The sequence below is a fragment of the Lutjanus erythropterus genome, chromosome 1 (genome assembly GCF_056507025.1).
Source record: "Lutjanus erythropterus isolate fLutEry1 chromosome 1, fLutEry1.hap2, whole genome shotgun sequence".
Classification (NCBI taxonomy): domain Eukaryota; kingdom Metazoa; phylum Chordata; class Actinopteri; order Lutjaniformes; family Lutjanidae; genus Lutjanus; species Lutjanus erythropterus.
The window spans coordinates 23,053,615-23,178,108 of record NC_139317.1 but is presented as its reverse complement, the minus strand read 5'-3'; the positions used below and the strand labels follow the sequence as shown (position 1 = coordinate 23,178,108).

General features: G+C 38.1%; 4 protein-coding genes and 2 non-coding genes across 8 annotated transcripts; all 6 read right to left on the bottom strand.

The window, feature by feature from the left end:
- Positions 1–26,713: 26,713 nt before the first annotated feature.
- Positions 26,714–81,797, bottom strand: cpne7 (copine VII). Of its 2 annotated transcripts, none has more exons than XM_084717338.1 (17): positions 81,667–81,797; positions 79,590–79,657; positions 79,136–79,467; positions 69,923–70,105; positions 68,381–68,455; positions 62,782–62,856; positions 55,532–55,615; positions 55,350–55,439; positions 54,212–54,310; positions 53,925–54,011; positions 53,441–53,500; positions 51,418–51,551; positions 41,937–41,991; positions 36,645–36,696; positions 35,990–36,123; positions 33,206–33,442; positions 26,714–31,256 (listed from the first exon to the last, which is right to left on the bottom strand). In XM_084717338.1, the coding sequence occupies exons 3-17, from the start codon at positions 79,307–79,309 to the stop codon at positions 31,104–31,106; spliced, it is 1,692 nt and encodes a 563-aa protein (XP_084573464.1). In that variant the 5' UTR covers positions 79,310–79,467; positions 79,590–79,657; positions 81,667–81,797; the 3' UTR covers positions 26,714–31,103. The 2 variants fall into 2 exon arrangements, with proteins under 2 accessions (XP_084573464.1, XP_084573456.1); XM_084717330.1 differs by having other exon boundaries at positions 81,608–81,793.
- Positions 81,798–91,276: 9,479 nt separating this feature from the next.
- On the bottom strand, positions 91,277–97,119 carry rpl13 (ribosomal protein L13). Its single transcript, XM_084717317.1, has 6 exons — positions 97,026–97,119; positions 96,436–96,553; positions 95,283–95,424; positions 92,938–93,111; positions 91,875–91,931; positions 91,277–91,478 (listed from the first exon to the last, which is right to left on the bottom strand). Exons 2-6 carry the CDS (start codon positions 96,537–96,539, stop codon positions 91,320–91,322), a joined length of 636 nt encoding a protein of 211 aa, XP_084573443.1. The 5' UTR covers positions 96,540–96,553; positions 97,026–97,119; the 3' UTR covers positions 91,277–91,319.
- Positions 91,640–91,721, bottom strand: LOC146332916 (small nucleolar RNA MBII-202). Its single transcript, XR_014771352.1, has one exon. It is a non-coding gene; the product is annotated as a small nucleolar RNA MBII-202 (small nucleolar RNA).
- Positions 93,213–93,292, bottom strand: LOC146332915 (small nucleolar RNA MBII-202). The gene has a single exon (XR_014771353.1). It is a non-coding gene; the product is annotated as a small nucleolar RNA MBII-202 (small nucleolar RNA).
- A 4,601-nt stretch (positions 97,120–101,720) lies between the features above and the next one.
- gcshb (glycine cleavage system protein H (aminomethyl carrier), b) lies at positions 101,721–108,803 on the bottom strand. Its single transcript, XM_084717305.1, has 5 exons — positions 108,626–108,803; positions 105,959–106,038; positions 102,534–102,597; positions 102,306–102,437; positions 101,721–102,174 (listed from the first exon to the last, which is right to left on the bottom strand). The coding sequence occupies exons 1-5, from the start codon at positions 108,801–108,803 to the stop codon at positions 102,077–102,079; spliced, it is 552 nt and encodes a 183-aa protein (XP_084573431.1). The 3' UTR covers positions 101,721–102,076.
- Positions 108,804–109,770: 967 nt separating this feature from the next.
- kars1 (lysyl-tRNA synthetase 1) lies at positions 109,771–118,885 on the bottom strand. 2 transcript variants are annotated; one of them, XM_084717283.1, is made up of 15 exons: positions 118,728–118,855; positions 117,855–118,022; positions 117,256–117,400; positions 116,980–117,145; positions 116,787–116,880; positions 116,411–116,597; positions 114,736–114,861; positions 114,431–114,550; positions 114,130–114,292; positions 112,260–112,433; positions 111,993–112,078; positions 111,804–111,889; positions 111,590–111,716; positions 111,332–111,475; positions 109,771–110,429 (listed from the first exon to the last, which is right to left on the bottom strand). In XM_084717283.1, exons 2-15 carry the CDS (start codon positions 117,992–117,994, stop codon positions 110,355–110,357), a joined length of 1,833 nt encoding a protein of 610 aa, XP_084573409.1. In that variant the 5' UTR covers positions 117,995–118,022; positions 118,728–118,855; the 3' UTR covers positions 109,771–110,354. The 2 variants fall into 2 exon arrangements, with proteins under 2 accessions (XP_084573409.1, XP_084573420.1); XM_084717294.1 differs by lacking the exon at positions 117,855–118,022 and having other exon boundaries at positions 118,728–118,885.
- Between the last annotated feature and the right edge of the window lie 5,609 nt (positions 118,886–124,494).

Sequence of the window (124,494 nt, the reverse complement as noted above, 5' to 3'; positions counted from 1 at the left end):
TACTACATCAGATGCAAAGAAAGACATACCACTCATTACTGTACAGTATGAATAATCTGACAACAATGGAGGTGTCTCTTTCCAATGACATATCCATAAGTTCAAACATTTTGTTACTTGCAAGGCTCTTTGATGGCAGGATTGTAAGTCACTGAAGATCAAAGGTAGTCATTTCAAGGTACCGCTTCTTCACTTACAGAAATGACATTTCGGAGGATTTAGCCATCTCTATTTTGAAAACCTTGACTTTGTAGATCTTTGAGAGGAAGGATAGAGTGTAACATACGACTGGAAGGAGTCGAAATGTGATGATTTTATGATTTTAACATATTCCCCTGTAAAGCACTAAATTTTATGTTTGTGCAACACTGTTGTGAATAAAGGATTTGTCAAATTAAAAAAAATTATTCTTTCTGGTGTGCAGCTATTGTAATTTCAACCAAACACAGAGCTCATCCTGGTGCTCACAAGAGTCTCAGAGAAAGCAATGCACATCAGACATATCAACTACAGAACACGTATTGGTCTCAAGAAAACTTTCCACATTGAGGTTTTATTATTCAGAGCAGGTTGCTGAGTGTTTATGCTGGTGATCTTTCTGACCGAGGGTCAACCTTGTCCCAGCTGGCTTCTGCTTTGTCACTGGGACTCCTTCCTGACCTCAAACAACCTGCCTGTCAAATAATGAAAAAAACAAATACAACAAAGCATAGTTGAATAACATACTGTGCTGCATGGCCAGTCAGGGAGGATGGTTTTATTTTTAAGAAGCAGCAGGTCTGTCTGGTTTCTGTTATCTCACTATAAAATTTCAAAAATCAGAGGAATATACTTACAATTTCATTTTTTTTTTTTACTGATAAATCCACCCTTCTTCAGACCATGGAGCATCAAACATGGACTAGATCTGGACACTGATCATTGGTATAGAAAGGGTGCACACCAATCACAGACTGAGGCTTTAACTAAAAATAATGTATACTTCATGTTACTGCTGACCATTTTCTTTGCAAGCAACCTGTCCACCACCATCTGCCCAGGTTTAGACTAACATTGATTTCCTACTATCCACAGAGCCATTATCCATTTCAACACACTACGTCACTAAACCAATTTGCAGAGACATGAAACTTGCTTTAGATGTGTATGGTGATCCATCACTGTGAACAATACGTCAATTTTAGTCTTTTGTTATATTACCAGTGAGTAGTATAATGCAGTTGTGAGCTTTGAAAGCTGTGCCTTCAAGTATTCACATGTTGTGCAGAGCAGCATTGTTCAAGGTGTTATTTTAAAGTGGCCATATTATGCTCATTTGCCAGCTCATACTTCTATATTGGGTTTCTAAACACATTATTTTTCACATACTGGCCGTAGCTGCAGCACCTTTATTCACCCTCTGTCTGAAACACTGTGTTCAAAATCACCAATTACTCACTACATAGTCCACTCTTTTATTGTGCTGCCTGAATGTATAGTGAGAATTATTATACCCGATACAGTGGACGCAAGTATCCCACAATGCATTGTGAAAAGTAGTGCACAACCATTGGTCACTAACCAAGCACTATGTACCATGTTCCATGCATTGTGCTGAAAGAAAAATGACAGCAATAACATAAATAACTATGCAGAAAAATGACCAGAGTAATGTCCGAACGTATTCTTTCATCAATATATATTGAGCTCACCCCCTTTTCCATACACAGGCGATGGCTTGGTTTCATTCGGTTTGACTTGGTTTGACTGTGCACACCAGCCCAGCACAGCAGGGATTTGCATCACTGCAGGGCAGCATGACTTGAAAGTGTGTCTTTTAACTTAAAATGAAATTAGCTTGAGTCACACATAATTTATCCTATAAATTCTTCTCAATAAAAGTCCCCTGTTGTTTTGATAATGAACCACTTTTATTATGAAGCTGTAAAATCAGGAAATGTATCTTAAGGAAGCTCGTATCCACCTGAAAGTAATCATGAAATGTTAGAATCTACCTGACAGTGTAAACACAGATACTTTTAAAACACACTCTCTATCTGGTCTCCAGCATAGACAGGAATTGAGCCTCACAACATACACTGGCCACAGTGAAACTTCACCACAGCCCAATTTGGCCTCACTCTGGAGATGGTCCATTTCTGGTGTGACTTGGCACAGCTCGGTGCATTACAAGATGCAATGGAAATGCAAATCATTGTGGCATGGTTTGACTCGGCATGAACAAAAGTGACAATGGAAAAGCCACAATAGTCCTCTACGTAGAGATCATTAGATAGTAGGTACTGAGAACAGTGAGGGAGATATTTTGGACACAGCATGTGTTTCATGCTGTCACCATGTAACGGGAAAAATGCTGGATTACAAATGAAGTGTTTCAAGTAGTTCAGGAGTGTACTCAGTGGAGTGCAGATCTTTGGCAGGCAACCTGAAAAAAAAATATATTAAAATGTAACCTCTCAACATTTTATTTAGAAACTAACACTGCTAGTAGGACTGCTAAAACATTGTGTTTTAGCTTAGTAGTTGTTGACTTGTGGCCCCGGCCAGGGGGTTAGGGGTTTTCCTTTTCTTTCGCAGTGTTGTATCCCAAATATGCCTGTGATATAGTGAAGGTTTAGGAAGAAATATTTTAAATGATACACAAACCATCTTCGGTTTTCCTTTTGATGTGCTAGCATAACTGTGGAAACATGTTTAGTATGAATATTTAACTTAGTGTGATCATAGCCTAAATAAATTATAGACCAACAGACACATAACACATAAATTTACAGGTTAATAGACATACTGTATATACATAACACATATGTGATACTGTGATACATTGTGGAATATTATTTTTAATTTAGTAGAAGTAGAAGAGTTCAAAGTGTTAAGAATCAGCACACGCCACTGTGTCGTTTAACAAAATACAAATGTTTGAGACAAATTTTAATTAGATATTTTAATAATGTAATATTATTCTTCTGACAGGCAGTGTTGGTCTCATAAGATTATCACTGTCAAAGGTGCACGTTGATTAGATATTTTTACACGAGATTTTTAAACATGACTCAGCCAATCAAATTATGAGACCTGGACCAACAGTATGTGTTATAAAACCAATTTAATAAACTATATTGTTTTCAAGTGAATTGGCTACATGATACCATTGAACTGTGAAATTTCCTGGCTGCAGCTCAGAAAATGAAGCCATAAAAAGGGCGATCATTCAAAGCAAACAGCAATGTCTCACATAAGGGAGCTGTTTCATTCCAAGTGCATGCTACATACACTACCTGACAGCATCTTGTTTTTCTCAGGGAGTGAACTGTGGAGGTCACTGACTACTCAGACCCCTGAGGACGCCTGCTCTCCACGAGTTCAGGTGGCTGACAAAGCCCAGAGCAACCACAGCGTCTAGTTCTCACCTGTTTACACACTTTTGACCATCGTCAAGCTGTCTGACCAGGAGGCTTAAGATGTCTGATGCACTTTACAGATTGAGGCTTGAGTGTTGAATATCCTCTCAGTGTGGCTGCTGCACAGACACGGTTCAAACACATTGCTGTTTTTGTCAGTCACAGTCCATTTTCATCCCAGTTGCTGCTGGACTTGAGCTGTTTACTCAGATTTAGTGTGCTTGTGTCCTGGCAAACAGCTCAATACAAACAACACGAACAAATATGCATAGTTGTATCAGATAGTCTGTTTGGACAGCACCAAATAAATGTGGCTTTACACCCTCACTGTTGCAAAGAATCGCCCATCTGTCCACTAAAAGTGACACCTAATCTGCCAAGCGGTCAATGAGGCTGGGTAACAGTGATAGCAGAGATGGACAGGAAAAGGCATATTGAACTGGTACCACATCTGATCTTCACCACACAGTGGACCTGTGGAGAATCAATCACATTGATCACAGTTTGTACAGACCAAGTAGTATAGGAAGAATCAGGAACAGGAACAATACACTCTTAGAAATTACAGTGTTAATTAGCACCATAGAGTTCTTCAGCTTCTCCCCTTATAAGAACCCCATTGGGTTCCTGGTAGAGCCATTTGGATTTCTTGCTGAGAGTTATTTCCAGAACCCAACATAAAGGGTTTTACCATCTGTAAAAGGTTTCACCAAGGACCCCCTCTGGAGGTTCTTGAACTGGTTCCCCTCAAGATTCTTAGAACCATGGTGCTATCTAGTGAATCAGCCTCTTTAAGGAACTCTTTCTTCCAAAACAGGTTCTTTGGATTAAAGGGTTCTTAATGGAACTCTTCATCTTCCAAAGAACCCTTAATGAAACTTCTCTTGAAAAATGGTTCTTCATGAGCAAATGGTTCTGGTTACTATCTTAGCCCTTCAGGAAGAACCCTTTTGAAAACCTTATATCTAATAGTGTGCACGGCTCGACTGCCAAAAAACACTGCTTATTTATTTCTTTTAAAGTTGCTTCTCCAAATGTAGATGGACAGATTGAGTGTGGAGGAGGCAGCCCCACTTTCCAGTTCATCAAATGCTCTATAAACTAAGTGGAGTGGTTGCTTGTAATTCTGATGGTCCGTTTTACCATTGGAATAAAATAATCATGGCTCCTTAAAATTCTGAAAAAATTGCTGAGCATTAAGTTCATCACATGCTTTTTTTTTTTACATTTTCACTCTTATTCCTACCTTTAAGCATTTTATGTCTGATGTACAGTTACCTTAAAAATCACATCTCTTTGATGATGTGCACATTTTATCATCACACTCTTTCTTTGGCATAATGTTTCACTACATCCGCACAAAGTACCTGATTCCATGAAAGGGAAATGAGCCCTCTGAAAATTCAAATTAAATAACAGCAAGGAAATGGGGAAAGTCAGAGGTTTGTAAAGGTAGTTGTCATTCATCTGTGCAGTCGGTCAGGGAGTAAGTACCAAAGCACAGAGGCTTAATCCAGGAAATGTAGAGCAGCAGAAATCTCACACCTACTCTATCAGCAATTCAGCGCTCTGACTGGTTTACTGTTTTGTTTTTTCATCCACAAGCTTGCAGAGATAAAAAGGAATCCCTCATAACTGCTACAGATTGATTGTCCAGAGTAAGCAGAAATTTGATCTATTATTGTCCACAATGAAACACAACCCAGTGACGGTGACTGAAGGTGTGAGAGTGCCAGTTAAAGTTTTTCTGGCGGCTGATAAAGAGGTGCACCAGGCACAGCACACAAGGGAAACCCTTGAGTGACGGATTCAGCTCATATCTGGATCCAACCTGGTGGAGCTGCACGACTGGGGAACTGGACATCTGGGCCCTTCCTTGTCTCTCTTGTTGCCATCTTGCCGCACCAGTTGGCCAAAATCAACAAACAATATACAGACTAAAAAGTGAGACCATCTTTCCAAGAAAAACAACAGCATTTCAGCAAGTGCCCTAAGATGATGTTTTTGTTAAAGTGACAAAGCTCTCTACTGACCATAGTAATCATGACTCTTGCTGGTCAATAGTGTTTGGAATTTGCGACCGCTCAGATTCACACCTCTGGCTTCTTCTGGCTTCTTCTCTTAGTGGTCTTCATGGGGTTTGAATACCTGTTTTCAATCCAGTCATGCTCCTTTATAAAATTCTTAAATTAGATATTGTAACTTTAGCAGCCATGGCAATAAATAAGCAGTCGCTGTTACAGTTCAAAAGAGCAAACTGTGGAAGTTATCTTTTTTTATGCTAGATGCAAAAAAAATGGAAAGCTGATTCCAAATGTCATCGGCAGATTGTTCACCCATCCTTCACCGTGACAAGAAGTGGAGTTTTAAGATGAAATAAAGAGTGGATTAGCACTGCTGTTTTGATCAGCAAGAGAAAACAGACAGAAAACCTTGATGTATCTTACCAAGTTTCTTGGCAAAGAGGATGGATTATTTGCACTATGGCCAAGCACACAGGAAGAGGCTCCTAGTTTTACATGAGATAAAACACAAAAAAAAGTGTTGTTTTAACAACCTGTAAAAACTTATGTTAACTTTTTAGCTCAGTAAACTGTGGAGATCAGGTCTGTGTGACCTGGCCAGGATTTGCGTTCAACATTTCTGGATTCTGCATGGGTCTGGGTCCCAGCTTTCAAATAACATATGTATCTGGTTCTGTTTTTCTCCTCGATATTCTCCTTGGTAAAGGTGATTCACCTGTAACAAAACTGAAATAGTGAAACTGGTGGTCATAACATAAACCTATATGCTTGTTACATTATCCAGGGGAGTCCTGTCTTTCTATGTTAGGATAATTTTAGGTTAGAATATATGTTTAAATAAAAAGTTCAAATGTGAATACAGAACGGGGAAAAACACTTCTGGAAACAACAGCCCCTTTCACTTTGCAACACATCTTTATTTAGCACGTTAGTATGCCAACATTTACTAAGTAGCAGAGATGGGACCAAGAAATTGTTCTTCAAGTCACAAGTAACAGCTTGTTCACACTACATGCTTAAGCAGCATGTGACAGCACCATTGCTGAACTGCTGCAGCTCACACACACTCGAGTACGCACAGGCTGCACTTTTGCTGCGAGGCAGCTGCTGAAAGCCCCGTCTTTCTACACTGAGTTTGCAGAAGAGTTTGGAAGAGAAGAAAAGAGCTGTTTGCTGAAGGAATCAGTGATTTTGCCACTTGTTCAGAGACAGAGGCAGGGAGGCATAGACAGAGGGGCAAGAGAAAAAAGAGAAATTTAAAAAACACTGCCCTGCACCTGTTTTTTTTCATCTCTGTGACATATTGCACAGATGTAGACAGTGAGAGGTGTCCAGCTGCTGATATGACTGTCAACAGATCATGATGAAGATGTAGATCAGATGAAGCGTGGCAGCAGCCGTGCCTGACACACATGTGACCAGTACTGTACAAGCCAGCTGCGTGGATGCTCTAACCTGTTGATGGGTGCTGCAATGAAAACCAGCAGGTAATATCACTCACACACACTGCTCAAGCATCTAGTGTCACCCAACCGTAAGTCCCAAGTGCTAAACTTTGAGTTTCAAGTCCTAAATAAGTCATGATGTAACAGTGAATTTCCAGCTTTCTTAATTTAAAATGTCTCTTATCTCTTATGCTAAGGGTAGCTAAGCATTAGCCGGCTAATTATATTAATATTAGCCTCGACTTACTGTTCTTCGTGCAACTTCAAATGTCATACAAAGTTGGAAGTTGTTGTCTCTGTAAGAAATTTTCAACCTGCACATTTTGCATACTACAAACCATTTATTCTTGAAAGCCACATATTTTTTGCACATAAATGAAATTATTTTTGGTATTACTTTTTCAAACTGGTGCTCATAAATATTAGTTGTTCATGGTTGCCTCCTGCAATTTGACTGGATGCTGTCAGATTGGTTAAACACAAAGTGGATCTAAAGTATCAGGCAAAGTACAATAAAAGTCAAGGAATCACTAACGTCGTTAGGTTTCATCCTTTGTGCATTTTGAATGTCTGTACCAAAGTTCATGGCAATCCAAGTTGGTGAGACATTTCAACCAAACAACCAAAATCCCCCCCCCAGAGCCAAGCCACTAGCATGACTGCAAAGCTTAGATTAAAAAGTTTAGTTTATGTTGGCATGGTTGGAGCGGCCCAGGTGGAAAGTCAGCTGAGTATACAATGTGCTCATGATTGGTGGGTGGTAATCTGGAGGGGATACTGATGAAAACACAGTCTGAAGAGCAGGACCAATATCAATCTCTGCCAGGTGTTTAAAAGCAGATTTGTAGGATTTAACTCACCTGCCAAAACACTGGTCTACCAAGTCTGTTGGACTGTTGAATGTTTTTCTCTTTGTCTCAACTCTTCTTAAAACTAACTTTTTATTTGTGGGTGCATAGAATAGAGTAGAGCCTGGCCATTAAAATATATGTGTATAATCATGCCTCAGTGTTCAGTCAAAGCAATAACAATAACTGCACATTAACATTTATAGCAGACACACCACCGTGGGTAAAGAGAAATTGAGTCTTGTTTGTTGGCGCAAAGCATATTCTGTTCTCCTTCTGGCCTCTAGATTAATCTATAATTAAAATGGGACTCGGACCTCTTCACTCCCATCAGGACATTTTGTGCTTGTAAAACAGTGAGAGCATGACTGTGGCAATGAGTGCTAAGAGATGGTACAGGGACACTGGCATTAAATCACAGCAGACAGTCAGTCCCATGTGAAGCTTGGACTTTTTCTGCATGTATACATGAGCAGACATTTAATGGACCGAGAGAACCATCATCAAGCTCCTAATGATCTATAAACTGTTTCTGTGCAGCACCCACTCCTCCCCTGTTAGTTTATATTATAAATCTGAATTAGTGTTCATGCTGAAAAAAAAGAGGGTTGACTTTCAGTTAAAGAAGTGGCCCTGTCTAATTAAAGTCATGCTCTAGGGAGTAATTAAACAAACATCTTCATAACAGCATGTCTACAGAGCATCTAGATTTATAGTCCACTTTACATTATCATGGTGAGAGATACAAGAATAGGAGTAAAACACAGTTCACACCCCATTCAACCTCCTTTTCTCTTGTGAAACACAGCACATCTTTTACAGGTTTCTGAATAATAAAGTTGCACCAGTAAATGGTGATGATGAGGGAAAATCTATTTAGCTATTTCCTGCACTCAGCTGGTCTCCTTCAAAAAATCGAAAGGACACGAGCCACACACCACGCGTTGCATGCTGGAATACGCTTCCTCTACAGTTTCAGTCAATGACTCCACATGATACCATCTGCAGACGTCAGATCGCTCTACAACTGAAACACTACCCATTTCACACATATGGACAGGATGTGGTTGTAGGTCTGAGCAAGGGAAGCTTTTTCCTTCTGTTGAGTCTACCGCCAATTCTTGAATTCCCTCAGAACTCACTGTATGTATGATAAAGAGCATGAACACAATGTTAACAGTACACAGTAAAATGTGCCAAAATTTGTGTGAGCACCCTGTAGAGGACCAATACCTATGTTAAAGGATGTTTTGACTGATCATTAGTCCATGCAGTGAGAATCAGAATGCTGTCTACTAGGCCCTATGACAGGTGACACCATTTTCTATACCTGGCCTAACTTCCCTTCAACATATTTTTTATCTCCTACTACTGCAAAGATACTGCCAGCACTCCTCCCTCTCATATAAGAAACTTTTCTTGAATTATGTCCTTTAACCACTGTCCCACTGATTGGAAAATCTAAAAATACTGTAGTAAAAGCAATCACTCAGTGAAGAATTTCTATTGGTTTCATGCCTTGGCTTGAATTCTCCAGGAAACACATGACAGTCTTTTTATGTATTATCATTTAAACACATACACAGAGACTGTGATTATACTGAAATATAAAACATAAGTAGATAGAGAGGGGATACAGCTAGTAATATGTTACAGAAGTTTCAAATCAATTCATCAAATTTTTGAGAGCAATATAACAAATTATATGTCCAGTGTGTCAGATTTAGGGGTATTTATTTACAGATGTGGGATATAATAATAATAAGTATGTTTTAATTATACTTGAAAATAAGAATTATCGTGGTCTCATTCTCTTAAAATGAGCCATTTATATCTACAGTGGTAGCAGGTCCTCCTCCATGAAGGCCACCATGTTTCTACTGCAGCCCAGAACAATCAAACCAAACACCGGTTCTGAACGAGTTTCCCAGCCAAAGTAGTTTCTCCTACATGCTCGGAAGGGGAGAGTAAGACAAGATATTTGCAATCTGCAACATTACCACTAGATGTCACTAAATCCTGCACTCTGGTCATGACTGAACTTAACTGAACTAACTTTTTTTTTTATTTTCCTCTTGGCAACGGTGGTAACAAATTGTAAACACAACAATTTGGCAAACCTCTTAGCAAGCTCTTTTGTATTTACACATCCAGCAGATATGGAGGAACATCAGCATTGTTTTGGAGTTGAGTTTCTGTCCAGCTGCTGAATATAAATTCAATTTTCACTCTCTTTTTATCTTTTGTTTGTCTCTACTGACATGTTGAAATATCTGATTCTTCAGCCGTTAAATTCTTCACTATATTCACCAGCAAGTCGCTAACCCTGTCTGTCTGTAATTTGGTGCTGGACAGGTAGCTTCCTGGTGGTTTTTAGAGCCTTTTCTCTTAAAACAGTTGCCTGTTGCTGCAAAAACAACACTATGAGAGCAGTGAAACAAAGCAGTAAAGCTGCAGATCATAAACCCAAAACAATGAGCTGGAGGACATTAAGAAGCTGTGCAGAGCAGAGGGGAACAGCACTGTCAGGTGATAATCCTCTGTAGGTCTGTTAATCAATATGAACTATTTCCTATAAAAGTAACCATGTGGTCCACTGTCAATATAAATATATTACAATATTATAAGAAATATTGTTGCTGCCGTTTCTAAGATCAACAATTAGCGGTGAATCTTAACTTTTAAGCCAATAAAAACAAAAACTCATCTGAAAAAGATCTAAATCTGAACATTGACAATTTTACAACAACTGGGAAAACGCCATCTGCTAAGGATTTTTATAGGATACGATCAGCAGCTCCAGAACAGCTCATCTTATAGTGAAATTGTTTTGTCAAATCCTGCATTAACTTTCAATCCAAATCTGGCTAAATATCTTCAGTTTAAAGGCCCTGAAAACTAATTTTTCAATCAGCTTTTTACTATGAGTGATGGGAGCGCTTCCATGTTCTGTAGCACCAATAACTGTTAGTATTTTGTGTGATAGAGTGAGAAACTGTGATTAATAGAGACACAATCGTGTGGTCTGCTCCACAGAAAAATAGTGACAGATGTATTTATCCAGTCTGTCAGCTCTGATAGATGGCACCTCTGTCATGGGTTTGCAGTTAGGGGCAGATACCGTCAGTGGCCATTAAAACAAAATGTCTTGTTTTGAAGTTCTCCTCACACATTGCTCAGGGACATTAAGGGAAAAAATGTTAGCAATGCATTACAGCCTCAATGGATGTGCTGGGTGAGGACAGACTGCTCTGTCTTGTGGACAGCAAAGAATAAATATTACTAACCGCCTGGTTGGGAACATTTGTCTCACAAACGTTTCACTGATGTCCTTTGTTAGTTTTGGAAAGTGCAGCACTGATAACACCTGTCAGACCACTGACAAAGACAAACAAATACATCCATGTAAATCCATATAAATGTAAATCCATTAGACACTCAGTCTTTCTGTCTTCTCTAACTGCAGCTCCCAGTCTCCTTCCTACGAGCTCAAAAAGGCTGATGCCATGACATGATTACCTACTTTGTTGTGGGCCACCAATAACACACTCTGTGCCAAATCTTCTACAAAGTCTGACAACAGAGAACAGAGCATATGGCATTTTGTCTAATATAGTAGCAGCAGTTATAAATAATTATCTCTGTACAGACCTACTCAGTATTAGCACAGACAGTAGAAGAAGTGGACGGAGATTCCAGGTCTGAAAAGTGAAAGTGCCTTCAATCTTTCTAATAGCCAGCATGACTGTACTTCTCACTTGATTTATGACTTCAGTAAACATTTTCCTAATGAGTTTGTTGTCTCAATTGCCAGTTTCGAGTCTTCCTCTGTGCAGCATGTTTCTTGTAAATGATGGTCCCATTTAGGGTAAAATAAATGAAAAAGTAGGGTATGATTTTGTGAGTCCGTCCTCACTGGACGGACTCACAAAATCATACCCTACTTTTTCGAAACTAGACAGTACTGATCAAATGTGGATCAAGATTCATGTTTTCAGAAACATATTTCAGAGACCATTTAGCTGTAACATGAGAAATATCTTGACATGGCAGACAACAATTATTTCCTGTTGAACGGACAAGCCAAAACCAAGCAAATATTAGTAAGGTATACATTTTATGTGATTTTTAAAGATGTAATCTCTCTAATTTCTTTGATTCAATAATAAATAGTTCTTTATGTTTTCTTACATTTTCTTGCCTTTTTTTATCCTGTCACTGTGCTGCTGTAGCATTAGAATTTCCTTAAAAGTCTTATCTTTTTTAACTGGTATTATGGCACTGCTCTACTTTAAATGAAACAGAATATCCTGTGCATCTGTTGTAGAAGTTTAAAAAGTCCAGTAATGAAATCTCCTTAGTACAATGTGTGACAATAGGACAAAGGTTGATTATACCAACACAAAACCTGCCAGTAAAAGAGAATACTGTCATTATTTTAATCAAAAAAGGTCAGCTGAATAATGAAGAACCTCTGCCTGTACCCATAGTTATGTTTGATTACATTTACACTGTTATGGCTAAGATCAAGCCCCGTCTATAATAAGCTTTTCCTCTTTACGTGCTTGGATGGAGACTGGCCAAAGATCATTTTTTACTCTTTATTACATTACAATTATCTGTGTCTTTAGCTCCTCAGTTTGAGCAAGATCATAATCCACATTTTCAGTGAAGCCAAATCAGTGATTTAATTAGGAAATTGCTGTTTGCTTTATTTTTTTGTGATCTACAATTTAGGTCGCACACTGTAAGAGACTCCTGTCTTTCCTGTCACATCGCACTGTATTAACATGATAAAACAGGACCAAAGTCCAGATTAAAAAAAACTATCTGGTGATGTATTTGTATGAAAGTTTTACATTTAACATCATATTTTGCTTCATAATAATATTAAAAAAGCCTATGACCTCCACTGATAAGGAGCCAAATCAAAGCATCACCTCAAAGGCGCAGGCCACAGGGACCGAAGTCAGTTAAGTTCAGATTCAAGTTATTTAAGAATCGTATCTAAACATGTCAGAATGGTTTGACAGAGTTAAATGTCTCCTCCAGTGGGAAACCTGGAGCCATGTCCCCCACAGGCCTGAATGAGGAAAATGACTTTTCCCTTTTTCTGTGATTTTATCTTCTGTTTATGTCTGTGTGAAGTTTTTGAGTTTCAGACTTTGGAGGTCCTTTTATGTCTAGTTGGGCTTTCTTGTCATGTACTTAGAGTTTAAAAAAAGACACATGCAGTAATGACAAGATTTGTTTTTAAGTCGGAAAGCATTGATTTCTACCAAGGTTAATAATAATGGCTATTTAACTATTTATGGCGTTGGATTATGCTCCCTATCATTACTCATGTAGCAGCCCTGAAGGGCATCTCATCTCTGCATTTTGACTTTTCTTCACCACTTCAAGCCAATATAGCACTCCTTCTTAAACCTTTCTTAACCACTAAATAACTTGAAAAATTATATATAGATAGATTGGTGAATGTGGATATTTCTACTGTGTAATTCAAAGAAAATTCAAATTCAAGGTAACTTAATTGACATGGGAAACATTGGCAAAAGTGTAAAATAATAAAAGAGAAAAGAAAAAGAAAAGAAAAAAAATGTACATAAACAGAAGGATTGCACTTTTGTTAGCAATATATAAACCCACACATACAAATAAATAGCTTAAAATAAATAGGATACAAATATATTGCTTTACATTACTGTGGAGAAAGCAAAAGCTCTGAAAAGGACTGTTTGCTTCAGAGTTATAAATGGGAACCTCTTTACCTTTACCTTTCACATATTTGTAGAAATAGAGATATCAGTATCTGTTTCCTTAGTTTGAGCCTTGCTTTTGTTGGTTTGGCAGTGGAGCCATGTAGGCTGAGCACTGGACAAAATTAAGTCCATTTATCTCCTACAGAGACAGTGAGCCACTGGAGGCTGTAAATTGGTGCCTCTCTTTGCTGATTATTCAAAAACAGAGAAAATGGGTTGTAACACATTAGGGTTTTTTTTATCTGTTAATTTCTCTCACTGGCAAAGATGAAAAAACACCCACCCTCTCTTCTCTCTGTGCCATTGTTAGTAATCACTAAAGACACAGAGGGAATTACAGGATCAGTCCTTCTTAAAAGCATCAATTCACTGAACATTGAGCTGTCTTTTAAAAAGGGGCTTAAGGTATTGATTAGGCTGATTGGCTAATTGATAAAGACAGAGATCAATGTCCTGGTTGTAATCACAACATCTTGAGTCATCTCTAATCCTTTAGCTGATTATTTTCTGTCTATATGGCAGCTGTCTACCTACAACACCTGTGAAAATCATGGCCTCCATGCATGTTTTCTGCCTCAGGAAACCTCCTTGTGATGATGCTGCTGTATTCCTAGATGTCCGTGATTACTTTTGTGAGTATGTAGTATGTATGCACATTTAACACTGCAATAATGAAACATCAAGGAATACAAAAAATGAAAATACACAGATGACCTCCTGCTTTACAGTTAGGAAGGACAGGAGGTCATTAATGACTCTCTCCAACAATAGAATCTATCAGTGAAGTGGAAGGTGCTTCAATAAAATAAAATCTCCTCAGTTCGATGGGCTATCACACATGTGAATGCAGACTAGAGATTACAAGCAAGAGATTACAATTAAGATTACAAAAAAACAGCCCATCAGGCAAAGGGAGGGGTGACACTTTAAAGAAATCACTGATCAATAGGTAACAAAGTCACTGACTAAACTGAGTTCAGCCACCTACGTATGCTGATGCGGGAACATCAGGCATTACAAATCAATATAAAACTGTCTTCAGAGAGATCGGCAATATTTCAACACAACATCAGGAAACATACATACCCAGAATCTGACAAAAGAGACAGTTGACATCAGCAATTAATAAAACATCCCTCTCATGAATGGGACTAGTTTTAACAACTATGCAACTATACAGTACAACTTTGGTTCTATAAACATGGAAGAAATGGTGGTTAAAGCCACATTTCATTTCCTTTAAATTCTTCACAATAAGCCCCCCATTATGTTGTTATTTAAGAGCTTTTATTATGAAGCAGCACAAAAAGCAGAAACTTTACACAGCTCCTAAACCAGTCAATACAATAGAAGAAGTGGCTAAAATAACAAACCACAGCATGAAACTTTATTTGTTCAGACTGATACATAAATTGACCTCTAAATAAAAAAGCTTTTAAATTTTCAATTCTATCTTATGTGCAATGTACATAAATTTCTGCATTAAATACCAGATGATTCACACAGTTAACCTTAAAAGACATCAAATTTCCTGATTGTCTGTGGCAGATTGATGCTGAATCACAGACACACACTGCCCTTTATCTTTAACTAAAAGTCTCATAATAGCATTTAGTCCATAACAGATGTCATTTTCTGATAAGACAGCACACAGTGATGCCCTCTGTATTTTCAAGTTGACGCACAACATTACTGTCATACTTGACGCAGACATACTGTATAAATTCACCATCTGGCTCTAAAGACAGACTTTGACTGGACTGGAGGGGAAATAGCTGCAGCGCACACACATATTACATTATTTATTCAGTTTGCGACTTGTGACTTTGTGAGTTCTACTCCTCACTTCTTCTGCTTGAAAGAAACATTATCTCTGCATCCTGCATCAATTGTCCCTTTCATTTACCAGTCCAACTTTCTTACTTACTCCTCTACAACACATTTGTCCCTGTGTGACTTTAAAATAGTGAGTGGAAAAAGCTATTTCCCCCGTATTCAAAGGCCTTGACACGGGTGACATTTAATGTGGCTGAGAGATTTACTAATCTCGCTGCAGCTGCGAATGTCTGAGCATGAGGTCACACTGGCTGCCACTTATCTGTACGAATGAGACAAATTAATAACCTGGCCAAGACGATAGAAGATACAAACAATGGAATTAAATTGTTTTCTTTGGAAAATGTTCAGACATTATTTTGCCACAGAATGAGTGGCAAATTTTTCCCAAATTTTAACCAAACGTAGTTCAGTAGGAGGTCATGTACAGATTTACAGCCATGAAAATTGCCTGTGACAGTTCATTCAGTGAACTGTAATCATGAAAACCAAATGTTGAACTGCACCACCAACTCACTGTTCCATTTAATGAATCATAATCATCGTGAAAATGTGCACACGTGTCCAATCCTAATGTCGACTCCCACGATTAGCGTGTGTACACAAGCCTGTTTAACCTGGTTAACACATAATTGCCAATCATCATCAATGAGCAGAAAATCAGTTATGTCTCTAAAGTATAATCTTGTAGCAACCCCAAAGCAGCCAGTGTATTACACACAGATATTACACAACAGTATTTCAACACATCTATCTTCCCATTCAGTGTAGGAAATATTCTGCTAACATAATACTGTCTGATTTTTTGATATCTGCTGGCACTGGGGGATCTCTAAGGGGAAAATTGGCCCTCTCTGCTCTTCATGGTTTGTATTGAACCTCTACTCAGGTTGTTCTGCTTCACTGATTTATACAGCAGGTGCTGCATCTTCATGGTGCCTGTTACCACCTACATATTGTGGATAATAACATCATTACCCACAGCATTTACTCTCAATATGTTTGACTCAAGACAATGTTACATCCATGATGCCATTGTCTAATCACGACCTCGCCACAGGCGTCGGTGCATGTGCAGAGCACTAACTGCTTCAGCAAAACAATATTCAGCCTTTTTTTATGTTGTTGTTGTGGTAATTACATTATCTTCAGTAGGGGTTGCAATTGATATTTTCATAATAACAAAGTATCAATATGAAACAAATGTGAAATGCCAAAGGGGTCACATGTAGGTATGAACCTAAAGAGATTAATAACCCAAATGCACAGCTCCCCTCGGCTTTGATGAGCTTTATAGTGAGTTTCAGCTCATTGGTTCACTCTCTGTAGTGTCATTTTGTCTCTAAGGCAGGGGTCTGCAGCCACGTGCAGTTCTTTCCCCCTTTTCAGTGGCTCTGAGGATGTTAACTCCAAGACAAAGAAAGAGGAAAATAGGGAATTTAATAGCTGTGGCCAAAAATGTCTCTTTTGAGAGTAAAGGGTGCAGACTCATGCTGTAAGGTTACATTCACACTGCAAGCTTTAGTACTCAATTCGATTTATTGTTTGGATGAGATTTTTTTTGTTTATCTGTTCACATTATTTTTTAAATGTGCGTAATATCAGATTCCAGTGTTTCTGCTGGTCACAGCTCTGAAATGACCTGCATGTGCAAAAGAACAATTAAAAAAAAACTTCACATGCACAACACAGCACGCTGTTTTACGACAGTGGGTGGGTGAATCAGTGCCACAATACGAAACCAAGTGCTTAAATGCTGGAGCTCACCAAAAACATTAGATTTCAGTATGTCAACAGATTATTTTAGCACACTGTGTCTACCAGAGGGGAAATGTTTAGCTGACAATATTTCCAGTAAATCTCAGTGTCTCCTCTCCTTACCTTGCTTTTCTGTGAGTAACTATTCGATCACATCATCAGGTAAGATCATTATTCAACTTAACAAAGATCAACACCAGGCCTTTTATAGCCAAGTTATCCTAAATTTCTACAGTTTTTCTGGTCAAATTAACAACTGTAATCTTGGCATAGTGTCATGGTCCAAAGATCTGAGCGGTCTGGGGTTGGACAGAGGACAGAGGAGCTCAGACAAGTACTGGGGTGCCAGGCCGTGCATAGATCTAAAAACAAATAGGAGAACATTAAATGCTATTCTGTATTTTACTGGAAGCCAGTGGTGGGATGCTAGAACCGGTGTAATGCTGTCACATTTCTTGGTACCAGTCAATAATCTGGCGGTGGTGTTCTGCACCAGCTGTAGAAGACTGGTTGATTCCTAAATAGAGGGCGTTTCAGTAATCCACTCAAGAAGAAATTAAGGCATTTCATGAGGTTACTGAGGGAGAGAAATGGCTTCATTTTGGCAATATTTCAGAGCTGGAATAAACAGCCCTTCACAACAGAGTTCTTTGAATTGAAAATGAAACCAAGATTCCTGGCATGGAGGTTGAGAACCAGGGGCCCCAAATGGTCACTTATCCCCCTGGGGGAGTTGGGGGGACCAAATAGGACTATTTCTGTCTTATTGTCATTTAACTGAAGGCTGTTTTTTTTTTTGTTCATTGCTTGATGTCCTGGAGACAATCAAGGACCTAACTGTGTTATTATTGTTATTATAATTTTCTAATGGGAGGTATAGCTGTGTATAAACACAATCTCTGTGTAATGTTCTGGTTTCAACAAACTCTCCTGGTATTGCCAGAAAGTTAGCAAGCTGCCACTCTGAGCAATGAGATTGAATAGCAAGCGACACATAAACAAGTCGAACCACAGTACATTTGCCAGTTTTACCATCTAATAAAACTCGTCCCAGCAGATGGTATGAAATTAAGATCATTTTTAACCCAAAAAGTTATGGATTTCTTCTCTAGCAGGCAGCTGTACTGACTTCTTTTAACCTCTCGCTGCCTTATGTCCACAAGAATTATGGTGATTAGGTCTCAAACACAGACTATCTGGCCTTTCTGTTCCATCAGAAATGAAAATGTTGCCGTAAGATCAGTGTTCAATCCAACTCTTGGGGTGCTTGCTTGCTTTCTGTGTCATAACAACCAGGTTCTGTGGCTCCACTGCATAAAAGTTTCCCACATGTGGATGAGTTGTTTAATTTCATATTGGTCAAGGGACCAAAGGGTGGGAAGCTCTCTCAGTCCCCAAAGTTAAAGTTATGCAGTTACAGAGGGAGGTTTATGAAGCAGGGACTGAGCTCTGCTCTGTCCTGCTGGGAAACAAGACACTCCAGAGCCTAATTAAATTACTATATCTGTGGATGTCAGAGACAGAAGAGACTGGGACTGAGGCACAAAGTCACTGAGCCACATCTGAATGTCCTGCAGTCTGAAAAGGCTATTAATTGTTCTGCTGACAGGTACAACTTCCAGAGGACAGTGTGGTCATTTCCTTTCCACAAAGACCCTTCTTCTGATACTATGAGCACTGATACATATGTCAATGTAACAAATGTGTCCCTTTTGAAACTTTTACATTTAGACACACGATGAAAAATTTCATGGTGATATCTACATATTCATAGCTTCACTGTCATGGCCACGGCAGCGCCTGCTGTTATCTCCCAGTGTTCTCCTTTCTTTTCCTTCTCCCCCTCTGCGTCTGTCTGTCTTTGTCTGAGTTTGTGTTGTGGGTGTGGTGTTCCCGCTCTGGTTTCCTGGCTCCTCCTGGCTCTGCTCCTTCCACACCTGGTAGCACTCTTCTCATCACCACTCCTGGTCAGCTCACCTGGACCTCATCAGTCCTCAACCCCTGGTCTCCACACATCCAGTGCCGGTTCATTTGGGGCCATCTGCTAAAAACCATAACATTCACATACAGTTCAACTCTCTGCTGGGTGTAAATGGTCACTGTGTGGAGTTACACACAGATTATAGACCTTGCTACATGTGATTTTTCTGGACTGAAACATCTGTAACAAACCGGCTCAAGGAATGCAACAAGAAGGGGAGTCCACACAGGGGGTTAATGTAAAAACAAGAATAATTTATTAACCTAAAGCTAACACAGATCATAACACAAGTCAAAAAAGACCACAGGGTGAATGTCAGCTAGAGGAATGGAGAGACAGAGTGAGCAAAGGGCCCAGCTTTTAAGCTCAGAGGCCCAGGTGAGCTCAATCAGCTGATGACCCTCCCATCTCAGCCAGTATCCATGTAGCCAACATTTGGATGGATTGCTATGAAATTTTGTTATATACATTTTTTTTTTAAATAACCAAATATCTATGAAACTAATGATATTCCCATAGACAGTAGAAGTGGATGATGCCACGGTGATGTCACCCACCGTGTGTGAATTGCAGTCTTTCTCGTACTACAGCTAAATAGTGCAGTAAAATATGTTTTTGAAAACATATTTGATCAATACTGTTCAGTTTAACAGTTTGATCTGTGTTTTTGAGCCCTGTGTGTTGCACTGGATTGACTCAATGAAACTGACTTTTCAATCACATGGTAGCCTTGCCCTAAAATATACCCTGCTTTATCATCTATTTAACTCTTTACTCTAATTGGTATAATAGTTTACAAAATGATCATCATGCTGTGTTAAAGTCTTGAAACTAGCAAGTGAGACCAGAAACTTATTAGGAAACTGTTTAATGAGGTTTAAGATTTCATACAATCTGACTTTTCTTTGCTTTTTCTTCTTTTTTTTTTTTTTTTTTTTTTGCAACTAGTGGAATTGCCCACTGTTGGCAATTACAAAGAATGCTAGTTTAAGGCACTTCCACGGTTGCTTTGCTTTTTAGACTCCACTAATTTTACTGTCTACAGATATGGCACAGGCTGTGAGGTTGTGCTTGGGCATAGTTTTGCTTTGATGTAAATACTAAAGTCAGCATGCTAACACACTAAATTAACATGGTAACATTACTTGCTAGTCGATCAATATGTTAGTTTTGTCATTGTGAGCATATTAGCATGCTGACTTTATTTATCTCAAAGCAAATTTATGCCAAAGTACAGCCTCACAGAGCTAGTGTGGCTGTATTTTGGCGCCCTTACTTTAGACTTTTTCAATTTCCTCCCGTATTATGTCGAGGAAGTGTACTTGAATTCCTGTATTATGGGAAAACACATATTGAATGTTGATAGTGAGGGCTTTTTTTGTTTTCTCATAAGCAGTGACAATGACTAAGTTGAATCACAAAATGAATGGGAAAATTGAAATGTGTGTGTGAGAGAGAAGACAGACAATGTGAATGGAGCGCACGAGGGAGCAGGAGAGTGAGATAGTGACTGGGACACAATGCAACACTATGATATGACATGGCCTGACTGATGCTACTAACTTTTCCCAGAGGGTCAATTTAACTCAACTGGAAATCACAACTACAGTCCCTTCTGTGCAGCTGTGTCTTCTCTTCTTCCTCAGCAGCGTGTGTGAATCTAGATGACTCATCTATTGACATGTTTCAACAGACTCGCTCCACCAAGGATTCTGACAAAGCTGCTGGTGACTCGGAAGAGTGCGTCATTCGAAAATAATGGAATACTATATTGGTAGCACATGTATACTGTAGTTGAAATACATTTCCTTACACTGGGCAAATTAAATTATGACTGAGGGGTTGGAAAAAGCAGAAAATGGTGTATTGAATGTCTTTGTGTGAATCTACAAATCAGGGAGTGGATGAAAAATAGTATCTAGATTATACAAAGGCTTTCAGGACTCTTCAAAGGCAAACATCCAACATATTAAAATAATTGGGAATGAGAGGAAGGAATGGTTATATCTGAAGATGAATGGGGAATATTTGAAAATCACAGCGGATAACTATATCCTTGCAGAGTTAGAGGGAAATAAGGAAGTAAAATGTCACCAGATTCTTCAACATCCCTGCTCAGACGAGAAATTGAGGTGTTGGAATGAATTGCTGGAGGTTATTTAGATCAAATGTAACCAACCATTATCATTTCATCAGTCCCAAGACTGTCCAAAACTTACATCTTACTAATGCTTGGAAACTGTATTTCAAGCTTCTATTACATTTGATGCACTGATAATATATATTCTTAGAAATAATAGTTCCAAAATGGCTCCTCATGACATGAAGGGCTGAGGTTTACTCAGAACCAAACACTTTTTACAAGAATTTTTCAAGTTTTCTCTGTAAGACTGAGAGTTCACAATAAGAACCTTTTCTGGAAGAAAACTTTCCTCAAGGATTGTTCTTTTGGACCATAATATGACAGGGTTCTTGGCAGAACCCCTTGGGTGGGTTCTAGATAAAACCCTTGGAATATAAGGGTTTATGGTAGAACCAGGAACCAAGTAGGTTCAGGATAGAATAGATGGGTTTTGACATTGTATTTTGGGGTTATTACAGTGGAAACACTACCACTTTTATCCACTAGGGTCTCCATAATCCAAAAAAATATTAAAGGTCCTTGTATTAGCTTTAAGAAATAAGACAATGGCTGAATTTATGGTGACTGTAGAGAAGACGCTTCTTTTGTTTTAGGTAGTCCATGCTGATGTTTGTTCAAGTGTTCATTTTTCTTGTCAGTTTGATTTTAATTAGTGATGTGGTGATACATGATACATAAACATGTTTTTTTTTGTTTGCCATGATTGACAGCTGAGCTCTGTTTGCGATTGAGTCAGCTAGTGTGGGCAGAAACTCAATACTGCAACTCCAAAAATGGTCACTGCTGCGCAGACTCTGACTCTCAGTGACATCACCAGCGCAAGATGGCAGCACTCGTATCTGGGATATTTTGACTTCAGTTTTCTACAGTGGCAGGAACTGGGAAAGCGAAGCCATTTACAATGTGTTCAAATTACCAGTGACACAATGGCAAAATGGACAAAAGTGGCTGGTTACATTGTCATAGAGTCACGTGTTGCTTAGCACTCATTGATATCAATGAGAACTAGTGTGAAGAGTCAGTGCACATGGATCATCAAGCTATAATTTTTGTTGATGGTGCAGTAAGAAAAAATGCTAGGGATGAATAAAACTGTCTGGAAACTGGCTAATGGCAAGAATAGATTATTCTTCCATTGTTTACACAGTGTAGGAATCATGGGGAGAAGAGAGATGGAAGCGGTGATTGCTTGACATGTCACTGCATCACTGGGGCACTGACAAAAAAAGTTGAGGCCGGTGTCAGTGTCACCGTTTCATGTCACCATCTTCAACTGAAAATTACTTGTATCCTGATGCTGTGTCAGTGGTCTTATGATTGTACTTTTAGGTAAGGAGGCAGCCTCAGAGGCTTTCCAAAAAATACTCCTAAGTAAAGCACAGATTGTTGTAGGTAAATGAGTAGGCTGTGTGTGACAGTGATTGCTCAAATGTTCATAGTAACTCTAAATAAAATAAAAAGGAACAGAGAAAGCAGTAGAAGGAAGGTATATTCAGACATGGCTTGATTACTTATGTAAATGTGATTTATGCACTCAGTTATCTTTTGAACCTGGACTCCTAAAATCCAAAAAAAAAAAAAAAAAGAGGAATGTTCATTTCCGCTCCATGTGAAACAAACTGCCAAGGTGCTTTTCACAGAAGCATAAATACTTATTTGGGCTGTGCTCTCATCTGAACTTCGTTCGAGGTGTGTTTGTGTGTAGGTATATACATCATTATATGCGCTGAAGAGTAAATGCACAAGTGACTGGGGGGAGAGAAAACATGTGAGAGACAACATCAGAGGACCGAGCTGGAAGCATTTCAAAGGTGTGTTCTCCTCCCATGGGGGAAGGAGGAGACAGCTAATTACTACTGAGATGTCCCATTCTCCATCTCTTATTAGTCATTTCCTCATTACAGGCTGGTGTTAGGCAATCAGCCACTGAGAATAAAACCAATGTGTCTTCTCTCTCCTTCCTGTCTTTTTTTATAATGCCTCCAGCTAGACCTCTCAGCCACAACAGTGCTAGGGAAGCCCAGATGAGTATAAAGGCATTAGAGGTATTCTGATAACATGGAGGCAATGAGGTGATTCCTCTAAACACTGAACCTTGTCCCAGGGTGCCGGCCCGCTGTTGATTTTATTGCAACTGAATGTTAAGTGGTGGTGAGTGTTCTTTAATTGTGGCCATAAATCAGATGTCCAACCACAAAAGGGTTATAGGAGGGAGAGTGAGAGGAGAGGAACTGTCTTTATTGAGCACAGAGCTCACCTGAGGCTCACAGCCCAGCTGGACTTTCAGTGGCCTCTTCGTGAAGGACGGCAGCCATCAACAATCAAAGCCTCCTCTTTTTCATAATAATGCGAGGATGGCCTCCTCCCAGAGCCCTCCTCACCGCATCCTGCATCTTTGTCCCTGAATCTGACAAAAATGAAGGTCTACGTCTCCCCACAAGTAGGTGTCACCATGGAAACAACCGTTATTCAGTGCTCTCAACAATAGCCGTTAAATGAAAGGAGCTGTCTGATGGAATTAAAGAGTAGGCTCAGTCCCTCTTTCCATGCAGTAAGTGCTCGCAGCATCAGCAGCCAAACCACACAGGGCAAAATGTGTACACGATAACATAACCTACATTTCATCAAGCACATCAATACCCTGCTTTCATTTTTCAATTCATCCCTCCTGTAGAGTGAGCGGGTGAGAAAATGTTTTGTGAGATGATCACTGAGATGAGTGAGTGGGATCAGAGGAAACTGGATGACAGAAGCTGACAGATGTAATATATCATCTTTTGACTAAATCATTAAAACGTTATTAACCCTGTAAAGACTGCTACATCAAATAATTGCCAAAACTTTATTAAGTTATTTATTTAGTGAGAAGTGCTATTGGACCTTTTGACAAAATACCAAGAAGAAAAGAAGAGAAAATACATTTTATATAATTAGCATATAAGATAGAATGATTTTTATATTAAAAAAACAAAAACAAATATTGTTAATTACTTTTCAGTCGGTCTGACTCTTGGTACCATTTATTTTGCCTTGTGGTCAGTGAAAACAGCTTGGTCATTATAATCTGTACCGGTCAGTATAACATAAAGATGATGACAGCCAATCAACTGTTTCAGTTTTTGTGAAAACAACAACGCTTGCCAATAATTGTTTACAGTCCCCCTTCATTTTACAGTGATGTAACAAGCCATTGTTTGTATCAAATTAGAAAAAAAATGTTCTTTATTGGACAATAAACAAACTCAAGTATGACCTAATTAGACCGCAAACATCCAAGGGTACACTAGTAAGATGTAACAGCTTGTACTTCGTATCAGATTAGAGAAAAACTAGAAATATTATGTTCTTTATTAGGCAGCATTAGACTCATTATGAGACATTTATTTGACTTTCTCAGAGGAAAGTCTAATAAATGAAAGTCTAAGAAAGTCTGATAAGTGTCTAACAGTGGGAAATGATGCTGTTTAGTTTACAGTGCAGTTTTAGTTTGTCTCCCTAATTCCGTTCTAATAAAACCAAATAAGAATCTGTTAAATGGTTTAATTCTGTCTATTGAAGAACATAGTTCTTGGGTTTTTTTCTAATTTTATACAAAGTACAGCTTGTTATGTCTTGTTAGTTATTGTGAGATGACATATCAATCTTTAATATCTTTAATAATCAATCTTTAAGTTTATTTAACAGTGTATATTTGTTATTGTGGAGGATGTTTTGCGGAATGCATCATGAAATTCAACAGAATAATGACTGAGGGAGTCATATAAATTATAGTACAAAATATTACATAATTGTAAGTTATTTCAATACAGTAAATGTTCATATTTAAATAATAGTAATGATACTTGAAAAGTGCACTCAGTAGAGTGCAGATCCCCATCAGGCAACGGATGTTAAGGCATCTATTGACCAAAACTGAATCAGTTTATCTTTGAGTGGAAGTGAACATATATGTCAAGCTTGAAGAAATTCTCACATGGCGTATATGAGATATTGTGTTCAAAAGAATGGGATAACTTAAAAATATAATGCCTGTGGCCATAAAAACATAAAGGCATGAAAATCATAAAAAAGGTTTGTCAAGCTTTTTCAACAATTCTGAATAATGGAGGCAATTTCAGCATACAGTCAGGACGGTGCACAGAAAAAATTAGAATGATGAGTCTACCAGTATTCAAAATTAGCTGCAGACAAGCTGCAGGTCTAGTCATCATGACTGCACACACACACACACACACACACACACACACACACTCATTCACTCATGCACGCATTCACGCACACACGGAGGTAATTACATGATCCCCTCCCGGCATCCACCTGGTGGACATAATAACTGTTACTCTTAACAAATCACAGAGACAGTTGGCATTAAATGATGAGATTTATTTACCTAACTGCAAGACAGAGAGCATCAACTACAAGAACAGAGGTTTGTGCAAATGCAGGCTTGCATATTAGCATATCATAAGACCCAAAGGAAAAACTGCACAGCACAGCTTAACAATAAAAGTAAGCATGCAATAAATCCCTTTCTTCCTTTTGAAGAAATCATATTTACTAATGGTGCCTGGGTTGCTTCTAACCCAAACGGCCGGCAGTTACACCAGTTGCATATCAGGATTATGGGGTGTAAACCTTGTTCTGATTAGCATTGGATGGGTGTGTGCATGTGTGCGTGCATGTGTGTGTGTGTGTGTGTGAATTCAAATACATCAGTGTGGTGTAAAACCTATGACTTGTTAATTTTGTCTGACAATGGTGCAAGTATAGATAAGGGGAAATAAGCAGCTCAGTGAATTTGTTTTAATCCGCAGTGCACGATGGCCTCATGAACTGTGCTCTTATTGTCTCCAGTGTTTCAGCTCCATGTTGTTTGCACCACTGGGGCACAAATGATGGTTTCCAATTAAGACATGAATGAAGATTTTAAATGTGATGACACCAAACAGCTGTGCACTAGGGCTCAGCGAGCTTCGCACACAAGCACACACTGATATGCTTTGAATACTTTTGCATTTCACACATGATTGACTGCAATGAAACAAGTAATTTATTGAAAAAGATAAAGAATTAATAATAAATTTCAATAAGGTCTGAAGAATTATCCGTTTTGGGGCAAATCCGATGAGGCATTAAAGACCCATGCATCTCTGTTTAACATGTATTGTCATAAGACATCTAATACATTTTGTAATTTTTAACCCCAGAGGAGCATGAAACATTTTCTTGGCTCATTGTATTGATGCTGGAACCAAGGAAACACTTATATTTGGCATTCCTGTATTACTGTAAACACCAGTGTGAAAGATTTTGTGACAACTAGTGATGAAATTGCAGATTGCAATTGCTGTGAACACTTGCATTAAACATGAAAGGCCGTATCTAGAGTTAGTGTTTGGTTTGTCCATTCTGGGCCACTGTAGATGGTGGTGCATCATGGCAGCCTCTGCGAAAGGGGACTCCTTAAAAATTTTGCCCTTTGTTGTCATCACACGGGTTGTCCAGTTACAGCAAATCTGTAGGCTAAAAAGTTGTTAATTTACCTACATTTATCTTTCCCTTAATCCCAAGATGAAACCTACAGGAGACCTCACACCTAACTGTAACTTCAGAAATTATGTTTTAAACTTTATTGGTGATCGTTAATGAAAATACACTTAGATTTTGCCTCCTTGTACTGCTGGCACAGCTGTAACTGTGACTAACATTAGACTTCCCTGCAGATGTTCAAATGACTTGACTGTAGATGAATTCTCAAATTGTCCATCATTACATTATACTAGAAAATATAACTGAATAGTGCTAAAAATATATATATTGACAAAATGGACTAAATTATGTCAAACAACAACAAAAAAAATAAGATGTGGGATCTGTAGCAATGTAGTATCTTACCCAGAATGAGCTTAAAAAAAAAAAAACAAATAAAGAAAACTAGCCAAAATTTTGCCACTCGGTCCAACTTTTTTCATTTTCTCTAGCACAGCTGAGATGGTCTTGCCCATGAGCTTGCCAAAGTGTGCACTGCTACATTCTGCAAAACCACATCCATCTGGGTGAAAGTTTTTAGGAAGCCCCTCAGTAGGTGTAAAAGGCTCATCCTAAGGTAATAAAAACAAAATGATCCTTATTTTTAGCTGATTACACTAATGAAAACATACCTATGAATATTTCATTCCATTCCTGCACTATTATGCCAACAGGGCACCCCAAATCTTACATACTAGACCTTTAATTGATAATTAACAAATACAAAATTACTAATTAGATGAAGGAATGCGATTGTGTATGCTCTGAGGTCAGCCATCTATCAACATGTTAAAAGTGCGGAGAACCATTTGAGGCAGAGCAGTTCATAACCTGAGGCAAAGCAGCAATAAGATGATACAGGTAATAAGGGTCAAAGAGTGATTTGCCATGTAAGGTGTGAATCACTGAAGAAGTGCTGATGCCCTCTAGCTATTAATGTGTGAGCTGGTTGGCCCTTCAGCAGCAGAAATATTGGTTGATATCTGCTCAGTTTATTCTTCTTTAATCAGAATATGTAGACATTTAAGATTTAAGGGAAAGCACAAAGCTGGTTACATAGTTAAAAGTTTTTTTTATGATAGTAATTAATATCTGAGAGTGGCAACTTTTAGAGATATACATCTTTTGTCATGACTTAGAATGGAATAATCTGTTTTTTATGGAACTGATAGACTATATTAAGATGCAGAAATACAAAACAAATTATTCATCATACAGAAAGGACAAGGTTTCTTGTATTTTTGTAAGTAATTTCCTAATGTTTGCATCCATTCTCTCGCTGTTGTAAACCAGTCACGTGGAGCTGAGAGAAACTCCAGGGTCATTTTACATTCAAGGAACTGAGTATGACTCCCAGTCTAGGCCTACTGAATCAATAGACTTCATCCTGTGATCCATAGTGAGGTGAGTGAAGGATCCTCAATAGTTGTGGTCTTCAAAGGAGTTCAGAGAGCATCGAACAACAGCACAGCTAACTGTGTTTAGGTGCATTCATGAGGAGTCAATAGTCAGTATCTGGGGAGGGCTGCTGAAGCTCTAGAGGACAAATCAAAGTCAGATTAATATTTGTAGCTCGGGGGTGGATGTGTATGTTAGAATAGCTGCAAAGACTAGATATCCTTCCAATGCATTTAATGGCAAGGACAGCTTGGTCTGAAGCCAAGTGAATTAGTCACCGTTAAGAGTCGCTCAGAGCACAAACACACCATTTAGGATAAATGCAGACACACTAAGCAAATTTACAAAGTATAGAGTCATTACTAGTACAGGCCACAAATAATGAACAATCAGGCCAAACCAAACAAAACTAGGATTTATAATACTGTGCTGTTGACAGTAAGGTTTTGAAACAGTGGAGTATTTATGCTGCTGATGCTTTTAAGTAAGACTGCTGCTTTTAGCAGCAATGTTGGAGCTTTATTCATAAAATGTTATACTTTTAGGGAATATTAAGTTTTCTTTGTATCAGAAAGGATGACCTCTTTAACACAGTGGAATATTAGTCTGAGTATACAATCAAAAGCCGAGGGAAGTGCAAGAAAATCTATTATAGTAAAGAATTTGTTTAGCTCTGAGAGAGACATTGTCGGATTTAAGCTCTTAATGATGTTTTACAAATTCAAAAAATGTTCAATTTCCTACTTTTGATGTGAAATCATCTGTATAAATAAAGTGATAAAAATGAATGCCAGCAGGATGCCTTTTGAAAACTGTGAAAAACATTCTGTCAATTCATCCCTTCGGCGTCCTTTTTCTACACTCCTTGAAAATTTAATTACTTGTGACTTGAACACATCATCTCTTGTTTCTTGTTTGGCTAGATGGTAATATTCACATAGGTATTTACAATAAAAAAAAAACAGCAACCAACAACTTGCTTTTTCTGCTTTAAAGAGTTTCAGTTTCAGTGAGCAGTCATGACGCAACCTCTACAGCATCAACACGTTCCTCTGGAAAATGGTGCGGCCAAAATATGACACTGCTATTTCTGACTCATTACAGGCTGCATTCTGAACACTATGATGTCAGTCTGACACGGCCTCACCAAAGTAAGTGAAAGAAAGTGAAGGTTTTTAGAACATGACGAACGTTGTAAAAATCAGGAAATGCAGCCTTAACAATAATCCTTGAAATGAAAGGATTCACAGAACAGTTTGTTCTTCTTATGTGCAATGATGAGCCCACTAATACTCATCTTATGGTAAGAAACTTTTTGAATAGCCAGTGAGGAAATCTGGTGATAATGACTTTTAGATTTTTAATATGAAAATTTAACGCATATAACTCATTACAGTGATGGTTTTATGAACATCACTGTGTGTTTCACAGCACTAACTGTGGTCGGCTTTGTGCTTTCATCTGATCTCAGCTGTGTGCTCAACAGTTAAATTCCTTATGAAACAGAGTGGAATTATATTGCATATAAAAAGCAGCAGAATGGCAAAAAATAATGAAACATCCTGCAGAAACGTGAAGAATGCTACCTGCATGACTGCTGGCTCAGGGATGACAACAATAACAAACAATTCAGAGGGAAAGGATTCACCTGACATGAAGCATAATTTTCACAGCTTATATCACAGCCACCTTACAAAAGACCAAAAAATAGGGTGTGATCGTTCATCTTCTCTTGGAGAAAAATGTTATTCGGCAGTGAAAGGCAGCTCTTTGTGACATTTTGTCACAGCACAGCATCCAAACACATCTCTAACTTCAACCTGCCAGCTGATGACCTGACTGTATTTCCTGTCTTGCCGTGACTTGTGTGTGGTAACTCAAAAAGCACATGAAGAGCTCAAGCTGCAGCAAATATCACACATTGTCGAAGTTATGTCACTTTCACAGATGCACGAGGTGTTCAACAGGTCTGAAGTAGTGACACATCAGAACTAAACAGATTTTTCAATTGCATCTGTTTTCTCATCTGGTTTTTAATAAGAAGGCCTAATTACTGAATGTTTAGCTAATTATTGTTATTTTCGTTAATTATTTTGCACAGAATACATCAACCTGGCAACCTGCCCCTGCTAATGGCCAAAACACACTCAGCATCGCTTGCTTTCATATTCATTAGATAGGGCTGGTGTCATTCAAAGTTCATGCTGATGCACTTTTGAAAAGAGCTTTTAATGTTAGCAATAGATTATAATATTCAATTTATATTTTACTAGAAAACAGATAAATAATTTCCACTAATCTGTTCCAGTATCAACTCATGCTATAGGTTGATTTGTAATTGTGAACTCTGTTTGTCTGGAAATATTGTCCATAATCCAAAATAAGGTAAATCCTGCAGCCAAACAGAATTCAGTATATGAGGGAAGGTCAGTGTAATAACTAATTATAGATCTGTAATATCTGGATTAAATAATGTTCAAGTTGAGCAATCTCATTTTGATTGCAACATATAGCACTGTACAGTACATCTTCAGAATTATCTGAGGATATGACATGAAGAAAACAGTAACATATTAGTGCTAAATTTCATGGACGGTGAAGAATAATAAGCCTGCATCCGATCGATGGATCAGCACTGACGGATTGGCCTGCATGCATAAAAAATCAGGGGGAAAAACAATCCTCCAAGACTCAGGATGCTGAAACAGCTGGATGGTCAATTTGCACAGCCAGGGAGAAATGCTGGATCCACACTGAGCAGAGAAAAAAAAACAAAAAACAAAACAACAGTCTCTGTCGTACTGTCCTTGTGTAAACACTTTGATAGCAGTGGGAAATGAAAGAAATGAGTAACAACACATTTATAAAGAATCTCTCTTCAGTCCTTGTCCAAAATCACGAGGCATGCGTCCCTTCTCCCTCTCAGTCTGCCGGACTGGTGCTGCGGTCAAAGCTCGGTTCAAGGAGCAGGTGGATGGTTATTCTGTTGGGGTGGTGGCGACTGGGCTGAGGATGGGGGTTGCTAAGTCCCTCACAGGACACATAGGGGAGATGGCCTTGTGGCTGTAGTACTCCACCACTTGCTTGGGCACCTCCGCCAGAACACATTTGGCCAAAGCAGCAGGTGAAGCCTGCAAGAGAGACAGAGAACAGCTGGAGGTGTCAACACAGCTGTTATATATTGTTTTAATCTGAGATAAATTTCCCAGTGGAGCATTTAAGGTTATTTCATAATCAGGGGAATATGGACTTTCTATGTTTCAGAAAAATTAAAAGAGGTATGTCAGTGTCAGACATTGTATTAGAGAACATGACTGAAAAAAGGTCTCTTCTACCTCGATCCTAAGTGTTTCATAGTTGAGTTTTTCATTGTTAAAGGTAAAAAATATTTGTTAAAGCATATTTTGAAAATAATTTTTAGTAGCATAAAATTCATTACATAAGAGCCAAGTCAGGACACATCACTATGTGGAAAATGGGAGTCCCGTTATTTTCCACTCATTATTTTTTATCTTACATAATGTAATTCTTTTAATCCTATTTCCTCAAGTTATGGGCGATATATATCACCCATAGTTATATTACATAGTCAGGTTAACTGTACAGATTGGTGATAAAGGAAAAACCAACATTAAGTGTCTTAAGCCGGGCTCCGACTAAAAGAGTTTTAAAATGCTAACCAATTTTTGAAATCAGGTTGCATTATGCACATAAAGAGAAATTTCAGACATGTTCTTCCTTCTATAAACTGCTAGGCTACCGCTGCCTCAATTGGTTAGTTTCTTAGTGTTATTGTGTGACTTGAATGTATTAACTTGTTTTCTGGGATCCAAACTAACATTACTTGCTGCAGATGGAGGCTGTGGTAGTCCAGCAATTCCTGTGTCCTATGAGGTAAATGACTTTGATTACTACTTTTTTCTGGTGGCTTTGAAGACAGCATATATGGCAGCTCCAGTTCCCCATAGAGAAGAGCTGTATGACAGCAAAGTAAACTGGTGAAAATATTCTCAATAAAGCATACACTTAAACTGAAAGTGATTTCTGCAAGGTAAAATGTTTTGAGCGATATGACAGCTCAGTGAAGTTGGCTCAGACTCAGGGGAAGATTAAGCTTTTGTTGCACTCACATGGTGGGGCAACTGACAGGGATTCTTTTATGATTGGTTTGTGGAATTAACTTAAGGATAAGCATACCCAATTCAAACCCAGTATCAGCAAAATTAACAAAATGACAATATTGATATAATATTAAAACTATTTTCTAATGTAGATGTTTACTAATATGTAAAAATAAGACCTTAAATTACATAGTTGAAAGGCTGTTGTGGATTTGAGTTTACAATGCCTTTAATACAGGATCTGTGAACAAGTCACATTACCAGCTAATTTGATCTGAACATCAGTACCAACCACAGTCCCAGACCACAGTCCCAGACCACATGACTCCCTCAGTTATCAGGAGGGGTAAATCAGGAATAAATTGGCCTCAAACTCCTGCAGTCTGAGCCTGGTTTTAGTAAGATGTTGGTCTACAATGAACCTCCAGAACAGCTTCTATGCTCTTTGCATATATTGGATAGGGAGGTCTTTACTCCAAATAACTCAACTGGAGGGATGGACACAGTAGATGTTCATCATCTGCATTTGTTTAGTTTCTCCACTCATTTATTATTATTATTTTTTTTAATTTGTCACGTCTGTTTGTAGTAAAAATATACTGTGACACAAATTTTGTTTAATATTTCTGTTTAGAACACGAGACATCTAGTCCATAACAGACAGACAGTATAATTAAAGAGATGAAATGTTGCTGATTGCATGTAGCTACATTTAGAATACATTTTAGTCTGAAGAAATTTCTGGATGTCCTCCAGTCCATGATGCCCATCTGTGGCACTCACAAAGCCAGGAAAAGCCTCCTGTTTGCTCTTTTAAATAACAAGGCAGGGGGACATTATATAAAAAAAGATTTAACGGCCATGAGCATCACAAGCACAGCAGTCGGAAGAAGGGGTAGGTTTGAAGAGAACGCTAAAAGTCAACAAGTGAAGACTGACAGACAGAGAAAAGAACTGACCGTTTTGAAGTCTCTGAAGGGCACAAACTGCACAATGTCCCTGAGGACCGGTTCGCCCTTCGGTGAGCGTAGGACTCCGTCATCTCCATCCAAAATCTGCATGTCTGTGAAGTCTGCATTGCCCACACCGACAATGATTATGGAGAGAGGCTGGTAGGAGGCTCGTACAATGGCTTCACGCGTGTCTGCCATGTCTGTCACTACGCCATCGGTGAGGATGAGCAGGATGTGGTATCGCTGGAAAAAGATAAGAGCTTTCAGTGTGAATTAATCCATGTTAATGTTAACCCATTAGAACAGCAACATGCAGTTAGAAGCAAGGACACCTCTCAGTGGGTATTTTGGTCTGAAGTAGACCTTTCATCCTGTCTTGGATAATTTTACAGCCTCCACTAAGAAGATGAGTTTATGTGTGTATGGCACTTTGTTAAAGTGTTACACAGAAAACAAGGGGATCAACAACAGATAAAAAACATAATAAAAACAAAAGACAGAGCAACTGAGTCCTAAACTGCTGCAGTTTTATGTGTGTGCATGCATCTATCTGTGAAATTAATTTAATGTGTCTACTGAAAAGTATAATATGAGCAGTATGGTGCAAGAATATTTGCATGGCACAATATGCTATTATCTTTTTTGATTGTTCCCATGAGCAGTGGTTAGTTTGTCGTAGGGGTGTTACAGTATGTGCATTCAACCCTAAACATTTCAATACAGGACATTTAGATCTGTAAGCAGCTGCTTCACTTTAGCACACCCTGTGACCCAAGCTGTCAAAATAGTCCAATTGCTACCACTCACACTTATAGAACAAAAATTATAATGCAAGTTTTACCTGGAACATTTTGGTTTTGCACCTGCATTAGTTAGTCAAGCAAGCAACCTCACGTCAATGTATTGTCACTGCTCTTGCTTAGTTATGATGAAAATAGTCTTGCATAGTCAGACCTCTTTCTACAGTGCTCAGAGCTGGAAAAAAGTCTGGTTCCATGTATACACCTTCTGCTATATGAGTAAAAATGCCCTGCATTGTTTGCATTTCTTTAAAACAATCGCAGGCGTTTTGGGTGTTGTTGAGCCCAGGATGCAGCGACAGTGATGCTGCAAAGTAGTGTCGAGGAGGAGGAGGCGACCAATGGCAGGACTTACACCCACAGTATGCATTCAGTGAGTCAGACTAAAGTGAATAGGCCTTTAGAGGTGATTGTCACCTTCCAAATATTCCTGTGTTATGAAAATCCTGCCATTTACTATATGCGTACTTGAAAAGGCAACTCCACCTTCATCTTCATTTTTTTGGTAAAACAGTCAGTAGTTATCATAAAAAAAAAAATAATCTAACCTCATTCTACATAAACAATAAAAAATAATTACATTAAATGAATAATTTCCTATTTTCATTGGTATTTTGGTCATGTACAGGTACGCAATGATGATTGCTGAGTAATATGTATGTTGATGTTGTCCAGTGTCTAAATATGTCAAAACCTGTTTTGGAGTGACAAGCTGACTAACTGCAACATTATGTGTGTATGTGTGTATGTGTGTGTGTGTGTGTGTGTGTGTGTGTGTGTGTGTGTGTGTGTTAGACTACTAACTAGCATGCCTACCCTGGGACCCTTCCAAACCATCTTACCGACATTGTTCACCTGAAGTTTGGTTACTCTGTTGAAACACTTCCTTTATGACTGCATCACCTGAATGTGTCAAAACGACGTAAAAGGTGTGGGAGGCTTGTTATTCTCCCCACAGCGTTCAGGCAGCCTCTCACCGTAGATTCATACCAAAGCAATAAGCAATAACTAATGTTTGTCACTGTGGATATGTGACCATACTCAGTCTAAAGAATATGGGATTTAAGCATCATAGTGCTTGAGCTCTGCTACAGCGCATCTTCACATGCGCATGTTAATTAGCCCCGTTGTGTTACTCATGTAAATGAGCACAAGTTGTTAGTTATTATGCAAGTTAGTAGCAGGTTGGAGTCTTATGATGGAGTATTACTCACATTTGTTATTTATTTTTTCTTATTGACATGTCAGTATTCAAGTGTCTGATTTATGGCCAATTTTAAAATAAATGACAAAAATGTTATTTTCTACTTTAAATTTTACCTGCTGTACCAAAAATGTACCAAAGTGTGAACCTAAAACTGAGGCACATACTAAACTGTGAATTGTATGTACTGTTACACCCTGGGTTTCTTGGTAACCTGACTGTGTTTATATTAAACTGAATGTCCTGTTCCGATCGTGTGAATTTCTAAAGCATAGCCTGAAAGCCTCACTGTTTACTGCAGCTCATTTACTGATCAAAAAGCATTGACACTGAGGAGTGAATAATTACATGAAGGTCAGCTCAATTACCGGAGTGTAATAGTTTAGAACACAATGTCCATGTAGCCAGTGGGTGATTCAAGGTAGTAAATAGATAAAAGACTAGTGTTTTTACTCCCACAGAGGCACCGTGACTTTATTACCTACTTTTTAAAATCGCATTTTAACTGCAGTTCATGAGATAATTTCTAACAAACAAAAAAGGGCAATGATTTTGAAATGTCCAAAAATACACCATCAATACAGCACTTTATGACTTCAATCCATAATTTATCAAATACTAATTTATTTTATAACAGGCCCCTTCTTCTTTTGTGCTGCAGGGCACCACTATACACAGGGAGGTGAACCAGAGGCTGCTCACTCTGGAAACTCAGTGGGCTGCACAACAACAAACCCCTGTATTACATGCATGTATTTTTTAAATAAAGTATAAAGGGGCACTCACAGAAGCATCTTTAATGTTGCCGTCGCCTGCTGCCAGCTTTGCTATTCTGTTAATGATGGGAGAAACATTGGTCGGGCCGTACAACTGGATCTTAGGAAGGCAGTTCTGGTATGCCTCAACCACTCCTTGGATCTCTGATCAAAGACAGCACAGAGCAAAATGAAGGAAAGATCAATACAGTTATCTATACTTGTGAGTAAACAACAGCCAGATGAATCATGCTCTACAGGCTAGCAAAGAATTATCAGTGTCCTGAAAGTGTTTTCTGCCTCACACAAGTTAAAGAAGTTGAATCATCTGAAAAAAGCAAATATTTTACTTAGATTTCAACAAACAAAATCATACAGACAATTAAACATAAATATTATAACTGACTTTTGAGTAATAAACTAGAGAAAGGTGCACTCAAAAATGCTCACAAAAATTGGTACAGATTAGTTGTTTTTCTTCTTTAGTGTTTGCTATTATGAAGATGATCTATCATACATTCATTTACCTTTTCATGTATTCATTAACTTGAAATTTGTGATGAGAAGCCTGTCAGTCAATATTGATATATTTGCAGCTGTACTGTCAAATTACAGAGGTTAAGTCTCGTATCATCAGCATAGAGATGCACTTTTTATGAAAACTGGTGCACGATTCTCCTCATTACCTTCACATTCATCATCCTCTGGGTTGAAATTAATGGCAAAGTCATGAGACACCTGTGGACAGAGAAAGAGAAAATTGTGAAACACTGATAATTTAGAAGATTTGTGCTCTGCCATCCATTTTTAAAAATTGTTTCCATGATTTATCAGGATGTGTCTCACTGAAATGACTAAGAGAGGGAAACAGTTGCACATGTAAGACGACTACCTTCAGGGACTATATTTGCCTTCAGGGCCTTCAATTTGGCTTCAGGCAGAATAATTAGTAAGACAGTAATTTTTAATATTATAAAACCTGTAAAATGAATAAATATCAAGAGACTCAACCAGATAATTGCTTGTGCTCACAGTGATCATAATATACTACATGGCAACCTAAGAGGGGCTAGCAGTGACTAAATGGCCAATTACATTAGTCCAAGAGATGATTAGTTTTGCATATAAATGAATAGGGGCACACGAAGTATATTAAGACAAAACATACTTCATCAGGAACTGATAGCAGTGATAACTTTAAGCTCCACTGGGCACCACTTGAAAATGCACAATGCAAAACCTTACACCTCTCACTCTGTCACCTCTGTCACCTCTATCACTCTGCCCAGCCCCTCTCACCTAACTCACAAGCTGAAGGGCAGGCAGGTTTCCCTGTGAAAACCTCTCTCTGGCGTGACTCTTGCCGAGATCCCAGTCCCTATCACCGTGATTTGCCTTCTAAAAGACACCCCTCCAGCAATCTATAGCCACAAGGCAGAGCACTGCAGGCTTCAGAGGCAGCAGCGATTCTGACTAACAGCAGTAGTACACCACACACATACACGTACACATCATGGTCCACACTTAGAAATTATTTCCTACTGTTTATCATCGTGCCGCTCTGCCACCCGTTGATACAATGCACCATGGCATCGAGCATAATGTGCCCACAACTCCGTGTGGAGCTGGGACATGTTCACATTTGTGATTTTCACTATACAGCATTGTATATTACAGGAGTTGTTGGAAATTTATCACATGGTAGAGGACTTTCTGCAGGATTCTCATTAAATCAGCCTTTCCCCATTTGAATGGACATGCACGCTTTATGCATTTGTAGAACAGCCAATATGAACGGCGTCTCTCTGAAATGACCTGTGATTGGACAAAGCAGATTTTCTGAAAGCCTGAAAACAGAGCCTAAAGGAGGTGCAGAAGTCCAATTTGCCCCCAGACAAATTGAATTACATTATATTGAAAGGTTTTTATGAATTTTTGTCCATTTACGCCAAAATTGAAAAAAAAACAGCCTAATACAGCTTTAGTTGTATCAAGGTTTTGCATGTAAGTAGGGCCAATATAGTGAAAATTGAATTAAGGAATTAAGAAAATCAATTTCAACCACTGGATAAAAGTAACTCTTTTATTTTCAGGGGAGGACTTTGTTATGTGATGTACAGGTTTGTGCATACATTCTGAAAGGTCTACTTGTATTAATATCCTGAATCACAACTATACAGTAATGAACACATAACATACAGTATATGCTAAATGTCTGGTTTCTGAAAAGAGATTGCAACCCCTCTTCTTTTATCTGGTCTATTCTTGCCATCCAAACGTCAGATTGACTTTGTTTATCTCAAAGCTGTTTAACTGGCAAAAATGAAATCCTCTTCCTGATACCTCCTCTCACATGAAACCGTTTTTTTTTCCGCAAGCACCAACTGTCAGCCAGATCAGTGACAACTGACTCCTCTCCAGCTGGCTACTTTTTTAAAAAGTCATTTTTGTCTTTAATGTGATTAACAGCCTGAATTCAGTCAGCATATAGATAGATATGGAGCCCTAAAGAGAAATTAATCATACAGACCACCGTTTAGTTTTTGCATTGGGATCTTGTTTTGTATCTCATTTAACAGGTCTGTTCCACAGTGGACCTTTTGACATGACATAGCAGGGAATGGACAGGCATAACTAATAACATTAATAATGGCTGTCTTCCATTTAGGTGTTGCTGTTGTAACGCTCTGTTATTGTGCAGGCTGCTTCACTTAAATGAAATGGAGTATCGTTAAGCACTGGTAATGTTATTAGTTACACCTCTGCTTTTCCTGCTACTGTAGGTCAAACACAGAATTCTTTATTATAATCTTATCTTATAGCGTTGCCTGTTTGGCCAAGTACATAAAAATCTTTTGGGGTAAACACCAGCGCAAAAACAAAACTCTTTAAATGTAAGGATTTAAAGGCCCTGACAACCTATTATCTCAGTTGTTGGCTTGCAATGAACAAAGGGGTGAACACAAAATTTTCAGTTAAAGTTTGGAGTCACTTTCGTTCTTTAGAGGGCAGGAATCATTTGGGGAAAAAAGGTGATGTTACATGCTGTGGAGCACTAATCAGGGTTTAGCAAAAAAATTTAATCTAAATCTGATCACAGTTGTGGGATTGTTTGATTATGCTGGCAAGAGACTGTGATAATACTAAACTCAATTGTCCGGATGAAGCAGATGAATTAAATTTTTCAATGTTAAGATACTCATACAGGTTCATGCGAGCTGTAAAGTCAATTTGATCTTAACCAATGGGAAGAAATTACACATTTGTGCCTGGTGAGGTCTGGTGCGGTTTTACAAACAAGAGGATTCAGACTCTGATAATTGTCATCCTACACCATTAGGACCCACATAAGATATCAAACTCAGTTGACATGATGCAATTCAATACTTTTTATGTGCCTATTTTAAGGATGTTCCTAGCAACTAAATTCCCTGTTGGTTAAACCTAAATTATAATTTATAATAACTGACTACTCTTAAAGTATTAAAAAAAAGTGTGTACAATTTATTAATAAATAAGGTAAAAAAAAAATCCCCAAAAATAATGTGTGTAAGAGTCGTTTCAAAACTTTCTTCAATAGCCAAATCATATCTTAAATGGCACTGTTCCCCTGCATTATGGGAGTTGCTTATTGTACAACAAAATGTGACAAAAACTCATAAATGCTTAATATTTTCAGACCAAGTCAGGTCACAGGGCCTGCGGGGGTAAACGACGTATTGTTTTGCAGCGTGGGTAACATAAGCAGTGCCAGCGGAAGCAGCCTGCTCTCCTTACAGGTTAATGTCCACATGCGTCTAGTGAATGTATTAAACACATTGCTCTAATCCAGTGATTATTAGCCTTTTTTTTGTGTTTTTCTAAAATTTCATCTGTCCCTCTTTCTGATCTCTTTCTAAATTACAACATCTGGCATTAGCACAGGGAGAGGGTGGCTGCCGGTATGCAGCTGTGTAACATCTTAGTGGCAAGAGTTACCAGTGTTGTATATCAATAAAATATGAATAATTACTTGATGATTCTGGTCAACTAGCGAGGGTAGCAGCCCTTTATCATTAAGTTGACTAATTGTGCATATCTTTAGTTTATTTAGGATCTATGTTGTCACACAGAGCCCACCAAGAAATAACCGATTAAACACATTATAGGTATTTGCCTGCAAGTTGAACGTGTATTATGAATAATGAGAAACAGATAAAGACGGGACGACAAACATGCATCTTGTGTAGCACTATTTCAGGGGAGTTCTGTGAGATGGTTGTCACACACTTTTTAATGGACTCAATGAACCGCTTTTAACTGTCAGATTGATCAGGGAAAATCCCTGCACTCACACGCTGATGCACATACATGTTGCCAAAGGATTTGCATAAATATATTCCCTCCTGAACAGTTTGCAATCAGCAGACAGATTCAATGGTACTTTGGCTTTAAATTCACATTAAATTACACACATCATTATCATAAAATCCCGTGGTTTGTCTGTTTGCATTCAGACCCAGTGAACCACACTGCACAACGGATCACCTGAGTAGGACGGTTTTGGCGTGGTTGTTCAGTCCACAACAGAGTTTGCTCAACAGCTTTCACACCAGCAACTGTACTAAACAGGCACATGCACCAGAGTCTGGTTTAAACAAACAAAACAAATTAGAAGTAAGTACCTAGGGATGTTCTTTTCTAAACTTGAACTTTGACAAATTTTTTTGATGAGAATCATTAAATTTTAAAACCAATATTTCAGAGGCTGTAAATGAAAAGTGAAGATTTGACACCAATGCCTGTATCAGATATGATACACCATTAGTCAATAGAATAAGCCAGGATTGTTTATATTTCCTCTTCTTATTTTATGTTGTATTTATTTATATATTAATGTAAGTTTTCTTTTCTTTTTTCCTTTTTTTTCAATTTGAATTTGTCTACTACCTTCTCCTTTTGAGTAAGGTCCTCTTTTAGTGGGTATGTTGTATGTGCATGTGGGGGAGACATGGAGCGGATCTGGAGCCGTGGTTTTGTGAGTTTATGTGTGTGTGTTCTGTATGTCTTGTTAAATTGGAAAAACAAACAAACAAACAATAATGCACACACACAATAGACCATTGTCTCTAGAGTAAAATGTGAATTTATGCACACAACTTACTTTCTAATACATCCCTGGCTGGAAAATGAACATCTTGGATCATATATTTATTTTCTAATCACATTTAGTATGGATAACACATAATTAAGGATACTAGAGAGCACAGCAACACATACTGAGAAAAAGCACCAGTCCATCAAACCTAAACACCAGTGAAGCGTATGAGTTCATAGATGCAGTTGATGATTAGTCTAATGACTTAATTAGCATTCACCTGAACCACCGACCACACTGTGGCAACAGCATGCAGTAGAATAAATATGACTCCTGTGAGGCAATCACTGTCATGGTAAATTCTGAAATATTTAATAGTTTGTATTTACTGAGCTACAAATCTTTGCATGATTGAAATGATAATTATCATTGTTTCACATTGACACATAGCACAGTACAGTCTTACATTTAACACAAGCCGCCCCCCCCCAGTACTCCATACTGTCTGTGCTCTATTCAGAATCACTGAAGGATTTTGGTCCAATTCGCTTAAACAAATGCTCTCAAACTCATGAATTCTTATGTAAATTGAGCATCAACACTACGGGGCTTTTGTGTCATCAGAACATGTTATTTTCTCCAGACAAGTTGATATTTTGAGACAAGGGGCTTATGAATAAAAATACACTTGGTAATTAATTGTAAATGTGAAATTTTGACAGAATGACAAATTGTGTCGTGAAACAGGTAATGGAAATCAGCTTACTTACCGTAGAGTCTCAGGGTGGTGGAAAATATCAGGATATGATAAGAACACATGAATACACAGCATGCATAATGTGGTTCATATTGTTCATGCCTGAAAGACAGGCAGAGGAGAGATTCGAACAGAGATACTCACCTCATAATTTGGGGGGATTCTGGCACCAAACCCCAAAGCTGAAAATCTTTTGTCACTGAAAAGATAAGCAAATTAATCAGTCATATAATAGAGTTACTGCAGTTTAATCTAGGATAGCATTTGACAGTAATCTGAAAAATATTGATAGCTTATCCATCTGTTCACATTTCCAAGGGCAAACCCCCTTCTTGTTTGTATTTCATAAATGCTAAAAGCTCGAATTACAATTTGAAATCTATCCCACAGCCCCTGCAGCCAGTGTCTGCACCTGTTCAAAGAGCTTCTCACAGTCTTTATCCTCTCCATTTTTCATCGTACCATTTAGATGGGCAGATTTTACTGTAAGAGGCTCTGTTCTGGTGGATTGTGTGCTCCTTGTCAAAGGCCAGGGTGCACAGCTCTGTATGAATAACAAGACCAAGGCTGTGCGTTTTATGTGAGTGTCTGAATTTTGAGCAAGGTATATGTGAGTGAGCAGAGAGAGTGTTACCCGACCCTGTAGTCCACACCTTTCCGGCTGCCGACAACAACAAATGTGATATTTGAGGTATAAAAGGGAATATTTAGATACACTGAACAGCAGCGCTCAACACTCGCCTACTTGATGGTTCAGTGACACAGTAGCTGTGTGGAACATTTTCCTCTAGGATTCAATCAATCGCAAAATGCAATCAAAAATAAAAGCCACCATTTGCAGTGCTTAATGGCTTAATGGCAGCTTTTTGGCATGTTTTTACTGGGTATCTTTGTTCAGATAGTCCTCTTGACAATTTTTGTTGTATTTATTTTACTTATTTTATCTACTGTTTTAAAAGACATGGGCCTTTACCAGAGTCTAACAAAAGACACTCCTGAGTTACCCTAAGTTCATGGAAGTGTCATAACCACTGATATAAATAAAGATGCATCTCCGCTTCCTCCTATTGTACAAAAATTAAGTCAAAATAGGATACAACACTAGAGCTGCCACCATGTGCTGGTGACACCACTTGGAGCCAGTCTGTGTGCAGTAGTGATCAGGATCTGAGCTACGCTTTCCAGTTACTGCTCATACAGCTGGCTGACTCAACTGCAAACACAGCTCTGCTGTCAATCATGAAGCAAAACCTGTTTTTTATAGCATCAAATAACTAATTAAAACTTAAACAGAAAAACGTATCAGAAAAAGTAACACTTGAAGAAACAGCATTATGATAACTACCTATAATGACAGAGAATATGTTTGGGGAAAAAATTATTTGACATGTTTGTTTATGTTTTAGTTTGGCTGAACTGAAGTAAAATGGAGGGTACGGTTTCTGACCTATACTGCAGCCAACCACCAGGGGGTGATCAAGATGTTTTGGCTTCACTTTTGGGAAGCTTTTGGTTGTCCATCACTATATAAGTCAATGCTCAACAAATTCCTGGAGTACCCCTTTAATACAATGCCATATAGTATAAGGACATACATTAAACTAAATATGTATTTAAAAGGCAATCTAGAAGATTTTCACTTAAGTAAATGCCTGTTAAGTCACTATTGCCAAATGAGGTTACACAATGGTGAATTATTAGCCACACAGAAGTGATTGAGATTATTGCGAAGTGATTGAGATTAAAGTATTGCAATATTTATATATTAGCAGTAATACAAACTGGATTGTCTGTGGTGATTTTCCTGGAAACAAAATGCTGTAAAAGTATTTAACTGGTGCTCATCAAAATTGCGCCTACAAAACAAGACAGCAGTCATTTTCATCATCATTTTTCGACAGCAGATCAGTTTGATATATTGCAGGGAGTAATGGAACAGTCAAGAGTAGCCACAGCGAGCCACAGTTAGATGAAGAGCTGCAGGGGACAGGCCGCACATCTTCAACCTCTCAGCAAGGTAACCAGCTCCTGCCACTGCGTCCTGCTGTCTGCAGATTCATGCTGTATGCAGCATAGAATCAGATCACGTTTGCTCACTGAAAGATGGAGAAAAAATGCATCAAACCGCATTTGCTGTTACAGTAACTACAGGTGCAGCCCAATCAACCAGGACCGAAATCTTCAAGATTGCCACATGAAACAGATTTAGTCATTTATGATAAGCAGCAGAGCTGTCAAAGCTTGTTTTCAGTCACATCAGTGAATGTTTGCACAAAGACAACTTTCTCCAACGGCTGCCTCACTTATCAGAACATCTACTGTACATGCCTTCTTCATGGTTGACAAACAACCCCAAATCCTCCATCCCAGTGCAATCACAGATCACATCTCCAGCTCAACAGAATCTTAGTTTGGGGCACAAACATTTCAGATGATGTATTTGATTTGTTTACTCTAGAGCAAAGTTTACAGTGTTAATGTAGGTGCTGATTTATTTGGTGTGTTGACAAGTGTTGATTGGAGAGTTGTTTGTCCACTCATGGAGCTAATATGGCTTTGAGGCAGTTATCAGAAGTGTTTAATTAACTCTGATGGGTGTGGACTTGAATAAACACTGGCAGAGTGATGATTTTTACACCCTCTGAGTGATCAACAAACTCTAAACTGTGAGCTCTTGATGGAAGCAAGTTCACGTTGGCAAGTTTTAGTTGTTCTATAATAATTGGTTGTAGTGGTAATTGCTGATGTTGTAGCAGCACCAGAAACAGAATCAGAGAATAAACGGAAACAGATAATAACAAGTCTGGGTCAAGACCTAGTATATGGCTGGACCTTGTACAGTAGTGATGCACAGACAGATGCAGTTACAACTACAGGCGCTGCAGTTAGTCTGCAGATCAGGTGGACTGGGTCATGAAAATCAACACTTTGATAAATAATGGATGGATCAAATGGAAAATAGGGTGTATCTCCAGAGAGAGGGGGGGGGGGTGTTGTGTGTAAATTTATGCAAGAGGCACAGCAGCACAACTTTGATTATTTAATTTCATTTCTTCTGGAGAGTTTCCTCTCTCCTGTCAAGTTTAGTTTAGTTGCTTAAATATAATATTTTCTTAAATTAATATTTGCTGCAGTGACATTACTCCACACATGGGAATGAAACTGAAAGCAGCCTCTCTACTCATTAAAGTAATTTATCCCTGTAGGCTGTAGGCCCTTTAAATTATATTGAGCAGCCCATGCTTTCCGGGTGATTGATTTATTTTGTGTAGGAGGTTTCTTTTGGTTATTTTCAATAATGTCACTGTTGCAAATGTCATAAATATTAAAGCATAAAAAGTAAAACCTATAGTTTAAACTTAAAAGGACCACTCTCCAGTGGAAATGGAATTAGATCATCCGAGAAGTTGCACTGTTGTGCCTGGTGCGTAAATGCGCGCAAAAGTTCTCTATTACTGGGGATGCACACTGTATTTCCCAACCTCACTCCTACCAGTACCTGTAGGCTACATTACCAAAAAAGATGGGATGGGGCAGGGGCATGTTTACCACTGTGTCACATCACCTTTTCTTTTAACAACACTCAGTAAGTGTTAGGGAACTTGTATGTACCTTTGCGTTGATGGGGCCTTCACAGATGTTACAGTTAGCCATGCTATGGCCACTAACACAACCCACATACCATCAGACATGCTGGCTTTTGAACTGTGCTCGTAACAGTGTGGATGGTCCTTATCCTCTCCGCCAAGAGGACACAATGTCTGTGATTTTCAAAAACCATCTTAAATATTTACTTGTCAGACCAAAGCACACTTTTCCACTTCCCATCAGTCCATCTCAGATGAGGCTCAGGCGCAGAAAAGTCGGTGAAGTTTCTAGATGTTGCTGATGTATGGCTTTTGATTTGTGTGGCAGAGTCTTAACTAGCAGAAGCAGCGACAAACTGTGTTGACCGGCAAAGATTTCCCCAAGCCCATGTAGTAATATCTTTGCTAAAAAATCATATTGGTTTTTATTGCAGTGGTGCCTGGGGGATCGAAGGTCACAGGCATTCAATTTGACCTTGCATTCAGTATTGATGTCGACCTTGCCCCTTACATGCAGAGATTTCTCTGGATTGTCTGAATCTTTTAATGATATTATGGATTGCAGATGGTAAAATCCTTAAATACCTTGAAATTAAGAAATGTTCCTAAATTGTTGGACTGTTTGCCTGAGCAGTTTTTTAGCATTATACAACGTTCCCAGTCTGTTGTTGCTCCTGTCTCAACTTTTTTGGAACATGTTGTAGCTGTCAAATTCAGAGTGAGTGTATATTTACAAAAAACAATAAAGTCGGTTAGTTTGAACATTAACTATCTTATGTTTGTACTGTATTCATATGAATATAAGTCAAAAAGTATTTTCAAATCATTGTATTGTTTATATTTATATAACATACAATATCCCCACTTTTTTAAAATTGGGACTGTATTGTTATTTTACTCCTCAAGGAAGGAGAAAAAAAATGTGTCTTTTTCTTTAACCTTGCATTATTATATTTACAGTGGCTGCAAATGGTAACAGCAGCAGGCTGTAGGCTTTGGAGAATGTGAGCTCAGTTAAAAAGAAATCTCTGAATGTGCTACATGGGCAGTTTGAGTGCATATTTAGTTACCATCATTACACTCTGTTCCAAAAAAAAAAATAAAAATAAGCATGTGAATGAGTCCAACATTTATTCTCTGTAATGCATCCTCTCCACATGCCCCAGCTAATGTGCTGTACTGTATCCAGATATATAAACACACCAGCAGCAATATTACAAAGAAATTAATAGATATCACACCGATACAACAAAAGATGTCTTTGCTATAAACTCACCTTCAACATTTAAATGTTTTCAACTCATTTTTTTATTCATTTTCATTAAAATAGCTCTCATTCAGTGAAAACACACTGTACTCCCACTACTGTGACCTTTCAAACACATGTCATGTTGTGTGAATGCAAAATAATAAGAAGGAGCAAATTCTGTTTTTGGTATTATACAGGTTGTATCAGCTTTAACAATGTAAAGAAAGATTTCTAATGAAAATATTTTAATAGGGAAGCCGTTATTCATGTTGAGACAATTTTATTCTGAGATGTATTGCATTCTTGTTATTGTTAACAAGGCCAATACACAGCGCTCATTATCTCAATCCCTTTCCATACTTTTGTAAATTTGCCCTTGGAACCTTAATGAATTGATTTCACTATTTACAAGTCTTGGGAGGTCATCAAACTCTTTAGGAGTTGGGACATGACACAGCAAATTCACCCCAGACAAGAGGACAAAGAAAGCTACTAACAAGTCATTTTCATCCCTGTAAAGTGCATGGTTGTCCTTGTTTTCTAACTTTTTTGCCTGCACACGTGAGGTGCCACAGGGAAATGTGCCCGGTATAATAGGCCTCGCAGCAAGGTAAACGAGCCTCTGCCCACACAGACAAAAGCTAATCACTCCAGCTCCATAATGCACTCCTCTGCAAGGACTCTAAAATCCCACATCACCTACATTCACTAAAGGGTAAAAGGTTTGCATGCCCACGTTTTACACCTCAATAACAACTCCAACTTCAGAGGGGAGGGCTGCCTACACTTGCGGTGCCTGCACGCCCAGAGGCGCGTTTCCATGTGTGATGATGTTGTGTATATATAGACTATATGTAAACAAGAAAATGATAAAGCTACAAGGCTGAGCTGCTAATTTTCAAGCAGGTTTCAGTGTCTCCAGTGCTATCTTTTGGATGCTATAATTAACCAGACAGTGCTCCCCTGGTATTCAATAGGAGGATCTGCATAAATCAGGAGTCAGAGTGTTAATCCTCATCTGGCTTAATTTCGACAGATGAGAGGGTCTTTCTCTGAAACATTTCATATTATAAATAATTTCCGATTAATTAGCGAGGACCTGCAAGCATACCTGAAATAACTTATAGTTTTCTTTGCATATTTGTAAATGACTATAACTGTATCAGTCAGTATTTTCATTTATGGTGGCAGGAATTCTCAAATGAAAACCTAACTTTATTCCTCTTTATTCAAACAGCTTTAGTGCTGCTCCTCCCCTGTCTTTACATCAGCTTCTACGCCACGCTGTTATTTCTCCAGCCATAATGCCTCCCACTTCTTTTTGAAGTGGCTGCTATCCTGGTGTTAGCCTCTGTCTCTGCATGTGTTCGACTGTGGTTCAGGGTAATGAGCCTATGCAAGCTAAGAAGGACCAGTAGCTGCAGCAGACGCTGAGAGGAAAGTGTATCATTGAGTTATCCACAGGAGAAAGTGCATGCAGCCGCCACTGTGAGCAAAGAGACTGTGATGTACGTGCAGGACAGTCAACGCTGTCCTTACAAACAACACATGCACACGGGCTTATGCATAAGTGTGTGTGTGTGTGTGTGTGTGTGTGTGTGTGTGTGTGTGTGTGTGTTCATGTGTGTTTGTGTGTGTACTATACTCTGATTACATGTGATCTAACTAAGTCCTATGTGGTTATACAGTCAAAGAGGACGTGTTGAATTGTTTTGAATTAATTTATGACATTTCATCTATTTTATATTCTCTACAGATATGCTGCATATGTTTGTACTTTTCCTTTATTGTGACAGTGACAGTAGACATACCAACTGAAAACATGAGGATAGGGAGTGGGGTGTGCCATGCAACTAATGCAACAGTCATATTTTACGTATCTTAACCACCAGAACTAGAATCACCAGAATTTCCAACTTCATCAACTTGTAAATAATAATGTTGCTGGTCTTATCTCTAAGCAAAGTCTACACTCAACTTAAGTGATTTTCCTGCTGGTTATGAAGGTATATTGCAGTTTTGAAACACATATGCACACAAGCTCGTGATGAACTTTTCATTATTTTTATGAAAAATGTGACAAGAATTATCAGTTAAAGGTTTGAGGAATTAATTGTAACAAACTCCCAATCAATTTGTTTGTATATTTTTAAATTTTGTTAGCCCACTATTAAGGCCATATGTCCATATGTCCTCCACCATCACCATGAGCTCTATAAACAGATATCTGCATATGAATATGCAGAATCTGCAGGCAACAGATGAGACATGTCATTGGGAGCAAGTAGTATTGACCAGTCATGTTTTAGGGGCTATGGTTGCATGCAGAGCAAAAGTGACACAACACACTGGCTGAAATGCGATCATGGAATTTATCAACTATCGTCTGACAAAGATTTAGCTTTTATTTTTGATTATCTGAATTCTTCATACTTGTGAGTCATTAACTCATTAACTCATCTTGAAACATCAATATGTCATTTAAAACCTTTCTGTAACTGTACCAAAAACAATTTCTTGATTCTTGATTCATTGCCTGAATTCCATAATTTCCTCCAAAATTCTTTGAAATCACTTGAAAGAGAATAAATACGCCTCTTTTATTGCAAAAATTGCAATTACAGGCACTTTTTTATTTCTTTTCTTCATGTTTTCTAATCATCCTCTTGAGTACCTTGTGTGAGTGCATTTTCTTCCTTCAGGCTAAAATGACTAGGTCATGTTTGGGGTGAATTGCAAATTCTAAAAGCATATTTCAAGTATCTCTGCCTCCTTTCTGGGCTGGCAATTGCAGCGGTCCTGATGCTGTCTCTGTCTCCCAGAGGAGGATACTGTATGTTTGTGCTCTACCATACACCAAACAGACTGACACAGAGTTGGAGGAGAAGGTGCTGCATGTACCACAGCAAAAGTATAGTTATAACACCAAGGTAAAAGCTTCTACGAGGATTTTTTAACCAGTTATAAAACAATGTAAACTTAATACTGATGCTTCTATACGACCTACACAAGCAAACGAGAACATCAGAGAGAAGATTGGCTATTATTCTTAATGGCTGCCACTGGATTCTCCTTGAAATCAGATGAAACGAGCCTGTGTTTACATTTTCCCAGTTAAAGTAACACTAAGTAGTGGGTTAGCCAATTAAAAAACAGGAGGAGGTTTTTATTTAGATAATGTTATTTTTGACATTATATTCAGTAGTCATTTATTTAGTCCACAGAGTCCTCTGAAATCAACACAATGTGAAAGCTCCCTGTAGAAAGTTTAAATACTCCTCAACAGGAGGACACCTTCAGAATTGTATGGCACTTTCACAGCGATTCACTTTGTGTTGCTCCTCTTTTCTCCTCAATCCAGCTTTAATAAATGCTAATACATCTTCAAGGTCTCCCGAGATTTCTTCAATCATGAGTTAACCAGCTCACAAGATTTCCATCACACCTTGGATTTTCTATGCCACACCCCACCTGCTGATGATTTATTTTTCCTTTCAAGAGCAGAGGACACCACACACTCCTGTATATATTTATATTCTTTTTTCTTTGAAATCTGTTCAAGGCATGCAAACAGAAAACCAGACCAATTTTGAATGTGACTGAATGGAGTGCAGTTGTGAGGAGGGACTTAGTGCAGGTAAGTCAGGCAAGATTTAAAAGTTTCATTACTTAGTCATGATGTTGCAAGAAATTGAACACAAAACTAGGATATCTATGCTTTGATCATCATAACATGCCTTTTCTTAGTAGTGCCATAGAGGAAACATAAGGAAAACAAATGATATTAAATGTAATATAATTTGTATACTGACTTAAATATGTATTTATATACACGTGGAAGTTCTAAACTGTTTAATGTTCATTATGGTTAGTTTTACTGTGTTATTTACTAAAAAAAATCAATCTATGAGACTTGTGGTGTTGGTAGAATTATTTGCTTGTCCAAACTGTTTCACTAGACTGGGTTAGAAATAAATTAACAAATCGCTCAGAAATCTGCGCCAAAAATCCGTCAGTATCAAAGCTGATGATTTAAATGCCTGTGGCTGATATAAAGGTCAAAATGTTATCTTTCTGACAGATTGTCAAAAGATGGAAATTAATGGCTATTTTGAAAAATGGCCAGTCAATAAGCAACCATGAAGGTGTGTGTCCAGAGTCCAGTGTGTCAGTGTCCTTGACTGCTGCTACCAGGCAGCATCTCCAGCTCCAGATTAGCCTCATGCATAAATAATGCCAGTGGAGGCCAAATCTACTTGCTCTAATTTTGTTCGGTACAAACATTTTCTCATGCATTACTTAGCCGGGCTTAACACAGATTAAAATTGAGTTACCAACGGGAACATGGCGTTGACGATAAACAGAATTGTGTTTGTGCTGCAAGTAACCACCTGCTTATTTGATAATGCAAACCTTGTAACTCAACTATTAGATTTAATTCAAAATGCAAAATGCATTTCAGTGAAGAAATGAATCGGGGCTGGAGAATGGAGGATGGAGGATGGAGGATGGAGGATGGCGGTCAACAGTTCAGTTCCATCAGCTCTATAACAAACCAGTGAGCAGGAATGTAATAACCTGGAGGATTGTCTCCACCATTCAGTACACCATGATTTCCATTACAGTCCTTTTGCCGTGGTTCAGATGGAGTGGCTCGTTTCACTCAGTGTGCGAGATCCCACTGAAATGGGATACAAGGAAGCACTCTGCAGCTTTTTTCACAATAACACGAGGAACTGACAATCCCTGCAGGCACCTCATAGCCTAAGAAAACAAAAGATTGACAAACCTATCATAGTCTTGACAGATCTCCCCCACTGCTATCAGAGCCTTCAGGTACTCGTTGGGCTGGTACGGGTTGATGTAGTGCAATGAGCAGCTGTTCCTGGGGTCTCCATTGGAGGCTGTGAAGTCAATGGCAACCTGGTAGAAAGAATTACAACATGAACAATCTGACAGAATCAATTCAGTTTTCTTCTTCTGCTACTTAACTTTTTGCTAAGACTTTTATTTGGCTGTTCGTTCCGTATGAACAAGCCTGCAATATGCCTAATGGCGGTATAAATTATCTGATCAGAGGTAGGAATTTGCACTTTTTACACCCACATAGATTGAAGCAGCTACAGCTCCCATATACTGCAGATCCAAGCAAGCAAGTATTTCAACAAGGAGGAACTGCATCTACCATGGCAGTCCTCAGTATTAATATTCATTGCTTCAGTAATCCAGCCAGAGAATGAGAGGGAGAAATACAAAGGGCAGACCAAAGGGCAAGAGTTGAAGAGGGTTTGAATTTATTCCCTGAAGCTGCCTACAACAGGAACACAAGAAAACTAACTGTTCTCGGACAAAAACACCAAAAGGGGATGTTTCAGGGGTAAAAAAGATATTTAAATACTTTCAGGACTGGAATAAGAACTCACATCCTTTACACACTGTAAAAATACTCCATTACAAGTAAAAGCTTACCCTAAAACTGTTACTTAACTAAAAGTATATAAGTAAAAATCAGTGAAATGTTCTTAAAGTATTAAAAGTAAAAGTAATGTCATTAGATTTTTTTTTTACGCATGCATTAATGTAAAAGTGGCATCACACTGTTGGAGCTGCTGTCTCACTCCCAACTCATCAGATACCAACAAAATGTCACCACCCCTTGGTGACTCATACAGACATGAATGGTACCCATTCACGGCACAGACCAACAAACCAGGCGTTGCAAGTGACTTCAGTGTAGACCCATCCACAGCTGTATAAGATGCCCTGAGCTGCTGATGTAATATACAAAGGGAGAGTGTCTGCACATGGAGGAGGTGAGGTGCATGGATGGCTCAAACAGACACACGACTTTCACTCGGTTTCTGTCACATGTGAAACCAAAACATTAGTTGTAAGGAACATGATGTCAGATGCGTCACATGACTTTTCACTTTTGTGTCACAAGCATGGAGTGACATGTGACTTACATACATTATGTGACTTTCATGTTGAGTTGCCTCAGTGACATGTGACTTTCATCACATGACTTTTATAGTCATGGTAACCCCGAACATGGTCTTATCCTAAACCTAACCATGTAGTTTTGTGCCTAAACCAGCCAAACTGCAACCTTTTGACTGCATTTATCATGTGTGTTAAAAACGGCTTTATGACCATGTCAGATACTGCAGCCAAAGGGTGTCTTCTGTCTCAGAATCAGACGCTGAGGGGCGGTTACATTTCATCGGTATGTGATGATTTGGGATGAGAACACATTGGTTGTAGGTAGTTGAGATAGCGTGCTTGCTTTGCTGGCCAAAACACTTTAACTGAATGGAGACTCATCTGGACATCTAGTCGGTGTAAAAAAGGTAAGAAATTCCTTAAATTTGAGAAGCTGGAATCACGAAATGTTTTTGAATGAAAAATGATTGAAAAGAATTTTCTGAATTTTCTGTCAATTGATTAACTGACTAATGGTTTCAGCTCTTCTTATTCTTTTTTATAAGTTTTGTGTGAAAAAATCTTGATCTGTAAACCAACTAGTAACTGAGTAACTGAACTCAAATTTGTACTTAAATACTTGAGCAAATGTACTTTAGATTTCATCACTGAATACTGTATAATGCTTCACAGTGATAGAATGTAATATTTGCTGCATATTGCCTGCTGATGGACCACCAAAGAAAATCCATACCAAAGTCTGTTTATCTATATGAAATATGATATTAAACAAATACATACAGTCTTCTCTAATTCATAAAACTAGAACCAGTACAGTTACAAAGCTCAGTGACATTGCTGCATTTCTAAACACAGACAGCTCAAATTACCGTGAAGTGAATCTGGCATCCTCCCATGATGTAATCTAAGAAGGAGTACACTCTGTGGAGCTGCAAGAAGAAGAAGAAGAAGAAAATATTTCTTGAAGGCAAAACCTCAGAAGGGATGTTTGGGTGGAAGAACGAGTATTCAGCTATGTTCTCTGAAGCATCTGGTAATTAAAACAGAATCAACTAAACAAATCTGTTGACTGTGAAAAAAAAACATTGCTGTGATATATCTTGTCAAAGCAAAGAAAACTAAAAAAACTCTCGGTATAAAGAGGGAACTTCTCTAATTTAGATGCACAACCAAACAGGATTGTTTCTATGTACAGTAGATTCATGCAAACAGGCATATATCACTACTAATTCATTAAAAAAAGCTCCTGGATCCAGTTTTGATGTGAATATAAAAGGGCTTTTCTATTGCTATTTCATTAAATAAAACAAAAGATGATGATTCTGTTGATATATTTCTGCAGCAGCTTCCTACCTTAAGGTCACTGAGGATGACAACTCCTGAATTCTTATAGTTTCTCTTCTTCTGTTTGTATTTGGGATTCACACAATCCCACGTCACCTTAAATACAGCGAGACCAGACAAGACAGGAGCAACAATTAGGCATTTTGAACATTTGGCAATATATCGTAAGCACCATGACATTTGTTTCATCTGGGATGGATTTCATCTGAGTCAAATGTGAGAGGCATATTGGAAATGGATGAAACAGTTACACGGCTGTCTCTCCTCCGCTCTGCTCCACCTCTCCATTCACTGACCTTATTTCCACTGGAAATTTTCTGCATTTCCCTGAACGTGGCGTAGAACTCGCCGATGAAGTCGTGCTTCCCCCTGGAGTCATAATCCCACACTAGGCACTGTGACACACATAAACACCACTGTTTACTATTTTCTCTGTGCTGGTTTGGTCATACATACAATATTTATAGAAAATCTATTGATTTATCCCTCATATATTCAGTAAACAGAATTGAGGGACCACTTAGTAACTGCTCAGCATTATGTATCACATTACTTGCAGAAACACAAAAAGGATGAGTAATCACAAGTTAACAAGGGATTACTCAGTAACTATTCAGTAGTATGTATCACTTTATTATAACAGACACAAAAAGAACAACTAACTATGAGATAATGAAGGACTACTCAGTCACTACTCAGTATTTTGTATAACTTTACTTCAGGGGAGTAATCATAAGGTAATGATGAATTAGTAAGGGACTAAGGTTTAATAACTAGTAATTAAAATGAGTCTTTACTAGTTGTGCCATTCCCCAGTTAATCAGGAACCACTTATACAGAAAGTGGTCAGTATGATTGATCCACTAATAATTATTAATTACTAATTATTACCTTATGATTAATGCAGGATCTCCAGTCTGTCCTATAGTAACTCATCATTATCTACTGTATTGCCCTCCATTAGGAATCATTAGGGACGTACTTATTAATAATTAATCAATAATCAAGTAGTTCCTGATTCGTTCCTCACTTGTTTCTTCATTAACTAAGCATTACAAACTTGAACCTAAATATGATCAGGAGTTTCTCATTCAGTAATGGTTCACTTGCAGTTGGCTCCACAGTTGTTCCTCACTTGTTTCTTCATTAACTAATCATTAGCGGCTCTATAAAAATTGATTAGGAATTACTCATTAACTAATGGTTGACTAGCAGTTAGGTCCTCCTTCATTCCTCATTTGTTCCCTACTCAAAATTTTGTGAGGATTTCTGGGTAATATTTTACAAGTGTTACCCAGAAATCCTTTTTTACCCTGTTCACATCAAATATATATCTAAGTAATCCATTTTCATTCTGAGGCTCTGTTTTCTATCTATGTTTTTCTGTCGGCCTGTATTTTTTAATGGTGTGGACAGTTGATAAAAATCCATTACCTTGAGCTTCCGCTCCTCATCACAGCTGCACAGGGATATGAGAGACACTTTGAAGGGCTCCCACACAGGATTCAGGTTGTTTTTAATCACCTGTTAGAGCAGGAACACATTTACAAACTGTATGAGGCAAAGTGGCACAAACAAGTGTTGCTGCAAATGAAGGGGGAATATGACATATTTACCTCGGTTCTGTGCACAAGCTGTTCGGTTTCATCGTCATTGATTCGGTATATTTCCAAAAATGGGTCTGACTTGCTGAAGAGATCCTGCAGAGAAAACAGGGTCTCAAAACTACTGGCCCACTGACACTGAAAGGGGCAATACATGACATTCAACTATGTAAGGGGATAAAGAATAGGACTGTGACATGAGCTGCTGTGAGAAATGCAAGGCATTGTAGGATTTTCAGATGCACAAGCTAGAGACCAAGTAGTAGCAGTTGTTGTGGAGGTAGGTGTTGCAGTGGTGTTTAAGTCTTATCCAACTTAAAAACACGGTGGAATAGTGAATGCTTGCTGTATCATCAGCTGTTGTAACCATTCTAATGACCACTGCGGGAAACTGATTGCTAATAGTAACAAAGTACATTTACTTGAGTACTGTATTTAAGTACATTTTTTGGCTATCTGTACTCTACTTCTGACTTTCACTCCACTACATTTCAAAGACAAATATTGTACTTTTGACTCCACTACATTTCTAGGGCGGTTGTCGTTACTCGTTACTTTTAGGCTTACTATAGCTTTGAAGTCAGCCGTTGCTGGTTTTTCTTTTCTAAAATGCAATTGGCCGCACGCTGTGTTCCTCACAGAAGGAAACCAATCACAGTACCAGCTCTCAACTGGGACTGAAGTGAAAGCAGAAATATGTCATCAAGGCACGCTCTGTGACAAGAGCAAGTGAGCTCTCCCTCATGTCTGTGAATATTCTCAGTCATCCAGGTCATGGTATTCGTAGCAAGGTTTGTTTGCTACAAGCTCTCCCTCTTTCATTCAAAAAAAACTCGGTAATGGTGACGGCAGGAGAAAGACAAAATTAAATCTCAAGATGTTATTATAATTAGAAACAGAGAAATAATTCCAGGTAGGTTTTTAATGTTGGATTGGTTTTATCGGGGAGAAAAATACCACATAATTAATGTACATACTGCACCTGAAGCCAGAAAGAAATCTCAGTTATTTAACAGACTTGGAGAAATCCTTACAGTTGGCTTCAATCTAATGTTATGTGATGATTTTAATACAGTTATGTCAGAAAATTACAACGGCTGTTGTTGTTTCAGAGAGTTACAAGGGTCTGAATATGCATTTTGAAAATGATACAGCATGTATTGATATTAGAAAATGTACTTGGTACTTTGTACTTTTGAATACTTAAGTATTCTTAAAAGCAAGTACTCTAGTACTTTAACTTGAATAAAATTTTGACTGAGCAACTTGTAATATTTGACCAGGAGTATCTATACTTTGACTCAAGTACTGGGGTTGGGTACTTTGTCCACCAATGGTAGTTATATATAGTAGTATAATGCACATAGTTGACATATTTCTTCATTTTCTTATATATATTTTACATGTTAGAAGACTGTAACTGAAGTTAAGGTGGTTTGTCTTGGTTTCTCTTCTCCTGGGCTTTTTGCACTTATTGTAATTTTGACCCCTGTTTTCTCAAAATTTTGACAAAAAATTAAGTCACTGCCTTTTTCCTTTGTAGAGAAGTAATGTAGTGAGATTTAAGTTGCTGAGTTAACAGAGAGGGAGCAAATGACATGCATCATCTTCACCAACATTTCCTGAGACATGCATGTGTGTTAACGACATTTTCACACAGGTGAGTTATAATAAAAACACATTTAACCATTATGTGGTTACCACTAACTCCACATACATAGTGTAAAGAAGTCAAGCTGTGTTGTTCGTTGTTGGGTTGTTGCTGTACAGCTAACCTTGCACAACTACTTGACTGCATAAACACATCACTAATGAAAAAAAATCTGTGTGTTTTTCAGGCAAACCAGCCTCTAAAATGCTCGAGTATCATTCTGAAGAAGGAAGAGGCATGATTTGCCTTGACAAGATGGTGTCTGGGTGCTGTTATGAAACCATCTCATTAAACTGACATTGACACTTTTGGTATGTAGACTGCATTAACAGTGCCACTCATATGCTGCATACCACATGTTACATGATGGAAAATCACTTCAATTCTGAATTTCTTTATTTATGCCATATATGCTTTAGCACAGTGGTTCCCAACCCTTTTTCTTCTTTCTTACTTTCTTACCCCTTACTTGTATATAAGAAAAGCTGAAAAGCCCCCATCCCACACACACACACACACACGCACACACACAGCAAAAGAATAAGTGATTCATTCCAGCCAAGGCATTCATTACTAAGCTTTAGTCAAACATGGGTTATATGTAATTGTTTCCATTCTTAGTATCTTTGGTAAATGTCTCTTTTCTAGTTTAAGCTGAACATTTTGTCTTTTAACAGTCTAAGAGAGAAGCTCATCTTTACCAAAAGAATAATTATAATTCATTATCACAGAGCTTGAGAGGTTACAGAGGTGTAGCCTCAGTAGCCAACTACAGTAAGGAAAAAAGTTTGTATACAGATTTTTGTATAAACTGTGAATTTAACTAACATGCCCAAATGTATTTTTGATAACCTCAAGACAAAGACAAAGACAAAGACAAAGGCTTGAGAACCAGCTGTGATTTTTGTTGCTCTACTGAGAGAGGCCTGGGTCCTAGTTTGGGAACCGGCGCTTTAGTAAATCTGTGTGACATATTGGGTTAGGGTTAGCTTGCAATAACATGAGTTTGTTTAGATTACCCGTCACTGTGTTCAGATGGATCAAGCCTCTTAGTTTAATTTATTTTCGCACCCCTTTGCTTCCTCATTCAGCTTCCCTCTGTAAGGAACGTTACGCTTGATCTCCATCAGGTCCATTTTCTTGGTTGATTGGTGTTTGTTGTCGCTGTGTGCTTGTGGTTGTTGTAAGTAAAATCAGTGTGAACAAACACGTTTCCTCTTGTGCAGAGAAGTCACACTCCAATTTTATGTGTTGTAATCCAAGCTTCTCTAGTTATCTGGGTTAGCTGTGCGTGCATGTTGTTATATATGACTCCCTCTTTGTCTTCTCTGCGTCCATTTTCAATATGGTACCAGGCGTGAGTAGGTTTCTTATATTACAGCTAAACAGTAAACTAAAATATGATTCTGAAAACACTTTAGGTGAGAAATGGGCAATGCAGTAACAGAACCTTTGATCCGCACTGCCTAGTTTGACAGTTTGATCTGAGTTTTGTGCACAGTTTGTTCAGATGACATTTTCTTGTAGGTTTTTTTTCAAACTTTATTTAACAGACGAAGCATGAATTTGTTTTGGTCCGAGATGCTGGCGGTTTATCGCGACCTCTAGTGGAAGTAAATTTCATTTACAGCACCTTTAATGTTAGCACCAGCCTCTGTATCAATTGATCCTTACGAATAATTAGAAAGTCTAATCAGTTAAGTGTTTCTTCTGGTAGAAAGAAAAGTAGAAAGGGAAAATAGTCATTATCTACTTCTACTTTTTTAAAAGCATTATTTATTCAGTTAGTCTTAGTGAGATCAAGGTCTGTTTGACAAATGAAATATACAGCATCACTTTTAACACTGAGGGTTTGATTTACAGCTAATGAGTCAGAGAATGTTTGCCAATATTAAGCCTGGGGCTGTGATGAACTTCACACTGGCATAATTACAGAATAGCATCACCACTAAAGATTCAGTCATTTCCATATGTACCTTGGGTTGTTCGATTGGTTTGTATGCAAAGAAATTGAAATTTACACAAATGGCTGTTGACACTGATTTATCCTTGCTGATTGCAGAGGCAGAGGTAATTGTCTCTGTGATTAAAGGTCAGGGAGAAGCAGGTACAACATTTACAACACAGGTGGCTCTTTTGGAGGAGACATCATCCATGTGGTGATTCATGCCATTCCCTAGTTATTACCTTTTGTCCACTCAATAACTGACCTTTTTTCTCACACCAATAGCCTAATAGACCTGTTATTTCCTCCAATACATCCTTCCTGGCATTTCTGAAACACCTCTATTGGTTATTTCAACCAATATTTGAAGCTCAGTAGAAGAGAATTTAAACTTTCTTTTGCAGTCCATTACTTTCTCTATTAGTAAAATAGCCCAGCACTCATTAACTTAACTGTGGCTGTGTCCATTTACATCAGCACTGTCAGTAAATACCCTGCTAAATGGAAAACATGCGTAAGATTTTGCATCCTTCATGGTTATTTGCGATAGCCTTAAATCATCCCCTGAGTCTCAAGTACAGGCGTCTGAGAGCAGAGCAACACTGATTATTTAGGTCAATTGATTCTTCAGGGAAGAAAACAAATGATTACTCTGTGTGTGTGTGTGTGTGAGAGAGAGAGAGAGAGAGAGAGAGAGTGTGCGTATGTGTGTGTGTACGTGTGGCTGGGTTTGTGTACACTGAATGAGACAGTTAATTCTGCATTTCCCGCCACATTAGACAGATACATCTCCTGGGGGACAGGAGCAAAACGAGCTGTAGCATCCTCTCTTTGTTGTCACGGCAACTGCTAGCCAGTGATATCAGCAGCACAGATTGATCAGACGGACATGCAAAAAAAAAAAAAAAAAAAAAAAAATCCAATCCCAGGCTAACAATTACAGCAATGTTGATCATTACCAATTACTACAATCTATGATATCTCATCATTAATCCTCCTGTTCATCACCGTCTATACGGTGCTCCTTCAATATCTGAGAGGTGATACGGCTGACGAGCAGCTAATTAGAATCTGTTTGCTGCTTCAGTCATCATCTGTTGTCTATGTTAGATAAATTGCTACCCCATGTGGTCTGTTGCAGCCAATTTATATTGTTAAACTTGTATAATACACCCGACTGCTGATAAAATCACATTTTCATGAGAACCTTTAAATCATAATAAATAGACTTGTGGGTGACAGAAGCAAAATGTTACTTTGACTTTTTGACATCCACTATTTGCTCTATATACCGGTGTTTATATGAATCAACTAGTTAAATGCACATTTTGTAAGCTGCTGCTGGAGGTCTCTCACTTTTAAACAATAAGATGTCGATGTAGTTTGATGACATCATGAAGCAGCATAGGATTGTGGGAGTTGTCTTCTTCACTGTTAAACAACCACCACTGCAGATGAAAGTCTATATGACATAACTGACGTTTAATTGCATTTGTGGATTTCTTTTTCTCACTCTCTGACATGTCCAACATATTGTAGCAACTAGCAGGAAATGCACTGCAACAATGGATCAATGAATTGAGAATGGGTGTAGTGTGTAATGGCAGTGCCAAGAATCTTCCTTCAGTTTCTGTCCATTCATTTGAAAGGGAGAAAGAGTAGAAAGAGAGAACACAGCTGTGGTCATGTAAGGTACAGACTGAATGGGGAGAGAGAGTGGTGGTAGCAAGAAAGCTGACGAATTAGAGAAAAAATGTGAAGTACATTTTACTACTACCTTAGTTGTCCTTGAGTGGTCAAAAAAATGAATCGCTGCTGCTTTAAATGACCAGTGTGTAAGATTTAGTGGCATCCAGCTGTGATGTTGCAGATGATGTTGCAAACAGATTCCAAGAAAGTGGGAGAATCTACAGTGACCACAAAACTTGTGAAAATGCAAAACTCCATTTCTAGAGCACTGTTTGGTTTGTCCATTTTGGGCTACAGTAGAAACATGGCATTATTTGTGGAAGAGGACCCAAGTAGATAAACGGCTCACTCTCAGGTTACAAAAATACATCAGTTCTTATTTTCAGGTGATTATACACTAATGAAAACATTCCTATGAATACTTTATTCAATGTTTGCCATATTCCACTAATAAATCCCCATAAATCTTACACACTGGACTTTTAACAGTAAATTTCTGCATGTAACCAACCCCCCTCTAATCTGACATAGCACCAGCTTGTGTCCAATTTACAGTAATTCTCAAACTGGGAGGCGGGCCTCCCTGAGGGGCATACAGCTTCTGCAGGGGGTTGGGGTGTGAACATTTTTCAGTTTCTGAAGGAGGGCACACAAAAAGTTTTAAAACAGCTCCTCTTAAACAAGAAATAAACTGTAACCATGCATGTTCGATGGCAAATACTGGTCAAACCGATGTTTGTTGCTGACATCAAGATGTTTACACGGATGATCCAAAGAACAGTCCGACTTGATTGACAGACATGAAAGACCCTGAGCTTTCCTGGTTTATTCTCACTAAGTTATGTTTGCAATCATCTAACGAGGGACTTTTTCTAACCAGAATTAAATTTTCCGTGCACGTAAACAAAGTAAATTATAATTTTCTAAATCACTGTTTTTAGATATTTTGCAAAAAACAAAATTTGCAGGTTTTCATTCCAGAAAATTCAAAAACAAAGTCTGTACCAAATAAACTACTGCAATCTTTGTTGTTCAGAATGAAAAACTTGAACACGTTTGTGTCTCTGAGGCATGTAATTACACACCACTGCTCCACAGTGACGTACCCACAGCTGTAACATCCAAAATGTAACAGTGATTTATTTAGGAATCTCAGTGGCAATCACATCTGTTCAAACAAAGCCAGTGTGCAGATTCTCTTGAGGATTTCATCAGAAACTCTGTGCCTCCAATAGCAGACTGGATATATGAAGTATATGTCACGTACAGGGAGGATTTTTTTTTTTTTTTTTTTAACCATTGCCCTCCTGTAAGAGTCAGGTTCAATTTCACTGTTAGAGTAGGTGTATATTGCAAACCGCAATTTCAAAAATAAATGTACATGCTGTAGAAAATTTAAATTTTCTCCCATACCACTGGCAGTCAAGGCCACCCTACGAGTGTGGCATCCTAAGGCCCGAACATGGAGCGACTTCAGATCATCAGAGCTGTAATTGGATGTAAGCTCCCGCTGTCTTTGTGATTGAAATATGCCTTCAGCAAAGTTTGCCAGTGTGAGATGTGAGAGCAGGAGCAGCTAAGGTCAGTCATATCCAGCCTTAAAGCGGAACCATTCAACACGTAATAACACACATTTCACATGCGATGATATTATGTGCTGTCATGTCATTTATATGCATGTGAGACCTGCATGATCATTGTACCTTTACATGTTAGAACATTATGTCTCAGGGATGTCTACCGGGTCATGATAGCTGATTTCTCTCCCTGTACAATGAAGTTATATATATGAAAAATGGTCCCTTACATGTGCAGAACTTCAAGGCCACTGATGCATTGCTTGTATTTTCAGAGGTTGCACTACAGCACCATGATTATCATATTACTACTGCTACCCCTGTCTAAAGCTACTAAACCAAATCTAATAAGACATGAACCGTGCTGGTATTTTCAATCAAAACCGTGTGCTGCACTCACCTTATCATCAAGCTTCTTGGCACAGAAGGAGAGCTCCACATAGCCGTTGTTGCCAGAAATTTCCTCAGCGTGCACCTGAAAGGAAATAAGATTTGTCTGTAATATTTTGCACTCGTGGGTTTCATTATGCATGGCAGACATATCGACTGAAAAAACTCAAAAAACTGTACATCTCATAAAAGCTACTGTTGTGACTGAAACTGAAACCCAACTCTAGAAATGCAACTTTTTGACATCACTGGGAGGACTTTTCACAAAAACATGACTTTAAGCCTTTATCACCTTCATTAACATAAATATTTATGGGTCTTTTTTGTTTGTCTGTTTGTTTTTTTGTTTTCATGAATTTGCAAATTATAATTTTGACTATTTTTAAGCTGATTTATGAGAGTGATTGTATTGTGCATCTTTTTTTTTTTTTTTTACAAAGGGCATAAAACTAATCAGTTAAAGGAGCAGTATGTAGCCATACACAGTATATTAAATAGGTTGGATATACAGTCTGTGGTTGACACTAGTTTGTTTTGCTGCAGGAGCACTGCACAACACATCGTACATAACAAACAATGACAAGTCCTACACTGTAAGTCAATCAGCTGTTTAGGCCGTCAGTTTGACCATGTAAAGTTAAGCCTGTTATCCTGAAAACAAAAGTCCTCCGCTCTGAAAATACACACTCTGGAGTTTGAGTTCAGTGACTGCCTGTCTTACTTTCTACCAGCCTCCATTAACATATTGCTCAATTTAATCGTTATAAACATCTACACATTCTAAAAGATTATTAATGATTTCTCACAACTCATAAACAGACACTTATTCATTCAGCGAACATATAACAATAATTTGAACTCTTATTAATGTGAAATGGACAACAAAAACAGTTATTCTAGCCCAGAATAGAAATTTCAAAAGATGACATCTCTGATGACATATCATGGTCGTTTTACAATTTATTACACCAAATATATTACAGATTTCACACTTAATGCAAATATTTATGGGAGATTTTATAGAACTGGTTCAAAGTCAGAGTGGTAAACATCTTAAAATAAAACTGTTAACATCCGAGGTGCACGTCTAGTAATTGTACAGTTAATTCTCATACTGCCTTTCAGATAGTTTTGGAATATTTTCCCCCTCCCAAAATTTGTCACTACTGAAACACAGTAATATATGACATAATGACAAGGTTTATGTTGACGTATTAAGATGTTTATATCTACCCTGTAAAAAAAATAAAAGAAAAGATTTTATAATTCTGACTATTTTTTTAAGGGTAATTAATGAAATTCATCTCATTTAATTTGTGACTGTTTCCGTTATAAAGTGTTATACTTCAGCAAGGTCACGCTACAGAATTTTAACAGTGTTCACACTAATTAAACAAACTGGACTTTGGGGTCAAATGTGGTCAGATGCAGGCCCAGGTCCCTGATGTGAAAGCCCCCACACAGGTATTCTTGTTTTTCAGTGATTATTTATTCACAATCTTTCCTTTCCATTGCAAAAAACTTTTACTTTTGAGGGGGTTTCACTATTGTAAGCAGTTAATAATGTGAAGTGGCTTTTACTTCCAGTAACACAGGATTGCCGGCCATTAAAACTAGAGAGTCGAGAGCCCCATTAGCTGCAAACTAATGGGCCCTCACTGTTATCGTCTCAAACTTTGAGCTCTGTACGGATGTAACAGTAACCACATATAGTGCAGTGCAACTGTGAAGTTTTGTAACAGCTGGCTCTTTTGTTTTTCTATACCTGTTAGTTAGTTGAAAAGTTCAGGAATGCCATTTTTTAAGAATCACCGAGCCCCCTCTGCTGCTCCCACTGGGCTGTCTGGCCCACTCACACTACACAGACGTTTGCTCACTCTCTCTCCCTCCCTTCCTCTGTTTGGAGCTGACAGAAACTTCACTTTAAAATGCCAGAACTGTAGCTGCAGAGCGCTCAGAGCCACGGCTTGACAAGGCTTGACAGTGATGATTGGCAAAGTAGAAAACTTGTACTTTTTTATCAGACAGCTTGTCCTGACAGGTACCAAGTGCAGGGAAAAATCTTTATAAAAGGTGTGTGCAGAACGTGTGTGTTTGTTTCTCTCTCAGTGTCTGTGTGTGCTATTGTTTTCCTTGTGGTTTTTTTTATGTTAAAAGAGGCAAGAGCTGTTTTTCTGGTCAATAAGAACATGCTATTCTACATTCTATTACTTGGATGCGGTTCTGATCATCTGGACGAGCAACAGAATCATTTAGAAATTTATATTTTATGTCAAATTATTGACTTTCTGAGTCAGTAACCATTTAATAAGCAGTGAGCAGGTCATTATGGTGAAATAAATCATCTCTGCTTCGTGTCAGGCACCTGCATCATCCCGTCAGGCTTTATTTTACCATACTCACCTGCTCACTGTGCAATATTTCATACGTATAATATTCATACGTATTAAATTAAACTTTCTGAAACATTCAACTAACCTTCAAACAATATAACCTGTACATTAACTTTACAGTAGAAAACTTCTGTTAACGTTGTAACATGCAAGAGCTGAAAGTGAAATACGCAACGAACCTTCCCAGAACGTTCTGGGAACATAACTAGAATGTTAGTTTTGCATCATAAAAATTTGTCCTGTAACACTTAAAGAATGTTGAATTACGTGTTGAATGTTGATTATTACGTGGCTTTGCTAACTACCTAATTCTTATTGATCAATTACAGCATTCTAAGGTCTGTTATTTCTGTATAGCAGACTGTTACAATGTATAACAGACCGTTGTTGTGAACAACAGACCGTTTCTATGGAGATAGTTCTGATCATAGACTCTGGGTGAGCAATAAAAAACATTGTTGAATCACTAAAATCATTTTAAAATTGATATTTTGTGTCAAATTATTGATTTCGTTGTTTGTTTCTTTTTTGGTACATAACCATGTAACAAGCAGGATAATGTAGTGAGCAGGTCATTATTGTAAAATATCAACTAACCTCTTAGAAAATTCTGAGAACGTAACCAGAATGTTCGTTTTACATCATAAGAAATTGTTCCTATAACACAAAGAATATTAAGGTGGAAAAATCAAGAAAATATTCTGGAATAATAAACTAACCTCTCAGAACGTTCTGAGAATGTAACTACAATATTAGTTCTTCACTGGAAATACTCTCCGTTTAACATCCAGGAAATGTGGAGGGGGAACGTTCAAGTATCATCAACAGTCAACTAACCTTCCAAGAACTTTGTGAGAACTTAACCATAACTTTAGATTTATGTCAGAAACAACTGCAAGTTTTAATATCTAATTAGTGTTAGGGTTAAGCGTCTAAGTAAACTTCTTGGAACATTAAACTAACATTCCTAGAATATTCTGGAAATGCAATCAGAACGTTGAACCTGAAAAACTTGCCAGTTTAACATCATCTCATGCAGGCATATTTGAGAAATGTTCCTTGAATCAAAAACAAATATTCCCAGAATGTTTTGTGAACCAAAGTTTGCTGGCTGGGGAGGAACAGCGTTATGTCAATAGGAGTGTGGGAGTACAAATCTATGTGTGCAGTATGTGTCTGTATCTGTGTTTCCTAACAAAAGCAATCTGTATTCGTATTGTGTGTCTATCATATACAATATATTTATGGCTGTATTCATGCACATATTAAATTATGTAAATCATACTTTCTATAAGGGCATAGCAAGCAAAATGTAAGCAAATGGCACAATATTACAAATGCAGTAAACATGAACAAAAGCATATTTTAGAGTCAGCATGTGTGGGTAGCAACTACATGTTGGATGAAGGTTTAATATTATTACAGTGCACTAAAGTCTCTATATTTCAGATGAAATGGTCAAATAATCCCCGTGTGAATTCTCAGTTATCCTGAAGACCTTCGAAAGGTCTTTGCTGCTGGCTCTGGTTTAAATAAATTCAAAATCTGGCTAGAGATGAAATGACTAAGATTTAAAATGGATGAGTTTGTCTTTAACTTTTCCCTGACAGCATCAGGGACCCTGGGTTCAAATCTCAACCCAGGTCCTCTCTGTAGGCAGAGGCGATTAGATAAAAGAAAAGCTTCCTGTACATGAGTTTAGCCTTCATCCTACCGACATATTTAATTTAACGAGGGCTACCAACATGGCTCCCTGAGGACCCCATGTATAAACGACTGTAAGGAAGAACCGTCATAGAAAAATGTTAAATTCCATTGGCAAAATTAGTCATTTTACCTTGCAGAGCACAGGAGCTGCTGATATATGGCAGCCTTGATCTGTCAGTGTGTTGGTGTTATTGTGTGACTTCAGTAAATCTGAACTATCCTTTTAAAACACTGAAGTCACAGGATAACACGAACAAACTAACAGATCGAGGCAGATAAACCAGTGGGTTAGGTAAAATGCAAGACAGCACAATATCTGGCTCATGTAAAGGTTGTTAACATAAGCAAAGGCTGTCTAACGGCAACATAAAGTGGTGAAAACTGTAGCAGTACACTGCTTAACTTCTGCTCCTGCAAACTGTCAACCTGCATCTACTGTAGGTAATATAATTGACTATTGAAAATACCCCATATAATCCTGCATCAAATAATCCAAACTAGCCTTCTAAAACTGAATTGGCAGAATAGGGTGCTACCCCAATATACTGGCATTTTTAAAAAGCACTAATAAAAAAATAAATAAATGGAAAACAATGATATGAATTCATTAGGAACTAAATTGGATGATAGAAAACAGCAGTGGTTCGAAAGAAAAACTCTAAGGTCTGTGTGTACCCCAGACAGTGGGATTAAGGTTAAATACATGTTTATACTTTCACTGACATCAAATATACAAGGGACAGGCACAGACACAAGAACATCTGTACTGTTTAAGACGATGCAGTTTGATACTGTCTCTTGCTCTTTTATTAGTTTGCATGTTATCATACAGGTCCTGTTATTAGGTATGGTTACACTCTCTCTTGCATATTCCCGACCAATGTAAAGGCATTATTTATATAGAACAGGGTGGACCATTGCACAGTCTAGCTTGTCTTGTTTTTTTATATGCTACCACCACTTGTCGTGTTAACTGTAAGATGGTGGTTAATGAACCAGCTGCTGTTCAGACGCATATGACTTCTCATGCATGCATCATGTCTTATGCATCCCTGTTCGTATTGATATTCTTAGCAGGAATGGTGCCCCATGATATCAAAAATGGTCACTAGGATATAGAAAGAGCTCGGAGAGGATGTATACTTTTAAAAGGTACCACCTCAAAAGAGCTCAGTGAAAAGCAGCAACATGACGCCATTATGAAAGTCATGTTTTCAGGGTATTTGAAAATAGCCACAGGAGATGGAAAATATCCAGTACGACATAAACAGAATATAAATCCATTATGGTTCCTGGGAGTGCACAGAGGTGAGTCTGGGAAAAAAAAGTAAAAAAAAAAAAAAACACAGAAATATCACTTCTACTACCCATCAATTTGCCATCCATTATTTCTTTCAGCCCTCACTGGCCATTAGCTCCTAACCTCCACTTTATGATGTCCAGCAATCCAGACAATTTCATCCACCACAGCAGTCACGTCATACTAAATGCACAATGTAAGGACCCTACCGTGATGGTGGATTTGCCAGCATATTTCCCGTACTTCAGCAATAAAGGCTTCACCATCTTCTTTTGCGCCACGATCTGCAAAGAGCAAGATAAACACAATGTTGGCCTTGAGCCCTTTGCAGTAAAGAGCAGTGTGCAGGGATCTGAGTCATCAACTCCAGCGATAAGTATCCATTGCTTACTCTGCCACTCCACACAGCAAATATACAGCATCAGGTATATTTACAAACGTCACAGACAGAGGGAGTCACTTCAGCATGTTTTAGGTCAGACAATTTTTTGGGGGGGGGGCACAAAACTAACAGAACTACAAACCTCCAAAAGGCTGGGACATTGTGTGAAATGTTAATTAAAATCTTTTTCTACGTATAACCAATTGAATACAGTACAAAGACAAGATATTTAATGTTAAAACTGATAAACTATATTGTTTTTTGTACATATATACTCATTCTGAATTTGTTGCAACATGTTCCAAAAACGTTGGGACAGGGGCAGGCAGCACTGAATGAAAAACCCATGTCATTGTATTCAAGGTATTACTAAACGGGCCTCAGAACACTTTGGAAAAACAATGTCGGTAATCAAAGTTTGTCACTACATCAACAAATGTGCTAAGACTCCTCCACACAAAGTCAAAGCCATATATCAACAACATCCAGAAATGCCACCAACTGTCTAGGCCTGAGCTAATCTGAGACGGGCTGACGGGAAGAGGAAAAGTGTTCTGTGGTCTGACAAGTGCACATTACAGATTGTTTTTGATAATTATGCACGTTGTGTCATCTGAGCTAGAGAGGAAAAGGACCAATCAGATTGTTAGCTGCGCCAAGTTCAAAATCCAGCATCTGTGATTATATGGGAGTGTGTTAGTACCCATGGCATCGTGGGTAACTAGCAAATCTGTGCAGGGACCCTTAATGTTGAAAGGTAGATATAGGTCTTTGAGCAACACGTGCTGCTATTTAGATGTCTTATTCAGGGACGTCTAAACTGTTTATTTCAGCAAGACAGTGCCGAGACACATTCTGCTTGTGTTGGTTGTCTGGCCGTCCTGCAGTCCAGACCTGCCTTCCATTGAAAATATGTGGTGCATTATGAAGCACAAAAGACAGAGAGCCTGGATTATTGAGCACCCAAAGTTATATATCAAGCAAAAATGGGGAAGAATTTCGCTTTCAAAACTTCAGCAGTTAATGTCCCCAGTTCCCAAACGCTTACTGAGTGTTGTTACACGAAAAGATGATGTATCACCGTGGCAAACATGACCCTGGTCCATCTTTTTGGAAAGTTTTACAGGCATCAAATTCAGAATGAGTCTATATTCACAAACAACATAAACATAACCAGTATGAACATTAAATATCATGTCTTTCTACTGCATTTAATTAAATATACGTGTGAAATTATTTGCAAATCATTCAATTAGATCATTGCATTGTGATTTTATTTAGGTGTTACATAGCGTCACACCTTTTTTGGAAGTGAAGTTTGTAAAACATATCACCAAAATGGGTTAATAAGACAGGAACATCTGCCTACCTGGCCAAGAGTGCACTCCACCCCACCCAGGAAGTCGTCATCACGGGTCCCAATGCTGTGAGTGCCATGGATGTCATAGACTTCAAATCGCAGCTTCTGCACCTCCTCAAAGTAGTAGTCCAGAGAGAAAACCTTGGCAAAGACTGGGTGTAAGTTGCTCTTGATCACTTCTGTCCTGTCCAGCTGAAAGGGAACACACAGAATAAAATTTTGAACCCTCACACACTTTCATTTAATACAGTTAGACATTGTAATTTTTCTTCGTTTAATGTGTGATTAAAGCAATAGTAGACCATATGGGATTTTTTTTTTTTTTGACAAAATGATTTACAGATTGTATCCTATACAGGAAGAGAGAGCGAGATCTCTAAAAAAATAGGATTGGAAAATATCACTACTTATATGAGGAGCACTAGTGTATATATATATATATATATATATATAGAAGGGCAAATTTTATTTTGTACTGTCAAGAGGATGATATGAGAGGAAGATTGCAGGGCTCGGACATTTAATCTCATCGTACAGAAAATGTCCATGCTTGTCTTTCAGTGCCTGACAAGGAAAAGCTGAGCTCTCTGAGGCCCCATCAGCTCATGATGTAGGATTTAGTTTTCACACAGCTCCATGAGTATTTCTATGCTGCCCAATTTGTCACAACGACAAATCACCACTGGACACGATAAGCCTACTGAGGTTATTTTAGCTAACATACACTGACAAAAAAAGAGTAAATGCATGGAATACATGGCTTTTTATGAAGTACTGTTATGTTTATGTTTAATGAATGCTGGAGACAAACACATCTATGGAAATTTTACACCACAGAACAGAACAGACTGATCATAATCTGTAGCTGATCTATTACCATTTAATTAAAGGCCTATAGAAGGTTTTACACCTTAAGAAAGTATTTTCATGGTTATCCTAACATACACTTGGATACAGTTTCATTTGTCACGATGTCTAAAGTCATTTCTTCATTTCAGTGGACCAGTTCCAGGCTTTGAGTCATGATGACTTCAGATCGGTGACATTGCACTCTTGTCTCTTTCGTCTCGCTTTGATAGTGAGAGTCTTTCAGGGGAAAAAAAAGACTGAACTGGACACTTTTGTGAAATGCTTTTTTCATTCTTTACCAAATATTTTCTGTCACTTTTCATATTTTTATATATTCATACAAGTCTGCAACTATGATTATAACAGGGAACATCTTCCTGGAGAGAAAATGTCTGACAATGTGCACCATTACGCCTATTTTCAAATTATTATTGCATTTCCCCATCTCAGTGATAACAGGCTCTTCACATTGCCTTTGAGTGTGTGTCATACAAACTCAATTTGAGCATATTTAAGGGGACATTCTTCACTTTTATTTGGATGTCCAATGTAGTCAATTGAAACAATAAATATACATAACATATGTGTGTATACACACACACACACACACACACACACACATATATATATATATATATATATATATATATATATATATATATATATATATATATATATATATATATATATATATGTATGTATGTATATTTCTCCCACCAGTCTTATTTACAATAGATCAATCTGGTGTAAAGATGGCCAGTCAGAGATTGTAAAATGGGCAGATTTTTGAAATGATGGGCTACTATAGCAACAAATTAAGTTGATGAAAAATAAAAAAAACAAAACTAAGGAAATACAGTGAGGAGTATTTCCAATATGGCTTATCTGAAATGTCCAGGGGGCAAAATGTTGTATGTTATGAGTAGGCTTATTGTGTGTTATCATGGTGCAAATATTATTCTTACATGTGTAATATCTTTCTAATACATTTCTTTGTAGCTGTTCTGTCACATAAAGTAGAAGTGCAAAGAAAAATAGGATAGGTCAAATTATTTCAAGGGACGTACACCAGGGGGTCCCCAGTGTATTTTTTGTATCTTGTAAAGGCTCCCTCACTGAGAAAAAAGTGAGAACCTCTGGTTTAGAAAACCTAATATTACCCACTACAACCTGAAAAACAATGGTTCTTCTTTCTGCTTTGACATCTTGGTTAACCGCTCTTTAAAATGCAGACAAATCTTGTGTACTCAGTCTGTGTAAGACTCCAGCATTACACTGGAGCACTAGGCTGGTTCAATCCCCTGATTGCTACTGGGTGTTTTGCACACTGCCCAGCTATTACTTTGTTGGCTCCATAGTGTTAGGTGACAGAGTTACTCATCTAGCACACACCTTAGTTACCCAGAGGTGGAGACTAGAAATCCAGGCTGAAATAGCCTGTAGTTTCTCCTTTACACCAACTACATCACTGTAACAACAGTGAATACAAAAAAACAACAACAGATTTTGCAGCAGAAAAACTCACTGAGGAATTTCTTGCTTCAATAGACGACATTTACCACCAACACTGACTGGACATCCACATAAACAGGATGTTCCTTTTAAGGAGTCGTTTCAACACGAGCCACCAGAACAACTTCAATACTTCTTGGCATATATTCTTAAAGTCTCTTTATATTAGCCCTCATTCAGTGTTTTGATGACGGTGGTGGACAGTGTTGTCTAACACATTGACCTAACAGTTCAGTCGGGTTGACTGTGAAGAGTATAGAGATAAAAACTCAAATTTCAGTTTTGGCCTTCATCAGGGTCATGTTTTATAGCCTTTACAGACTGTAAAACATGATTTATAGTATTTTCATACTCAAGGAATCAGCCAGTGACCCCTCATTCCCCTGAGTGTGGGTGTTACTATCCTGAAAGAGACCACTCACATCAAGATAGAAATGTTTCATCATTGAATAAGTGATGACTCAGGTTTGCTTTGTATTGATTTCTTGCAGTGACCCTTCCATCTATGGAAGTTTTCTTCACTATCTTCTTCTTTCATTCACTAATGTTTTCCCTTATTTGTTGCCTGTCTGTAACTGCATTATAAAACTATTCTTGTTTATTGTGCTTCCATGTTTTTTATCCTTGTTTCATACTGCTGCCAGTTTGCATGCTGAGGAAGGACGTCTGCTGGAAACATCCGTGCATGAATAAACAATTTAATTGGAGTCCTGTCCTGCTCCTGACTTTTTGATTTTTGCTTTCGAGCATTCAGCACCCTTCCACACATAATTATGTATTCTGTTTTGCCTTGTGACCAATTTGCAATTCAATTTCTTGGTTGGTAAATGGTAAAACATGTTTTGTTTTGTCACATTTTCCTTTGCTTGAACTGAAAAATAAACAGCACTGGGCTGAAAATAGGCAGACTTTGCTCTCTGTCACAGTTCTAGATGAATGACCTGACCACTTCTTTGCTCTTTGTTTGTAATATCTAAGCAACAATAATAAAGGAGATGCTATTTCCCCCTGGGGAGCAAAACGTCAATGTGGCTACTTGCACTAAGGTGCATGTAGCCTAGCATGGCAGAGACAAACATTGATTAATCAATGAATTTATCAATGAAATAAATATCAAAAACTAGTCTCATAATATGCAAATATTTTATTCAATTATAATCCTGAAAAATAGACACATAAAGCACATAAAAGTAAAAGTTGTCAAGTTTCTACTCTATTTAATATACTTGTCAGATGTCTGATCAGAAAAATATTAGACCTCAAATTTAGAAGGAGCTGTGATGCATATTAATTTAATAACTAACCTTCACTAAACTGGACAATCTGTATTTTGACTTAACACTGGGAGTTATTTAATCTCTAGAGGCATATGCAGGTAAACTGATCATTTAATGTGCGTTTGCATCAGAGTGAGTCAAAAAAAAATAATTGAAACAAATTACAGAGGGTCTGCAACATCAGTTTTAGCCATTTCTGACTCAAACATGGCTAATGAAGTGAACAGAAGGTATACAATGACCAAATAACACTGTTAGATGACACTTTTAACACGTGAATGATGTAGAAACATCTAGAAATGTGTTTGGGTGCTGCCAGAAATGAAATAGGATGAAGCCGCTGTCTCCCTGCTGCTGCTGCAGGAGGACAGGTCGCTCAGTGCTTCACTTCCACCACTCGTGCAGAGCAGTTGGCCTGCTGTCATAAATCATGCCCAGTTTGTGGAGATTCAAAGCAGCCAAACTGTTGCGCTTCTGTCTAAAATACTCCCAAACTGTAGATGATCGCAGCAAAGCTTGCTCTCTGCAGCTTGTTTCACTGGGTGAATCCATGCTCTGAGCGGACGCAGCAGTGCATAGTAATGTGTCAATGCATGTTATGCAAATACACATATTTTCATAATCGATGACGTCAATGACATCAATGACATCAATAAATCACCCCAGCCCTAAACACAACATGATATCTGACACCAGTTTCGTGTGGAAATACTTAAATATTAAATTATGGGGATTCAAAGTGTGTGCTGTTCTATCTGAACAAAGGATCAAATGCACTGGACCGAGGTTCAACAGTCGTTTTGTTGCGACATTTAAAATCTCAGACAAAACTCCAAGTGAAGCCAAAAGCTTCAAGAACACTGGTTTCATACTTTATCCAAAACACTTCTGGTTGAAGTACTGACAGACGGCAGCATATGATGGATTTACTTTCAATCCACAGCAGAGCCAAACCATAATCTTTTTCTAGACCCAACCAAGTAGTTCTGTTTCCTAAATCTAATTTCCCAGGGAAGAGTGCTGTGCTGTGTTTAACCAATTCATCCACCACAACCTCTCTCTCTACATTGACTTTGTCACTCTTTATAGATACACTAGAGCGGCTGAGGGAAATAGCCCTGATAGCTGCTGTGTGACTACTGTCACCTGGGTGCAAACATACACAATAGGAATAACAAACAAATTCAATGAATGGTGGTAGAAATGGTAGTAGCAGGGATTTGTCTACTGTTTCCTTTTCAATGGCAAACATCACAAACAAAGAAAAGAACTTCCAGCAAGAACGTGGCCTCCTCATCCTCATTCATCCTCACTTCTCTTTATTGTCTTTTCTAGCCTTCTTCCGGCTTCTTTGTGCCATCTGGATGGACAGATTTGGGATGAGTGTGATGAGTCTGTGTGTTGATGAAAGCTAATCAGAGCTACAGAGAATAGGTTGTGCTGAAGTCTGTGACGCCTGTTTGTTGTTGGTGTGGGGCCAGAACTACACAGAGATCCCTGACAGGGAAAATTATGGCTTTCTCTAATCAGCTCTGCCAGGCAGGTAAAAACATTATCTATGTAGCTCGATCATAACAAGCCCCTGTAGCTTAGGTTAGATATCAACGGAAAGATCTGTGTTTGAATAAACTCATTATCGTGAGAGCATGTCGAGTCCGGTTCACACAAAAAGCAGAGAAATCATCTGCGGACTGCTTCTGTGTCTGTCCTTGGAGAAGATCGGGTGTTGAAATAAGGTAATAATGAAATAAAGGCAGTTCAACAAATAGCAGCTGCAAGTCAGCGGGGCCATACAGTATGAGCTCAGAGAAGAGAGGGAGGGTGGCGGTGATATGAGTGGGCTCAGCCTCTTACTCAGTTGTTGACGTAAGTAAACAATTTGCACAAGCAATGGTGCCTCCCAGTACTGAAGGATTTGACAGCAGAGGATTGGATAACTTGTGTGCACTGTCAGGACTGTCAACTCATATAGATAGATACATAGATAGTGGTGGAAGAAGGAGAGGTCTTTACTACATTATAAAAATGCTCCATTGCTGACAGCCTCTCCTCTCATATTTAGCTCTCATTGCTTAGACATGCATCTTCCCATCATTTTGTATCCAGCTGTACTTCTGTAGCAGCATTGTGCACTTAATTTCTATAAGAAGCTGACCTTGTTTGCAGTAATTTTTCTTTATTTACCAAACTATTGCTGTCACTTTTCATATAAACCATATAAATATGAATAACTACTAATGAATGACTCCTAATGTGCGCAGTTTTCCCTACAGGCTTTTCATACCACCTTCAAGTGTGCGTCCTGAAACTAGCTCGTTTTGAGCATACTCCCACCATAAAGAGAAAATTCATCACTTTTGATGAGGATGTCTAATCAGTGTTGATTGTAAATGTGCTTTACTGACCAAGAAAACTGAGTTCTTCCGCCCATGTAGGCGTGTCAGCAACTCAGCCCATATAAACAGATGCATAGATAGTAAAAAGTCCTGCATTCCATTTGTTTTCTTGCTTTGATTTCGCTTTGATTTTGGAGGCTCCTGAGGGAAAAGGCAGTTGTGTTTTCACCATAATACCCACAAAATATAACAAGAAAAGTGTAATTATCTAACAAAAAATCTCCTCCTGCTTCTTTGTCACTGGGAAATGTAACTTCGCCTTGGAAAGGAAACTATAAAGAAAAAGTCGGCCCTCTCGCTGATGGTCTTGTTTGCTTATGTAGTAAATTGACACTGTTTCATTTCAGGTAAAATTGCTGCATGGCTGCTTATGATATGTATAGCTCCACACCCTTGAGCGATTGGTTCCGTAGGGTTATGATGATGTTGTGATGTCCTGACTGTATCTGTTTTTTTGAGACTGCCCTTGCTCACTGCGGTTTCAAAGCAAGAAGTGCTCAGACATGGCGTTTACTGCTTATTTCGCCCTTGATGTCACATGAAAAACACCCCATGGACGTGTAAAATGGTTACAAATGTGATTTTCACTGGAGGGGATCTTTAATAGTTGAGCCGAAGATAATTTGAACTACTTTACGGCTTGTTTAAGCTATGAAAATGCATCTTATGTCATAAGCTGGCTGTTTGTTTTGCATATAAAATGTGTCTATGCCAAGTAACTGGTAACTAAATTTAAAATATAGCATGGAAGGGAAACACTCAAGTACAAATACCTCAAAATTGTATTTAAAGGACAAGTGTGAAGGATTTGGTGACATTTAGAGGGTAAGTCGGAAATTGCAACCAGCTGAATACCAGCTGCTTGCCTCACCCTTGCCTTCCAAGCATGTAGGAGAAACTATGGTGGCCAGGATGTTCTAGGCTACTGTTCTAGGCTACTGTAGAAACATGGTGATTCAACATGGCGTCCTCTGTGGAAGAGAGAAATGAACCATCTGTAGATATAAATGACCCATTCTGAGGTAAAGAAAACACAAACAATTCTTATTTTTAGGTGATTATGCACTCATGAAAACATACTTATGAGTATTATATTATATTTCTACTATTTTCTGCCAATAGATCCCAGTCAATCTTACACACTGGACCTATTAGTATAGTCCTTCAGTAAATGTACTTACTTATAATCCACCACTAGATAGATAGATAGATAGATAGATAGATAGATAGATAGATAGATAGATAGATAGATAGATAGATAGATAGATAGAGCTCTGCTGACATCACCATGTGAATTTTCTTCCTTTAGTGGAGCTGAAAATAGCCATTCATATATGCTACACTGAACCCAGGTCAGTCATCTCATGTAACAACCTCCTTACAACCAAGAAAAATCCATAACTGCGTGCTCGACACTGGAGTGTTTTTATCATCATCGCTGCCACAAAATAGTGTCTGGAGGTTCACATTCATGCAGCCCAAACATTACAGTGAGCATCTTCAACAAATGGCTCCCATGTGGCAGGAACTGGGCAGAGTTTCAGTTAATTATTATCTCCCATTTCCCTGAAAAAAAAAAGCATTTTGTTGGATGAAGGGTTGCAAAAAAAAAAAAGAAAAAAAAAGAATCTATACAATTAGTTATACTGAGCGATGTTTTGACACATTATCTGCTTAATGGTGACCTGTATTTTGGCTTCCCCTCATGAACCAAATGAACTAATTAACAGGGAAATGAGAGACCTCCTGCCCACGCTCCAAATCAGCTTGGGACCAAACCAAGAAAGTAAACATTCTGAGCTGTTGTCCACACATGTAAACCTGTGGGATGTAACTCAACAAAAATATAAATGCAACACACGTTTTTCATGAGCTGAAGTAAAAGAAAAAGACCTCTTCTGCGCACATAAATGGTTAATTTCTTTCAAATTGTGTTCAGAAATTTGTTAAAATCCACGTTAGGGAGCATTTCTCCAAGATAATGCATCCACCTGACAGGTGTGGCATAGAAAGATTCTGATTAAACAGCATGATAATTGCACAGGTGTGAATGGGAATGGTCACAATATAAGGCCATTCTTAAATGGGCAGTTTTATCTTGAAATAAAAATTCATCAGTCCCTCCAGGAAGTTGCAATCGCAACATTTAATGCAAATTCAACCGATCCCCTTGAATTCTGCACAACCTTGCATCTCTGTCCAACCCCGGCAACTTCAGAGGCAGAGTAGGGCGGGTACATAAGTTTGCCCTCCTACAAAAAGAAATTGGTATCTGTAACCCTGTGTGAAATTACCATAGTTCAATGTCCCAGTAAATGTATTTTATCAAGATAAAACTTCTCATTTTAGAGTGACCTGTGCAATCATCATCCTGCGTAATCAGCATCTCTATATGCCACACCTGTCAGGCGGCAGAGGAGAAGTGCTCACTAAGACAGATTTTAACTAAGTTGTGAACAAAGTTTGAGAGGAATGAACCTTTTGTGTGCATAGAAGAAGTCTGAGATCCTTTACTTCAGTTCATGAAAAATTAGGATGTATGTGCTGCTGTACAAACTCAGTCCTACAGGGCAGGCAGTACAATCTGTTGTAAATAATGTTCAGTCTTCCTCTGCAAATGTGTGCACCGCACTTGACATTTTTTAATTGTGAGTCAGACAGCTGTTGTGTGAGCAATAATCTTTTCCGAAAGAGTGATAAACAGCTGCAAGTTCACCAAACCATTAACAGATTTATCTCCCTGGTCGATCTTGTACGACAGCATGAGTTTTGGTGATAACTGGACTGAAAATTCATCCCAATGTATAAAATTTCACACATCACCACGGCTTCGTCTCAAAATCTGAGCTGTTTTAAATTTCAGATACTGGATAGGGAGGTAGGTAGTGCTGGCTGACTGTGGCTTTCTGCGCAACAATCCTTGTCTGTGTAAGAAAACATGTTGCTCAGGTCACCTTAACGCGCTGTAGTTAGTTTGAACTCTGATTCAAAGCATGATTCTTTACACAAGAAATAATGTTAATGACCCAGGTAGCAAGATTAATAAAATGTTGTGGCTTAATTTTTAAAACTACATTCTGCTGCCTATAGAATGGATTATTGATTAGATAGAAACCTCACACTTTTCTCCCTAAAGGTTCAACCATGTATTTCTCAGATTAAAGGGCAAAAAAGAGTGGGGTGCTCACCTCTGTCCACTGTCCGTTGGTCTGTACCATGAGTATGACACAGGGGTCTGACTTATTCAGCGTGTCTCGGTCCAGCAGAGCTTTGCAAGACACACGCAGCTCCACTTTGGAGACACAGGTAGCCGGACCGCTGAGACTGGTCGCAGGGGAGGTGGCCTCCTGAACGTCATTCATCCTGGCTCGGGGGCAAGAGGAGCTGCCAACCAGCGAAGCAGTTAACGGTGTGAGGCTGTTGGTGTAGCTCCGAAGGATGGGAGCAGTTCAGTGGCTGTGGTGGGGTTGAGGGATCTCAGTGAAGATGTGGCAGGCTCACAGGAGACAGGCTCTTTTGACTTGATACAGATGTCACAGAGAGAACAGAGATTCCTGTTGAGTCTCCAGGGACCAAAACCAAAGCCAAGCTGTTATTACTGCCTGTCAGAGCTATATCCCCCTGTGAGGAGGATCATCTCACCTCCGTAATGACAGGAGACAGGACATGAAGGTGGCAGGGTTGTGCTTTTACGAGTCTAGATCAGATCCCTGGAAAGATTCGTATAAGAGGGTCAAATCTGGTGCTTTCATCACAACACAATCCACAAAAATACATACAAAAACATAGATTTCACATTGTTATTGTCTGCATGCCATAAGTTTTATCCTTGTTCCAGTAGGGCTGCAACTATCAGTTATTTTAATTATTGATTACTCTCATTATAATTTTCCCAAATAATCACTGAAATTGTGAAAAATGCTCATCTCAACTTCCCAGAAACTGACTTCTTCAGTTTGCTTCTTTTGTCCAACCAACAGTCCAAAACACAAAGACTCTTCATTTACTTTCATAAATGACAAAGAAAAAAAAAAAGCTAAAAAGCTGGAACCAGCAGGTGTTTGACATTTTTGCCTGAAAAATCATGAAAATGATGAATAGATCAATCATTTAGTTTATAATATTAATGAAATTGGAAAAATGTTCATCACAATTGTCCAGAGCCTAAAGTAACATCTCCATATCGCTTTTTTTGTTCGACCAACCATCCAAGACTCAAAGATTTTTCATTTCCTGCCGTAAATGATAAAGACAAAGAGCAAAGCCTCACATTTCAAAAGGTGGAACCTGTAAATATTTGATATTTTTGCTTAGTCTATAAAATGTCAAACAGTTGTTAAAAATGCCCAGCACAATTTCTCAGAGCTCAAAGTGATGTCTTCAAATTTCTACGTTTGACTAGCCAACAGTCCAAAACCCAAAGACCCTTCATTTACTGTCAAAAAATAACAAAAGAAAGCAGAAAATGTTCACATTTACAAAGTTTAGGGCCAGCTTTGCTTGAAAAGGGACCTAAACAATCAATCAATGATGAAAGGTGCTCTGTAATTTTTTTAGTTAAATAATCACTGAAATCATATAAGTGGGATCTTCCTGAGGTGAAAAAATGACAAGAAAACCCAATCAATTATCAGAATAGCTGACAATTAACTTTCTTATAATCAGCTCGTCAAGTAATCAATTAATTGACTAGTCCTTTCAGCTCTACTTTCTAGCACTAAGCAAGAGATAGCAATCAATTTGAATGGAAAACATGGGTATATGTCCTTTTCTGTAACGGTGAATAAACAAATGAAAGTGGCTGATAAAATCAGGAATCTCACAGACACATGGCTGAGAGTCTTTATTGCCCAGAGGAAACATAAAACTAAGGAAAGGACTTTGATTTGTTTAAGCTCTTAAGCTCCAACGTGGCATCTTATCCGCCCTGATGAAGTGTCCTTAAGCAAAGGGTTTCTGACTCCCACTTAACTGCTTTAAAGGAGAAGAAAGTATGAATTTATCCACCAGCATCGTTTACCCTGAGTGTCTCGTTCTTGGGAGACAAATGAACAAGTGCACTGTGCACTGTTTGGCTTTCAGCACCAGGGACAGCGCCCGTGGATCTGCTCGCCAGCTGTGCGTCTGGAAACCAGATGTTACCCGAGAAGCATCAGTCTAAAGCTTAACTCAATAAAGCTCCGAATACAATCGCAAGATATAAAATACGCCCCAAGCAAAAGTTATAATGTAAAAAAAAGAAAAGCTTATAAGGCTCTCGGCAAAGCAACACGTCCGCTCCTGAGAGAGAGACGCTGCCGATTCAATCCAACAACTTAATGAAGGCGATACAGGAAACGCTCCTAGATGGTTTCTCAATAATTCATCACAATAAACGAACAAATCTGTCATCCTTGAAAAGCGAACACCAGTTGACGTTCAGCGTGACTAAAAAAAAACGACCTATTTTACCTAATTACAAAAAGCACAGCGTCGTATTAAAAGCGAACAGTAGGCTATACTTTGATAACATCGTTTATCATTGCCTCCTCTTACTCACTTCCAATAAGAAAAAAAAAAAGCACATGATTTATAAAAAAATAAAAAGCACAAGGAAACCGAATCTCCTCATCAACAAACATCAACTCTGCAGAGGATCAAGTTAAAAACTCTCTTCCTACCTGTCGTTGTTCTTTACTCTTAAACACACTTGTTTAATTCTCTACCATAACACACTCACTGCCTGATTTCTTTTCCTCCGCTGAAACTCATTGGTCAGACTGGTGAGGAGGGAGTAGGCTCGGCTCGGCTCGGCTCAGCGTGTGGAGAGAGGAAGAGGAGTCCAGCTGCTGATGTAAGGACGGGGGTTTTCACTGGGACTCGATTATTGGGAGTTCAATTCAGAAATCGAGCCTTAAAAAACGTGACACGAGAGGCTTTTTTTTTTTATTATTGATTATTATTGATTCTGGGTATCTGTCAGCCCTCGCACATCATGGAGCTAAATGCGAAAAAATGTGCGCGTGGTTTTTGTGTGACATAATGGTGAACTTGTGACCCACGAACAAATTAATGGCATGTATTTAAATCTAATGCGAAGACATGCAGTTCCACTTTGACACATCCCACTTTGCACCCATAATCCTCTGCAGGCTCCATAGAGGGGGTTTAATAGGCTATATATTTAGACTGATTCTTCTGCAGCTTCAGCCTACTGTAATAAATGTGTCACACTATTATACCGCTTATCTCTGATATTACATACTAGGGATGTAATGATTAGCAAAATCTCAAGATATGATAATACCACAATAAAAAGTCCACAATATGATATTTATTGCGATATTAATAAACAATGAAAAATAAGAACTTGAAAAATATCCTAAGCAATAAATCTGATGTTTGCATTTTTCATTCATAAAAAAGTGCTTTTCTTATTCAATAAAATAACAGTAGCCAACAATTACCCAAGCATGTGCAAAAAATAGAACTGTCTTTGGCAAAAATTGTTTGAATTGTCTACAATTGACCCATCCTAAGTCCCGCCCCTTTTCTGGAAACGTCATCAACGTTCTCCTTTACTGTTCCCTGTTCTTAGATGTGCTATGTGCTGGGTGTGTCTATGTTGAAAAGAAATCCAAATTTTGAAGATGGTTGAAAGATGTTGAAAGGTGACATGTAAATACGATATATATATAATCACATTGCTAATGTTAGCTAATGTCAGCAAAATGATGATCTAGCCAGCTAGATCAATCGTTAGCTTGCTACTTACATCTGATGGCTAATGTGAGCAAAACACTAGATAATCAACAAATGAATTAGCTTTTAGTTAACTTTATGTTTTAGTTTCCCGTTGGTATCATTTAGCGCCAGTGTCCGCACAGTACTGACTGAGGCTGGAGCCGCGATACCGAGGTCCCGCCCATAGCAGGCCTCAGCTGGTAATCATATCATCACATAACGAATTAACACCAGACTTACGGAAAGAAGAGCACTTAACATCAGTGTGATAATTGGCTCTTGTCCTGTGTATTACAGTAGAGGGGACAGGATTACTGCAGCCAGCCACCTGGGGAGCGATCGAGACGCTTGGCTTCACTTTTGGGGAGATCTCATGTTGTCTGTCTTTATATATGTCAGTGTTTCCAACATAGACACGCCTAGCATATAGTATATATATAGTCAGTAGCACTCCGTTTAAGAAATAAAATTACATAATTAATGTTGGACATTTTTTCTTGCAGCCCTACTGCACACACAACACCGTTCTGCACACAGTATGTAAGCATTTGACACTATACAGATGTTCTGTCAGCTGCTCATGTTAAACACTGTCTTCTGCTCAGAGTTAGAAAAATTTCTTCAACAATAAGATCACAATCTCAAACGAGATGCTCCATCACACACGTGAACATAAAAGGTGAAATCAGATCGTGATCTTCTCAGTAGGGTCTACAGTTTGTAAGTTTGTACCCAGAGAAGGCAATTTGTGCCTAAATTAACTCGTCCTGACTGTCTTTGTCTTCCCTCAATAATGAAAATGCCAAGGAGGATGCATGTGAGACATTTCGCAGCAAAACAACAGGAACACAAAAGGATGGATCCTCCAGCAGCAGCACATCACAACCACATCTCCAAGTGGGAGCTCCAGACAGCTGAGGACCTTTGACTCTCTGCTCTCTTACCTTCACATGCGCTCACGTACACCCACATTCATACTGTATATACTTTATTCTCATGTCACTCATATTAAAATGATCGTTAACTGATTCATCAGTGTAGATTTTCAATCATTTGACAGTGATGCATGTTACATAACGTATTGTTTCTACACAACGTTTATGCTTGGACCTTTTCACAGTCCACCCACAAATGTATTATTTTCATGAATGTATTTCCAGACATTGCATAACATTTATAGATTTTCAGATTGCCCTGACACCACAAAAGCTCTTTGCAGAGTTTCTGCCAAAACAGAAGCGAAGGCCACGGAAGACAAAAGCACCTAAAACAAATAGACAGAATTACTTTTTCATTTGGGTTCATCAAAATACTGTTGGAAATGGAAAATAAAAGCTTTAGTTTGACTGTGTGGTTGGCTGTTAGTTAGGGTGCACTTTATGATAAATGTGTAGGCTTCAGCTGTTGCATTTTGTTCGTGAAGGCTTTGAAATCTCAGGATTGTGAAGTGTCCTTCACACAGAGAGGACATTTTCATTAAAGCTTCGCAGCATTACAACTTTGTCTTTGATTTCAAGAGGACATGGCTGATTCTTTGAGAGTTGAGCCACTCAGAGGCTTTCAGCTGGTAAAATGATGTGTGCAGCAGACGGGCAGGTCAATCAAATTATTCCCGCAGCATGAAAAATAAAACATTTGGCTCCTGCTTCTTAATTATCTGCTCTGTTAAGCTGGTAACTTACACACCAAACAACACAAAGACGGCACAGATTTCTCTGACATGTTGATGGCATCAGTGAATTCTCTAAACAAAAAATAGGCATGAATTGCTTTTGGCAATAAATGTTTGAATTATGTACATCTAACTCATCAATTTCCTGTTTCCTGTACATGGGTCTGCTATGTTAAAAAATATTTATACTAACACTCTAATTCCAGTTGACATATATATGAAATTGAATTTATGAAATGGTTTGGTTTGGTTTAAGAGAAGAATTCACAACTTCAAACAATTTAAAAAGGTGTTAAAAGCCTTAAAACTAACAATACCTACTGATAACATAGGTCTAAAAATATGCTATTGTAAACATCTTTGTTTTGAAGTATTTTTTTTTTTCATGAAAATGTTGGCCCTTTATTAAGTCATGTCCAAGATTTTTGTCAACTCTCAGATTTTTACAAAAACAAGACTTAATCAAACATAAAAAAAAAGGTTTAACTACACTCCCGGTTTAAGTGAGAATACTGCTCAAGCACTGGTTAGCTTTCTTTCTTTCTTTTTCTTTTTCTTTTTTTGACAAATTCAAATTCATTCATATTGCCACCAGATGTGTCTCAACCATAACATGTCAACTCCATAGCCCTTATAAATCCACACTAAATAAGAAGTATGGTTTTAAAATGTGTATTTTGATTAACATTAGGAGAACTCTTAGCAACTAATATATAAAATTGCTACTCATTACGACTATACTGTGATATGAAAAAATGAACATTTTTCAAGCCCATAGTGATAAAAAATGTAATCACTTGGAGGTTGGCCAGTTCCAAGAGTCTCCTCGTTTAAAATATATTTTCTCAGCAAAATTGAAGATGGAAAGATTAAAACTCCCTCAAACTATGGTTTTGTTCCAATTCTCAACACAGAGTGTTATCACAGATGTATTATATGAACCTTTATGCCGTATTTTTCTTACGTATTGCAGATAGGCTGATAACACACAAGGCGACACAAAGACGACGCAGGTCTCTCTTACATGTTGATACTATCAATGAAATTCTCCAAACAAAAGTAACAAATTCATGCCTGGGTCTTTAACACGGGGAACTTGCTGCTTTCTGACAAGGCCATCACCTAAAGTCATTTCTCTCCTGCAGTTTTCACCCCCACCGCCTCTTCTTCCATGGGTATTCAGAGTCTGCTTTGGGGCACACACCTGAGCCCTGTTACGCCACAGCTCCAAACAACGGCCATCTGCTGTGGTGCTGCTGCTGCTGCTGCTGCTGCTGTGTCGGTTCAACACCTCACAGGACGTTCCCTGCCTTTTACACATGGATTATCTCCTCAGACTCCCCCCGCTGCTGCTCTCCAGTCACACTCACTGCTCGCCTTGGTGCCGCTGACCACATTGCGTGTACGATAACCCAAATAGGAGGATCTCTTAGCATGGCCCAGTGCACTCACATTCTCAGGGTGTTTGTGTAACATCATCCACAGTTTTCCACCAGCAGCTCCCTCGAGTAGAGGTATTCTTGGCCGTAGGTAGGTTTTTTTGGAAATCTTCAAAGACATTATTGATTCTAAAGTCTTTCTTATTGGTGATGGTAGCTGCAGGATCCCTCTTAATGGTAATCAATCACTGAGCTTGTGTTTCAGCAGGCTCGACTTCGAGCAGCAGCTCATTGAAGAGAAACTTTATCTCCGCGAGTCTCCTCTGTCATCATTATATTTGCCTTACTGACCTACAAATACTGTGGTCAGTTCCCTTTTACACAGTAAACACGCTGCACACAAAACATCATCATAGAGGTGAAGGCGACACTGCAGGATACAAGCCTACGATACAACCTCATCGATTTCAGTAGGTGTTAATTGCAGCAAAAGGAGCAAGAGAACAGCTGAGAAGTACAACAAGAAATCACAATATGAAAACTGTGCATGTTCAGCTCTGCACAGTATCAGATCTACAGCTCAGGTAACCAGCTGTGAAACACTACTTGACTCCTTGCACAGAGGTGAGAAAATCACTCTACAACTGTAACCAAAGCACAAATTTTGAATTTGTAAAACAGTATCTGAGGTGGTTGAGTCTGCAGCTGCACTATTTTCATTATATATATTCTCCTGGTTAATTCAAGCTGTACTTCATGACCTATCATGAAAGTACAAGAATTAATGATATAGCATACATGACTTAACGCAAGAATAGTATGTTGATTAATGCAACAACTAAGGTATTTAAATCATCATGATATCTGTGTTATTAATGCTGTTTATGCATGAACCTTGACCAGTCACAGCAGTGCACTTGTATTCTGTTGAATTCCAAGTGTTGTAATCTTAATGAACTAAGCATTATTTCTTCATGACTTCATCATGTTTGTGGCCCTTCAAATAAAGTGGTGACCTACCCAACTTTAACACTGATAATATAGGATTAATTGTGGTATAATTGTGAAGTGCTGTGACTGGTCGGTTTGTTGCCCTGTCCCTTTAAAGGTCAAGTGTGTAAGATTTACCAGGATGTGTGGACAGAATAGGGCAGAAATGGAATATAATACTCTCAAGTATGTTTTCATTCACATATACTGACCTGAAAATAAGAATTCGTTGTGTTTTCCTTATCTTAGAATGAGCCTTGGACCAGGTCCTCTTCCACAGAAGCCTCCATTTTGCACCACCAAGTAGCAGTAGGGTGACAGTAGCCACCCTGCGGACATACTTGGAAGGGGAGGGTGACACAAGCTGGTAACAATCTGCAAGCTCGCCGCTAGATGTCACTGAATCCTATACACTGGTCCTTTAACAGCAGACTGACCCTAAAAGAAGACATTAGCATCATTAATAACTCATATATCACTATGATTTAAGTACCTTAGTTGTGGCAATAAGCAACATGTTTTTTTTTTGCATTGAGTCATGCATGAGATACTGTTAATTCCTGTAAGTACTGACACTTCATTAAGTCCTAAATGAATTAATTAATGTTTTTTCATGCATGGAGTCAAGTATTAATTCATGATAATTAGTGTACCCTAAGTACAAAGTGTTACCACATAAACCTCTCTAAGGAATCAAAACATTTACATCACATCTTGCATCACAAGTGACACTGATTTATGTAGTATTTGGTACGGCTTTTATACATGCAGTTTACCCTAAGACAAATAAAATTAACATCGCTGGTGAATATTGACATGTCGGAAATATTCAGCATCTCCAAATCTTGACTAAACGATTCGGTGCTCAGCTATCTGGGGCCATCTTGGTAACCATGGTAATGAGAGTTAGGACCCGATTTTCTAACTTAAGATGCATCCTAACTTTCCAAATGTTAAAGAAACTCTCCTAATTTTAGGAACTCTGTTAAGCTGCTTTAACTTTTACTTTTCTACCTGTAGCAGCACCTAACTTCCTAACTCCAGTAGCAAACGTTAGTGTTAGCTAACAGTAGCTAATGGTAGTGTTAGCCACCAGTAATGTTACCTAGCATGTTTGAACCATATGGCTGCTCAATTATTGCTTTAACACAGTGGATGCATTTTTTGTCGTGTTGGTTGCTAGGTAACAGACATAAAATAAATTGAGTATTTAGAGTTCCTCCTCTAAGATAAGATAGGATTGCGAAATTCAGCTTCTGTAAATTGGAAAAACCCTATCTTAGACTTTCTATATTGACTTAAGACTTATGGTAGGATGCTAATGTAATACGGCCCCTGGAGGTCAGTTTTTGGTTTAAACCCTGGTGACACATTTAGGAAAGGTGGTAAGAGATAGTAGTTCTCAAAATCCATGGTGTCCTGTTACATTTGAGTTTTAGCTAATTGATTATTTCGCAGTACCCTATCTTAAGGATAAATCTTTAGGACCATCAATTTGAGTTCCCATTTTAGCCATATCAATCACTGCTGGTCCAAAATGACTTGACTGTCCGCTCCATTAACTGAATAATTTATTTGCATTCAGACAGTTGGAACACAGACAGGACATTTAAGGAGACACAAGGACATTTAGTCTCACCCCATCATGTTTCTTTCAGTCTGTATAGCTTGACATGTTAAAATTTAGATCATTTTTGGAATAATTTCTGGAGCATTTTTCGAATGGTAACGATGACTGAATTTGGAATAGGCAATCTCACTGAATAGGTGAGTTTCTCTGCACCTGTGTTGTTTTGTTTATTAACTTTCTTTTAATTCGTTACCCCTTATCAGAACAACACAGCACACCTGACATGCGCAAATAGTTTGGAAATGTCCACAGTCTCTGTTGTCATAGCAATGGTTCATATTAACAGTCCATTTTGGTTCATGTCTGCCAGCACATAATGTTCTGTGTGAAAATTAAAATTCAACTTTGGCCCCCTCTGCAGCAGCTGAGTGTAAAAATGTCCCACTGGGATCAGATTTTTTTCCTGTTTTCCACCTCTCCTGACCTTCCTCTGCCTCGTGGGCTCTCGTTGACCTCCACTTCTTCTAGCTACCTGTGAATTAACATGCTGTAGATTAAGTGCAGGCCTTCTAATATTATAATAACCTGTCATGTTTGAGAGGCGAGGCCCAATTTAAACCCTTCAACTGGTTAAGACTTTATTTCTGGTATAAAAAAAAAAAAAAAAAATAGTTAATTGGACAAGTTTGAATTTATGTTTCAGTTCGTCTCGATCTTTCTTCGAACTGCTGAGTTTCTGACATAATTAATCTGCTAATAGGCTGGTAAATTAAAGGCCAATTGTGCTGTCACATCAGGTTAATAACCTGCTTTCAAAAAGTCCAGTTGTTTAAAAATGGATTCAGATTTCCTCAATTACTGTCAACAAACCTTACATTTAAATGCTTTTATGTCTCCATTAATGGGCTTCATTTTGTGCCTCTAGTGCCACCTACTGCTGTAATTATGAGCCCAAGACAGACCCTGAATCCTTACCTTAGGTTTTGAATCAGTCTGTACACCACAGACTGATGTCAATGCATATAAAACCAGATAGATCTGTAAGTGCAAGGATTAGGGTAAAAAAAACGCTGCCTATATTTCACCCTACATCTGTCTGGGGCTCAGAAACCTCACTGAAACTCCTGCAAAATAAGATATTACAGTATTTAGACCTCACAGGCATACATAACAAAATCGATAATATTGATGATTTCATTAAGCTGCTTTAGTTTCAAGGCCGTTGCACCGTGCACACTGTCACAGCTCACTGCAACCCCTGAATACAACCAGGCCTGGGAGGGTTACTTTAAAAATGAACTCTGACAGTTAGTATACACAAGTATCATAATATTTAAGTGATATACTTGATTACTTTCCATTACTTTTGGATTACCTTCATATAAAATATGGTGAAATTGGTTAACCTAATATATTGTTTTAGGGCTGCAACTAATGATTATTTTCATCATCGATTAATCGGTTGATTATTTTCTCAATAAATCGATTTGCTGTTTGGTCCACGTAATGTTAGAAAATGGTGAAAAATTTTGATCAAAGCTCAAAATGACGTCCTCAAATGTCCTTTTTGATCCACAACTCAAAAATATTAAGTTTTCTGTCAGAGAGGATTAGAGAAACCAGAAAAGATTCACATTTAAGAAGCTGAAATCTGAGACTTTGGACTGCTCATGTAAATCTCAAAATGATTCATCATTAATCAAAACAGATGCAGATTAATTTAAGATGATAAATAATAGATTAATCGTTGCAGCTCAAAGTGTTTTCTGTTTGTTGTTAGGTTTATTAGTCAGTCCAGCTGTTCTCTTGTTGTGTGCAATTTATTGATTGATTGATTGATTGATTGTAAGACAAAGAAGGGTCAAATCTGTGTCCACTACGTATGGTAGTATACTGTTTTTTTTCTTATAATCCTAATAATTCCTTTTTACTAAATGTAACTAATCTGATGGATTTATATTTAATGTAATGGAATAGTTACCTATTTTTGTATCCAGATCAAGTAATCCAGTTACATATAATCTTATCCCCAAAGCCTGAATACAACCAGCCATCATCAATGTCAGCAGCAACACCTCTGGTCTGCTGAGAAAAAGGCTTATTCATATTAGTGTATTTTGTTCAATGGACCGTTTGTGTTTTAAATCTCTCAATTTTTTGTTGTTGTTCAACCTTAATGGTTGAAATAGGTATTCACCATGTTCTTGAATCTGAAGTTTAGTCTGGACCAAACTTGTTTTAACACATTAATATCATCTTTAAATCTTGCCTGTGTTTAAACCTGTAAAAGTGGTCAGTATTCAGTTCTAATTATTTAAGACCATGATTATGTTTACATGCACACTAATTTTTCCACCATCATTCAGAGTGACAATATTCTGAATTTGATACGTGTCGTGTGAACAGTACATCCCAGTCGGATCCTATGAATTAAGCATTTGCCGATTGAGATGTGGTATATACCAGTACTACTCAGGTTTTAGGAGCTTTCTTTGGAAATGTATACAGCACATTCAGAATATACATCTCAATTTTTTTATTTTACTGTGGTTCACACAGCTGGGGCAGAGAAACCTGCACAAATGGTTGGAAGGAGAAACACCTGCTTTGAAATATGAAACCATCAACAGGTTTTTGGATATGGTCAAATATTGCCAACCTTTTCAAGGAGTTGGTTAAATAACAGAAAAAGGGAGGCAGCGTTTGCAGTCAAACAAGCCTGTAACCAGTTGAAATCTCTGTACAAATATGATTGTGCTACAAAGAAATTGTTCAAGCCAGTCAACTTTTCCATAATCTGATTGTTTCATTTTCATCGGCAATTTAAACATCTTTGTAGAAATATTGTCTCCGTAAGAATAAGGGCAAAAACCTGAATATTTTGTGAATGGAAATGTAGTCAGTCTTTTCCCGTCTGTGTGGCTAAATCCCCTTAATCTATGTCTGGACCATGAAAACTCTTCACAAGATCTTAATCATGACATTCTCACATTGATCTTTTTAACACTTTATTTTGCAAAGTTCCATAGTGACTATTTTCACTTCTTTTTCTCCACGTCCTGCTCGGCAGCCTCTTTGGCTCTCTTGGCACGAATGCCGAAAAGACGAGCGTTAGCGCGGGCCATACGCAGGCTGGCGAAAGCCTTGAAGTTCTTCTCATCCTCAGAGATAACCCGGGCCTTCTCCTTCTTGTGCACCTAAAAGAGAAGAAGAGAACAGTAAACACGTGCAACACTTTCCTCATCTCCTGCCACTGCCAAATGACAAAAATCCAGCCAATTTAACATCGACTGATGCGCAAATAGCAATCCAATTTTATGGCATCAATTTTGAGACAACCAATTTGCTTTTCCAATTTGATTTTTAAAAAAAGCAGTCATCAGAAAAAGGGTTCAAATGTTTCATCAAAGTATTACAGAGATTCCGGAGATTTGTCATCATCTGACTGCTGCGATTCAAAATAAACAGATTCCAGGAAGTTCAACATTAACTGTTGTGCAATTTAAAGTACAAGATTTAGGCTTATTTTTCACCTAAAGCTAATCATACGTCACAGTGTGCTCGTATTTTTGAAGTGCTGGATTAAAACTTACAGTTTTGATGGGCATGACTGGACCAGTGAGCTGAGTGGCCATCTTCAGTTCCTCCTCCTGAAAAGATCACAAACATTAAATTCTTCAACACAATAAAAAAAAAACATCCATAATCACCAAGTCTTGCTGTGAGGCGGACAAACATCTAGCTGTCAACAACATTTGGCTGTTTTGAAATGATTCAAATGACATGGTCAAATCAGAAAAACAAAATGCGGAATAAGGCTTGTTGTTCGTATTCAACCGGAGCGATCAACGTGCAGACTGACTGGATGACGTAATATTAAATCTGTAAAAGTATCTGACTTTTATGAGTAATGTTGCACAGACAAGTGAGACAGAGTGAGATTTACTCAGCAGGATCAAGTCTAAAAAGACAACCCTCTCAAAATCATAAGTAGATGGGTGAATTGGTTTTCAAATTTGATTGAATTTGAGAAGTTCATTAGTGTGTCTTCAGTTACATTGAGTAACCTCAAGTCCCATCCATGTGGTCTTATTAAAACCCGACACAGCCGAAACCAATAAGCCAACAAAAATGGCATTTAGAATGCAAATTCTGGTCTTTCACTCAAGGTGTGCAGCTGTCTGAAAGAGTTTAGCTTAACAGATTGGAGGACCTGTAATTACTGCACAGTATTTAGAAAAGCTCAAGTACAAGGTTGGTCTAAAATCTTTGAGCTCCCTCAAAGATAAATTTTCAGTCTTTTGTTTCATTAGTCCAAAATGCATGAGAAACAAATTCTTATTTTAGACGAGGTTCTTTAAGTTGTATACAATTACTCATTATTACAGTGTGTAAAAGCTGCTTCATTTCTGTAAGAGTGAGCAACACACACACTGGAGAGGGCTCACAAACTGTACTTTAGACCGATGACTCACTCCTACTGACCACATGCTTTTGTTGCGTGTTTTAACACTTGATTTTCCCTGAGAATGATGAGCCAAACAATCACAACAACAATTAATTAACAACCAACATCACAGTCTATCACCAGCTTTACAAATTGGATGTGGAGTGTCTTTGTTGTGCTCTATGCAACAACATGAAAAAGAAACTTACAGTGCTGTCTCCCTTCTTAGGAGCAGAAGCCTTCCTGGGGAACAGGATGAGTTTGGAGCGGTACTCCTTCAGACGCTGCACGTTGGCCTGGAGAGATTCTGTGGATCTGTTGCGACGGCGAGGGTCAACAGAGATGCCGATGGTGCGGGCTGTCTTCTTGTGGATGCCAGCAGCCTGCAGGGTGGAGCGCAAAACATCAGGAGTTGAAGACAGAAAAAAAAAAATCTTATTTTGGATTCCACTGCCTGACAAGACACTTTGTTCAAACTGGTTTCGATTCTGAATAAGCAGTCATCAGAAAAAGGGTTCAAAGTATTCATCAAGAAAATACAGAGATTCCGGAGATTTGTCATCATCTGACTGCCGCAACATAACACACAAGACTGTTCTTACATTTCTCAACACGCCTATGGGTCGCTGATGAAATACCAGGTGTTTTAATGTGCTACTCTCTACGGACAGAGTTTCACATAAAACTGCAGCCCAGTCTCAGTATTTACTTGGCCAACAATGAGTGCCCTTGCATACATTCCTATTTAAAATATTCCAAGTCAGAAAATTGATTATAATTCATGAACATAATGGCATTCACAAGGGGAAATACATATCCTGATGAATATTAATGAATAAGTGCACTCAATTATGCTTCATTACTGATGATTCAACACTACAAAATAATAAAGTGCCACAGCACTCTGCACTTCCTCCTGCGGTCTCTTAGTGGCCAGAAATATCTTACAAGTCCATTTAAAAGGATGGTATTTTACAGAATTTAAGGAGGGCTGAGCAGTATGGCCTACAATTTATATTACGGTATATTTGTTTCTTAAAATTTCAATATAAATATTCCTGAAAGGGTAAAGTACTGCTATAGCAACTGCACGGCAGCTATTACTGTACTCTTAAGAAACATTTCTGATACATTAGAGGCATTTTAAGACCATTTAATGTGCAAAGCTGAGATAAGAAAAACAAAACCTTTTCTGACATTTATCAAGTTTTACCACCCCTTAGAACCACTGTCCAATATAATTTGCAGATTATCGTTTTCTACTTGTCTGACTTTTCCAAACCAAGCCATGCCCATATATAGGAAGACGCACCATTATTTTATTTTAAATCTCCTCTGTGTTGTGTGTGCTGTATTGATTTGTCACAAACAAGATAAAACTAAAGCTGCATGTAATCCATTTAGTTCAATGTGCCATGTATCTTAAAATTTGGCCAAGCTTCAACATTACTGTTCTTTTATCTGTACTTTTAAAATGTTGCTGCAGTACATTATCATACTGCAGGCTCTACCCTGAGCTTCAAATACACACATGGAGCAAAGACTGCAGTAGAGACAGTGAACTGAGTGGAGATAACTCGAAGACAGAAAGGAAAAGCTAGATTTTAAATCTACTCGGCCCACAATCTCTCATTCACCACCGCTATGTTTTACCCAGGCACAGCGTGCTCAACTGTACAGCGCTTTCAGTCATTTCATTTGCAAACAAATCAGCATGGCCTCACATTTTCCACATCATTAGCTGGTGCAGGCTGATGATGAATGCTCAAACAAATCGTGGGACAACTTTTTTTTTTTTTTTTGTTTGGATCAAGTACAGTGAGGGCTCTACCAGTCGGTATGGTGCTGTCAAGATTCATGCTATAGGACATACTGGTACACTTTCTATACTGTTTCTACCACCTACCCCTGGATGTAATGTTTACTCAGAAAATTTGGCTGTTGTGGAGGATCAAACTCCAGCATGCGACTTCCACCGCATATGGGCATTTGTTTTACTCTGCAACCTGAATAGTAATTGGTAGTTAAAATAAAGAGTTCTTATACATAAAGATGAGGTCGGACGGAAAAGTAATTATTACGATAACAGACACCGTTGCATCTATTTGAACCTCCTCCTTATGAAAGAAAAAACAAACAAGTTCACATGTTCTGGGTGATGCACTTCAAGAATCATTTAGCCTTCCACCCACAGTAGGCAAATACATGGCAGGAAAGGCAAGGTGCACTTTGGCAAGAACATCACGTCTTTGAGCAGCACTTCGTGTTCTACAGCTATTGAGTTTTTTTGGTTGGGTGGGAAGCATGACTCATCACAAAAAGGTTGAGCGTGTTCTGTTGTTCGGTAGTCATGAATAGCATTTCGAAGTAGGAGGTCACCTTAATAAACAACAGGATTTAGGGTTGCGGTCATGCCGACATACAAGCAAGTTCCTACCCATAAAAAACAATATCACTCAGTTGGTTTGCTGCCCCCCGTTAAGAGACTGACATTGCTGATTAATTATCTCTGCCTAGAAAACAAATCTATTTACACACAAGTAGAAAGTATTACCTTCAGTTCCTCCAGGGTGAAGCCACGTCCGGCACGAACCTTGGTGTGGTACCTGACAGTGGGACACCTGACCTGTGGCCTCAGAGGTCCAGCAACAGGGCGTGGAGCAATACGACGGGCCTTGGCCTGGCGAGCCTTTCGCCTACAGATAGAGGTAACTTAAGTTAGACAACAGTAACCAAAGTCTTTTTAGTTCCAGGTCTGTTTTGTGCTTTTCTGATTGTGTTTTCACTGCAGGTGAGCTGTAAAGTTCACACTCAAAAAACTGTTATTTGATAGTCCTGTGGTGAAAAGAGTCTGCTAGCAGCAAATCATATTCTGCAACCACACTGCATACAAAGCCTGGTCTTGATCAATTAAAATGTCTGCATTTACTCACATCCCACGCTCACAATAACGAAAGGATGTTCATTCAATTTAAAAAATGTATGTAGAAGCATGACAAGATAGGACCAGTAAAATTTCGTCATATTAACATTTTCTTTATATCCTTAAAAACATTTACTAATGTTTTTCAAGACACAGGTCAGCCCAATAGCTGTAAATACGACACATCACCATATAGCGATTGCTTCTATTTCAAGAAAACAATTTATGAGAGCCAATGACATCAGCTAAAGAAACCCTGACTTGAACTATTACTACTCATTCACCATTTCATGTGTCTAGTCAAATTATTTTGTATCACTGTCTATGCACACAAAATACTGTTTCAGTTTGCATTTAATGGAAAAGTATTACAAGAACTTATTTAACTTCTTGTAGCCTATTACAATTCTCTGCAATACATGGCATTTAACAAATAACTTCATTATCAGCACTTCTCCATTGGGAATTGTCACAACAGATCATCCATTATGTAATATCATTGGAAAATGTATATATCCGAGTGAGACACTAGAAGCTAGCAGCTCAAAACTATAATACCAACAGGTTTGTGTCTGCTACCCCTTCGTGATGCGAGTACAAGGTTGTTAGCTTATGCTAGCATCTCTCCCTGTAGCACATTTTTTGAAAAGATAATATCTACTACCTAACTCACACAAAGTTCAAACGCACAAGCTTCTACACAGTAAGTCATTTTGTATCAAATCTTCCAGCCATTTTCAATTTTCCCAGCATGCACATGGTGCATGCTCGGGTCACTTCTCACCTGCGGATCTTTCTGGCTGGCTGGTTGAACCAGGTGCGCACTCTTTTCTGCCAGTCTTTGTGGAAGTGAGGGTTCAGGATCATTCCATTCCGGCTGGGGGCCATGGCTGCTTACTTCCCTTCAATACAGCAGAACACAGCGGCATTAGCAGGCTGCCAGGCCGGCACACAGGCTGTCCTCACAGAGGGCTGACATGCTAAGCTAGCCGGTCAACCAGGCTACTGGGTGTTTTGATGAGTAAACTAATTCCCCGTAACGGGTGCAACATAGCATATTTACAGGTTTACCATTTCGGCATTCGTTAACTATGTTCATTATTATTTTGAGGGTCATAATTAAAACATGCAGTAACTAAAGTTGCCTTTAGCGGCAATGCTGACAGGCACACACACAAACGGCATCTCATCGGGGATCACCACTAACACAGAGGCTGTTTAACAATATGATGAGGAAATCTGTAACAATATTCACCTTATTACAAAGGTTATAAAATACTCTATTACGGGTTGTAAGTGAAATTGACAAATGTCTACAAAATACCAAGGATTAGGGTAGATTCTTTGTAAATCTGTAGAGAAAAAATCGCATACCTACAAGGGAGGAAAATGGCCGAAAGGAAAAAGGAAGTTGTAAGGCGGTGGATTGTGGGATATGTATCAGCCAGCCAATGAGTGAACAGATGTCATCAAAGAGTATATATAAGAGAGTTCTCCCAAAAGACGAAGCAGAAAAAAACGAAAAAAGAAAGAAAAATATGTCAAATTATTTAATGTAATAATATGTAGAGTATTATTTAATATTTGTAATGAAGTGTTTATTGCAAAAATACAAATAATCACGTTTTTTACGTCTGTAAAATAAGTTGCAAATCTTTAAAAAGAAGTCGTGTATCTGGGCCGTTTGAATTCAAAACCATAACAAGCGACAATTGCGACAAATGCAAACAACAAAACAAAGATCTTATATGTATGATTACAAAAAGATAATATGCGCTAAACCATGAAATTACTTAAACTGAGCGCAGAGGGACCGATTGCGTTTATGCAAAACCGGAAGTTGTAACATTTTATCACACTTGTATCATCTTTGTTATGATGCATGGAATTCATGTAAGGGAAATCCAACGTGTTCATGTGTATGTTATCGTGACAATACGGATTTGCCTAAAATTATTTTCTCTGTGGTTCTGAACATTGTTTTAATGTCACAGCAGTTAATGGGGCTGTGTTTAGGTTCGTAAATAAATCAAGAGTACCATTAGTGTTGTGTTTTAAAATCGAAATGGCCAATGCCGGTGTGTGGAGATTTATTAATCCAGTGATTTCTGACCGTCTATTTCTGCCATGGAAAACTAGATTAGGATAGTAGCCTAATAATAACACTTGAAAGCCTCTTGATATCTGTGTAAAACATGTGTATTACGTGTACTGTAATTGTTTTAAATAGATTTAGGTCCAGTTTAAGTTTGAGAATTCTTAAAAGTTTGCTAATGTTGCTACATTTTTATAATTATTATTATTTGTAAGTTGATGTAGAAGTATTTCACTATGGCATGTAGTGTTCACAAGTTTGACATATAGAGGTGATGTTTTTTGCAGTGGCCACTAGATGTAGGCCTTTCACCAGTAGTGAGGCTTGTCTACATTTTGTTAGATTGCATTGTTGTACTGATAGTACAGACTTTTTGCTTTTGTGAAACTATTCTTGAAGTTAGCCATCATTACTTTATGGTGGCAAGATGTGTAAGTATGTGACTGTACTCAGAAGACTAAGAGTGAGAGACATTTGTCCTCTTTACCACTGTGTCTGAGCTCAATAAAATCAAACTGTCACAAACTGCAGCTGATCATGGATCTGAAAGACCCTTAAGCCTCTGTTTGAAGTGACTTTTATTAATATTTTCTGTTAGGTGAGAGCAGGGTGAATTTAGTCTGTGCCCAGGAGCTCATTGTCTTATTAGTTATTTATTAGTCCTCCATGACAGAGTTATTTTAGTTTTTAATTTGTCTTTAGTTTTAATTTTCATTTTGTTTTTAATGTTTTTTGTTTTGTTTTTTTGTTTAGTTTTTGTTAATCTCCAGAGTGGGCCTGCTCATTTCAGTTAAATTTTAATGTTTTAAATATATTTAGTTTTAGTTCAGTTTTATTAGTTTCAGTATTTGTTTTAGTTTTTTATTATACAGTGGAGGGTATTTGTCAGAGTGAGATATAAAAAGTTCAGATTAGGTATTACAATACAGTAACAACACTTTGTGAAGGCAATTCACTCACAGTCAGGTTTCATGCCTCCTCCTCCTCCTCCTCCTCCTATTTTTTTTTTATTTTATTTTAGTTTGTTTTATAAGTACACAACATCATTTCACTTAATTGTCTTTTTTTTCTAAAGTGTAGTTTTTTTGCACATATTTTTAGTGTTAAGTTAACTTTGATCCATGAAGCAGTTGTATCACAACCTTATGAACATTATAAACCCACAGCATCCTTGTGTGCTGTAGGCGCAGAGGACAGTGGAAGCATCTCTGTGATATACAAAACTGATATAATCAGCATTTGCTCATATTCTGTGATTAGATTTACAATCATGCAGTACAAAACTCATCTATTATATGTAAAAACATGGACTTGTCCCTGTTATGTGACCATAAATCAGAGCAGGACAGATTGGGGAAGGATTTTTTCATTTTTGCCTTCATGTACAACTTTACCCCGAAGCTTGACGCCTTGATTTCAGTGGGACACTTAAGAATCTCACCAACAACCAAACTGTTTTTATGGCTTTGCTTTTATGGTGTTATGTTTCTACTGTTTTTATTGGATTGTTTTTGTATTTGTTTTTTATGGGTTTTATGCTTTATTGTGTTTTGTGTGTTGCTGGATGGTTTTTGATATATTTGATTGTGCAGCACTTTGGTCAACTGTTGTTTTTGTTTATAAATAAATAAATTTGGATCTGATTGAAAATTAACTTGAAAAATTAATTAATTTTACAGGCTTTAACTAGTGATTTGTTGTATTATCATCATCATTGTCTCCTTGTTGCCTGTCTGTGACATGTCTTGTAAATTCAGTGGTCACTAATTTGGCTGTTGCAATAACAGGATGAGATATGTAGTATTTATTTACTTATTTACTAGAATTTTTTACTATTTTTTTCTCCCCAGTATTTGACTATTGATTATGCTGTTTTGATGAATGTGTATTTTTAAATCAGTGTTTTTACAGAAGATGACATGTACACCTGCATTTTTCAGTGTTAGGTGCTAAAACCATTTGGTCACTTCTCTGATTATTGAAAGAACACAATTTGATATTTTCTCTGACACTTGTATGCTCCACCTACTGTTTATCAAGTCAATGCCTGTTGGTTGATGTTTTTATTTCTATGATGAGTAACAGCTGTCTGTTAATTACTGGAAAGGTCCTGGTTTGTACTTAATAAGATTTACACCCACTGAGGACACAGTAACGCTGAGGAGAGCTGAGGGCTGAAACGCTCCGTGGCCGCCGTGCTACGATAAAAGAATTAAATATTATCAGTGAGTGCTGATGATTTCATGTGCATATTTAATGATGCTGTACACTGACCCATGTTTTGAATAATGTATTAAAGGTGGCTGATAATGTGATGAAAATAATTGAGCAAGCACCAGACACACGTGAATAAACAACTTGATATTTTTACGGTGCACACTTCCTCTGGACGCCTCCGTCTGAACCTGTTTATCTGCATCCGTCTGAATCATTGTGTCCTTTGAGAACACAATTAAAGACAATAAAGACATTCAAAAAGATAATTATATGTCTGAATCTGATTAAACAGCTTTTATATATCACTTGTTGTAGTGATCATAAACTGTGCCACAGACAGGGTGAGAGTAAAAATAATGTCAGCAGCTTCTGTTTAATGACTTCTTCTTTATTCAGGGTTCCTACGCTTTTTCCAAAGTCAAATTCAAGCACTTTTTCAAGCTTTTCCAGCATGTTACCGCTATTTATACATATTACTCACATGATTATCCCAATTCTTCAAGTTTAACGTTTTAAAATGTGTCACCTGTCTTTCAGAAGACTTTGCAGCCTTTATAACCTGACTGAACCACTATCTGACATTTTTGTTTCTTTCTCTAAAAAGCAAAAAATTCAGTCAGGTAGTGAGTCATTATGAAAGTAATGCAATGACGATTTCAAGCAGTTTCAAGCACTTCACTTCATTACTGATGCATAAGTAAATTACTTTTTAAAATTTAATTAAACTGAATTTAACTTCATCTGAATTTTGTCTTGTTTAAATACTTTTAAAAAAACTAATAATGAAAAAACTGGAATCCTCGTCCCCTCAATCTATCAGAGAAATATGAGCACAGATGGGTATTAAATGCCTGCAGCAGAGACGATTAAACATAATAAAACTGCTTTTTTTAGAGCATCATGGATTATTAACTTAGAGCAGGAAGTCAACTGGAGAGAGAGAGAAAGCATTAAAAGGTATTAGCGTGGAGAAATAGGCAGTTTTTAAATTGGAGACCACACAAATTAAAAGTTAATTTCCTTGATTTATTAAAAATGTGCACTGTTACTACATGATTGATAAGTCCAGAGAGGGATCCTTGTGGCCAAGACATCAGCATTTTTTTTTTAAATAAATCAATGCAGAGGTGATAAGTGTGTGCAGAATCTGACTTATTTGTTGAAATTGATTTTTGGGGGCTTTGATTCCCTGCACCAGAGACCAAGAGACCAAGACAGTGTAAATGTTGCCTTCTACTCATCAGACTGCATTAATAGGTCAACACACTTTGATTCTAAGAGGAAGTTACTGTAAGGCCATTTGGATGCAAATTAACAAATGATTTAATAGGAATCAATGCCGTGTGATAGAGTGAAGAAGAGGAGAAAGTATTTTTTATTGTCAATGACTTTGACCTCCTGTTTGACAAGATTTCATTTGGTCAATTTAGGCAGAAACAGATCTTATTTTTCATTATGAGCCTGAGAGTGCAGTTTTCTGTTCAGTCCCTGATTCCAAAACCGGTTTCATTAATCATTGATCAACTAGCTTCTGCAATCTCTGCCTATCTTCACCTGAGGGCAAAGGTCAAGGTGTGTGGAACTATAATAAGCCAAAAGAAGCAGCATGCTCTGTAAGCACATGCACAGCAACATGACACGAAAATGTGTACAACACATCATAAATTGTCTGTTTTGGCAAAAAACATGAGAAAAAGATTTTTAATTCCATTTTAAGGCTGTTACCAAATTTAAAAAAGGACAAAAAAGGCTGTCAATTCAAACATAGGGACCATTTTTTATTAAATGAATGTGACACAGCACTTACAATCACTTCACAGTCTTTTACCACATCTGTGCACATTTAAAAATGGAGCAAAGCACCAGATAAAGACCCAATAATACGGACAGATCCAGAGACTATGAGCCCTTTGGGTTGCCTAGTTGCTAAACAAATCCTTACCATCTACGTCTAAGCTGTTACTGACCATTTAAAATTATTTTGATAGCACAATTCCAGTATCAAAATAAATACCACAGATAAGGAAGAGTGTGACACAAGATGTTAGTAACCCTGCCTACTAGTCTTTGATTGCAGTTACATTATAAAAACAGCACAGTGAAGTTCATCCATTTATTCATCAAGTGATTTAATAAATTTATCATACGCAGGCTGATCCATCAGGCCGTCGACCTCTTCAGGCTTCTCAATTGTCATCTTGATTAGCCAACCTGAAAAGTCATTTTACCAGGTTAGGCAGCTTGTTATGTACCTTGGCAGCAAACCTACTGTGGGAAATTCACAGGAATGGGCACGACATGTGGAAACTGGAAAAGGACAACAGCGATTGCAAGACGCTTACCCTCTTCATAGCAGGATTTATTCACAAGTCCGGGGTTCTCTGCCAGCTCTGTGTTGATTTCAGTCACTTCCCCTGTCAGTGGTGAGTAGAGCTCACTGGCAGCCTTTACACTTTCCAAGGCACCAAACTCCTCTACAATACACACAGAGAGAGAGAGAGAGGTGACAGATATCAAACCACATGATTCAATTACTTAATAAAATGTGCAGTGTATGCACAGACTCTTACCCATTTGTTCAAGTCTTTGGCCAACTTCAGGCAGTCCACAGTAAACCACATCACCTAATGCCTCCTAAAATGACAGAACAGATGGCATGAATTATAACCTGCATTAAGTATTATTTTGTGAGTGAGTAAAAGCGATAATGTCTTAAATGTAACTGTCTCTTGATATTCAATTTAGGAAAAAAAGAATATGAGAGGTGAAAGGATTTTTTCTTTTTTCTTTTTTTTTTTTTTTTTTGCATTTCGAGAATAAAGTCGAAATGCACAGAATAAAGTTGAAATGTCAAGAATAAAGTCAAACATTCAGTTTTAGTGCCAGGCTTAAGAAAAAAATACATCAGAGGAGGAAGATTATTTTTCTTCATGTTGCAATTTTTTATGAATAAAGTCAAAATGTCAAGGAAACCAAGCAATAACTTTTTTTTCCTTATGCATAGTCGTTGAATTTGTGATTTTCCAAGCCTTTTTGTTTCTACGAAATATGTCAATATTTATAAATGGGGGTCACAAATATTTACTTTTTTTTTTTTTTTAAATAACTAATAAAATTTAAAACAGCTGGGCACTGTAGTGTTTAGCAAATATAATTCAAACTGGAGTAAATGGTGCATTTGCTGGGGGCTGCTTTCAGGGTCAGACAGTTACAGATTTGCACAGCAGCCAGACAGTATATGTGTGATTAAACTAAACAACAGTGCTCATGTTCATGGTAATGAAGGAACAGGTTGTCCAGTGCAACAGCACGAGACACAAAGGAATAAGATATTTCAGGGTTTGACCCCACAGTGAATACCTGTTGGTAGTGTCTTTCCCTGGGATTAGTTAACAATAGGAAAAATATATTTCAGCAGACTTATTCTTGAAATTTGCCTTATACGAGGGGAACATTTTATGAAATGCCTCATTTTAGGAAGTGGCTCCCAATAACAGACACTGCGCTGATATTTGAAATACTTTTCATGTATTTTCGTGAGGAATTCTTCCTCCAAAAAGCATGAACAGATTATTTTAAAATGTTAAGATTATTTAATAGAACATGGCCTTCACACTCACCTATGCATGTTTATCACATCGTGTTGGGCTTCCAAACTACACATCAACTAAAATGAACAACTAAACTAACATTTGCATTAAAAGAAACACTTCATATACCAAATTGATTGTGTGGTTGTGCTACTTCGCCCTAAGACAGAGCCAGAGCCACACATTTGTCTCGCTCTCCGGTCCCTTTCTACTCCTTCATGTATTCACACTTCTACTTAAACTTACTGACCTATAAAATGTGGGCTACCTAGGCAACCAGCTGCATATTTGAGATAGGAATTCTTACGAGAAAACACAACAACCAATGACACAGCACAGCGTACTGACAGACTGGAACAAAGTGAATCAAGCTTGGCCCAGTGCTCCAGATGCATAAAAATGGATGTTGCTTGCAAATAAAGCAGCATAAGTAGCCATGTTTGTCTTTAATTCTGTGGTGTATCAGTGAAGTGTATGAATTCCTTGTGGACTGGAGTCTGTTAACAGTGAGAAACAGACCGATAGATCTGCTTTATGCACTCATCTCCAAATGTCTGTGTCTAAGTTATCATTTTAAGATACTAAATATTTTAAGATGGGGGAAACTAACTTGTTTTTTAATATTCTTTCATAGCTTACAGACTATTTGAAATACACAAGTCACATCTGGATGGGAGAAACACATATATGAGCACTAATTACTAATAAAAATTGATATATTTTCACCAATAACAACAAGCCAGTAATATTAAATTTCATGCCAGAAGCCAGAGTGTAAACACTGAAAAAATATTCTACTGTATGTCAAATAAAAGTACATCTCAAAGTTATCAGATTACTGCTGTAGTGTCTAATGTTGTTTAAGTTTTGTATGTGGTTCTAATTCTAGTGGTAAAAGTGAGGCATCGTCTTTCAAAGTGAAAGTATCTCTCTATTTTTGCATAAGACTGGGCTACTACTACAGTCATTTGAATTGAGTTCTAAGTAGTTTTACATTTACAGATAAGATAAATACAACTCCACTTAGTGTGACATTATTATGCATACAGTATGCCAGTGTCCCTGGTAGCAGGAAGTTCTATTTCAAATTAAATTAAAAAAACCAATAAATTAATATAAACTAGTTATTTTTTCGGACTGTGAACTTAGTTCAAAATTTAAAAAATGTGAACTATGAACAGGAACTAATTCATTTTAATCTGTGTGAGCTGAACTTTGAACTAGCGGTTTTTAAGTGTGAACTTGCATAACACCGAGAGCAGCACAAGCATTGAGGTACAAATCACAAACACTGTCAAACTGTTGCATTTCACATGCTCTAGCTGCTGGTCTAAACCACCTGTAACCTTGACTTCCACTCTAATTTGTAAGCTATCTGCACACTTTGAGTGGCAACACTTTGCCATCATTTCTTCCACCCATAAATCAAGTGTCCTTCTGAAACATGGATCATAGCCGCTTAGTTGTACTGCCACCTGCTTGAAGTCTAAAACTGTCAAAAGTCTAAAAAGTCATTTAGGCTCACCATATTTTATGGCATTTTACAGAACCACAGGAACTCTGACTCATTTTTAAATGTATGCATTTATAATTTTAGAACAATCTCAGAAAACTATTAGTAACCTGGAGTCTATAAAAGAAATACCATTAAGCAAATAAACAGGTGATCAGTCTTAATTATGGCCATTTTTGCTTTCTTTGCAGTTTGCTCATTTGTTCAATCACACTATATTTAGTGCATTATTTCTGTCATAGTCAGAGGTTTGCTCAAAGTTGACATTCAGCCACAACCAGACACAGTAAAAACACCACGAAGAGGACGTGTGTGAAAATTTGTCAACCTGACATTCAGATTATGTGAGACAGTAAGACTGCTGGGGACATGGGCAGAGATTCAAAGGTCTTGCCCCAAACTAGATGGTAAATCATTTTCACAGTATCTATTAAATAAACAGTGTCATTTAGAAATGACCAGGATCAAAGGCAGTAGGTGGAGTTTTTCCTCCATATTTTCATATTATCATGTTGCATCACATTAAACTACAATCTTACAGGCAGAGATAAAGTGATTTGAACTTTAACTTCATTGACTACATCGCTGCTCAATTTATGAAAACAACAACTCTACGTATAAAGTATGAATTAGAGTCAAAAACAAAAGACGCCGGTCATCATTCAAAGGTTTTAACCTCTAGCGGTAAGCAAGTGTCTGTCCTTGAGATTTTCTGCACATCGCTGCACTTTGGCAGTAACCAATTATCTTTAACAATAGTCATAAAACAGTGAGGACGAAGTGCAGTAACTGCACAATGCAGATATTAGCATATCACTATTTTTACTTTTACACCAGTAAACCTCTGCACAGTGCGTCATAAATCAATGATTAGTAAGACCCAACAACCTACCTGAGCATAATTGCTGATACCAACTGTGCCAATTCCACCTTCCACTCGCACCCACTCATGTTTATCTGTGAACTTTAGGGCTGCAGAGAGAACAAGGGAATGAGTTAGCTTGGAACAAATGAATCAGTACATGTTAAAAATAAACTTTGGTGCAGTGTATGAGCCTTGTTTAAAGGGATAGTTTGGATTTTTTTGAAGTGAGGTACTTATGAGGTACTAATCTATAGTCAGTGAATACAGTAGATGGCTGTTGGCAGGCCCAAAGTTTTTGGGGTCAGCAGCAAAATACTGTGTATTTTAACTGCATGACATCAGTTAGATTGTTTGTTGTATTGTGTGACTTTGGTGAATCCAATCTAACCCTTTAAAAGACAAAAGTCCAGTCCTAACAAACTGGGGCAGCTGTAGACCAGCAACTCCCATGTTCTGTGAGGTAAAATGACTGTTTCTTGCCAATCAAGTCTGGTTGGTTTGTAGAGAGCTATATTTGGCTTCCATAAAATGGTGGTCTTGCATCAGAAAAGGTTGCCTGGTAGCAAGATGAAGCTGTTAAATTAATCTAATTATAGCATACACTTAAACTGATAATGATTTTTTAAGTGACTTAAAACTGTCTTGCTGCTGACCCTGTCCACAGCAGTACACTGGTACTCCTGCTGCTTCCCCAAACTGGGGGCATGCTGGCATATTGTCGGTAATACACTGACTAATGATAAGTACCTCATACAACCCCACTTCATAAAATACAAACTATCCCTTTAATATATAGAGGGAAGTCCACTAGTGTCAAAGAACACGGATGTCCAAAGAACACCTTACTGTACTATGGACCAAAGCTGAACAGTGGACAGACTGTTATGCAACACCATGCTCTTAGAAATAAAATATCTATAGTTTACTGGTCTTAATCGTGAGTTTTCCATAGGTGCAGTTTTGGATTCTGACAATCAGTGCTTTGACAGAAAAAGGCGCAAGTAGAGACTCGTGGTCACGCAGTATCCGGTCGAGTCAGATCTACGATTAAAAAAACCAAGAATTACAGCCTTTTGATTCTGAGCTCATGCTGTCATCTTTATAGTGCCTGAGGGAAAAGTCGCAATGCCTCAACAATTTCCAGTGTTGGCATCTGACCATGCAGAAAAAGACAGGTTTGAACCAGATTGTGAACTGTGGGAGATGCTGATGCATGGCCGGAGAGAGCAGAGTCAGTCCTGAGAGCTGAATATTCCTGCTGTTAAAAAAGGGCTGCAGAGTAGAACTGGGCAATATATTGATATTATATTGCATTATGATATGAGATATCGATATGGATATTGTCTCAGATTTTTTATATAGTTATATATCCTGACTGTATTTTCCTGGTTTTAAAGGCTGCCTTACAGTACACTCATTATATGCACATTACTGATGATTACTTATTAAGAACCTCATTGTGTTTTATGAAACCACCATTTGTCATCCCTATAGTACTGATGCAATATTAAGGTATTTGATAAAAAATATTGTGATATGTGGTTTAATCCAGAGCAACGCACAGGGCTCAGCAATATGGACTGCCTGTTTGCCTGTGGTAAGTAAATTGCCATGTCAGGCAAGTAAATCTGGCAACTCTTTTAACAACTGATTTATTATTTAAGTATTTTTTCATGCAGAAATGGTAGAAACCGCTGTTTTAAGTGCCCCAAATATGGAAATTCCCCACTTTTCTTGGTTATCTATCATATTAAACTGAGTATGTTTGGGTTTTAGACTTTTTAAAGATGTCACCTTGGACTTTCAAAAAGTGGGATGGACATTTTTCACCACTTTCTGACATTTTATAGACATCGCAAACCCAGATTATACATAACAACTGACGTTAGCCTCAGTTGATATTTGTTAACCACCACTAAGGAGAGTAGATTTCTGACCCACCTGTCTAACGGGGCAGGTGAAAAAGAACATTTAAGCTGAACCCTGAATGCATCATATTCTATAAATAAATATATTACACTATTTGAGAATTTTGAGTAGGCCAATGTTATTTTAGAGAAAATGCACATCTCGATATATTGTATGATATGTAATGACCTGAACATATGATATTTGTTATAAGCCATATACAGGAGAAATGTTTATCTAATTATAAAAGTGGGAAAGAGCCTTTACAAAGGCCTTAACACTACTGTTAGGAAGAATACTGAATGAAAGCAACAACCAGGAGGAAATAATTCAATTGCTGAGATTTTAGACCACATGTGCACATGAGTTTCTTCACTCCACAGCCATGTGTGGCACACTGCCAGACTGACGGCTGACTTTTGAGTAATAAGCTACTCCTTGGTGCACGGGGCACGCGGTAATTAGTTGTTTACGGTGATTAATTAGCATCACAATTTAGAGCTCGTGGTTTAACTGCCTTCCAACGGTAAGGAACAGGGAAAAAAATAACCCCTTCTTGTATTCTTCAATCATGTGACTACCTATTTCCTAAAGTTTTCGCACTTTTTCAGCCACCTCCAAGTTAAAAACAAACTTTGAGCTGCCCTCCCTGTCGCATTCCTCTGCCCCGCTGTGGGAAAGTGACACAAAGTGGCCCATTGCACACAGACAGGAATGTGTGAGCGGTCCGCATATACTCTGCAAGATTACAGCTCGTCTCTGTCTTATTTCTTATTTATTTGTTACCTGAGGACAGGGCCGAGGTGGTGCTCAGCGTCCGCGGAGAGCCGCTCCTCCACAGCAGCCGGGTCGCTGACGGGAGCTGAGGCAGTCTGGGGGAAAAGTTTGCAGAGAGGCACCGCAGCGCCGCTCTCATCGCCATCTTCACTCCGTGTGTGTGTCGACTCTTTAAACCAGCACACATTACACTTGACCGCGGGAGCGCGCACCATCCCACTGTCACCCGCGGGATCGCGCCGGGAGGGCGGGTGAGCGTGTGGGAGGAGGGTGAGTTCAAGTATGTGTGACCTCTGAAAGTTCATATGCAAAAAAATTACAGACGTTCAAGATTCATGTGAAAAACTTGCTCTATTACAAAAAACAAAAACAAAAGCAAACCAGGAAATGACGAAATAATAAAAGACAGGTGATTAATCATAAAATAGACAATAATAAAAAAAAAAAAGTGCATTTATAAAAATAAAATATATAAGAATAAAATGAAATATTGTGTACAAATATATACAAATATACAAACCAATAAATAGAGAGGGCAATAAAAAGGTTGTATTGCACAGGGGTTGGATTGCACTTATTTAAAGTGTCGCTTTCAGACTGTTTTATTATTATTGATGATCATTTCACTTGAATCATAATGCAGTGTTCAGATTTGTCTTTGAGGGCCGGGCTGGGAAAGACCTTTTCTTGTTGCACTGCGACAGTGCAGCTTCCAGAACAATATGTTCTTTTAATCCATTACAAAATAAAAGGTGTGAAAGAATACATGATTAACAAGAAGTGAAGTCTTTAATTTAACTTTAGCATTTTCATTGAAAAAAAAAAATCAGTTAATAAGACAGATTGTACATTATTTTGTGATTTTCTAAGTATTTTCATGCAAGCTGTTTAATTTGAAGTGCCTAAGTTGAGTCAAAAATAATTTCCTTCCCAACAATATAGTATCATAAGATCTTGACTTCATGTTTTTAATCATTTACAGGAAAGGGAAGTTATTTATTTTAGTAATTAACCCTCAAAATCACCATAAACCTAAAATCATATTCAGTAAAGGCAAAATACCAAACCTGTTCATGTCTCTCTCATCATTGTGGTTAAATCAGTCAACACAAGTCGAATTTTGTCCCACGAAAATCACAAGACAAAGAACAATATAGATTCATATGCATTTTATTCAGACATACCTATGTTTAAACTTCTTGGCAGAGGAATTTGTGGAGTCCATCTTGAAAAATCTCAGACAAAGAATAAAAGCAGACCTGGTGAAAAGAGATGAGGTGCTTGACCTTTCTTATTATATGAAGTATCTAATCTGTGTATTTGGTAGAAAGAATCAAGCACCCCTTGAAGTATCTCAGAGTATATTCAAAAGTATTTCCTTCAGGTATGCACACAACAGCAGATCACATATGACTTCCTGATCAAATACCATCCATTCAGTGTCTGGATGACAACAAGGATTAAAATGTCTCCTTTTACTCAAACAAGGACACAGCAAATGTGATCGCAAAAGTGTAAGAAATACAAAAGCAAAAAACAAGAAGCAAAAACAGAAGCATTCATCATGTTTGCCAATGAACTGAGACAAGATGATTTCCCTTAATGACAGCAAGAATCAAATGGAGACCAACATTGATATAACACAAAACCCGCAGACTCCACTGATGACCACAGTGAGGTAAAGGCTCTGTACGGACTCCTACAAGATCTGACAGCAGGAGAATCGGAGGTCATGGCATTAGACGGAGGTGCCCTCTGTGGGCGCTGGTGTCTTGTTGTCGTCAGGCTTCATGGCGGGGAACAGCAACACCTCCTGTGAAGGAACAAAAAGTGACAAATGAGGGGGGTCTTCTCTCACGGCTTGAACATTAGAAAACGGAGACCTTATCCTCCCTGACACATGTTGGCAGCTCATGTGCACACAGTCCAAGGAATTCACTATCTTGACCATGTTATCACTACAACTTACTGTTCTTTCTATCTTTTTAATGATTTGTTCTTCTGTTGTATTTCAGTCTAAAGGTCTAGAGAGAACAATGCACTGAGGTAAAGTGTCATGTGGTCACACATACTACGTGATCAGAAAGAAGCCTGTTTTAAGTCTTATTTTACTATAATTAGTTTCCTTTTAAAACTACAACTTTCTAGTTTCTAATTTCTTGACATCGTATTCCTAAAGAAAATATTAAACTGTTATTTTGAATCAGTGAGTTTCAACCCCAATCTATGTTGCAGGAAACTTGCACCAAGGAGGAGTTATGGTGGGAAAAAAAACTGTTCAAAGTGTGGCTTCATTTTATGAAGAAAGACAACGGGACTAGTTGTAATGCTGGTAAAATAATAATTTCAAGTAAGGGTGGAAACACCTACTTTTTTCCCCCCACACATAAAATTGATCAGGAATAAATACAGGAATTGATAAAGAATTGGATCAATAAGCAGAATCGATAATGGAACCGCTATAAATAAAATCTATCAATTCCCATCCCTGCATGCATGTGAGTCCTCATGACCGTGTACTCAAAGAAAATCTCCACAGCGCTCCTGAAGGTCTAAAACTCCACGTTCATCACCTGGGAAATGTGATCAGAAAACACTCACACTGGTTGTTTTGGATGACAGTTAAGATCAACCTATATTGTCATTTGAGTACAAGGACTCACTGCACCAATAATATTATTGAGTACTGCATTATGACGCATACAACAGCGTTACCTTGATGTTGTTGGAGTCAGTGAGGAACATGGTGAGACGGTCGATGCCCATTCCCCAGCCGGCAGTTGGTGGGAGTCCGTATTCCAGTGCAGTGCAGAAGGTCTCATCAATGAACATGGCTTCATCGTCACCCTCGGCTTTGGCCTGAAAAACATCCAACTCAAATTATAAACATGAACTAATATACACACTCACACTGCAACAGAAAGGAGCCTGAACCCTCAGGTAATGGGACAATGTTCAGGTTTGTATGCTCACCTTGGCTTGCTGCTCAAAAAGCTCCCTCTGTCTGATCGGATCGTTCAACTCAGTGTAAGCGTTGCAGATTTCCTTCTTCATCACAAAGAGCTCGAAACGCTCCGTTAGGCCTTTCAGTGATCTGTGCCTGTAGCAATTAAGGACATGTGAGTATGGACCCTGAGCACTGCATTTTTAGATCATGAATAAGAGGCTGAAACAAGACGTTTCTCACCATTTAGCTAAAGGACTCATGATTTGAGGGTGATCACAGATGAATGTGGGGTTGATACAGGTGACCTCAAGGAAATCTCCAACCAACTGTGGCGGGAGAAACGTCATTAGTAACGACCTCAATGTGGGAAAAAAAAGGAGAAAAAGCAATAAAATGCACAGCAGATGATGATGTTCATCGATTAAGCACCTTGTCAAGAAGACGGGCAGTGGTTCTCGGTGGAGGACATTCAACTCCTTTCTGTGTGCACAGGTCGTCAAAGAATTTACGGGTCTCTGAAGAGGAAAAGTGTAACAGAGAAATCAGAAGTGACTGATCATTACAGACAAATTAGTCCTAAATTTGTGAAAGAAACAGTGAGATGGAGAAAGAGAATGTCAGAGGCAATCGTTTGTTTAAATCAAGACAAAAGGGTTGAAAACATCTTAAAAAAAAAAAAAAAGAAAGAAACTGTACCATCACTGTCGTAGCTGTCAGTCGGAGGGAATTTGACTCCCATGATCTTCTCCAAGTCGTGTGTCATGCTCACTCTTCTGAATGGTGGAGTGAAGTCAATCTCATAGGCCTGTCCCTCTGGACCGTCAGGGTGATAAGTCACCTTATATCCTCCAGTGATGTGCTTCACCATTCCTGAAGCAAAGAGAAGAGGAACCAGTGACGTAAGGAGACAAATTTTCATGTTCAGGGCTGCGACTAACGATTATTTTAATTATCGATCAATCATTCAATTAGTTGTTTGGTCCATAAAATGTCTGAAAATGATCATCAAAAAATGTTGATCATTGTTTCCCAAAGCCTGAGCTGACGTCTTTAAAAATGTCCTGTTTTATTGACAACCCAAAGATATTCAGTTTACTGTCATAGAGGACTAAAGAAACCAGAAAAAAAATCTCATTTGAGTAGCTGAAATTAGAGAATTTTAACAAATTTTCTTAAAATGAATTAATCAAGTATCAAAATAGTTGGCAAGTAATTACTGCATTTGTTGCATTGCAATAATTCTGCATGTTATCAGTGTCTCTAATTGTCACCAGCCAACCAGCTCTTTACTGGCTCCCTTCCAGCTTCATACATTAACTCTATTTTGGTTTCCATAGAGACTTTCTTTGCCTTGCCTGAGCCTCAGGTCATGAACTGCTCCAACACAGAAGCAGCATTTTTTCGTTTTGACATGGTTGCGGTTAGGGGTTAAGTCTGCCTATCCTCCTGATGGAGGGACGTATTTTGCCATGAGAGAGCGAGGCTGAGGGGTGAAAGAAGAACACCACCTGAAAGGGACTGTACTTTTTTATATAATTTACAGATAACCGACAATGAGGGAGCACTTGGCAACAGTGGTGAGGGAAAACTCATTTTTAACAGGAAGAAGCTTTGAGCAGAACTGAGCTGAGGGTGGGCAGCTGTCTGCTTCGATCGCTTGGGTTGAATTGGATGGGATTATAAAAAGATGTATACTTTTTAGTGTCAGCAATAAATCTTTTGCCATGGGGTGGATGACTCAGGTGTGGCGGTTTGCAGGGTGGGGCTGTCAAACTGGAATTCTGCTACAGATAAACAACAAAGGGGATCTTCTTAACAAGACTGATAAAAGCTTTTAGCTTATTACTGTAGTTCTTTTCTATACTGGTGGCTTAGTCAACTTTCTTTTCACTATTTTTAGCTAGCTTGTCACTTTTGTGAAGCTGCCTGTTCTCAGCAAATGTTGCTGGCATTTTAGTTGGAGAACTGTTATCCCTTCTACAACCAGAAAACTGGTGTACAACATTTACAGACACAAAGTCAGCTTCTTATTGCATTGTGATACACACAATTAACAGCATTAAAATGGGACATAATTTTATCTTTTTTAGAGTTTACTTTTCTGACTGAATTTAACTGAAATACCAAAAATGTAAAATGCACGACAATTTAAAAATAATATTTTTAAGAAATCTGAAGTTACACTGAATGTGAGGCTCTTTATCAAGCTTTCAAGTTTCAACTGGCCTTTCAAAGTTTTACTTAATTACTTTTAAACAGCACCACCAACTGGCCAATCTTGTGCTCTTGGAAATTCAAGACCCAACATGCCTCACTCAAAATATTAACGGTACATTAAGATGAGTGTCACACCTGAGATGTTTGTCTTTTTATTAATATCCTCTCATAACTACGGAAATTTTTTTTTTTTTCATCATTGGGACACAGTACAAAAATAAACCATCACTTAAGAGTTTCGTTGATGTAAAAATGTGTCTTCTGACAGTTGGACAGTCAAATCCTTGACAGGTGAATAAGTGTGTGAAACTTGAGCCAACCATATGGCTGATTACGTGTTTTCACTTGCCTGAGAGCAGCTTCTCTGTGATCTCCATCAAGTCACTGTAATCTGCATAGGCCATGTAGAATTCACATGTGGTGAACTCTGGATTATGAGTGAGATCAATGCCTTCGTTCCTGAACTGACGACCAACTTCATAAACTCTGTCTAGTCCACCAACCACAAGCATCTGTGGGAAAGATGTAGAGAGGGATTACTTTGACATTTGAGAAATGGAACGACATCAAACTGCTACAACATATTTAGTACAATATTTCCCCTGGAGGTGTGTGATTACTGAGAAGTATGCCTCTTGAAAGTGTCTCACCTTGTGGTAGAGCTCAGGGGCGATCCTCATGTATAAGTTCATATCCAGCTCATTGTGATAAGTGACAAATGGACGGGCCACTGCTCCACCAGGAATAATGTTCATCATTGGTGTCTCAATCTGAAGTAAATAACAAACATGATTCAGCAAAACAAGTTTACATCAACTTATTTCAACTGTCTCAAATGTGGAACAAATGTACAAGCTGTTAAAGAGCGTTCTTGTATAAACCCCCCCCTTTTTTGTTTGTCAAACTATAACTAAATACAAATTTGTTTAAACAAACCATAGTCAACAATTCTTACCTCTAAAAATCCCAACTGGTCCAGGAAGTTTCGCAGGTATGTGATGATTTTGGCGCGAGTTATAAACTTCTGCCTTACGTAGTCATTGAGGATCAGATCCAAGTAGCGCTGGCGGAACCGTGTTTCCTGTGAGACAAAGGTTGTGCATTGGTGAGAACAAATGCTTCAACAATGGTAACTGTTGCTGTAATGACAATCAATTAACATCACCTTTACACTGAGAACTTTTGAAGTTTTCAACCTTTGTGACACTGCAGGACAGTTGATATCATCATCATCATCATCATCATTTCTTAATTAAAATCCTCTGAAACCACACTGATTTACAAGGGTGCTGAGGTACAGACATACTATAAGAGGTAACAATAAAGGAAAACTACATGGCTAGGTTGAGGTAAAATAAAAACTGTTTAAAGGCGAAATGTGCATGAATATATAAATAAGTCACTACGCTCAGTCCTCTTTCAGTAGCAGCAAGTCATTATCTGCCATCATGTGTTCAGTGAGGAAAACAAAACTAAAAACACTGCTGCAACAGTAAAGACTGCACAAATGGAATATGGAAAAAATTAAACACTTTATTCAACAGGAAGAGAGCATACTGAGACAGTGTGTTTTAAATTGTTTTCTTCTATGTCTTGCAGCTCTACGCTTCTGTTTTAGCCATGTGCTGACCTGTTGATGATGAGAAGGTATCATTCGCCAATAGTGCCTCTTGATGTGGTTATTTGTGTACGCCAATTAGAGTAATGCGTTCTGTGTAGCACGAGGCACTCTGCTGTTGTTAAAAGGACTGAGCCAGGCATTAGATTTAAAAACTGATGAAAGTGTCACACACCACGTACGATTTGAAGTTTGTATTACACACACTAGGTAATAGGGGTGCTGTCTCCTTTTGTATTTATGTTTTTATTCAGGTAAGGTAGTCAGACAGGGTTGTTTTACATTCATTTTTATTTGTTACCTTTAGGTGCTGATTACCTCCTCCTTTTGTGAGCCCTCTTGCTGTTATATTTCTTTAGTTGTGTTGAACAGCACCTGCAGGCCCTTTCTCCTTTGTAAGTTCACTTTCCTCTTTTTTATTGTTTGTCTGTTTCCCAGGCTTGTGTTAAATAAGTAACTTTACCACTTACAACTGGCTGGTTGTAACATGGTGGTTTACTTTTACACTATCAGGCAAGTGGCTTGTACAATTCCTCACCCCAGCTGTATTGTAACACAGCAATTGCAAACACCTTTCCTTTATATCACACATAATTACAGAGTAAAAGTGAGGAGCACAAGTCAGCTCTCAAGTCATTCTTTCATTTCTCTGTAAATGGAAAACACATGGCAAACACACAGCATTGTAGAAATCAGGTGGAAAGCAGTCTCAATTCCTGGTGAAGGCCATACATCAATATCAGTCCCTGATACTGATGTTATATCAAGTAACAAGCAAGCTATATAATGTTTTACTGTTACTACCATGTAGTAAATCTTAGTTTCACCAAGAGCGCCATTTCAAATGTATGTCTTTCACACTCCAAATGCTTAAGAAAACCTTTGCACTTCCTTAAATGACCAGCAATAACAAAACATAAGAAGTATTGCTTCTCCTCTGCATTGTCAACTTTCACTTTCTAAATGCAGGGTATCTCTCACTTAATTAATGTCTAATCGTAATAGGCATTACCTTATCTTTGAGGCCAAAGTGAAGGTGGGGCAGCATATGCAAACATGGTGATAGAAGGGTCATCTCGATGGGAATGATGCTCAGCTCCCCTTTCTTGGTCTTCCCTGGGTTACCACGGACACCAATGATATCGCCACGGCGCAGTTTGTTGTTGATAGCCACGAAATCCTCCTCTGACTTGTAGTTCCTGACAGAGTAAATGATGATGTACAGAATTGAACTTGATATATTTTTAAGGTGCACATGGAGAAAAACAAATTGTTGGATGTGCACTGATACAGACTACATAACATTTCATAATACACACGTTACATAATGCAAGCAGGTTACATCAATTACCACATTTGTCTTGGAAATGTGGAAAATCATCCCGTACCTTGAGTTCGCCATGACTTGCAACTTAACCCCTTCACCTCGCAGGTCGTAGAAAATCAGTTTGGCGCCAGACGCCCTCTTGGCGTGGACACGGCCTGTCAATCATTAATTAAGCTTAACAAGGAATCCATGGCTGGATTACACTCTCCATACAAAATATACATCAGTTTTAAGATCGTAAATATTCCTTGTACCTGACACATTGAGGACAACATCAGTCAGCTGGTCTCCTGGCTCTAGATGATTGTATTTCTCGATGAACTCTGTGAGCGACAGGTCTACATGGTACTTGTGTGGGTATGGGTCCTCTGCTGTGCCCTTCAGCTCCTGGATGGCCTGGGAGCGGATCTTGAAGTATTGCTATGTTGCAAGGAGACCAAAGAGTGTATTTATGCAAAAGAAAATATCAAGGGTATAATACTTAACAAGTGAGGTATGAATGACCATAAAATGTTTTTTAAAAAAATCACATTTGGGTCGAGCGTCTCCTCATCCAATCCACAGGCATTTTGTGCTCCCTTGTCATTGGATTCCGTCTTTTGCTCCACCTGCTCTTTGACCTTGGCTTCCTTCTCAGCCGCCTTCTTCTCAGCTTTCATTCGTCTCTTCAGCTCACTGGTAAAAAGAGATATTTAAATATATAGATATTTAAGTTTGAACTGAAAGTTAGTGGATGTTCAACAAAACTTAACAACTGCACACAAATATACGATTTCCTGCACAACGTCACTGGACATTTTATTCCATTCTGCTGTATGAAATGAAAAATAAAACAAGGCCACAACACAGTCTAATAACAGAGATATATGATCAACAATCTTGTGGAAAGAGGAAGGAGACCACATTTGCAAGACGGGTGTGTCACAGAGACATCCTATTTATTTAACGTTACTGATAAGAAATGAAAGTCAACATGTAGGACAATGCAATTAACATTATTTCAGTTTCGTTTTGACGATTTTATGCCCCTAAAACAACAACACATCTTGTGGAAAGAGGAAGGAGACCACATTTCCTTTGATAACAAAAGGTTGGTTGTTTTTCTCACTGGAATGGAAAAGCCACCAACCTTTTGTCACCTTTCCAACGGTTGCTGTAAATGTGAGCTGGGACTGCAGCTGTACATGGGGGTGCACATTTTAACCACTGTCCCCTGACCCCAAAGGCTTGGCACAGCTGATGCCTGGCTGCCCTGACCAGACACAGCATGTTGAGCTACCACAGCCAGCGAACACACCTGAGAAAATAAACATATATAGAAAGACAATGTACAGCATGCGTATACAGCGAAGACTGTCCTTAGCCCACCAGACAAAATTAAACACTGATGGGTTACTAGAAATATACTAGTCTGCACCATGAGCCTTGCCTGAGCACAAATCCAGTCACTAGGGTTAAAGACAAAAATAAATGAAGTACAACGGTAAACTAGCAGAGTATTTTCTTTTTTTTAAATCCGAGCAACGTATTTTCACTTTTACTTTTGGTTTGCAAGACGGGCGTGTCGCACGATTTTATGCCCCTAAAACAACACATCGCTCTGCTACAAAAACATGCCAAAATTAAATGTACCACACGTTAAAACTACTCCCTGATGTAAGAGAAAGAAAACACACGATTACACGACCAATTTGGAGGACATTTTTCGAAAGGATTTTGGGGCTTGTAGTTTTACTGATTAGTAAAACGCACTATCCCGTTTGGCTTCAGCTCATTATCAGCACTACAACTACCAGAGACACAAACGAGCTGAATGCTGGGATGTGTAGACTTGTGGTTTGTCCGTCTCCATATGGACGCCTCACTTCGCTAACATCTACTGCCGGAGTGCAACATTTTAGGGCAAAACTGCTGAGACAACAGACTATTGGAGGAATGTAACATCGCGCAAAGTTGCCGAAACTGGTTAAAATGCGATGGAAGAAAAAAAAAATAAGCTCACTTTTTGCTGAGTTTCTCTCCGTCCGCCGCTGTCACGTCGGCCATGTTGCAGATGCTGCACTCAGAAAGATCAACTGACGCGCACGCACCGCCAAAACGCGAGAACTTAGTGGTGCGTTTGAGGAGCTGTGGGAAATCAACACACCGGAAAGAGGCGGAGAATATTTCACTACTGCCGTCTTTTAGTACCACAAAAAAAAAAACATATGATTGCAAAATGGACAAACAATATGCAGCTCAGGCAACACTGATCAAGTGTTCAGGACTTGAACTGGGAAACAGCAGAACTGACTGTTCAAGAATGTCTTCGGTGACTGCTAAACGCTACAAATCACTACTGTCTGAAAAGCAACATGCCTTCATACTGTAGTAGGGGAAACATCCAGCCTAATGTTTGCCCTCTTGGTGGCACTGTTGTAGGGCCATTAAAAACGCCATTCATACCCAAGAACCATTAATTCTTACAGTGAAAGGATTCACAGATATTTGGCCATTAGGTTTTGACACCACAGAAATTTGTCTGTAGAGAGATAGAGAGATTTTAATGACACTCTGATGTACTATTATTCATCAGGTGGGCAATCAATGTGGTTAAATTGATGTACTATTTCTCATATCTACTTTAATTGCTTACTAACATTGCAGTGTCTATCAGTTTCTTATTCCTGTTTAAAATTTGTGTTTCAAAGCTAAATAGTCCTACTAATCACAGCATAACAGTGAACTGACTTTTTCCAAATAATAATGAGTAACTTTGTCTCCACTGCATCATTTGTGCTTTCTCATAATGTATTCAGATTCAGGAGCATATTTCCTTTAAGATTCTCTATTAAAAATAAATTGTTGTACACAAGAAATTAATTGGCTACATTTTCCCCTAACTTGGCCTTTGTTTGCTGGTAGAAGATGTGATAGATGATTTGAAATTTAAATCAGTGTGAAAAACTACCAGCAGACATCAGTGGGTCAATAAATGCAGCTGTGTCAGGTAGGCACCTTTGGATAAGAAGATATATTTTTGAATCAATGTGTATCCTCATTCTGCAGTAGCTTACAACAAAATACATGAAATAAAACCACAAGGCGTGACATTTTAAGTATATATGTTTAATACAGATAGCAGCAAGTTTACAGAAATTTAACTGCAAGAGAATTAAAATGTCCCAACAAAAGCCAAATATATAGAGTTCTTTTTTCCCCAAGGGTGATTATTTGATAGTTGTTCACATGGTTAGAAACAAAAAGGCAAAATTTCCACCTTTGCTATATCCAGGACCCTGTTTACTAGAAGAGTGGTTCACTTGTGTTACATTACAGAAATGTGGAGTAGAGAATAGTTTATGGAAAATAACTAACATCAGACTCAATAAACTACCTCGCACATTAATGTTTTGCAGAATTTGTACTTCATATTATTCCTAAATTACCAGACAAAACAAATCTCACATTCATAGACTTTTAATGGTCTGCAGAAGAAGATGTGAACTCAGAGGCCCTGAGAGAAATCAGAAAGATTAGGAACCACTACACCAGTAAACAGTAAGCCTGGATAAAACGGAAACCTCCATATAGACCTTGCACTCAAGAAGGAAATAAAAATGACTGAAAAACAATTAGTGACGCTTGTCTCAACCCCCAAAAAATCCATGTCTGAGAAGGCTGTTGAGAAAAGAAATTTGCATTTTAACTGGCTAAAAGATTTAAAAATCAGTTTCAGGTGGCACTCAAAAGCATCCGAAAATATTTCAACAAGCAACATAAATAATAGAAAGAACATCTACTTTGGTTTTTCTACTTTCGAGAGGCTATTTAGAAAAATATATATTCAAAAACTAACAGATCTACATTTACAGTATATTAGCTGCATAGCAGTTTCAGAGAAAATTTGCCTGCATCTACGTTGTATAACATAAATGCAAATGGATACTTCAGTACAAACAAGTTAGATGCATGACAGAAATTGCACAACACATTTTTCAACCACAACCACATTTATCTGGTCTCTGTTGTAGAGCATTTAAAGTACACTTAAAGTTTTATTATGGCTTTAAACATTCTAATTAATAATGAAGACTAATCATCGCTGGCAGAACCAGCGGGGTATTAAACAGGCAACAATGGTAAAAGAGCAATCTGGCTGCTACTACAACATCTCTTCAAGGCACATGTACAATATCTGCTAGTGTCTAAAGTGACATTTTAGGAAAAGTTTAACCGTTTGAACACCTGTGACAGACTGGATTTGTTGTCAGATTAACTGGTAATGGTGGAAACGGAGACAGTCAAGAGTCTGTAGCGTCTTAAAGAAATATGAGAACTTATTTTAAAATCAAAACTCCTCCTCCTCCTTTCCATACTAGTAGTGACTGTATAATGAGTCATACTTCCATATATTTCTGATCTCCAGTTACATTGTACATACACAAATGAGGAAACTGTAATTTCAAAAAAGTAATTACCTCCCCGTTATGTGTGAAAAAGAACATTCTACATCTAAGTGAGACGTTTACAGCCATTCTGTAAAATCACATTCAGTATGATATTCATAGTAAAAAATACTGAAATTTGTTGGTCCTGTTTTGAAGGATTTTGACAGTATAAACTGTTTGGTTTGTGCCATTCTGCCCTGCTGTTAACTATTTGGTAAATAAGTACTACAGGGCCAGCGGTCCAACTGACCCTTCCTAAGTCCTACCCCTTTTCACTCTGTGTTCGTCTATGTTGAAAATTAAACCAAACTCAAAGATGGTTAAAACATGTTTCTGAGGGACCCATAAAAGCCATACATGTTGATATCTTAAATTTGCTAATATTGACAGATCACTGACTAATTACCTGGTTAATCTACATCAATCACTGCGCATTAACTAACTAGTTAACTAGTATTTTGCTAACATTGGATACCTTAGGACAGCGTGTCCAGACATCCCTATTTTCTGGGGACAGTCCCTGTTGTTGATGGTCTGTACCTGGCATTAAAGAAAGCAGACTGCAGCACAGTAAACAGGCTGATGTATCAATCATGTTGTGCTTGTTTTGGCCAACAGACTAGAGGAACACAGGGGGCTGTTTGACCCTTTTCACAGGAAAAAGGAAATGAGACAGTTGGCTGAGATACCAAACTTGCTCAATGGTTATTGGAGCACAGAACAAAAAGGGGCAGGCCTAAGGAAGGGTCAATTATACGCTTTGAACAAACACATGATATGTACATTAAGGTGTATATTATTATAAGTACACCTTGTAAAATCACGGAAGAGTCACTGTGCACAGGAATGGACATGTTATTCATAGTGTATGAAGCACTTCACTATTAGGGTTGTTCTGATACCAATACCAGTAACGGAAATGACCCCAATACTGCCGAAAATGCAAGTATTTGAGTCTACACACCAATCCAATATCATGTAATTTATAAGCCCCAAAATGGGGCCGTACTACTTCTAAGGAGTGTCCCGTATGGCAAATTCTTTTAACCTGAGCCAGGCCATACAACAATGATAGCAATCACATCGCTTGCACACAAGGTTATGGAGGTGATATGATATGGATGATGTGATGAGTTTTTAACACACTTGTATTGAACTGGTACTTGGTATTGGCCAGTATACACAGTTCAGGTATCGGAATTGGTATGGGGAAGGAAAAAATGGTATCGGAACATCTTATTTATCATCATCACAAGATGCCAGTTACAGTATCAGCAGGTGTGGGGGGCCAAATCACATTGCTGTCATCAATACAATCAGAAAACATCTGAACACAACTATGATTATGGGAAACAATTTAGGAAATAACCAACACACAAATAAATTAGACATGCTTCTCCAAGAAGAGGCAGAAGTACTATACCAATAAAAAAAAAAAAAGAAAGTCTTTCTAAATTTTGTAAAACAAACAAAAACAAGTAAAATCATAAATACTCAACACTGGAAATCTTAGTTCTTCTATTTCACAAGTTGAAGAAAGCCAATCACAGATAGCTCTTTTCTCCAAAGTCAGGTTTCCTTCAGGAGTAGGGTCCCTTTAAAAACCACTCAAACTGCTCAAATTGACACGCCGTAGTTCCACAAATCACATTAATCAAGTTTACACATAATCTCCATCATAAAACAACAGCTGTTTTGGATTTTTAAAGTGTATAAAATGTAACGTTGTTTATGTTTCTAACAAACTGTACAGAGAAAACAAGACAACAACTTGAGGCATAAAACTGAGCTAATTCTGTCATCATCAGAGAGACCAGCCCCTTGTTCATGCGTACACATACAGTGAAACTAAACATGACACAAATGTGTGGGGTTTTTTTGTTTTTTGTTTTTACCAAAACAACACAACAAACAGAAAGAAAAGTGTGGCAGCAGGACATCATGTCTATTAATGATGAAGTTAACTTGCAAGTCAGAAAAAACAAGAGTAAAAGCTCACGAGCCATAAAACTGGCCTGTCATCAGGATTTAAGTAAAGCAAGATTCGAGTCAAACTTTGGTCCTGAGGCCACTGGCCAACTGCAGATTAACTTGTACATTTACAAGAATACATGTAAAATGGGCTCTGTTCCTGCATGGTAATACCTTAACCTGGATGAGATGGATAATGTACAGTCATAGCCAACAAACACTTGCTTTTCCTCAACATTCAGTGAATCCATCACATGAATAAAACTGGTTAAAAAAAAGGCTCTTTTCTAGCTGAATACTATTCCAGTTCATGCGTGCCTGACGCAGAAAAACACACAATGATCTAACCCTTATAACAAAAAATAATAATAATAATATACTATATTACATTCTACTCTCTCTACTGTAGACACATGTATTTAAATAAGAGTTATATGTCAACTGAAATTATTTGGATAAACATGTCTTGATCCACATTTTTCCTCATTTGTCCGGATTTGTAAGCTGGTTTTCAGGAATAAATAATGTATTACGTTTTGGGAATGAATAATGGTTGTTGTAACATGGCTGGTAAAGACATGCACTGTTATATTACAAGATCCAGACCATAACCAATAGAAAAAGATGATATGTGTTAACTGACTGTGATAAATTTAGTGATACTGGCTTGAAAGAGTCTGCTCCACTGCACAAATGTTGCCATGCAAACACAGGACAGTAATGACAATAATTTCTGATGCATGTGCATGTTTATAAAATGTATCTTCTTCACTGTAAACAATGAGGAAGAGGTGGCTGGAAAAAAATCCACCTCCTCTGGGACTGAACTGTACCCTCGATGAATAAAGTGGTCACAAAGAACTAGGGGTGTCACAATGTCAATATTAAATAAAAAATTGATCAAAATGAGCTTTCAGTTTCAACATTTGAAAGTATTCAGCGATTCTCACAGTATTTTTTTTCTCCGTCCCGCCTACTTACAGCATCTGGCACATGTCTGAAGAAAAAAAAACAGAGACAAAGCAGGATGCAATACCGGCCATAATTTCACACTTGATACTCTATAAACATTTTAAAGAAGAATTTGAAAATGCAAATAACAGTGATCAGGGCATTAAAAACATAGATCTGTTGATCAGGACAAATCAAGATTTGATATTCTATGGCATAGCCATCTGTGCTAAAAAAAAACAAAAACAAAAAACACACATTTAAATTGAAAAATTGAATCAAATCGTCATGAAAAAAAAACAAACAAAAAGTCAAATCAAATTGTGGATTTGGAGAATCGTGACACCCCTACAAGAACAGCATTGTAAAGTGCTGAATATATGTGTAAAAAAGAAGTCTCAGCCAATATTTATGTTT

Coding starts and splice junctions, on each gene's coding strand:
- cpne7 (XM_084717338.1), bottom strand. CDS start 79,309: ATGAATGACGTTCAGGAGGCCACCTCCCCTGCGACCAGTCTCAGCGGT. Junction 70,106..79,135: donor CCAACGGACAGTGGACAGAG/GTGAGCACCCCA, acceptor GTTCCCTTTCAG/CTGGACAGGACAGAAGTGAT. Junction 36,124..36,644: donor AGAGGATGATGAATGTGAAG/GTAATGAGGAGA, acceptor GTCTTTGATCAG/AGATCCAAGGAGTGGTTGAG.
- rpl13 (XM_084717317.1), bottom strand. CDS start 96,539: ATGGCCCCCAGCCGGAATGGAATGATCCTGAACCCTCACTTCCACAAA. Junction 93,112..95,282: donor TCACCCTGGAGGAACTGAAG/GTAATACTTTCT, acceptor TCCACCCTGCAG/GCTGCTGGCATCCACAAGAA. Junction 91,479..91,874: donor CAGTCATGCCCATCAAAACT/GTAAGTTTTAAT, acceptor CTTCTCTTTTAG/GTGCACAAGAAGGAGAAGGC.
- gcshb (XM_084717305.1), bottom strand. CDS start 108,803: ATGTGTGCTGGTTTAAAGAGTCGACACACACACGGAGTGAAGATGGCG. Junction 106,039..108,625: donor CACCTCGGCCCTGTCCTCAG/GTAACAAATAAA, acceptor TTCTCTCTGCAG/CCCTAAAGTTCACAGATAAA. Junction 102,598..105,958: donor GTATCAGCAATTATGCTCAG/GTAGGTTGTTGG, acceptor CTGTCATTTTAG/GAGGCATTAGGTGATGTGGT.
- kars1 (XM_084717283.1), bottom strand. CDS start 117,994: ATGCTGTGTCTGGTCAGGGCAGCCAGGCATCAGCTGTGCCAAGCCTTT. Junction 114,862..116,410: donor ACTTTGGCCTCAAAGATAAG/GTAATGCCTATT, acceptor TTTGTCTCACAG/GAAACACGGTTCCGCCAGCG. Junction 111,476..111,589: donor TTTTTGAGCAGCAAGCCAAG/GTGAGCATACAA, acceptor GATGTTTTTCAG/GCCAAAGCCGAGGGTGACGA.